General features: G+C 35.8%; 2 protein-coding genes across 9 annotated transcripts; one reads left to right on the top strand and one right to left on the bottom strand.

Moving 5' to 3' along the window:
- Positions 1 to 36,686: 36,686 nt before the first annotated feature.
- On the bottom strand, positions 36,687 to 130,760 carry trhra (thyrotropin-releasing hormone receptor a). Of its 6 annotated transcripts, XM_073926483.1 has the most exons (5): positions 60,611 to 60,895; positions 57,895 to 58,046; positions 57,514 to 57,593; positions 50,303 to 50,362; positions 36,687 to 38,985 (listed from the first exon to the last, which is right to left on the bottom strand). In XM_073926483.1, exons 4-5 carry the CDS (start codon positions 50,315 to 50,317, stop codon positions 38,563 to 38,565), a joined length of 438 nt encoding a protein of 145 aa, XP_073782584.1. In that variant the 5' UTR covers positions 50,318 to 50,362; positions 57,514 to 57,593; positions 57,895 to 58,046; positions 60,611 to 60,895; the 3' UTR covers positions 36,687 to 38,562. The 6 variants fall into 6 exon arrangements, with proteins under 6 accessions (XP_073782584.1, XP_073782583.1, XP_073782587.1 ...); XM_073926482.1 differs by lacking the exons at positions 57,514 to 57,593; positions 57,895 to 58,046; positions 60,611 to 60,895 and adding exons at positions 124,713 to 124,837; positions 130,431 to 130,760; XM_073926486.1 differs by lacking the exon at positions 57,514 to 57,593 and having other exon boundaries at positions 60,611 to 60,898.
- Positions 61,162 to 64,818, top strand: tmem74 (transmembrane protein 74). 3 transcript variants are annotated; one of them, XM_073926487.1, is made up of 3 exons: positions 61,162 to 61,243; positions 61,347 to 61,434; positions 63,000 to 64,818. In XM_073926487.1, the coding sequence occupies exon 3, from the start codon at positions 63,056 to 63,058 to the stop codon at positions 63,896 to 63,898; it is 843 nt and encodes a 280-aa protein (XP_073782588.1). In that variant the 5' UTR covers positions 61,162 to 61,243; positions 61,347 to 61,434; positions 63,000 to 63,055; the 3' UTR covers positions 63,899 to 64,818. The 3 variants fall into 3 exon arrangements, with proteins under 3 accessions (XP_073782588.1, XP_005158296.1, XP_073782589.1); XM_005158239.6 differs by lacking the exon at positions 61,347 to 61,434; XM_073926488.1 differs by lacking the exon at positions 61,162 to 61,243 and having other exon boundaries at positions 61,347 to 62,251; positions 62,310 to 64,818.
- Positions 130,761 to 133,137: the final 2,377 nt, after the last annotated feature.

Genomic DNA, 133,137 nt, shown 5'->3' with positions numbered 1-133,137 from the left:
TTTTTAAATTGAAAAGGAAAACACTTAATAATTGACCATAATTGAGACAAACTGTATGTTGATATGTGAAACTCTGGAGGCAGCGTCAGGCAGCAACACAGGCTTATTAGAAATATGGGTCACGCTTTATTTTGATGGACCGTTTGTTGAATTTAAGTTACATTGCATCTACATGCCAACTAATTCTCATTAGATTATAAGTAGACTTAGGTTGGGGTTAGGGTTAGTGTAAGTTGACATGTACTTGCAAAATTTCTTATTGTCAGTTAAATGTCTGTTGAAGGAGCAGTATTAACAGATATTAAACAGACAGTCTAATACTCAAACAGACCATCAAAATAAAGTGTTACCGAAATATGCACTTGTGAAATTGCATTTAAACAGTACATTTGACAACAGTTTCCAGGTAAAATGATGGCTACAGTGCAGGCCAACAACTTTTGTTCCTTTTCACAATTTAGTACATTTTTTTTGTGCACAACCCCAAATAAACCAGCCTATAAGACAACTATTTTACATTTGTCAGTTTAGTAGCTAATTCATAAGTATTTGAATGAGTTCAGTCGTACGAAAATGTACAATTAAAAAAAGGAGGCATGGCACCCATGCCACCCCGCTGCTAAATTGCACAAATTAGATTGTATACGAATTAGCCACTTAATCAAAAGTTTCAAATTGCCATGAGATCTTGTTGAATAAAAACCACAAAACAACTGAACAATATCTACTTGTAAAAGAAAATGGTTGCCTCTTCTGTCTATCTCTATATGGACAACATTTCTGGTCAGTTTGCTCAGTATATCACTTTCTACAGTGTTGTTTTTGTGATGTTCTCAGGTTCGAGTCTGGTGAAAAACACAGCTCCACAAAAGAGATGAATGCACTGTTAAATCAAGGTAAAACTATGCCGTTGTAGTGCTCTTTACTCTTATGTTTGCTTTTGTAAACACTATTGTTTGGATTTAGGGAAGGGTTTAGGTCAGTGGTTCACAGTGATCTTTATGACAAGACCTGCTTTTCACATGGACATGTACAAGAAAGATGTGTTTCTTAAATGTACTCTAAATAACATATTTCAGATTTGCAAACATGTAGACAGCGCCCTCTAGTGAAATTGACTTTTGGAATGTGCAACTAAACATACCCAGAGCAATGTAATTTATATTTTGCAAATATGCAGGCTGCTTCACGCATTCCCAATGAGTATGAGTTGGTATTGAAGTTTGATCTATATATGTATGTATGTACAACAGGAACTTGAAAGAAATATTCCAACTGCAGCTCATGTAAAAACCTTAATCATAAAATTGTCTTATTCACAATAAGGTAAATAATTTGATTACTGACACTCATGTAAACATACACTGATAATGCAAACAGACAGGAAGAGTTGTTTGGGGATCTATTAACATAGTGAACATATTTGGGATGTGTTACCATATTATATGTAAAATGTCATCTGACCTGGAGTCAAATTTTGATGTTGATCTAGTGTGCGGGATCTGCTGCTGTATCATCATAAAGTGTTTAATGAGACTTCAGCGTGAAGTGAGTAAGCATGTTTTCACGTCAGTGGAGATGTCATAATCATCATCACCAGGACTGTTATTTACTTAGCAAGCGATCTTGAGTTCATTTGCATTTACACATGAGCAGTCTATCCAGTTGGGACATTTGCTAAAATGCTCCTAATCATTTAATCGACCTCAGCTGTGTGTGGATTTCACTAATGATTTAAGTCAACAAGGCCACAGTGGAGTCAGTCATGGGGATTCAAACCCAATCTGCATTTCTGTTTTACAAATGTTTGGTCTCATGTACAGCATGGGTTTTGAATATTAATTCAACATTTTGTAATATTTGATTTTTATTATAATACATTTTGCAATGCAATTTATTTGGATTAATTATACACATTTAATTTAATAAAAAGTGACAAATTTATAAAATATAATATAATATAATATAATATAATATAATATAATATAATATAATATAATATAATATAATATAATATAATATAATAGTAAATCCAAAAAGAAATACATTTATTTGTCAAGTTTCATAGATTTCAAATAGGTTACAGCTACCAGCATTCTTCTAAGTATCTTATTTGTGCTAAAAAGAAGAAAAAACTCAAAGAAAAAAAGAAAAAGATTTAAAACAGAGGTTAGCCCGTTAGTCTAGCCGCCTCATACACTGACCATTTAACTGCTTAGTTCATGCACAGCTAAAGAGGTGAAATTTAAAAATAAACTAATAATAATAAATTAAACCGCGATTTCTCTTTTTTTTTTTTTTTTTTTGATGAAAAATGAAATATAGCATTACTAACCAACAAGGAAACACACATGGGCTGTGCTTCTACATAATTCATTCATAGAAAGAAAATGCCAGAAAGGGGAAATTGTTGGATTTGTGCCGAATATTAGCATGATTGACCCATAACAGTGTACAGTACTTATAACTGTCAGTATGTTTGTGTGCTTTTTATACAATTTCTATTCTAATTTGCAGTTTAAATGAAAAAAAAAATAAACTGAAATGCAAATGAAGGTATAAAAAGCAGAAGTGAACAAATAGATTTTCCCTTCCAGCAAATATTAATCCGACACCAAATATAAAAGCAGACACTAACCTGCTATAATGTCGCGACCATTGACTAAATCTCTAAAAGACGGATGAAAACTTGGTGAATTGTAGCTCTGACATGGACATGAGGGTTATAAATGACTGAAAAACAGCTGCAGGTGAAGTATATTGACTGCAAGGGCTCAGTTTGTGATCACATCTCAGTTTTGTTCTGTTGAAATGAAATTTTTTATATACGTAGCTTGAAACAGATGAAAATATGACTGCTATTAGTATGACTACTATTACGAGGGCTTAAACAGAGCAGTGCTCATAATTTCGAGCGGAAAAAAAAGAAAGCTGGGAAACATAACCTGCTTTGTATTTTTGTAGGAAACACAGTTTAGATCTTTTTACGGTAGGAGGTGTGTGAGTTATTGCCATCTATCACTGAATGTGTCAGGAATACCGAAAACAAAACCAACTTACCGCTGCTCTTTTAGTGCCCCTCACAGAGCTTGATCCACACTGGCAATTCTCCCCTTGGTTTTAGGTTTTGGAAAGGGAAAAAAATTCTACCGCCCTTTCCAAACTTTTAGGATACCGGGTGTCAGATTTGCACAATCCTTATGCACAGTGCTTTGGCTTGTTTCCCTCGCTCGAAAGCTTGACAGACCTCCTGTGCATAGCTACGGTTGCTAAGCCACGATTGGTGTGTGGCAGTTTTTGGGCATGGCTTAGTAAAGGGTTAATTGAGAAAAACTGTAACTTAATTTATTTAACTCTATATTTGACTCTGTTCAGATGAACGTCAGATTTACCACTATTTGCCACTACGTATTTTTCTCTTAAAGTCTTATCCTGCATGACCATAAGGTAGATCTCTTAACCCTTCGTAAGCAGAACTACAAATATTATACAAACATAGTAATACAAACATAAAAGGGTTTAACCTTTCAGATGTTTCAGTGTAAATCCTGATCTGATATCAACATCAAACCAGACTTTAAATGCAAAATATAACCTTAACCTCAGCTACCCCAAGCTAAGCATCTTTAATCCAAGTTCAAAGGTGTTTTTTTTTTTTTTTCTAAGCAGGACATTTTTCTTAGAGGAGCCAATTTGGACTCTCTCAAGAACCTGTTTGAATTGGGCCTGAAATGAAAACGACGCACTATCTGCCCAGTCCTGCGTGAGTCAAAGATGATTCTCAGCCTTTCATCTGCTCACCAAGAGGTGCATGAGTCACGCTGGCATATTAGTGTTTCCTTGGCAATGCAATATCTTTATTAGAACAGGAAGGAACAGGAAACACGGTTATTGGTCTCATATTACTTTCGTGTGCTTACCCTGGGCAACCCGTAGGAACTCACAGTCCTTGAAAAAAAGTATTTTCCTGAAAATTACGTTATCGGAGACTCCCTTGTTTAGAGGGATATAATGTCGAAGGTATTGGAGGAACATCTTGGGTGTTATGCTATCCATTATCTATTTTTTGATATTAGCATTGAATACCAGAGCCGTGGACGGTTGTTTTTGCTACTGTATTAATAAAATAAAACCATGATAATTGCTTCTTGTTTGTAACAAACTTTGTCTTCATCTTCCTGATCACTCCACATAATGTCCACATCTGAGATTTTCCATCTGCTGCACTCTCAAGAACTTCAAGATCTGTATATTCTGCATATTAAAATAGTTTCAGCAATGAATAAGTACATCAATATTTTTTATATAAAAAAATTCAGTAACAGATTTTGAACCCATTGTCCATTCTAATGAACAGACATAAAAATATCCTGATCTAGAGCTTGCGAAAATTATAAAAAAAATATAAAGTTTAATTAGTTAGTCATTTTATTTCGTTTTTTTTTTATTGTTTGTTTTTTAACATACAATCTATGAAATATTGGCAAACGTATCAATAAATATAAATGAAAACATTGTAAATGTGGCTTATGTCTCTGTGTGGAATAAAGTGATGCCATGCTGCTTTTCATTCATTAATTTTCTTTTTAGCTTAGTCCCTTTACTAATCTGGGGTCGCCACAGCGGAATGAACCGCCAACTTATCCAGCATATGCCCTTTCTAGCTGCAACCCATCACTGGAACACATCCATACACACTCATTCACACTCATACACTACTGACAAATTAGCCTACCCACTTCACCTATAGCGCATGTCTTTGGACTAGGGGAAACTAGAGCACTCGGAGGAAACCCATGCGAACATGGGGAGAACATGCAAACTCCACACAGAAATGCCAGCTGACCCTGTCTAAGCTTAAACCAGCGACCTTCTTGCTGTGAGGCGATCGTGCTACCCACTGCTGCACTGCGTCGTCCTGCTGCTTCTAAGTGTAGTGGATTTTATTTGCTTTTTTCTAGATACAGCATGCCGGGTCTTACCGCCATTTAATTGGATGACAATCATTCACTCTCATGGACTGAGGGCTTTAAATGAAATGATATGCTCAGGAAACAATAAAACATGACATGTGATGTCCATTGTAATGGACACAGGGTCAGTGTCTTAAGTTTTTGTTTGTTTTCATGAATAACCAAAGCTATCTTGGGACAATTCAGGACTTTTTGATGTAGTGCTCTTTGAAAATTACTCTGCATTTTAGGTTCTTCAACAAGAATTTGTAATTTGAAACAACAAAGTTGATAATTCAACTTATCCTGATTTTCACTGTCTCAACTTGTCTGTAATACAGTGTTTGTCCACTTGACCTAAAAACATATGCTAAACCAGCTTCCTTTAAGTTGCGCTCCATACTTCCAATCCAGCATGTGGCGGAATATGCACCATTAAGTCAGTTTGAAAACTGCTAGTTAATTACAAGATTCAGAAGTCAGACAACTGGGATATTTTTCAATCATCACATCAGGTAAGTAATGCTGCTTCAAATTTGTGTTATAACTTGTAAAATGACTGATTGTCAATGTATTGTTCCCAGTATAAATGTTTCTAAAGCAGATTAGACCTTTGCTAATACTGTACATGTGGAGTTTTGCCACATTTATAAAGCTAAATGAAGTTTGTTTTAGCTTTGAATTTGCAATATTTCAATGTGTACAAAATGATACCTGTCTAGTTCTCTGACTAATCTACTACGGATATTATTTTATATAGATCCTAATGGATCTCCCATTTATATTCAGTATAAAACATTTTGGAAAAAATTAACAGTTATTCATTTAAATGTATTTTTCTCATTTTAAAGGTTGTTTCCAGAGAGCAGACTGACTTAATAAAGGTGAGATTTTACCATTTCCTTTCATAAATGTACAGTTATCGAATATTTAAGAACAAATAATTTTAATAATTTACTGAAATTTGATTTTCTCATTCTAAAGGTTGCAGCACATTCCCAGAGGCCAGACTGACTTGCAACAGGTGAGATTTTAACAACATTTTTTTGTATGTTTACAGTAGACTAGGGGTGGTCCATAGTGTATTTTGTGTGGCTTGGTTGTGTTTATAAAATGCAAAACAATTTGTGCTCATGTTTCATTTGTAGAAAATCACTGTGGAGAGGTAAGCGTGATCAAACACCCAATCAGGGGGGAGAGCATGCTAGGAGCCCGGCGGCTAATCAGCGGGTCAATCAGAAATGATAAATAACACCTGTCTTTCTAGTGATTGGGCCGGAGAGACTCCCTTCTTAAGGAGAACGGGAGGAGCAGTCGGGAGAGGAGAGAGCGCACACCCACACATACACCGATACATGTGTGGTGACAGCTAACAATAAATAAAATATTTTGCTTACCTGAATCGCCGACCCTGTCTTCTTCTTCCCTCAACAACGAACTTTATTACAATCACCTTGTTTTTTCATTTATCTTACTTATATACTGCTACTCAGCTAACATGAAAACAACTGTCATATTTCCTAGTTCCTCCAAAAGCCCACCCTAAAGAGACCTTGATTGGTCAGCTAACATAATGTGCTGTGATTCGCAGATCGGCTTCATGTCATCACATCACGCCCCTACAAGCACGTGCTTTTGCACTGTGTAAACAGCAGCAGTTTGTGCTTTAATCCGACAGAAAATGAAGAGCACACAGCTGAACCTCACGCCCGCTCTCTAAAATAAAATCTGACAAGTGTCTTACACATATATTCAAAATAAGCAAGTGAAAGCAATATAAAACGTTTTGCGAGTTTGTTTATTGAGATGTAGAATGAAGGGAAAGCGGCCACATACAGAGACACTAAAAGTGGCTGCATAGAGCCGCTGCGAGTGTTTACAGCAGTTTGACAGATAAATATGAATTTGTAGCTAAATTGTTAGCGGTGCCAAACAGCATTTTCCGTTGTTTACATCCTAGTTTACGTCCTCGCTACAACATCAGACACATTAGCATTAGAAACTGTGCATGTAATAATTTCCTCTGCCTCTCGCTGTCTACTCTTGCCTCGAGTCCTATGCTGTTTCAGATTTGTTGCAAAATCAGCACCATGGGAGGTAGGGCGTTCTCTTTCCGTGCACCCAAACTGTGGAATGCTCTTCCCACAAACATTAGGAATGCTGGTTCCATGGACTGTTCTAAGAAGCTACTTAAAACTCATCTTTTTAAGGGTGTTTTTAAATTGTGATAGCTTTTTTATACTTACTGTGTTTTTATTGTTTTTTTATTTATTTTTTTACTGTGCTTTGTTGTTTGTACTTTCTTGTAAGTGCTTTGGGTCTTAGAAAAGCGTGTTATAAATACATATTATTATTATTTTTAATTATAATTATTAATATTAATATTATTAATAATAGATCAATTTTAACAAATAAAACACTTGTTGTGACTCACAATCCACAGCTTCGTCTGTTTAAAAAGTTTTATGCTGAATCCAGCATTGAACTGGGAGATTCTGGAAGCTGTCCTATGTCAAATGCTAGCTTTATATTTTTTGTAATATTAAACTTTGAAGCGTATAACATCCGAGATGTTGTTTATGTTCACACAGCTACATTACACATCAACTAAAGTTTCAAAAATTATATCATAGCGGACCACCCCTTTAAGTTTTATTGATTTTTATTTTTTTTAATTTTTTTTTACAAAGATTCACATGAATGCCATTTTCTCATTCTTAAGGATGCAGCACATTACCAAAGACCAGGATGACTTACAACAGGTAAACATGTTATTTTTTACGTGTTACGTTTCCTTAGTAAGAACAGGCTGGAATAACACATGTGTCGAGTGATTTATGACAGCAGATCAGTTTTGTGATTGCAGAGAGCAACTTTCTCCCAAGGAAAATTGCTGTTTTAGTGTCAAGCTTTTCTGCCACAGAGTGTTTATCAAGATAGTTTCAGCGGTGCATTTATCACAGGTTGATTAAACCCATTTTTTTTCAAATAATTTCCCCACCAAATCTTAATAGCAAGCTTAATATCTTCCCCTGACACAACATGGCATTTGAGATGGTACAGCTTTCACATACACAACAGCATCAGAAGCATAATTCCACATGATCCATTCATATGTGAGTCACATCCACGGCTGTTAGCGAGTGCTTTGAGCTGCCTGACTCTAACGTGACAGAGGTTAATGGAGAAGGAGGATGGCTTGACATTTCAAGTCTCTGTCATTTTAACGCACATTTACCTGAGCACTTGCCAGCTTATTAATTACCAGTAGTAATTGCCTTCTTGAGGCGTAAAACCACAAAATCTCTATAGAAACGGAGAGGCATAAATAAAATGTTTGTACAGTGGAAAATGATATGCATGTAAGTGTTCAAAAAGCTTATGCTGTATGTCAGTCACCTTTATACACACTAATATACCAGGTTAACCAGAAAGCGAGTAGAGTGACAATTTCTACACTAAAAATTTATTGCTGCTTTAAATTTTTTAGTTCTATGAAATTAAATGTTATAGTAATCTCAACTTATATCAATCAAACTGGCTAAACATATTACCACCCAGGCTCATTCTGATTACATACCACTATATACATTTCTGGAGACAACAAAATATGTCCAAAGTGTTCTGTTTTTTTTTTTTTTTTTTTTTTTTGCAGTTTTTGTTTTCGTGAATCCACCAGAGACCCCTTTGTACATTTTTTCAGATCTCAAATTTCTCTTACTGGTGCCAGTGCACCTGCTGTCCTCACATAAATCCACCAGAGGCTGCTATCGACTAACTGATTGACTGACAGACCAACCAACCCACCCTCCCCCTTCTCTAAACCCAACTGCATTGTTTTGAAAGGAAAACCAGTAAAAGAAAAGCCCTCATCTGATTTTCACCACATTTTCAGATTTCACCACATTCTCACAATGTTATTTATTTGTTCATTTTATTTTTTGCCCTTTGTTTTTGTTCTTACCTGCTTTCTAGAACCATTCTTTACTGGACTCGAACTCTGTCGTTGTGGTCGATTTCAATTTGCATCTTAAGTCCGGCGACGTATGGGTCTAGCTACCGGACAAACTGGTTACAGTGGTAAAGTCGTCCACATGCAGGTAAGCGGTCAACTGTTTAGCACGAAAAAACAGCATCATACCGACTCTTATTGTTCGATTTAAAGACAAAATGCAGCCCTGCATAGCTCTGGCTACATAATTTGTGATCTCCAGAAATGTATATAAGGCTAAGTTTTCAGAATGAGCCTATATTGAAATGTTAAGTTAAACTTTGTATAGTTTAAATATTTTAGTAGACACTTGATTAACTTAGTAAGATGAGTTAAAGCAACTTAGAAATATTTGTTGTCACTACATTTTGTACAGTGTAATAATTCATCTTTGACTGCATTATGAGGATTTCACATTCATAATATGATCAAAGATTGCATTTAGGGAACTAGAAACATTTAAATGCCACCCGGCTCAAATTAACGTATTGACTATATTTAATCATGTTATCGACAAACAAATATATTTACACACACAAAAAAAAGACATTTGTTGTTTGTTCAAACTACTTATTTAAAATGAGCTGAAGCAACACAATGTTTGAGTTCTTTGGTGGAAAACTTAATTGTTTTATGTTCAATCCTCTTAAATTTGTGAAGTTAAGTTAACTTCTTTATTTTGTCCACTAATCGATTTTGTGGAAGCCAGCATTTTTTTACAGAGTATATATAAATAAAATAAATAATTGTTTTGCCTGCAAGCTACATAATAAGGGCATTCTTCCGTTAATCAAGATGTTGAATGAATGATTCCCTGATTCACTTCTGAAAAGCAATAACCATGGGGAAATTTCAGAATTAATTTGAATTGTTGAAATAATTGATTCAGTAAATTATTCTTTAATTTGCTCTTAGGCACTCATTAGTTTTAATGAATAACTTAATGCTTGAACAAATCAATTAAATGAATGATTCGGTGATTAACTAGATAAAACATGACTTGTTGAGCAAATCGGTTCAATGGATGATTCTTTGACCAACTCATTAAAACTCAATTATTTTTGTTTCTAAAGTAATTTATGTTATAGAATGAATCCGTTGAGTGATTGATTCAGTCTTTTACTCATAAAAAGTGGCATTAGGACGTACCTGATGGAATTAAACAAATAAGTTAACTAAATGAGTCTTTGACTCGATCCAAAAGAGTCACTTGTTTGTTTTGTTTCTGAATGAATCAAAGTTAGGGCGAGGCAGAACCTCGGCTCAGTTGGTGTTTCTGTGTGGAGTTTGTATGTTCTCCCTGCCTTCGCGTGGGTTTCCTCCGGGTGCTCCGGTTTCCCCCACAGTCCAAAGACATGCGGTACAGGTGAATTGGGTAGGCTAAAATGTCTGTAGTGTATGAGTGTGTGTGTGGATGTTTCCCAGAGATGGGTTGTGGCTGGAAGGGCATCCGCTGCGTAAAAACTTGCTGGATAAGTTGGCGGTTCATTCGGCTGTGGCAACCCCGGGTTAACAAAGGGACTAAGCCGACAAGAAAATGAATGAATCAAAGTTGGCGACACAGTGGCTCAGTGGTTAGCACTCTTACCTCACAGCAAGAGGGCCGCTGGATCAAGTCCCTGCTAGGTCAGTTGGTATTTTTGTGTGGAGTTTGCATGTTCTCCCCATGTTTGTGTGGGTTTCTTCCGAGTGTCCTCCGGTTTCCCAAACAGTCAAAAGACATACTCCATAGGTGAATTAAATAAACTAAATCGGCCGTAGTGTATGTGTGTGAATGAGTGTGTATGGATGTTTTCCAGAACTGGGTTGCAGCTGGAAGGGTATCCACTGTGTAAAACATATGGCAGTTCATTCCACTGATGGATAAATGAACTAAACCAAAGGAAAATGAATGAATGAATCAAAGTTTTTGAACAAAAGATTCTTTAAGGCAATCCCTTGGTTAATTTCTGAACGAGATGACAACTGATTAAACTGGTTCAATAAATGATTCTTTGACTCACTTAAATATGTACAGTATATTTATAAGAAACATCACTCATTTTGTTCCTAAATAGTGTTCTTTTTAGTTTTTAAACAAATCAAAACTATCCTCCTGAAATAATAATTTAACCATTATTGAAAAAATCTCTTTGCACAGATTATCTAAAATGCATACATAAACGCTGTTGATATATTTTACAGTAAGGTTCCATCACTGTAGTTGATGTTAGTTAATGAATCAAAAATGAGCAATACAGAATTTTTGCTGTAATTGATTTATAGTTAGCTTACTAGCAGCAGTTTGCCAGTAACTTACTGTAAATCAGTTACAGCAAAAAAGTATTTACAGCACCTTTCATCTTGCTGTATTTGTATTTAAAGTATTGCATGTATATCTTTGCTGTATAATATACACAATGTGACTTTAAAAATACAGTAACATACTTCATAACTGCCTCATAACATACTTACAGTTAAATAGGGTGTAATTGACAAAAAACTTTAACAGTGTATTAATCATTACTGGCACTCGCAAGTTTAGCCACATTACTCCTATCCTGTGCTCCCTTAATTGGATGCAGATATGTTTTAGAATTGAGTTTAAAATTTTTAATGTATGTGTTTTTAAGGTTTTAAATGACCTGGCTCTGACTTGTGTCTAATCTTATCACTGTTAAAATCTCTAGCAGATGTTTAAGGTCATCGAACCAGAAAAGGCTAGTTCCCAGATCCAAATTGAAAAAAAATTATATTGAGCTTTCTCAGTAGTATCCTTAAATGTGGAACGGGTTACATATGTCCATTAGAACCATTTCCAGTGAATCTTTGTTCATTGAGGGAAACTTAAACTTCACCTCCTAGAAAGAGCTTTTAAATTGGGAGAAAATGTTTCTAATTGTACCTATCTGGTGTCTTGTTACTTATCGCTGATGCTGTGTGGTATGTCGGATGTATTCTACGTTGTGTATCTGTTGCTGTTTATTTTTGATCATTTGGTTTTAGGTTTGTACAGCACAATGGTCAACAACTGTTGTTTTATTGTGCTTTATAAATAAATAAACTAAACTAAACAGTGCACATGGGTAATATTTTACAATAAGGTTGTATTAGTTTATGCATTTACTAACATGAATGTTACAATAATTAACAATAACTAACGCAACCGTACTGTTAAGTGTCACACAATACATTTATAACCATGTTTATTCATCATTGTTCACATTGTTTCATGAAAATTAAGTCTTTGGATTTTAATAATGCATTAGTAAATGATTTATAAACGCTTTTTCATTCTTACTGTAGTTCATGTTAGTAAATACATTAACTAGCATTACCTTACAGAACCTCATAGTGTGACCACATATAACCAGTTTTACACTTAGATTTGTGGACAGCATTACATGCATCAGCACTCCATCAGAAGCAACTTCATACATTACAGTCATTTATTTCCTTTTTTTACAGACTTTAAAGGTGAACTATAGACCTCCAGAGCTAGTGCTGCTTCATAAAGGCCAGACGGAGGAATTTCACTCTTTGACGTGACCTGTCAAGTGGCCATTAGCTGACCTTTTGATTGGTGACCTCATCAGTATGCAGATGAATGACCTCCAGACAACTGACTCAAAGACGAGGTCGCCATACAGTCTCTGAACAGGTCAGAACTCTATAGACTTCTTCTGTTCAGGAGGCTTTTAAAGTAGTCTGTGAAACCTGAGGCTTTGAAGGTGCACAAACCAACAGTCTGTGACGCACCAAAACCTGGTAAGCACGAATCGGAGACAGTGGGAGATCTAGCTTTGGGCATCACAAAGGAAATACAAAGGCAAAAAGGGAAAATGAGATTCCAGTGGGGGTCCGGTGATGCGTAAGGAAATATAATTCACACTAATGGATTAGATAATTACGTCTGAGATGGTACACACTGATGAAATATGAAATGGTTTTCGGTTATGTGGAATCGCTTCATACGCAAGCCGTACTGTGATCAAATGCCTCGTGTGAAAAGCATAATGTGATCAGATATGAGGTATAAATTAATGCTTTGAAGAATTTTCACCTCAATCTGCATCAAGAGCTTTTAGAAGGATGTAAACGCTAGTTTTTACTGTTCATAAGTTAATAAATGAGACCAAATTACTACAATAAAAAATTAAACACCCTATTAGTATATATATTTTTGTCCATTTTAATGGACATCAGGTCAGAACAGTTGTACTTCCTAAACATTATACTGTACCAACATAAAATACAACAACAACAACAAAAAAAACTAACACTCACTGACCACTTATTAGGTACACCTTACTAGTACCGGGTTGGACCCTTTTGCCTTCAGAACGGCCTTAATCCTTCATGGCATAGATTCAACAAGCTACTGGAAATATTCCTCAAAGATTTTGGTACATGTTGACATGACAGCATCACGCAATTGCTGCAAATTTTACGACTGCACATCTATGATGCGAATCTCCATTAACCTCATCCCAAAGGTGCTCTATAGGATTGAGTTCTGGTGACTGTGGAGGCCATTTGAGTACAGTGAACTCATTCTCATGTTCAAGAAACCAGTCTGAGATGATTCGTGCTTTATGACATGGTGTTATCCTGGTGGAAGTAGCCATGATGATGGGGTTACTGTGGTCGGAAAGAGATGAACATGGTCAGCAACAATACTGTAGTAGAGTGTGGCACTGACACAATGCTCAATTGCTACTAATGGGCCTAAAGTATGCTAAGAAAATAGCCCCCACACCATTACAACCAGCCTGAACCGTTGATGTAAGGTAGGATGGATCCATGCTTTCATGTTGTTTATGCCAAATTCTTACCCTAACAACAGAATGTCACAGCAGAAATCGACACTCATCAGACCAGACAACGTTTTTCCAATCTTCTATTGTCCAATTTTGGTAAGCATGGGCGATTATAGCCTCAGTTTCCTGTTCTTAGCTGACTGGAGTGGCACCCGGTGTGGTCTTCTGATACTGTTGCCTGTCCACCTCAAGGTTGAATGTGTTGTGTGTTCAGAGATTCTCTTCTGCATACCTCGGTTGTAACAAGTGGATCTGTATATTCTGCATATGAAATTGTTTCAGCAATGAATTAGCACATCAATATATTTTTTTTATATAAATAAAAAAGTTTAACCAATTCATTCAAATCACTGATTTCTTTTGCTTTTGCCCTGATGACAATATAATATTTTATTAAGATATTAGTATTCAGCTTAAAGATTAAGAAGACAGATTACCTAAACAATTAAATTTCTGTTATCATTTGCTCATTACTTGTTTAAAAGCCTGTTTGAGTTTCTTCCTTCTGTAGAATGCAAAAGAAGATATTTTGAAACATGATGCAAACCTGTAACCATTGACTTTCATAGTATTTATTTTTCCCACAATGAAAGTTAATGGTTACAGGTTTTACGATATCATCAAAAATATTTTTTGTTCTTCTTTTGTTTGTTCTGTAGCCAATCAAAAACATTTAAGGGTGGATAAAAATTGACCTCAACAGTTGTTACATTTAAAAAAAAAAATTTATTTCTGTATTCATTCCAGCCAACTAAAAGAAACAAGATTTCTCCAGAGGAAAATGCAGAAAAAAAAAAAAAAAGTATGGTGCAGTATGGTGGCTCAGTGGTTAGCACTGTCGCATTACAGCAAGTAGGTCACTCGTTCGAGTCCTGTCTGGGCCAGTAGGCATTTCTGTGTTGAGTTTGTATGTTCTCCCCGTGTTTGTGTGGGTTACCTCCGGGTGCTCCAGTTTCCCCCACAGTCCAAACAAATGCGCTATAGGTGAATTGGAGAAAATATATCGGCCATAGTGTAAGTGTGTGTGTGAATGAGAGAGTGTATGGGTGTTTCCCAGTACTGGGTTGCGGCTGAAAGGACAGTGGCAACCCCTAATAAATAAGCAACTAAGCTGAAGCAAAATGAATGACTTTGGAAATGTAAAAAAAAAAGATTCAACATTTCAAAGAATGGCTAATCATTTTATATTATTCAACTATATAAAAACTTGAAATGTTTGAAAACTGTATTATTCAATTACCTTTTCATTTTATCTTCATTTTCTTATGAATTATTCTGTTGGCATAATTGTCTTATTTATACTATTGTCTCCACTGAAATAACCAACTATTTCATCAGATTTGATCTGCTGAATCTGAAAACTAATTTTATACTATTCAGAAACTTGGAACATAATTTGGGTCTGAAGGGGATAAAACTGTTGTTTAAAAATCTGTTTAATTTTTGGTAAACATCACTTTATATTTGAAAATATTTGAAAAATATATAACTTTCACAAGAGGGCTAATAATTTTGTCGTCAATTTCAATGTAATACACAGTACAATTATAATGCGCTGTTTATTACATTGAAATTGAACAGAAAATTATATAATGTGCACCCCCTTAATATTGATCATAAGGTGTCTGTTAATCAAACTATAGTGTGGAAATGTCTCATGGATCTCGTTTTAGTAAATCTTGAACTACTATACCGTTCTCTCAGTCATGCACAAAATATCAATATTCATTTCGTTTGAAGGAAAAGGCTATAATTGTATTTCATTTATGCATCAGTATTGATCCAGCAAAGGATAAACATTATTGACCTCGCAGACATTTACGCTGACTTTATTTATATATTATGCGTGCCGAAAACACTGCTGCGTCCGTATATTAAAAGATTTACAGCACAACATAGCATACCTTTGCAGAAGATACTGTACTCAGCTGTTTGTGTGTCGGTATAGAAAAGAAAAGATGTCCATGAGTGTGGATCACCTGAGCCCCTGTTTGGTCGAATGCTTTGTTCTGTAAAACCTTTTTTTGTAGGACACCTGCGGCTTTTTGTACAAGTTATCAGTTTATTTTATGTTGTGTTTTGCTTTGTGTGAGTATGAATCAAGAGAATGTACTGAGACAGAGGTTCATAGATAAAAGTTTAAGTTTAGTAGACTGTTCTGCAAAAACATTTTGTTATGTTTTCTGCTTATTTTATGTTTTTGTTTTGTGTTTATGTTTTGTTTTTCTTGTTTTTTGTTTTGTTATTTGCTTTTTGTTGTTTTCTTGTTCATTTATTTTTGTTTGTTGCCTTGTTAGATTATGTTTTTTTGTTTATGTTTAGTGTTTTGTTTTGTTATATGTTTTTGCTTTGTGTTGTTTTGTTTTCTCTTTTTATTTAGTTTTTTTGTGTTGTGTTTTTGTATTTAGTGTTATTTTCTGCATTGTTTGCTGTAGTGTTTTTGCTTTGTTATTTGCTTTTTGTTGTGTTCTTGTTCTGTTTGATGTTGTTTTTGTTTGTTGTTTTTGTTTGTGGTGTTTTTTTGTGTTTTTTACATTGTTTTGATTTGTTTTGTGTTTTGTTCATGTTATATATTTTGTGTGGATTTTATGTTTTGTTTTTAGATTGTGTTGCACTTTTGTTTTGTGCTTTTTGTTTGTTTTGTTTTCTCTTGTTATTGTCTTGTTACTTTTGTGTTGTGTTTTTGTATATATATATTTTTTTCTGTTGGGTTTTTTGTTTTCTGTTGTTTTATGTTTTGTGTTTTGCTCTGTGTTGTTTTTTATTTGTTTTTTGTTTTGTGTTGTTTTCCCAGAGATGGGTTGCGGCTGGAAGGGCATCCGCTGCATAAAAACTTGCTGGATAAGTTGGCGGTTCATTCTGCTGTGGTGACCCCGGATTAATAAAGAGACTTAGCTGACAAGAAAATGAATGAATGAATGAATGAATGAATGAATGAATGAATGTTTTGTGTTGTTTCTTTTAGTTATTCTTGTTTCATGTTTTTTTGTTTTGTTAGATGAATTTTGTTATGTTTTTTGTTGCTTTTTGTTTTGTTTGTTGTTTTGTGTAGTTTTTTTTTTGTTTAGTTTTCTCTTGTTTTTGTTTTCCTGTTGTGTTTTTTTTGTGGTGTTTTTGCTTTGTTTTCTGTTTTGTTTTTTGTTTTGTGTTGTTTTTTTGTTGTTTTGTTTCATGTTTTTTGTTTAGTTTTTGTTTTCTGTATTTTGTTTTGTTTTTTGTTGCTTTTTGTTTTGTTTAGTTTTTTTGTTTTGTTTTATGTTGTATTTTTAGTTGTTTTTGTTTCATGTTTTTTGTTTTGTTAGATGATGTTTTTTGTTTTGTGTTTATGTGTTGTTTTTTGTTTTGCAATCTTTTGTTTTGTGTTTTTGTTGTTTTTTGTTTTGTGAGCTTGCTTAGAGTGTATTGAGGCAAATATTTCAAATGTTTAATTGCTTCTTAACAGATCAGAATGTATTCATGCATTTTAACAACTAAGACAGATCAGTTTGACCAATGATGCTAAAAAAAGTCTCTATGGCATATTTTCACAAACGCTAATGCCATTAAGTCTGATAAACCCAGTGGTTTGTTCCAAAATTCATTTTTAAGCAATACTCAGAAAAAGATTAAGTGTGATTTGATTAGTCGTTATTATCTGGCTTGTTGTTGCAGATTAGTCAGAGATAATAATGTTTTATTAGTTTTGTCCAGCTTTTAGCACCTGAACGAACCCATCCGTGCCCTCTCCTCAGAGTCCTTCTCCTCAGCTGCGTTTCTTCTGCCCACTAGAATCCCATCAACTCCAGCTTTGACAGATAGAAATAATTGTTGCCTAGCAACACTGGCTTGAAATTTGTGAATGCCAATGAGACTCTACTGTTCATTCATTGCAACATGGGAATGATAGAGGTTAACCATTAATTTAAGGCACAGTTCAGCCAGAAACATCTGCTAAATCTCCCATCCTAAACTATATTATGAACACACTGGGTGAAGTCTTGCAAAGCATATTTGTGATAGAACCCACAGAGAATGTTAAGTGCTTGAGTTCTTCAACTAAATTGACACCAGCTTGCTTCATAAATGGAGTGTCAACAATTATTGAGGCACATTAGGAAATTACTGAGCATTTAATATGCTTAAGCAAATTTGTCATCGGTTCACATATCTTTGTGGGCTTACTACAGCTGGATTGTTCCCAGGATCTATTTTTTGATAACTGACTGAACTGGTGATGTTCAGCTCATTACTGAATTTTCTCTATCTCAGAATAAAGTATAATACAGTTGAAGTCATAATTATTAGCCCTGCTGAATTATTTGACCCCCTGTTTATTTTTCCCCCAATTTCTGTTTAACAGAGAGGACTTTTGTAATACATTTCTAAACATAATAGTTTTAATAACTCATTTCTAATAACTGATTTCTTTAATCTTTGTCATGATGACAATAAATAATATTTTAGATATTTTTTAAGACACTTATATACAGCTTAAAGTGACATTAAAAGGCCTAACTAGGGTAACTAGGCAAGATAGGAAGGCAAGTTATTGTATAACGATGGTTTGTTTTGTAGACTATCATAAAAATATATAGCTTAAAGGGGCTAATAATTTTGAACTTAAAATGGTTTTAAAAAACTGCTTTGTCCCTTTATTAATCTGGGGTCGTCACAGCGGAATGAACCGCCAACTTATCCAAATCCAACATATGTTGTACGTAACGGATGCCCTACCAGCCGCAAACTGACTTCAAATGTGTTGTATAATTCAGATTTATGAACATTATATACAATATCCTAATATTTTAATAATTAAATTATAGTATCACCGAACCTCCCAGGTAATTGATTACATTAATAATATTTTTTAATAATGTGTATAAATTTCATATAACTTAATAATTTTTTAAATATGTACTATGTGTGGATTTCTGCTCCAAAATATTTCTAGATATTGGAAAAAGTCGAGTTAAAAAATTCTTGCTATTTTTTCAGTCAATGTTTATGTTTTACATATGACTTTTTTACAGAGGGGATTTTATGTATCTCTTTTCATTTTTCTATAATTTAAAAAAATACTGCAAACAAAAACATATAGGTTTGGCAGAATAAAATGAATTATCAAGAGTATAATTTTTAAATGAATATAGAGCCTGATCTCATGAGGAAACTTAACGAACATACATTTTGTCAGTTTAGTGGCTAAATACGAGTTCAGTTGTACAAAAATGTACGATTTTAAAAAGTAGAAAAAGCGCTTCTAAACTCAACCATCATTGGGAGGTAAGCAAATCGTACTAAATTTTACAAATGAGTTCATATAAATACATACGAATTAGCCATTAAATCAAAAAGTTATGAATTGCCGTGAGATTGTGTTGGAATATACAGTATCACTTTGTAAAAAACTATAAGTTTGGTGTGTAACTGTGTATGAAAGCTGCAGAATGTTGAATATGTATGATTTTGAGAATACGGCTTTAAAAATATGCAAAAAATTGTTTGAAATCTACAGACACAAATTGATAAAATAAAACAAAAGAACCACTTGAAAGTTTACTTTGGATGTTTTCTTTCTTTTACACTAAAAACACTTTATAAAAAAAAATTCTAAGCTGACCAGTGCATGAAAAAACAGTGTCTTTGCCTGCAGTGTCTTGCCTTAAAGGTTAAAATGAGCTCAAAGGTAAAACTGCCGTCAAAGGTCAATAGTCATGCATGTGTGTTTTTTCACAGCAACACCTAGGAATCTGAGGAACTTTCAAAATTGACAAGAGGCCTTTAGCTGACGTCACAGATGCTGTATTGAGTTCATTACTGTTATTTTTACTAGCAAAAGCCAATAAGAGGCAAACTTAGCAGCCAATTATTATATGTTCTTGACTAGCTTTGTTGCCCTTGTGATAGCAGTGCAGAGATTGCGGCGCCATTTAGGGTTATCTTTTGCATAAGCATAACATCCCTGTGACTTCATCGCTATAAACTGTGTTCTTAAAATATTCTCAGAATTTCCTTTAAAAATATTGTCTGTGTGGATGTTTAAGAAATATTGATACATAAAGCATTAATGACCCCATAGCAGAGGTGTGGACTCGAGTCATGTGACTTGGACTCGAGTCAGACTCGAGTCATGAATTTGATGACTTCAGACTTGACTTGACAAAATATGAAAAGACTTGCAACTCGACTTGGACTTGAACATAAATGACTCGGACTTTCACTTGGACTTGCGCCTATTGACTTGTAAAGACTTGCTATTTTCTATAAAAAGCCCAAAGATAAAAAGTATGTTGACACAGAACGCTCTATCTCTGCGTGTGTGTGCGTGTGTGACAGAGAGCATGCACGCATACTTTCGACCACTAGCGCTTTGTGGCGCACTTCCGTGTTTTTGCACCAGCGGGAAATTTGAAGATGCCATTTTCATTCTGACTCGGAGAGTGAAATAAACACATCCGCGATCTGCTCCTTTTGTTTTATTCAGCGGATTTACAACATCTGTCAAAGGTAAGAGACTTTACTACTCGCAATGTGTTACTGTTGTGCAAAAGCATTGTTTTACTGTTGTGTATAAGTCAATGAACTTTTTTTTTAAACCAAATTTACCCTCTCGTCATTTATATCATATAATTATGAATGAACATGGCTGTAATTTATGTTTTTGCACTTGGTCGTTTGTGTCAATGCGCATATTATGTTTTATCTTTGTGTTTTGCCCATAATAACTAGATATATAATTTATTTTTAAAGCTATTAAAACTGTAAAAAAAAAAAGAAAAAGTTTTTTGTTATTTTCTGGTGACATTTTGCAATAAGGTTTCTTTAGTTAATCTATGTACTAACATGAACTAATAATGAACTATACTTCTAAACCTTTATTAATTATAGTTTAACATTTACTATTGCATTATTACAATTTAAAGTTATGCTTGTTAACATTAATGTTAATGCACTGTGAGTTAACAAGAATTAACTAATAATTTTATTTCCATTAATTAAAGCATACAATAATGAATACTGTAATGAACTGCACTGCATTGTTTGTTCACATTAGTACATGCATAAACTTAATTAATTAATACAACCTTATTGTAAAGTGTTACATTTTTCATATTTTGGATTAATACTATTAATTTTATTTAGTATTTAAAACCTTAAATGTATTTGTATTATTGTTGATGTTATGCCTCTTAGCAATATTTTATTCCTCTATATGGTTTTTAATTAAATTTTTATTGTGAGATTGTAATGTAATGCATATATATTGTTGAATTTCTGTTTGTTTGTTTTTCTGTATTTCCCCCTCTATATTTAAGGCTTATCTACTATTTTTAAAGTACTTAAAACCAACCATCTAATAAAAAATACAATTAACAATCACATTTTGTTTCATGGGTGTCTTTGTTCCTGTTTTGTAGGACTCTTATTTTAACAGATTTCATTTGGAAACACTTGACTGATAATTCAATTAAAGTTTTACCTTTGTTATTCCATCACTAAATGAGATCATTTAATTGTGAGTTGAATTACTCCATTTTTAATTGTTTTTAAATAAACTAAAAACAAAGACTTGTTTTATTCAGTTTGTTGAATGTGAACTTCTCTACTTTACATATTAAAATATATTTAAAACCACTATGAATGTATTTAAACTAATATTTAAATTTATATAACTGTTTCACTGTGGGTATTTCTATTTTAAATTATTTAGCACATTTATTGGCTATTCAAACATGAAAACAAGTTTTAGATACTTTGTGGCTCTAATAAATGGTTAAACATAACAATATCCCTGCAGAAAAATCCAGCTTAAACCAGCCTAGGCTGGTAAGCTGGTTTTAGCTGGTCGACCAGGCTGGTTTTAGAGGGGTTTTGGTCATTTCCAGGCTGGTTTCCAGCCATTTCCAGCCTGGTCTTAGCTGGTCAGGCTGGAAACTGACCAGCAAAATCCAGCTAAAACCAGCTTGACCAGCCTGGTTTAAGCTGGACATAGCTGGTTTTAGCTGGGCATCTCCCAGCCTGACCAGCTAAGATCAGGCTGGAAATGGCTGGAAACCAGCCTGGAAATGGCCAAAACCCCTCTAAAACCAGCCAACCAGCCTAGGCTGGTTTAAGCTGTTTTTTTCAGTAGGGATTTTTGACAAAATGTTCTAAAATGATTGTTTACAAGTGCCTAAGTGGGATTCGAACCCCGTTCTTTATGAAAAGAAAGAAAAATCTGATTGGCTCTGACATTACTTTCACTAGTCGGCAGGTACTTCAATCTGATTTGCTGGTCTCTCACGCGCGTATTCAGTCTCTCTGCGTTTGCTCGAGTTTTGTCCACACTGGCGCTTCATAATTTTCCTGCTTTTGCTCTCCAGAGATCCTCCTGGTAAATTGATTATTCCAGAATGTTGATATGGTTTATATATTGCTACACTATTTAGCAACAATACATGAAAAACTATGAGGTTAAGGTAAATTCTATAATAAATACTAGTGTTTTTGAGAGTTAGGTATACTGCCTATGTTTAAGCCTAGTATTATTTACAAGTTGTTAACGAATGCTTCAGCATACTGTAGTATTAAGAATAGTGAACTGATAAAATAAAATACAGAGTGTAGTTTTACTACATTCTCTGTGTCTTTAAGTGTTTGAAACTGGAAATATCTCATCATATAACATACAGCCAAAATGTTATGGTTTATTAGATAAAAAATTGAATATGTAAGTCTATTTTAGTATTTTGGTTATTGTTAATAAATAGTGCCTCAATATAAATCATATCAAAAAGCACAAAAGGAAGAGGAAACACAAGACACAAATTCTATATATATTTTCTGAGAGCGCGGAGGAAAATGTGTGCATTAGCAGTGCATATTTGAGAGCGAGAAAATTTGCGCGTGAGCAGCGTATATTTGAGAGCTCACAAGCAGTTTTGTCCACAGAAGAAATCGGTGCACGAGCATCACACAAGGTAGAGAGCAAAGCTCTTCAACGTTATGTGAAGAAAACAACGTTATTGTTTGTATGAAGTAGCCTACTTCATTTAGAATATGTGCTACCATTTTACATTGCTGCTAGACAGATTTGCATCTCCATCTCTTTAGCACACACGAGATTCAATTAACAAAAAACCAAGTTCACTCAATTTTACTTTGCAGCATACAGGAGTTGTTGGTCTACTGCTGCCTCATTGAGGTTGTTTATGTAGTTTTAGTTAATCACAAGTTGATCACTGAAGACATAACATAGCACAACTAAACTTAATGAACTAGACAGCAGTAGACCTGCAATTTCTGTGTGATGTGAAGCAAAATGGACTCTTTTTTTTGGTGGAACTCATTCTTGTGCAATAGGCTGTGTAGACGAGACGCAGCACTGTTTAGCACTTTTTCAGAAAATTACATTTGTATCTTTATATATCTAAGCAATGTTCTTTCATTAAAAAAAGGTTTGTTTAATAAATACAGATCTTACAGCCATACATAATCTGTTTAAATTTTATTTTTCTGTTAAAAAGACTCGAAAAGACTCGAAAATCAAACTAAGGACTTTGGACTTGACTTGAGACTTGTTGCCTTTGACTTGGGACTTGACTCGGGACTTGCCTGTCTTGACTCGGGACTTGACTCGGGACTTGAGGGCAATGAATTGAGACTTACTTGTGACTTGCCAAACAATGACTTGGTCCCACCTCTGCCCCATAGTGTCAGAATGTGCCATGAATTATAGCTGTTTACTATTTCTTATGAGAATGAGATAAGTTAAGCAATGGCAAAATGACAGAGAAAATACATTTTGTCTTAGAGGGACTGTTGGTCCAAAAATAATTGGCACATAGCTCGGTAGTTAGCACTGTCACCTCACAGCAATATGGTCACTGGCTTGGCCAGTTGGCATTCCTTTGTGGAGTTTGCATGTTCTCCCCATGTTGGCGTGGGTTTCCTTTGGGTCCTCCGGTTTACCCCACAGTTCAAAGACATGAGCTATAGGTGAATTGGATGAACTAAATGTTTGTGTAAATGTGAGAGTGTATGGATGTTTCCCTGAAACTGAAACTGAACTTAAACTGAAACTGGACTGACATTTACTATAATTTACTATAATCTTCAATGTGAAGCTGCTTTGACACCATCTACATTGTAAAAGCGAAATAAAGAAATAAAGATGAATTGAATAAATTACTGGGTTGCGGCTGGAAGGGCATCCGCTGCTTAAAACATATCCTGGAATAGCGGTTCATTCCGCTGTGGTGACCCCTGATATAAAGGACTAAACCGAAGAAGAATGAATGAATGGTTCAAACTTACGTGGCTTTCTTTCTCTCTGTAAAATTTATTTTTTTTACCCATTATTGTTTGGACTAAAATAAATAAAAAAGTATTCTATAAAATCATTTACTTTGTATTCTGCCCAAGTCAGAAAGTCAAACAGGTCTGAGATTTATTTATGTTAAAATTCAACATATTCAGAAAAATTTTAAGTGAATGGATCTTAAAAATTACAAAAAAGTACATCAATTTTGCGCATAATAAAAAAACACGGATGCCAATTTTGACGTGTATAATAGTTCTGTTCTTTTGGAAAAACTTCAAAAGTATGACAAAAATACAGTGGTGTATTTAAAAAAAAAGCTATTAAAATGTATTATTGTAAGATATTATTTAGTAAATGTTGCAAAACCAAAAGTATTTAAGTTGAACTCTTGTTTGAACATGATAAGACCCAGTTCTACCCTGTAGTCCTTTCCCTTTCCCATTTTTTTTTTAGCTTGGAGACGTTGGAAGGCCTAGATAGCCCTTGAAACTAAGAAATTAAAAATGCTGAATTTTGCTATATATAACATTAATCCCTAAAAATATCCCACAAAAATGCAACTGGAATAACTACAAGCAGTTGCCATTGTCTGATCTCATAAGAAGTAAGAATTGTCCCATTTCACACATTGTTTTAAAGGCTAAGGGAAAGGGGAAGGAGAATAGGAGTAAAAAACATTAATTGAGATTGCGCCAAAGAACATACATGTATGGTAACTTCATTGATATTGATTTTTTTAAGCTAGAAATTTTCTAAAGTCTTGTAGTAACACTCCAGGGTTTTTCCATTGATTATTAAAAAGAGTAAAAATGTTACATGAGCCAATCATAAGTCATTTAAATTGTGGAGTCAAGTTTGGACCAATTAAAATCAAAGTATGCAATATTTTTAATTAATATTGGTTAATTAATAATAATTATCTCCTTGGTGTGTGACTAATGTGTAATATTTACCAACAGAAATTTACAGTGGGTTAGGAAAGTATTAATTCATTCATTTATTTTCTTTTCGGCTTACTTCCTTAATTAATCTGGGGTTGTCACAGTAGAATGAACCGCCAACTTATCCAGCATAATGTTTTACGCAATGGATGCCCTTCTAGCTGCAACCCATCACTGGGAAACACCCATACACTTCCATTTAAACACATACAGTAGACTACGAACAATTTGGTTTTCCCAATTCACCTACCGCATGTCTTTTGGCCTTGTGGGGGAAACCGGAGCACCCAGAGGAAACCCATGCGAACATGTAAACTCCACACAGAAATGCCAACTGACCCAGACCTTCCAAGGCAAGAGCGCTACCTACTGTGCCACTGTGCTGCCCTGGAAAGTATTCAGACCCCTTAAATTTTTCCCTCTTTGCTATAACTTCCAACAAGACAATGACACCAAGCACACATCTAAAATAATGAACGACAACAACTCTGTGGCTGTTCAAAAGGTCCAGCCAGAGCCTTAAGCCAAACCCAATTGAGCAACTCAATTTAATTTTGTTTATTGTCATGTGCACAGTAAGGAAACACATTTCCCTGTACATTGAAATTCTTACTTTGCCGTCCACGATGAAATCATACACATCGTTCCTTCCAACCTTCCTTCCTTCCTTTCTTCCTTTCTTGTATTGTTTGTTCATTCTTTCCTTCATTCTTTTTTCTTTCCTTCGTTTTTCCCTTCATTCGATCACTCATTTATTTGTTCATATTTTGGTTCCTTCCTTCATTATGTCATTTGGTTATTCATTCATTCGTCAGTTTGTTTGTTCATTCGTTTGTTCCTTCCTGCCTTAGTTTGGTCAGTCCTTTCTTGAATCTTTCCTTCATTCATTTGTTCCTTCCTTCATTCCTCCCTTCATTTGTTCACTCATTCATTCGTTAATTTATATTTTTGCTCTTACCCATATTAGGTCCTTTGTTCGATTATTCATTAGTTCATTTGTTACTTCCATCCTTCCTTAGTATGGTCAGTCCTTTCTTGAATCCTTCCTTCATTCATTTGTCCCTTCATTCGTTCATTCATATTTTGTTTCTATCTTTATTAGTTCCTTTGTTCATTCATTCATTCAGTCATTCATTCATCCGTTCCTTTCCTTCTTCCTTAGTTTGTTCAATCCTTCCTTGAGTCCTTCCTTCATTCATTTGTTCTTTTTTCGTTCCTCCCGTCATTCGTTTACTCATTTATTAATTTGTTTGTTCAATAATTTGTTCCTTCCTTCATAATGTCCTTTGTTCATTCATTCATTCATTCATTCGTTCATTAATTTGTTCCTTCCTTCCTTAGTTTGTTCAGTCCTACCTTGAATCTTTCCTTTGTTCGCTTGTTTCCTTCTTTGTTCCTCCCTTCATTTTTTCACTCATTCGTTAATTCAAGTTTTTGATCCTACCTACATTAGGTCCTTTGTTCATTTATTCATTCATTGCTTTTTTCTTTCTTCCTTCCTTCCTTAGTTTATTCAGACCTTCCTTGAATCCTTCCTTTATTCATTTGTTCCTTCCTTTGCTCCTCCCTTCATCTATTCACTCATTCATTTATTCCTTCCTTCATTAGGTTCTTTGTTCATTCCTTCTTTTTTACCATCCTAACTTTTTTTCAATCCTTCCTTCATTAGTTCGGTCCTTCCTTCATTTGGTTCATCTGTTTTTTCCTTCCCTAATTTGTTGAGTCCTTCCTTGAATCCTTCCTTCAATCATTTGTTCCTTCCTTCGATCCTCTCTTCATTCGTTCACTCATTCGTTTGTTCCTTTCTTTAGTAGGTCCTTTGTTCATTCCTTCCTTCTTTCCTTCCTTACTTAGTTTTTTCAGTCCTTCCTTCATTAGTTCAGTCCTTCCTTCATTTGGTCCTTCCTTTCATTCCTTCTTCGGTCCTTCCTTCATTTGACCCTTCCTTCCATTATTTATTTGTTCCATTTAGTGATTGTTTAGCGCTGTTAAAATTGAAGTCGGTTTGAATACTTTCTGTACCCATCGTACAGTACATGTTGCATTTCTAAAAGCAAAACATGAGGCTGCCAATTATTTAATCTTGAGTGTAAATTGCAGTCCCAGTCACATATAATTGAATGCTTGGTCTGACGAGCTAAATAATATGAAGAGCTGACATTTCTTGTTTTGCCACAATCCTCTGGTTACTTTGTCTGTTATTCTGTGGAATTTTAAAGCACTGATTGTCATCATCTCTCTCATTTGCTGTAACAACAGTCCAGAAAAGGCCGTTTGTTCTTAAGGTAAGGTTTGTTGACAGTATCGGAAAATGAGCAGCTAATGCATTTATCCTTGTAAAATCCAGCATGTTGTCCTTGTGTTTGATAGACAGCGGTGGACTGAACTGTGCGCTTACAATATACTCCGCAATCTATTCATATTGCAGAACATGTTATACAAAGCAGCATCCTAAAATAGCAGTGGAGAGTACGGTTATCTCCACGGGTCAAGTGTTGACATAAGTGCATGAGGCTGAACTGGGCTGAGGCTGTTTACAGTAATCAGCCCTGTCCCGCTAAGCTCTTTTGCTGACTCTTGTGTCAAGAGGCCTTTGGTTCAGATTAACATTCTCTCGTTCTCATCACATCAGACTCGAGACTAATGCTGGATGTGCTTGTTTGTGTCTTTTTGGCCTCAGGCTTACAACCTGATGTGTTTGAGTGAGGAAAACCAGCTGGCGCTTGAATCCATTATAAAATGTGGGAAAACAAAAAGCGCATTTGCAATAATTATGTTTTTTTTTTATGTTTTGGTGAGTCTTTAATGTTTTTTAATGTTGCGTATGTTTAATCAAAAATACAATTAATATTGTAATAATAGCATTCAAATATCTGCATGTAAATAATAAGACTGCATAACTATTTGGTTGAGTGAGTGATTCAACAATTCATTCATTCAATTTCCTTCGGCTTAGTCCCTTTACTCATCAGTAGTCGCTACAGCGGAATGAATCGCCAACTTATCCAGCATATGTTTTACACAGCGGATGCCCTTCCACCTGCAACCCAGTACTGGAAAACACCCATACACACTCATTCACACATATGCACTACGCTCAATTTAGTTAATCCAATTCCCCTATAGCGCATGTCTTTGGATTGTGGGAGAACCCGGGGCACGCGGAGGAAACCCACGTAAACATGGGGAGAACATGCAAACTCCACACAGAAACACCAACTTGCCTAGCGGCGTGCTAACCACTGTGCCACCTTTCCTGGATCAATATTCCTCAATGGATCATTTCAGTGAATGATTCTTTGACTCTTTGTTCTTAAAAATGACTTGCTTTGTTCCTAAATTAATCATTGTTTTTGAACTTCAATTTAGAGAATGATTCAGTAAATAATTAAATAAAAAAACAGAAACATTTTTTTAAAAATAACAGAAATTTTTAATTTCACAGGCTTAATTTGTGTAGCTAAACAAATCTTTTTAGATAAACGATTCTTTGATTCACTCATAAGTCACTTGCTTTTTGTTCCTGAATGAACAAAAAATGCTTTGTTCCACAAAATTCCTTCATGTTGTCGCAACACAAATAGCTTCATTTAAAACTTAATTGTTTGAAAATCAAATGTAAGTGGACTGAACATTAAACAATTAAATTGTCCCCAGAATTGTGTTGTTTCAGCTCATATTAACTAAGTAGTTTAAACAAGCAGCAGAAATAATTTTTTTAATGAATTGTGTAAGTGAATGATTCCATAATTAGCTTAAGAAAAAAGTCTTTTTAGTGAATTGTTCAGTGATTTATTCTTTGAATTGTTCAGAAAAACAACTCAACTTGCTGAGTTGTTGAAAAATGTGTCTTTTTCTTATAAAACAAGTTGAGTAAATTACTCAGCAAATTAAAAAAATAAGTTAATATCTGGAATTAATTGACATTGTTTAAAATTATTTCAGGGAATGATTCTTTGACTTAATCATAGGGGGTCATTTTGTTACTGAATAAATAAACATTTTGAACAAATTGTTTCATTATTCATGATTCACTCATTAAAATATGGGTCATTTGAGGGAATTCATGAATTGCATTGTTAACAGAAATGTGTCAGTGCATGGATGGATGGATGGATGGATGAGTGGAAGGATGGATGGATGGATGGATAGACAAATGGATAGTGGATAGATGGATGGATAGTAGATGGATGGATGGATGGACGGTCAGTTGGTCGGATAAATGGTTGGATGGATAAATGGATGGATAGATGGATGGATGGATGGATGGATGGATGGATGGATGGATGGATGGATGGATGGATGGATGGATGGATGGATGGAAGGATGGATGGATTAATGGTTGGTTGGTTGGTTGGTTGGTTGGTTGGTTGGTTGGTTGGTTGGTTGGTTGGTTGGTTGGTTGGTTGGTTGGTTGGATTGATTGATGGATGGATGTATGGATGGTCGGATGAATGGTTAGTTAGTTAGTTAGTTAGTTAGTTGGTTGGTTGGTTGGTTGGTTGGTTGGTTGGTTGGTTGGTTGATTGATTGATTGATTGATTGATTGATTGATTGATTGATTGATTGATTGATTGATTGATTGATTGATTGGATGGATGGATGGATGTTTGGTTTGGTGGAAGGTTGGTAGGTTGGTTGGTTGGATTGATGGATGGTCGGATGATTGATTGATTGATTGACTGATTGATTGATTGATTGATTGATTGACAGCAAATTATTGTGCAACAGAATAAAATAGAACACAATTTAGTTTAGCTCAGAGCGATACAAATTACATATAACAAAAAATATTTTAGTAATAAATGCAATCATCATCAATCATCCTCAAGCACAATCTGTTCTTTGCAATTATATTTCACTTGCAGTAGCAATCACTTTAATGTTTGTTGGTGCTCTTTAATTTATTGGCCCTCATAAATGTCTTTGTTGATAACCCACTTCTCTATATGGAGTGATGATTTACTGCTATTGGAGAGCAGGAGGGAATAAATGGTAATAAATGGCTGTTCAGGCTCTTCCTCCTGAGCTTGTACATCCATCTCCAGGCTGAGCATGTGCCCAGAGTCACTGCCTATTCTGAAAGATGAGCCTAAAATGAGTTATATCTGACCTATAAACTCATACAAAAGTGTGACATCCTGACTGTTTTTGTGTCACTGGGTAATCTGAGAAAATAGAGATAAATCCAACCGACGCTTGAAAGGAAATGAGCTGAAATCCATTTGATTGGATTTTATGTTTCAGGATTGTTGTCAGCTTCTGCATTAGAGTGTGAGCTCGACTGCTTTTAGATGATGTAAAATCAAAAGAATGAAACCAGACACATTGTATAGAATTTCCCAAACATCTACTATCAATTTATTTTAAACAACAACTGTACAAAATACAAATACAAAATGTTTTTAATACAGCAAGAAAGGCATTTAAACACTACAAATGAACAAATATCACCACCATGCACTTTTTGTTTGCTTACATCACAACAGCTGTACATTTCTTCCTCTTGGAGTTGACTGATTATGAGAGAAAAGAAAAAAAACCTACAGTAAGTGTTTGAGTTGTGTCAGGTTTGTCATGAAATGTCACGTCACAATTCATATTCATACAGATATTCAACAGAAACCAAATACTAAAAATGACAGATCGGAAATGTTTTCTTTTAGTAGGCAGATATCAAAACAAAGTATTTACAGCATTAAATAATTATTAAATTAACTTCCTCTCCATTATTACCACAATGACACGAATCATACAGATATAAACATCTAAAATTACAAATTTTCTTCATCTCCTGTTTAATTTTGCATCATCCGCAAAACTGTCTAAAAATAAACCATAAAAACAGCCTAAGATACTTTTGTGCACAATATAGGAGACAAAATTGTGTCTTGCTGAAGTTAAAGACATCAAGAGTTCACCCAAAAATAAACATTCATTCATGTTTCTTCGGTTTAGTCCTTTATTTATCAGGGGTCAGCACAGCGGAATGAACGGCCAACTATTCTGGCATATGTTTTACACCGCGGATGCCCTTCCAGTTACAACCCATACTGGGAAACACCCATAAACTATCAAATTCACACACACACACACACACTCATACACTACAGGCAATTTAGTTCATCCAATTAACATATACTGCATATCTTTGGACTGTGGGGTAAACTGGAGCAGCCGGAGGAAACCCACACAAACACGGGGAGAACATGCAAACTCCACATAGAAATGCCAACTGACCCAGCCGGTACTCAAACCAGTGACTTTCTTGCTGTGAGGCGACAGTGCAAACCACTGAGCCACTGTGCCACCTCAAAAATTGAACATTTGCTGCTAATGGGGACTTTTTCTCTTCTGTAGAACAGTAAGGAGGTTTTTACCTGAAGGTGTGGTACTTGATGCTTTAGAAAACGAATATCAATGGCAACTGGCACTTTAAGAATCACTAAGAACATCTTCAGGTAGAATAAAATTAATACCTGTACATTGAGGTCTTACGCTTCATTCACATGGGGCGTCTGCATCAACGCTACCCATTCACTTTGAATGGGTGATGTCAAGCGTTGCCGAACTGAATTGTGGATCCGTCGAAGTTGGGAATTTCTCAACTTTTTAAGCACCAACGGAAGCGTCAGCTAATCAGATTGCTTTATGCAAATGCTCCAGCTCAGACAGTAGAAGAATGCAAACTAATTTTATGGGCTAGTGCTGCTATGACGGGATGTCAGCCCCAACTTCAGACACGCCCTCCGTCAAGCGTTGATGCTGATGCCCCGTGTGAATCAGGTGTTATGAAGCCAATCAGTTTTTGCAAGAAACTGAATATTAGTATTATTAATTATTAGTATTCATTTATTTATAAGTAGTATTATAAATTAGGGCTTGGTGTATGACAGTAAATATCATCACCGAATAATTTCTGTAATTTCTTTTTGAACTCTGTGTACATTTAGGTACACTGTAAAAAATGCTGGCTTCCACACAATTCTTTCATGTTGACTTAACACAAATTTAGTAATTGGCTTAATTTTTTTTATTAATTAAAAAAAAATTAAGTGGATTAAACATTAAAAAATCAAGTTTATTTATTCATTTTCTTTTCGGCTTAGTCCCTTTATTAATCTGAGGGTTGCCTCAGCGGAATGAACCGCCAACTTATTCAGCATATATGTTTTACGCAGTGGATGACCTTCCAGCTGCAACCCATCTCTGGGAAACATAAATACACACTCATACACTACGGACAATTTAATTCACCTGTAGCACATGTCTTTGGACAGTGGGGGAAACCGGAGCACCCGGAGGAAACCTATGCGTATACAGGAAGAACATGCAAACTCCACACAGAAACGCCAACTGACCCAGCCGCGGCTTGAACCAGCGACCTTCTTGCTATGAGGAGAGAAAAAATGAAGTTGTCCCACGAAAAAAAAGTAAATTGTTCATAAAAACAACTTGTTTTGTTCCTAAATGTGTCTTTTTTTATAAAACAAACAAGTTGAGTAATTTATTCAGCAAATTAAAAAGAAAAAGTTACTTGGCGGAATTCTGGAATGACTTGGCATTGTTAAAAATTATTTCAGGGAAAGATTCTTTGACTTAATCATAGGGGGTTATTTTGTTACTGAATGAATAAACATTTTTGAACAAATTGAGTAAATAATTATTCAATGATTCATTCATTAAAATATGGGTAATTTGAGGGAATTCATGAATGAATTGCATTGTTGACAAAAATGTGTCAGTGAATGATTCGATAATTGGATGAATGGGTTTTTGGTTGGTTGGTTGGTTGGTTGGTTGGTTGGTTGATTGGATGGATGGATGGATGGTTGGCTGGATGGATGTTTGGTTGGTTTAATCATAAAAGAGTTGGATTAATTGGATTAAACATTAAAAAAAATTAAGTTGTCCCACAAAAACAGAAGAATTGTGTCAATTTAGCTCATTCTAATTACTAGTGTGAACAAACGGCAAAAATACGCCTCTGCAGACTAACAGCCTCCCCCAGGTCTTAATGCTCGACCGGTAACATGACTGAGCCATTAAACTCAAAATATAGGAAAAAAGGATTGACTTATTGATTGACACCAATCATTCAGAGCTTAATTCAGTATCTGCTCTAATAATCCTTTTTCTTTACAACATCGCTCCCTAGCAGCCGCCCGCTGGGTCCTAGTGCCTGCCCTGTGAGAGATTTATTCAGGGGCTGCTGTGTTACACTGATAAAAATAAAATTAAGTATGTTAGTTCTTTCTAGGAAAGACGCATCAGCTGGGGGTCATAAAACCATGTCTGATTTTCATTTATTGTGAAAAGCTAACACTTAAGGTGAATAAAAATGTCAAACCTGACTCTCTGAATTACTAATTGTTTAAAACACAAAGACGGAAAAGATATAAGCATCGGCTCTGCTAAAAGGAGTTTGAAATAATCCAATAATCCAATATTCTGTATCTCTATTACACTTTTATCAAAATATCTGTTAATTAATGATTCACAAGTGTTTTCTGTTTATTCACAGAAATGCATTATGAGACCTTGATCTTGATCTTTGCTCTGTTGACTTTTGATGTTGAAAATTCAACTCTAAAGTTTAACAAAGTGACTTTTATTGACATTTTAGTAAGAAATAATATATCGACATTAGACAATTGTGTAAAATAACAGAAAATATACTGGAAGTTTATTACAAGGTTTTTGTAGCATATGCAACACCAACCCAGACAGTATATCAATTTAAACTAATAAAAATGTCAATAAAAGTCCCTTTTTTCGAAATTTTTAAGGTTAAAGTTGTTGGGAGAAAGATCAAGGTTCTAGAATTCAATTTAATAGCTTAAATAATTGAGAAAAATGTAAAACATGAACCACAAAATTCATTATTATAACAAAATTCATTAACCTTTTTTAATTTTCTGGAATAATTACCTACTTAAATTACTATGCTGTGAAATATATTATTACCGTAAAAAAATCCTTCATACCGTGAAATAGAAATTTGGTCAAAGTGCCCACCCCTTTCATTACCTATAATCCACAGCCTCAACCAAAGGTCATGAGTGCAATTAAGACACTCTTGAACACAAGCTTCCTGTCAAATAAAGACAGATGTTGTTTCTTGAACAGACTGATTGATTTGCTTCATTAGACCTCAATAGCCGCATTTCCACTGTCGGCCCAGTGTGAGCCAGGGCTTTTATCGGGCCAGGCCGAGGAGGTTGAACAGTAAGGCTAAAATCATGTTGTGTTTCTACTGTCAAGCCAAAAAGTCGTAGCGCAACATGCAAACCCTTCCCCCAGAACACCAAATGAATCAGGCAGACCAAGCCCAGCATCGCATCATCACGAAACGATTAAAATGGAGCAAACTCAATTAATGACATGTTACTCTACAGCATTACATTATATGTCTAAATGCATAGGCCTTTGTATGTTTATTATTTATGTTTACTCGCAGAAGGACTGTTGGCATGGACATGGTACATCAAGTAGTCTCGCCACTAATGGAAAGATGACCCAGCGCATCATCATCTATAATATAAAACCGCAGAATTGATCAGGTAATGACTCTGTACAAAACGTTTTTTTTTTATATAACATCCTTGTTTCAGCAGAATGGCACATCTAGACTGATTCTTCCCTAAGCATAATTACGATTTAAAATATTTAATATCCTTCTGATAAAGCTCTACATTTACAACTGAATTTTTAAACTTTACCACATCCAATAAAAACGGAAACATTTGTTAGAGGACATAGAACACATATTTTCGTGCAGTTTTTCCCAATCCTTTTATAAAGCAGTGCAGGACTGGATGACAGAAAGGAACTGAAAGGTATTTTCTGATGGTTTTGCTCACCCAAATTTGATGATTTGATTTTTGCACAATTTGATGTCATTGTATCCAAATACTTTAGAAATAACATTTTAAAACTCCTTCGTCGTTTGTTTTTAGAAATGATCAAAAATCTTTTTTTTCAGATTTGTAAATTAAAAGTTCAAATGGCTTGAAACGGTTTAATTTTTATGTATCGTTTATACCTACATTGTAATAGCTTTTGTTTGTTTTCAATTGGTTTAATTATTTAATTAGTTTTTATTATATTCGATATTTGTAATTCTTTAAATGATTTCTGTAGCCTACAGCTTATTTTATCTAGATAAGGCATGTCTTCGGTCCTGGAGGGCTGGTGTCCTGCAAAGTTTGGTTCCAACCCCAATCAGACACACCTGGGCTAGCTAATCAAGCTCTTACTAGGCTTTCTAGAAACCTTCTGGCAGGTGTGTTGAGGCAAGTTGGAGCTAAAATCTGCAAGACACCGGCCCTCCAGGACTGCGTTTGGACACCCCTGATCTAGATCTATGACAGTACAAAAGTGGACACGAGATTTGTAAAGTTTTATGTCTTTCTGTTGTATTCCTATATTGTATTATCTCCAAAATAAATAAATAAAAAAACTTCTTGCAGTAACGACTGCAAGTGAAGCTGTGAAGCAAGTGCTCGCACAAACACACCTTTTAAAATTAACAAAAAAATTGTTTTTGACTCTCATAGTGCCAGTAGCCAATGATTTGCGTTAAAATTAACTAAATATTTCAGCTAAATCTTCTTTTAATGCTCTACTGAATTAAAACAAATAAGTCAAATACATTTGGAATGGCCTGACGGTGACTACTATTTACTAACAAATGTTCATTTTTGAGTGAACTTTCCCTTTAAGGGTCTGAATGAGCAAATCAGTGTTTTGTGCCACACGAATCTGTACATTTACTGTATACTCCCTTCTTAAAGTAAGTGTCAGACATTTTACTCTTAAAAATGACAGAACTGAAAGCTGAAGCAATCATCTGTCCGTTTCTCCGGAGCGCAGAGTGTGAGTGACAGCTGTTCCTGGAACAAGTTTTCCAGAGTGATGATTTGGCAGTGATGCGTGCAGCTGTTGCCACAGTGACCGCTGGCCTGAGCTTTGAGTCTTCTGGCTGGAAGTAGCCAAGAACTCAGGCTGAGCTCATTCACTCAATCACCCTCCAGATCAATACCATCACCAGTCACAGTCAATCAGCCATTCAACTGTCCATCTGTGCTTAGCCATGATTGCTTTACCCCATCAGCACTGCACTGAACCAGACCTTTTTTAGTCTTCAGACACTATACACAAGATCAAATGATTGGAATGATTAAAATATCTGTTTATTTCTAAATAATGTATTTTTCTACTCATCAAGGCTTAATTTGTTTGGTAAAAAATGCAGTACAACTATATACAATTTAATATATTTTAAATATATAAAGTTCTATTTTAATATATTTTAAAACGTAATATTTTTGATGCAAAGCTGAATGTTTAGCGAACCTTACTCTAATCTTTAGTCTCACATCATCTTTCTCTAATACTTTTTAGTGTCACATGGTCACATTTATATATATATATATATATATATATATATATATATATATATATATATATATATATATATATATATATATATATATATATATATATATATACACATACATACATATATATATATATATATATATATATATATATATATATATATATATATACATATACATATATACAGTTAAAGTCAGAATTATTAGCCCGCTTTAAATTTTGTTTATTTTTTAAATATTTCCCAAATTATGTTTACCAGAGCAAGGAAATTTTCCACAGTATGTCTGATGATATTTTTTTCTTCTGGAAAAAGTCTTATTTGTTTTATTTTGGCTAAAATAAAAGCAGTTTTAATAAAAAAAAAAAATCAAAATTTCGACTGTCTACAGAACAAACTATCGTTATACACTAACTTACCGAATTAGCCTATCCTGCCTAGTAAAACAAATTAACCTAGGTAAGCCTTTAAATGTCACTTTAAGACTTTAAGACACTTTTAGAAGAATGTGTTGAAAAATATCTTGTCAAATATTATGTACTGTCATCATGGCAAATGTTAAATGTTTAACTCTGTTAAACAAAATTTGGGGAAAGAAATAAACAGGGGGGCTAATAGTTCAAGGGGTTTAATAATTCAGACTTCAACTATATATGCATATATAGTGCTCAGCATTCCTGAGTACACCCCATTTTGAAAATAAATATTTTTATCCATTTCTCAGTGTACATAGGCAATGTAGTTTTGGTGCATTTAATCAAAACTGATTTTTTAAACAGATATATTTATTAAAATAATAATTTAGTCACCAAACATATTTAGAAATTGAAAGATAATAAAATTAAAATCAAGCAAAATATTGCAAATAAAATAACACCAACAAAAAAACTAAATATTTCAATTTATTTGCTCCTCTTAATTTTTCCTCTTTTTAAAAAAAAAATATATAAATTTGAAAGAGATTTGTGAGGGGTGTACTTATATATGCTGAGCACTATACTTATATATAATTTAGATTTTTTTTTAAGTAAGTTTAGTGATAAAATAAGAAAAAAACATGCTTTTGTTTTGTATTTTCACCCAATCAACAGATATTTTTGCTATTTATTTACTGGAGTAATACTGATGAAAAAACTATTTGCCATCATAGAAAATGAATTAGATTTTTTTTTAAAACAAATTTCTATAGAAAGCAGTTATTGGATACTCTAACAATATTCCACACTGTTCCTTTTTGTTACTGCATTTATAAACAAATAAATTCCTCAAAAGTAGGGATGCTCCAATCAAGATTTTTGCAGCCAATACCGAGTACCAATTCCTTGTCATGGTGATCGGCCAATACAGAGTACCGATTCTGATGCTTCAAGCTTTATAATGCATAAAGCACATTTTCAGTCCAAGTGTGATACTTAAGTGGAGATCTCGCCTTACCTCAGAGAATAAATTAAAGATTCTGCATATAATTCCTTAAACATGTCCCTTATAACCATTTAGTGTGGACATGTCATGGTCAGAAGGAGCTTTACAGAATAAATTAATTAAACAGATTTAAAAAGTAATGAAGCAATTTGAAAACATTGCAAATCATGGATGAAGAATTCAACATGTCTCAATTAAGTTTGGAGCATATAAGGAATTAAAATACACACCTTAAAATTCATTTCTTCTTTACTAAAAAGGAAATAAGTCCATAAACTACTGTCTATTGCAATAAATATATTACAATAGTTATTAAATATTCAAGTTAAACAATTGTTTTTATTTCCCTAATATTTCCAGCCACAATTTAATGAACTTAACAAAGAACATTCAGTTTTGATTTGTAAAAAGCTCTTATGAACTTATTTGTAAAAAGTTCAGCTCTTATGTGTTGATCTCTGCTTGTAATCTTATAAACAAACAATTGTGATCGGTTCATGAGATCGACCAGATTAGCGAATATCGATCGAGTCATGAAAATGTGGTATTCGGCCGATACTGATCTCTGGCCGATCGATCGAAGCATCCCTACTCAAAACCATTTTGTTTTAATCATTACTTCAAACTTCTGACAAGTACCGTAAATCTACTTTCTTGTATGAATAAAATCCTCTTAGCTTTAAATTTGTGACTAAAAATCTGTGATTGTCAAAATGCTATTTCACTCAGCAGCACTGTAAAACACTACAAATGAAACAACCTCATCTGACCGTGTCAAGCTGTTGCCAGTGTGTCTTTAGCAGGCTCTTTAAAGCACAGCCTCTTCCGCTCGGGCAGCAGCTCTTCTGCGGCCCCCCGGATGTCGTCCAGCTCAGTGGTGTAGTGGTCTGGACTCTCTCCGTTGGATGTCTCCTTGATGACGCTGTATGTGAGGGCCACGCTGTACGCCGGGGGCTTTTCTGAGCGCTGAGGCCTGCAGTGGCATAGTTTGTGGAAGGCGGCGCGAAACTTCTGTGACATGGCGTTGTAGATGATGGGGTTGATGGCGCTGTTCATGTAGATGCAGAGACGGCAGAACAGAAGGAAACAGGTGTCCAGATAGGCTTCCTTGAGGAAGGAGTTGACCACCACTAACGTCCGGTATGGCATCCAGAGCAGAGCGAAGAGGATCACCACCACCGCCAGCATCTTCGTCACCTATAGAATGGCATATGTTTTGAGATAAGTACACTGTAAAACCCAATAAGTTAGGGTAACTCAAAGCATTTGAGGAAACTGGTTGCAACAAACCATTTAAGTTCAAAAACTAATCCCAATAAGCAATGTGAACTTAATCCATTTGAGTAAATGAAGCAATCTGAGCACAGTAAAACCTGATAAATAAAGAGAACTCAAACCAACTGAGCACTGTCAAATTTGCCTGTTGTATAAAATCATTCATGGTCTGTCATCCCCACCTCTCAGTCAGTTTTTAGACATCAGGAACACCACAAACAGAGAAACACTAGGGGCAGCCCGAGGAGACTGTATTGTCCCACTCCGGAAAAGTACCTTTGGTCAGGGTGCCTTTTCAGTTACAGCTGCACAGGAGTGGAATTCTGTCCCTGGCAGCATCAGAGATATAACCTCATTTAATATATTCAAAAAACATTTAAAAACCTGGTTTATAGAGAATCAGACGTGTCATCATTCCGATTAAATTGAAACTAGCATGTTTCCATTTGTGCAAATGTTGGAGTTTTACCTTATTTTGTAAATATTATCTTTTAACATCTATATGACCAAGTCTATTTTAGTACTTTTTAACTATGTTTGATTAATTGTATAATTTTTGTATTGTTTTTTTCTAGGCTGTTAAGGGACAATAGATGAAAAATAGCCTACGGGCTAATTCTGGTGCATTGGCAGAAATAATAATTAATGTTCACTGTGCCTGCCAAATAGATAAATAAATAAAACAATAAGTTGAGGCAACTCGACCTCAAACTCAAAACTAATCTATATGACTACTGTGAACTTACTCCATTTAAGTTAAAGTAATGAGCTATTTGATACTAAAAATTACCTTCAACACTGAGTTCAAAACTCTTTTCAAATGAGTAGAATTAACTTTCAGTAAATTTTGAGTTAACTGCACTCATTTCATTTAATAAAGCTGACTGTTGAACGCATATAACACTAAGATGTAATAAATATATATGATAAGTTGATTTAAAGACATATTATTGTTTATTTTTTTATCATTTAAGTATCATCAAGCATCAAATAATTAATAAAAATATACATGCTTGTACTGGCATAATGCATATTACCAGGTTTTTGCACATTTTATGTCAGTTTATTGTAATGTCTGTTAAAATGACTTGCTAATTTGGCAATTGTGCTGTATAAAAAGACAAAGGAAAGGCCTAAATAATTAACATGTTTACTTTTGCAATCATTAATCATATTTTGGCTTAGACCCTTATTTGTCAAGGAATGAACCACCAACTATTCCGGCATGTTTTACGCAGCTGATGGCCTTCCATCCACAACCCAGTACTGGGAAAGTTTACTATTACATAATACACTGAAATATTATTAGTGTACTTTATGGTAGTGCTGGGCCGATAAATGATATTATATAGAATTGCAATAAAATGTATGTCAATAACAATGATAAGCTCAGGACTTTTTTACTCTGTATTAATCTAAGAGCCAATCACGCAGCAGAAATGTGCAACAATGGGAATCTAAAAGTTTGTTAATAGTGGAGATGTACCGAATTTTTCAGCCACCGAAAATTATCGGTTGAAAATATGTTATGCCATTTAATGGACCCTCAAATTTTGTGGCTTCAGTCATTGTTGGGGTCAGAGGAATAGCACCTGGGGGAACAGGGGGATATGCCCTATCACTTAGAGAACAGACCATTTAGAAACAGGTGATTAATATGCCGCCAATAATGCCCGTCAAGCCCCTGGTTGGGGTACTCTTTTAAATTTGGAAGCATTAACAACTTATATCAAAAAAATCATTATCCTTTAATGTGGAAAATAATTATCAAGATTGCATTTTTTCCATATCACCCAGCCCTACTTTATAGTAGTGTTATAATGCAATAAGGGTAGGCCTATAGCCTCCATTTTGTTTGTTTTCTGAACCATTAATGCTTAATCTTGCATATTTACATTGTTATCCTTTTTAATACATCTGGTTGTGTTAGATGAACTTGTGTTAAAACAGCTAACAGGATACCCGTTTCTAATTAGAGAGGTTATAACATGCTCATTTTAATTTCGCACTTAATCTTGGACTTTCTAAACCGTATAATCATGATTATCATGGTGCAGCTGCTGTATGCTAGGCTAGATTGTTGTCAAAAGTGTTAACACACCATAACATGTCACGGCTCATTTACTGAACACACAGGTTTAGAGCCAGGGAAAAATTCATAGCTTTAAGACCTTTTTTACGGAAGGTCATGAAAGGTGTGTTTTCTCAGCATGGTCAAAGAGCCCTGGAGCAACACAACAACAGCACAAGTGCAGTCGCTGTGAGTTTATCAGAGAGTCTCTGCCTTCACTCTGCATTTAGACCATTACCTGCTTCAGGCTATGTGAGCCATCACAACATCACAACTCATCTCATTTCTCAGCGTCTTTGTTCTGGTTCTAGATCACAAAAATGTTTCCTGCAGCACGAGGCCAAAAGCAGTACGATTCCCGAACGGATAACTCTTACTATGTGAAATGCATTCAATTTATTTCAATTCTCGTACCAATGATTCAAATGAGTCGATTCTTTAAAAACGCACAAGACCCAAATTCAGAATCTCGCAGGACTAACCCAAGAGACGATTGTTCTTCATTTAATCGATTGACCATGAGACTCAAAACGGTGTAATTTCTTGAAAGATTGTTAATATTGTGGAACTAGAGTATGTTATTAGTTGCATTGTTGTACTTTAATTCACTTCTCAGTTGTGAATAAGTGCATTTATGGCATCTCTAACATATGTAAAAAGTCCCTGTTGGCCTGTAACATTTTTTGCATGTCCTGTATTAAATTATTTTCAACGCTATTTATTCGCTTTCTTTTCAGCTTAGTGCCTTTATTAATCAGAAGTTGCCACAGCGCAATGAACCACCAACTTTCCCAGCATGTTTTACACAGCAGATGCCCTTCCAGTTACAGCCATCACTGGGAAACACCCATATAGCTTTAGAGTAATCTTTACTTAGATCAACGCATAAAGATTCACGAATCAGTGAATGCTGTTTTGAACTCCGCGCGCGCGCAATTACGCACAAAACTAACTCACTTTTGAGCAAAAAAAAAAAAACTAAATGAAAAAACTAATGAAGCCAGCACTTTACCTGTCTCCGAGAAGCCACAGTCGTGCTGTTGGATGAACTCCTGGAGTTCCCGTGCACAGACGACTCCTTCTTCCAATTTCTTCGACTTTCCTTGGGATCCGACGGGAGTGGGTTGAGGAAAAGGATTCTTGCGATCAACCCGTATAAAACAGTGGCTAACAAGAGCGGGATAACGTAGAACACCGCGTAATCTGTAAAATAAATAGGCAAATACAGTTCTCTGGACACTTTATAGCCGCACGTCACAAGAACAGCGTTATCATAAACTTTCTCCCTCGTGTCCAGCAGATAAAACCACATAACGCAATAGAGGGACGTCAAGACCCAGACGAGCACAATGATTTTCTTGGCTCTGGAGAGGGTGCACATGAACTGCGCTTTTATCGGGTGGCAAATTGCTATGTAGCGTTCGATGGTGAAGGCTGTGATGGAGCAGGAGGACGCGTTGATGCCCAGATACTGGAAATAAGTGATGGAGAGGCACCCGGCGTAGCCGTACACCCACTGACCGCCGAACAGGATCTCGGTGATGTTGGGCAGCCCGGCTGCGGTTAAAACCATGAGATCGGCAACTGCTAGGCTCACCAAGTAACAGTTAGTCGGGGTACGCATGTGCTTGGTCGTCAAGACCACAAGAATGACCATAACATTCCCAACAATTCCAACTCCACAAATAAGGATCACTAATAGGATGCTCACCACCTTGTATTCGACACTGTTATCAGTCCAAGTCCCGTTGCTGAAAGTGCCGTTCTCCATGCTCCGCTTCTTTGTGATTCTTATTGCGCAAAAATCACTTCTCAGGACGCGCGCAGAAAGGTCATGTTTCAGTATTCCAACGCAAGAAAAATCCGTAAAGTTCAAAATTAAGTTCTTCTGTAATTAAGCACCATTCGCCCGCAGGCTTCAGATTTCAGAGATGAAAATTAAAGCGTTTGGTGCAAAGCCAAAAATGTGTCCGTGGTAATTTGTGTGATCACCAGAAATCCTCGATCTGGTGTACATAACTGCGCAGAGCTGACAGAGGTGTTGCACCGCCCAGGGCTGAACAGGCTGATATGGTCTCTCGAAGACCCCTGTAACCCTAATACGCGCCCGACAGCGTCAGAAAGGGTAGACTGTGCTGTGCGTAATGCGGCAGCGCGCGCGCGAGAGGGGAAGTGTCTGCTCAATTACAGGTTTCTCCGCTGAACTGCCAAAAAAATCCCCTAAATATAGGACCATGTCACTTTCAAATTACAGTGTTCCTCCGCATTATGGTGTTTGTTTAAATATCAGTTTGCTTTGGTTATGTCGGAACTGATAGTGTTTGTTTTTCGGGGGTTGTGATAAGGTTAGAGATTGATCGAGCTCAGGAAGGCTGGTCCAGTTTGATTTCACCTTTAGAATGATGGAGGCTTAAACACTGTTCTCTGGTATAGATCAGCAATTTACACCCAGGAGAGCCATCATTGACATTTCACTGAGTCAGCTGAGGATGCACAGGGCTTATAGTCTGATAGTCTGCTGTGCACACTACCATTTAAAAGTGTTTGTGTGTGTGTGTGTGTGTGTGTGTGTGTGTGTGTGTGTGTGTGTGTGTGTGTGTGTGAAAATATTAACTTAATCTAACACAACTGTTAGGAACTGTTTGGAAAATATGAACGGTAAGTCATCCCAAAGATTGATTTGCAGCAGTCATTACTTCAGTTCTGTGTCATGTAATATTTCAGAAATCATTCTAAATGCTGATTTGCTTGTCAAGAAACATTAATCTTGTGCCTTGAGTTGTGTTGTTACTTGATGTAGAATCAGCCTTTAAATGTTGCATGGGTTCATTGTAAATCACAAAATGCTGATAATCACATTATGAACAATATTTTTTTATGAACAGTTCTCACATATTGCAATAAATAAATAAATGAACAAATAATAATTATAATAAATGAATCATTAATTAAAAGCATTTCAGCAAAACTATAGTAAAATATACTTAAAGAGATAAAGCTATAAGCGACGCAGTGGCGCAGTAGGTAGTGTTGTCGCCTCAAAGCAAGAAGGTCGCTGGTTTGAACCTCGGCTCAGATGGCATTTCTGTGTGGAGTTTGCATGTTCTCCCTGCCTTCGCGTGGGTTTCCTCCGGGTGCTCCGGTTTCCCCCACAGTCCAAAGACATGCGGTACAGGTGAATTGGGTAGGCTAAATTTGTTTGTAGTGTATGAATGAGTGTGTTTCACAGAGATGGGTTGCGACTGGAAGGGCATCCGCTGCATAAAAACGTGCTGGATAAGTTGGCGGTTCATTCCGCTGTGGTGACCCAGGATTAATAAAAGGACTTAGCCAACAATAAAATGAATAAATGAATGATAAAGATTATAGGCCAGGGGTTTCCAAAATTTTCAGCCCACGACCCCCAAAATAACAACGCCAGTGATTCGTGACCCCCAATATCCTCTGAGGTGGTTATACATATACAAACCTTGCAAACACAAAATGGCTCACACACACTAATATTCCCGCTTATTCTTTAATTTTGGAGAACGCCACTCGGAGATCATTCTCCATGTTCAGTCGTAAAGCAGTGTATTGTATGCCAGTGCTGTAAATGTGTCAGAAAATTTACCCTGGTTCCATGAAATCAATCTGCTGCATCTGACCCTATTGCCGTGTCTTTAATATAACAAAGTGAGACCTCAGGGGTCACAAGCCAATGAGAAATTGGAAATGTCTGTTGCTTTATAACTATTAAATACTATTTTTGTCTCATGCAGCATATGGATAAAATATGCTCATTTTAATAGTTTCATAAAAAGAATTAGATTTTTGGAAATCACTAAGCGACCACTGCTCATTTTGTCACGACCCTCACTTTGGGAACCATTGATCTAGGCCACCAATGCAAATCAATTTGCATCCAAAAAAAAGTATCAGCCACATGTGTGATTGTAAACAAAACTACTGTAATTTAAAATATAAGACATGTCAACAACAACAAAAAAATCATTAGGTTAACTGGATTTTTAAATGGCTCAAAATGACCCAGAACATAATATACCTGAAATAAAATAAAATAAAATAAATCTTAAGCCTATTTATATCCAATTAGCTTTCAAGGCATCACTTCTTTCATGTAGTTTAACTTGATGTACTTAAAACTAAATTTACAATAAAAACTACCAAAACCTAGATTATAAACAGCAATTATTCATTCATTTCCCTTCGGCTAAGAGCCGTATTTATCAGGGGTCGCCACAGTGGAATGAACCACCAACTATTCCAACATATGTTTTACACATCAGATGCCCTTCAGGTATATTATACAGTACATGTACTATATACAATATTGCACGTGTAACTGTATTATGTGCAAACTGAAATGTACACTTACCATCTTGTTAAATAAATTACTGTATTACTTGTTACCAAAGTTACCAGCCCCTTAAAAGCTGTCAAGTTGTCAATATTATTTAATTATTTATCCACAGACTACACTACATTTTTCATCATTTTCAAAATCTATTACAGACAGTAAGTTCTTTAAATGACTTTTCCATTACGCAAAGGTCAGATATATATATGTGGAGTTTATGATATGCGAGCTGGTGATATCTGACTGCCATAAAGACATAACCCGTTATGACCACCTTAAAAAATATCAACACCATTTCAGTAGGAGCTCCACACAGTCAAGTGTTTTCTCAGCGATTAATCTTTCTAGACCTTTGGAAGTGTACACACAGCAAGAAAAATACAAGTAAGATTTTGAGATTTTATTATTTGCTTTAAAGACAGGTCGTGCCTTGTTTGAACAGTATATTTGCAACCATAAATTGTCTTCATATAGATGATCTCCTATTAGCTTATGTAAATGTTTGCCTTACGCAGCGCTTTATATGGTTAGTGTTCCACTGCCATCTTGTGGACATTTTAAAGAAACACAAACACGTTTTGGTTTAATTGTAGATTTTACAACCGGAATCAGAAGAAAAAAAAACTGCTTCACAGGTTTTATCTTGTTAAGAAAGTTATACAAAAGTTAAGTGTTGACACTGACTTGAGTTGCTTACGAAACGGTGATACTTTTATTTTAATCATGTCATTACATTCAGGAGTTTTGAAATAATATAGATTTTTTTTTTAATTAAGGTGAAGATTATATTGTATTATATTGTATTTTTTTAAATAATCTTTTATTGAGATGTAATAAAAATATGACAATATAACATCACAATCATATTTGCATCTTTGTTTTCAATTAGGAGAAAAAAACAAAAATAATGGGGGGAAAACAAAAGCAAAAAAGAGACAAAAAGGTGAGGGGGGTACAGGTTGTTTAAATTAGTAAAAGATTATTTTATAGAAAACAGGAAGAAACTGTTAAAATAAAAATCATCTATAGAAGGCAGCCATTAGATCAATATGAAAATTTCTTGTTTAAATAAATCTTTGGAAATAGGGAGAATACGTAGATAGGTTAAGTCGTAAGTTTATTTAATTCTTTCCTGTATCATTTAATAAATTGCTAAAATTTGAATAAGATACAATAAAGTTTGCTTTTTAACATGTATGAAATCCTTTCCATAGCTAAACAGGAGAACATATTCTTGATCCACTGTACAATAGGTGGCTTTTCCATTTTCCTCCAGTGCAAAGCTATTAGACGCATTGCTTGGAGTATACTTATATCGATAAGTTTACAAGTACTGCTGTGGCAGTCAACATTTCACTTTTAAGTAATTCCTAAAAGAAACATTTCATGGGCAGTTTTATAGATACTATTTCAAAAATGATCATTGCCACCTCTTACCAAAATTCCTGTACCTTTGGGCAATCCCACACACTGTACAGTGCAAAACTGTACCTTTTTCAACTTAGCATTTGATGCATGTGTCTGGGATACCTTGGTTAATTGCATTTAACCTGACTGGACTGATGCATGTTCTTATAATGCAGTTGAACTTGATATTGTACTTTATGTTTTATGCACTGTTATGTTCCTGGATTTAAAACACAAATAATAATATAGGAATTTCACCAATTACAAGTAAATAGAGAATAAAAATCTACGGATTGACACATGTAGAGGTATAATATTATAGATATTATATCTATGTAGAGGTATAATATTATAGACCAATTCAATGTGGCGATGTCACTGGCAAACAAACATTTCCTGCTTGTTGTCAAACTACTTCGTAACTGTAACAAGAGGCAATTTAATCATAACTTAACATTAAAACAGCTGTCATATCATTATTTATCAATATGTGGATATTTTGGGATTCTTGGAAGATGTGGAAATTACAATTTAATACAGGGAAACTTTAGGACCGTAGTTATTGTTTACATCCCTTAAAATGGCACTGGTTTTGAATGGAAAAAAATAATAATAGAAATAAAACATAATATCAAGCAGATAACTGTCACATAAAGAAAATACCTTATGTACTTTTTATTTAAATAAAATTTAAATTTAATTTAATTATTCAAAATTTTAAAATAAAATTTTTAAGCATTAAAAAGTCTTACATTTACTGAAATGTGTTAAATCATTTTAAACAGGTCTTAATTTCCCTATGTCGATTTAAAGCTACTCAATTGGGCCAAACAAAATGTTGTTAAAAGTGTATTTATTATCTCTTATTTATTAACTATATTTACCAAGTTCATTTATATTTCTAGTTATAAACATATGGTTTAATGATCTTCCTTACAATAACAATAGTTTTTAATGTTTTAACTGGGACATTAGAAAAAAATCCTTAGCGTTTAGCCTTGTGCAAGTTTGAAATTTCATTCACAATGGTCTTAAAAAGGTCTTAAAAGTTTTAAATGTGATGAAGAAACCTGTATAAACCCTGAATATAATATAATATAATATAATATAATATAATATAATATAATATAATATAATATAATATAATATAATATAATACAATGCAATACAATTTAATATAATATAATGGCGACCCCAGATAAATAAAGGTACCAAGCCGAAAAGAAAATTAATATTATAACATAATATAATAAATATAATATAATATAATATAATATAATATAATATAATATAATATAATATAATATAATATAATATAATATAATATAATATAATAAAATATAATATAATATAATAATATAATATAATACAATATAATATAATATATTAGAATATAGTGGCGACCCCAGATAAATAAAGGTACTAAGCCAAAAAAAAAAAAGAATAATATAATATAATATAATATAATATAATATAATATAATATAATATAATATAATATAATATAATATAATATAATACAATACAATACAATACAATACAATAAAATAAAATATAATATAATATAATACAGTACAATACAATACAATACAATATAATATAATATAATATAATATAAATAATATAATATAATATAATATAATATAATATAATTAATATAATACAATGCAATACAATTTAATATAATATAATGGCGACCCCAGATAAATAAAGGTACTAAGCCGAAAAGAAAATTAATATTATAACATAATATAATAAATATAATATAATATAATATAATATAATATAATATAATATAATATAATATAATATAATATAATATAATATAATACAATACAATATAATATAATATAATATAATATAATGGCGACCCCAGATAAATAAAGGTACTAAGCCGAAAAGAAAATTAATATTATAACATAATATAATAAATATAATATAATATAATATAATATAATATAATATAATATAATATAATATAATATAATATAATATACACTGTCAACGATTCTTGTAAATTACACAGTATTTAATTGTAATATGAACTGTATTTTACTGTAGGACAGTTATGTAATAAGTTACTGTATTTTAAAGTTGCATTGTGAAAATTGCTGTATATTTTACAGTAACTTTAAATATACACAACTGTTAAATACATATACAGCAACATAAATGGTCTTCAATGCCTCCTCCTTCATCTTACCCATGCTTAATAATGTTCAATTCTGGTGACTAGGCTGGCCAATCATGGAGCACCTTGACCTTCTTTGCTTTCAGGAACTTTGATGTGGAGGCTAAAGTATAAAAAGGAGCACTATCCTGCTGAAGAATTTGCCCTCTACTATTTTTGCTGTAATTGATTTTACTGCTGCCAGTATGTTACTGTAGATAAAATAATATAGGTGTCGCGGTGGCACAGTTTTTAGTGCTGTCGCTTTATGCTGGATAAGTTGGCGGAAGAGTTGGCGGTTCATTCAGCTGTGGCGACCCCGGATTAATAAAGGGACTGAGCCAAAAAGAAAATGAATGAATAATATAATATAATATAATATAATATAATATAATATAATATAATATAATATAATATAATATAATATAATATAATCTCTGATTTTGAATGTTGTTTTTAATTGTAATGAAAATTATTATCAGAATAGAATAAAATAATCTCAATTTGATTTTTACTTAAGTTGTAATTGATATTACAATTAATATATGAGATAACAGATATTGCTGTTATCTCATATAATTGAGATTTCTTGAAATAGCTACTATCAGATGATTTACCAAAAATCACAACAGCCCTAAACTTTCAACTTTAAAAAATACATTTATTTTATATTTTGATATGTATATTTTAATCAATTAAATTTAATGTATTGTTTATCAGATCTCTCTATAAAAAGCAAATACGTTAAGTGGCTGTAAACACTTAATTTTGGCTGAGCTTAAACAAACAAATTAAGTTGAACTTTACTAAATTAATTTGTTTGCAATAGTTTTGCAGAAATGATTTCTTTCAGTGTAAGTGATGACCGAAGTTAACTTCCTCTATAGATCTAAAAGATGATCAAACTGAGAAGCAAGAATTGATGAATGCTTGAGGCTGGCATGTATTCATAAAGACGAGACTGTGATTTCATCGCTTGTTATGGAAATGAAATGAATAATTCATCATCTGCCGGACTGTATGAATCACTCATTCTCTAATTGAGTTTGATTTCAGCAGACTCCACGGTTTCAAACTCAAAGATGTTGTTCTGCTCTTATAATGCGACACAATGCCAGAAAACCACTCCAAATTTGGCAGCAGCGGAAACTCAAACGAATAAATAAAACTTCTGGCTGTGACTCAGGACTATCTCATTTTTCTAATGACAAGAACAGGTTTCTACATCTCACCTTGCCTGCCTTCATCCCAAAGGCTATGCACACAATGGGGTGAAACTCGTCATTCCAAGGCTGTAAAGAGAGGACAGCTGAATTAGAAAAATGAGGTAACTGGTGGTGACAGCATCAGAACCATTTAATCAAATTACATTATTATAAATAGTACTACAGACTTGTTCAAGGACAAAGGAGCTACTTTTTGTCCATGAGTTAGAATAGATTAGATTTTTTAACTCTCTACTGTCTCTAAACTTTCTACAAAACCATCTTTGACAATTAAGGTCACCAAAATTGATTGCTACACTTCATAATTGCAAAAAGTTAATTACTGAAACATTTCTTTTAAAAAAAAGTATGTTTAAACGTGCAAATCCATTTATTATAAAAAAAATTATTAATTAAATATGAAATTATACATTATTATTATTTTAATCTGAACTAATTTTCATACATTTCTTGTGCAAAAAAAATCTGAAGGTTGGATGTCAGGTTTAATTTTATTTTTTCAGACATTAAAGTCAAATATTTTTACTGAGGGTATTTACATTCTAAAAATGTGCGTTCTGAATGATTTTTAGATATTGAGCTTCAAAGTTTTTGCATTCCATAGCAAACAGTATGTGGGTAAGAAGTTTTTAAATAAAAAGTCCTAAAATGTGAAAACATTCCATAATGTAAATAAGTTGTCATTTAATAGGAATATGTCAATAACTCAATTTTGACAAAATTGTCAGATAAAACCTTATAATTATATGGTGACAAATTCTATACAGCTTAAAATGACACTTAAATGATTAACTAGGTTAACTGGGTTAACTAGGAAATATTTAAAAAAATCAATCGGGGGCTAATAGTTCTGACTTGAACTGTATTGACTTGTTTTCTAACTGAAAAAAATAACAACGTTAAGTACTCTTCACATTGATTAATTACCCAAGGTTTCATCGTGTTTCTTTGATTCAATACAGATTTTCAAAGTTGTGGTATTCTTTTTGAGTCACCCTGTACAGCAAACAACCAGAGAGGTTTTTATTTTTTTTATTATTATTATTATTATTTATTCAAAATAAAATGCTGTATGCAATCAGGTTAATTATGTATTTATTTATCCCTTTGTGTAAAAAACAAAAACAGAATTTATGAAAACTACTGTGATGTTTGCTACATGAGTGTTGCTGAAGTGGAGATTTATAACTCAGTAAAAGATTTGATTTTTTTTTTTTTTTTGGAAAATATGTCATTTTAAATATATTTATTGTAACTGAAATCTACAAACAAATTGAGAAGAGTAAAAAAAGAAAGACTTAACAATATAATTTGGGTGTTTTCTTTACACTAGACAAAAGTAGGACATTATAAAAAGCAAAAATCTCAAAATGAACATGTGCATGTAAAACAGGGTTTTTGCCTGCGGTGTTAAAAGAAGTGATGAGTTAGTGAAGAAGCATGAGTTCATCATTTTGAAGGGCTTAAATATTTTAAGAGATTTAAGTTAAACCAAAATGTAACATTCTACCATCATTTCCTTATCCTCCACTTGTTCCAAACCTGCTTGACTTTCTTATGTTGAACACAAAAGAAGATATACTGAAGAATTTTGGGGGAAAAAAACAGCCATCGACTTCCGTAGTATTTCAGTATTTCAAAATCAGTCAATGGGTGATTTATTTATTTATTAATTTTTTGGTTGAATATAAGCTTATTCTGAAAATGTACCCCTATATACATTTCTGGAGAGCGCAAATTATATAGCCAGAAGTACATATGGCTGCATTTAGGGCCGGAGCAAGCTGAAGGCGGGTGGTGAGGGTAGTGTCGCGGACGGCGCCTATCTATTCTGCCACCCTAGACGTTGATATAACTGAGGGCGCGTGTGGTGAGGGAAGTGTCGTGGACGCCGCCCTCTCTATTCTGCCACCCTAAATGCGGATATAACTGAGGGCACGGGTGGTTAGGGTAGTGTCGTGGACGCCGCCCTCTCTATTCTGCCTCCCTAGACGTGGATATAACTGAGTGCGTGGGTGGTGAGGGTTGTGTCGAGGACGCCGCCCTCTCTATTCTGCCACCCTAGACGTTGATATAACTGAGGGCGCGGGTGGTGAGGGTAGTGTCTTGGACGCCACCCTCTCTATTCTGCCACCCTAGATGCGGATATAACTGAGGGCGCGGGTGGTGAGGGTAGTGTCGTGGACGCTGCCCTCTCTATTCTGCCTCCCTAGACGTGGATATAACTGAGTGCGTGGGTGGTGAGGGTTGTGTCGAGGACGCCGCCCTCTCTATTCTGCCACCCTAGACGTTGATATAACTGAGGGCGCGGGTGGTGAGGGTAGTGTCTTGGACGCCACCCTCTCTATTCTGCCACCCTAGATGCGGATATAACTGAGGGCGCGGGTGGTGAGGGTAGTGTCGTGGACGCTGCCCTCTCTATTCTGCCTCCCTAGACGTGGATATAACTGAGTGCGTGGGTGGTGAGGGTTGTGTCGAGGACGCCGCCCTCTCTATTCTGCCACCCTAGACGTGGATATAACTGAGGGAGCAGGTGGTGAGGGTAGTGTCGCGGACACCGCCCTCTCTATTCTGCCACCTTAGACGTGGATATAACTGAGGGCGCGGATGGTGAGGGTAGTGTCGCGGACGCCGCCCTCTCTATTCTGCCACCCTAGACATGGATATAACTGAGGGCGTGGGAGGTGAGGGTTGTGTCGCGGACGCCACCCTCTCTATTCTGTCGCCCTAGACATGGATATAACTGAGGGCGCGGGTGGTGAGGGTTGTGTCGGGGACGCCGCCCTCTCTATTCTGTCGCCCTAGACATGGATATAACTGAGGGCGCGGGTGGTGAGGGTTGTGTCGGGGACGCCGCCCTCTCTATTCTGTCGCCCTAGACATGGATATAACTGAGGGCGCGGGTGGTGAGGGTTGTGTCGGGGACGCCGCCCTCTCTATTCTGTCGCCCTAGACATGGATATAACTGAGGGCGCGGGTGGTGAGGGTTGTGTCGGGGACGCCGCCCTCTCTATTCTGTCGCCCTAGACATGGATATAACTGAGGGCGCGGGTGGTGAGGGTTGTGTCGTGGACGCCGCCCTCTCTATTCTGCCGCCCTAAGTCGCCTTCATGGACGCGCCGGCCCTGGCCGCATTTCAATTTTAAATCATACAGGGTGGAATGATGGCGTTCCTTTTCGCACAAATCAGCTGACTGCTTACTTTTTAAAACACTATCGATTGGGTGTAGGGAAGCGGGTGTGTGGTGGAATCGGTCAGTCAGTCAGTCGCAAATGGCAGCAGACGCAAATGTCACTCGTGAGAGAAGCACAGCGGCCTCTAGTGGATTTGTGAAAACAAAAATTGCAAAAAATACTTACCTCCTGCAACGTATTTGGCGATCTCCAGAAATGGATATAGGGCTACATTTTCAGTATGAGAAACGTTTTTCTTTAATAGTTTAAAGAAACAATCTGGATGTCGGTGGGTCTCCACTGGTTTCTTAAAAACCCTGCTGTCTTTCCACATGCCCTAAAATTCAAATCTCATATGTATTTACTTAAGAGGCTTAAGAGTTTAGAGCCATATTTGTCAGAGTATTATTCTTATTTTTTATCCTTTAGGGCTTGCAGACATACAGTACACTACCTTATCCTCGGCTTTTAATATCCTAGAATACTACAGTATTATTCTTTATTACTGCAGTATTTAATATTATGCAAATAAATATATATGCTTGATTTCAAGTATCAATAAAAGGGATGATTCACCCTAAATGAAAACGTGTACACAATTTAAAATTTATTCTCAACATGTGATTTCAGACTTCCTCTCTTCTTTTGCAGAAGATGATGCTTTGAAGGATGTTGGAAAGTGGTGGTTGACATCCAAAGTAGGAGGAAATAATATGGAAGCCAATGGCTGCTGATTTTTGGGGTGAATTATCCCTTTATTTTTTGAATTTAAAACGATAAAACATATATTTTTGCATGGATTTACATTCTTCTGAATTACTTGTTTTGAGCTCAACAGAAAAAAAAAAACTCAGAACAGTTTAGATCACTTAAATCGAGTCTTGGTAAATTCACATTTTTAGGTGAACTAATACTTTAATAGTTTAAAAAAATCACTTCAAAATCCCCATTTGAGGGTGAAAATGTTTTCATTTATGGGGTGAATTATCCCTTTAAGCTTTAAATGTATTTTTTATTTTGTACAATATTTTACAAAGTCAAAGTCAGCTTTACTGTCAATTCAACCACTTGTACAGGGCATACAGAGAATACCCTCAGACTCTCTGTGTGTAATAAATAATATTATAAATACAATGTATATTTTTGCATAGATTTACACCCTCAAAATCATCTTGTCAAATGTTTAAAATAATTTAATGAAACTCTTTTTAAGGATCTCTAAAATACTAAATCATTCTGATTTAAAGAATTTACACGTTGACACTTTTGTCAGTAAAAGATTTAAGTCAATTAAAAGAAAATAACATTTTGTACAATCCCATATGTTTTTGTATAGTTTATTAAGTACATGTGAGAATATTTAGTTTCATTTTTAAATAAATATAGCATTTGCACTGGATGAAATATATTTTCACATATATTTTGACATTTTCACAAAAGTTATTTGTAAAGCAGACACTTTGATTACATTTGATATGTCTTACGAATATATAAAATCACTTTTGCAAATTTGGGCACTCTAAACCAATGACTTCAAGTGATGGATAAACTGAAACTTCTTTCTTTCTATTTAAATTATCTGACTGCAAGCTAATAAACAATACTACTTCTAAATAAGATCATAATAAGCCATTTGCTGATCCAGACTGCAGTATGTATTACTTTAATATAAATTTTAATTTATTATTTTGTTAACATATGATTTTGTATTTTTGATAAATGATTATGAATTACCTTTTATTTTTCATATTACATTTTGTTTATGTTATAAAATTTTTTTGTTTTTTTTATTTGAGACATTTCTATTTCGATTAAATTGTTATTCACGTTCATCATCTTATTTTATTTAGTTGTAAATGCAAGCATTTTATTTTATACTACTTTTATTGTTCACATAATAAAACCAACTGAAAATATTTAAGTTAGCAAGAAACACTTGAGGCTGTGTAACAATGTAGCATATATCAGTCTGAGACACTCATCAAAGAATAATGGTGCTTTCACATACAATAGCACAGCGCATTGTTCAGTGTGCCCCAAGCTAGTATTCTGAACACAACGCAGCCTGATATGCTCACCTCCTGGATCACGTAGCACATGACCTTGGATCACATGAGCTGTGACATGTTTATCTCTGTGGACAGCAGTGATTTCAGTCAGAGCTCAGTCACTGCACTCAGCACCATGGACAGCTCCTCTCTTCACTATCCTTCCCTACCTACTCCAGTGTGCTTACCTTGCTAATAAAGGACTACTGTAAGTTTCCTGCAGCACATATCTAATCTTTATATCAGAATATATAGCAATACCCATGGTATAATTCATTTTTAAATGCTGTGCTTTCTGTATGTTCTAGTTCTGTAGTATCTACTACCATTATCATGATCATACAGTATTTGAGCAATGTTGCCAAGTGATGTTACTTAACTACTTTCCTATTAGGAATGAGCAACAAAAATATATCTGGATCCAGTTACCCTAATTAGTTGCCCTTTGCATTTTTAAGATTAATAATAATTCATCATTATAATTAACAATAATATTTTATTATTAATTATATATATATATATATATATATATATATATATATATATATATATATATATATATATATATATATATATATATATATATATATATATAAATTTGGGCTGCATGGTGGCGCAGTGGGGAGCCTTGGCTGGGTCAGTTGGCGTTTCTGTGTGGAGTTTGCATGTTTCCCTCACAAGTCCAAAGCCGTGGTATAGGTGAATTGGGTAGGCTAAATTGTTCGTAGTGTGTGTGTGTGTGTGTGTGTGTGTGTGTGTGTGTGTGTGTGTGTGTGTGAATGTAAGAGTGTATGGGTGTTCATATATACGCAACTGGAAGGGCATCCGCGTATGCTGGATAAGTTGGCGGTTCATTCCGCTTTGGCGAACCCAGAATAATAAAGGGCCTAGGCCAAAAAGTAAGTTTCCTCTTGGATTTTTTCCAGCTGTGGTGAAAGGCCTCTTTTACTTAGATCTATCAACTACCTGTGGCGTTAATTCAATGACAAATGTCGTGAGCGCAGTATTACAATTTTAAAAACACATTTATGTAACAGCCTACAGCATGCGAATCTCATCTGCTTGTACACAAAACTTCTTGCACGCCCCCTCAAATGTATGCTGCTCAAGCGCATGTTCTTGTGCGCTCTCAAATAAACGCTGCTGTAGTGTGATTTAGTGTGGTTAGGTAACAAGTATTTCTCCAACATTTATTAGATTTGCTAGGAATAGACTCTTTGTGTTTGATTTTTGTATTCATATACGATTGTGCCGTCAAACTGTTGTATAAACGCAATTTCACACTTGTAGCAGTGCAATATGGCTGAATACTAGCACTACTAAGACACTCTACCTGCGGCTGATATAAAGCCAATAATATTGCTTATTATATATATATATATATATATATATATATATATATATATATATATATATATATATATATATATATATATTTTTTTTTTTTTTTTTTTTTTTTTTTTTTTTTAGAGGAACACAAAATTTAATAGCATAACCTAATGTTAATAATTTATTTTTTGAGCTTCAAATAAAAATGTAGGTTTCCTTTATATGCCAACCTTAAGGGTACACAATCTGCCAGACAAGCATCGCCACTCAATTTCTGTACTGAGAAACTGACTGTCTAGCAGATCTTAAAACCAAAAGCCAAAACTTTACACTTGTGTGTTCCAGACTAATGCTTCACTCTTATGTGATTTCACAGTACAGAAAATATAATTCTATTCACATTTAGCCTTTCATTTTGCATTTAAAGGAACTGCGGTTCCAAACCTTTATGAGTTTCTTTCTTCTGTTGAACACAAAAGAAGATATTTTGAAAAAAACTGAAAACCTGTAACCATTGACTTCCATTGTAGGAAAAACACATATGGACGTCCATGGATACAGGTTTTCAGTTTCATTTTTCAAAACAGAAGAAGGAATCTCATAAAGAGTTGAAACACATTAAAGGGAGTAAATGATGACAGAATTTCATTTTTGGGTGAACTGTACCTTTAATTCTTCTCCAGAGCAAAGGTGTGTGACTGCATGGTTGTTAATGTTGTTTAGTGACTATACGCCAGTGTAATCACCTAGACCAAACAACATGAGGTCAGACTGACGAGCCACAACATGATTCTCTACATTGCAAGGTGAATTGATTGATACCCAAGGCTCTGAAACTCAATTTTGTCCTTGGCAAAACATGCCGAATTGGCTCAGCTGGCAGCTGACGGTATGGAAATCTCAGAGGGGCATGCAGCAGAAAATAAGCCGTACACCCTTCTGAGATTTCCATCGTGTTGAAAATAGTCCAAATTGACTACAGCATACATCTATTCCACCTATGTTCATAAAGCCAGCAGTGACAGATGGGAATTCATGACTGTGCACCTCGTACTCCCTGAGCTGAGCCTCCACCAGCACAGGACATTAATCTCCGGCTGAGTAAGCCCCACTTCTCTGCAGACTCATCTGTTAAATGGGAACTTGCCTGGCCCTGAGCCCAAGTCATTCTTTGTATTGGTCAACACAATAGCACGTATCTGTGGAAATAATATTGATTGCTTATTGTCAAGGAGGGCTCTGCTGTAAGTGCAGTAAAAGCTCAACATGATCATGCGGATGAAATATACGTTCTTTTTCTCCATACAACAGTTTAGGTTAAAGCATGCAGCATTTAATAACCAGAGAATACTATCATGTGTTTAAAAGGGTTTCTAAAAGAGTAGGTTGAGGGTGATAGCTAGGCCCACATGGAATCTGCCCGCAAAGAATTACGCAGATTTTTAGCCCATCATTAATTTTGTTTATTTACTAGAGTGTAGATGTGTAAATCTATTTTTATTTAGTTTCTAAATTAAGTACAGTAATATTATTGACTAATATGAAAATGTTCATCTGATTTATATACAATGCAGTTTATACAGTAATATTTTTCTTTTAGTAGATATATTATATGAGATGCTTTGTATGCCAAATAAAGTGAATATAATTGGATTTGCATTTTAACCATGATTTCACAATAAATTTAAAAATCTTTATAGTTTAATTAAAATATTGTAACCTCAAGAAGTCATCAATGAATTTGTTATACTATCAATATTATTGAACATAATAGTATTTGTTTTGAAACTGTATGTGGTTCCAAAAATGACATTCAATTTGACAACAAAAATAAACATAGTCACTTAATTTTTTAATAAAACAAAACATTCCCATAGCGAGGGGGGTCCGGTGGATCGAAAGACCCACCCCGTGTCTGACAAAGTCCAGAATTTGACACCTATATGAGCTCATTTGTCCCATTTTTGACAGTATGGCATCATAAATTGTGAAAATAGCCAATAGAAAAAGGCTTTAAAGGGGTGGTCCACTATAATAACATATTTTAAACTTTACTTGATATGTAATGTAGCTGTGTGAACATAAACAACATCTCTGAATGTAAGACGCTCAAAGTTCAATGCAAAGGGACACATTAGGTTTCACAGAGTTAGCTTAGCAAAGCCTACAGCGAACTTTGGGGACTATAAAAAATAAATCAGAGCTAGTGAGATTACAAGTCCGGTTCTGTGCATTCACCATGCAGAGAAAGCTAAAATGATGTCCAAATGCTGCTATTTCCACAGAGCTTGTTCTGTTTCTGTATTTGGGCTTCCAAAGAACATGACAGAGAGAGAAGTGCTTACAGTTTGTTTTAATAATGTTTAGAGATTTATACAAATATATAACAAGCATTAGACAAATGACAGCTTTCAGAATCTCTCCCAGTTCAGTGCTGTATTCGGCTAAAACTACGACTACAACTGACGACGCTGTGGATTGTGAGCCACAACCAGTATTTTAGGTACAACCAGGTATTTTTACTTGTTAAAATTGATCTATTACGTGCATATTTTCTAGTGTTAACGGTATGTTGTAGCGAGGACATAAACAAGGATGTAAACAATGGGAAATGCTGTTTGGCACTGATAACAATTTCGCTACAAATTCATATTTATCAGTCAAACTGCTGTAAACACACACAATCTTCAGCAGCACTGGAGTGTTTCTTTATGTGAAAATAAAAAGGGACATTGCACCTCATTTTCAGCTAAGTTAAAGGAAATGGCACTATAGTTAGCTAACATTTTCTTTCCCAAACACGCGTGTTAGATGCCTTTTACCAAACGTAAGTTAATGAACTGATTCTTTCACTATATTAGACTTTCACAATACAAAATTACAGACAACATGAGGGTGTGCTACTGATGACTGCATTGTTTTATCCCTCACCGCGTTACATAGGCTGAAGCAGGGCAGCCTCGCTTTCATGCTTAAAAATGGCGGCCGCGTGAACTAAGCGTATACAATCAGAGTAAAATAAATGAAAAAAATAACATGATTTTCTACAAATGAAGCATGGACACACATTGCCTTGCATCTTATAAACACAACCAAGCCTTAAAAATACACTGTGGACCATCCCTTTAAGAAGAATAACCAATAAAGTAACCAATAAAAGAAGGTTATTATTCAAATAGAAAATTCTGACTGAGGAAATTAGCTGGCCAGTTTGTTATTTGACTATAGGCTATAGTTTTTAATTTAGTTTGATTTTAAAACATTTTTTATTTTAAGTGTTGACAGATTCTTTTTTTGTTTTTTTTATGATGGATGATAGTAAATTAGCATTAAAAATAAGTCTTTTTTTATATTTCTAAAATTCTAAGCTCATTATTTTATATATAAAACTGTAATAACTTAGTTTAAATGCACATTTGTAAATAAATTTTTGAAAAAAAAATTGTATAAGCACTTTTACAAAAATGTTGGAAGTATTTTTGTAGCACCAAAAAGTGTGGAAATGATAACCACCCAACAAGTTAATCCAGCACAAATGACACTAATAGTCAGTATTTGAACCTTGAACAACTACATAAAGGTGGTTTTTAAGAACCACTCCTTTTAATAGGCAGGCTAGGGGCTTGCAAAATCATCATTAATTTAGTGCAGGTAGGCTATAATAAATCAGGCCAAGCTGGAAGTCGTATGTTTACAAGGTCATTTCGAAAAAACATGTGCTGGTATGAGCTGGTTGTGGAGATTAAATATAGATTATACAAACCTTCTTCAAACTGACCAGTAATCTTTCAAGCTCTGGAAGCACCGGAGAGCAGATGGTGTAAAATGGGTGTGGTTTAGCGCAGATTCTGCTCTTACTGGTTGTATTATGAAACTGTCTCCAAGCTATAGTTTCCAGTCATATGAAGAACAAAGAATACTTTTCACGTCGGAGAACTTCATTTCCCGTGGTTCAGATGCCATTTTAACCCTCATGAGATTTAGTTATCAACGCACGAGTGATGTACATCAGTGAGGCGTAGCTGAGAAGAATTGCAAACGTTACTATGGCAAAGATGTACTCATGAATATTCAAAAACCGGTTGCTCCACTATTGGAGCCTTGGATAGCAACGTCAGCCACGCCTCATTAAAATTCAATAAAAGAGACTTCGTTTAATGTTGAAATCTAAGCTACGTCAGGACAATTCTATTAATATTCACGCACAAACACTTCCCCATAGGAAGGAAAACGAGAGACGTCATCAGCACCTAGTGAATATTCATATTAAACCCTTTGCCATAGTAGAATTCGTAATTTCGCTATCAAGAGCTCAGTTCATCTTTAAAACGGAGCGTGGGAGGGAGAACGGCGGAGAGCAGCAGCCGGGAGGCCAAAATGTTCATCAAACGAAAAGGTATTAATCAAAAACAACTGCAAACAATGTGTGTTCCGTGCCTAAATATAGCGAGATGCTGAATGTGTGCTGTTTCTGCTGCTTTCTATACGGGATATTTTAGTACCTATTGATGAGTGCAACGATGCAGCCTGATGGACACGTGCCAAAACTACTGTAACGCCGTGTCTGTTATATACTCGTTTAAAACAGTAGGTTCTTTATATTCATGTGTTTATACAATCACTAGTATACGGTTTTGGCTGCTGCAGGTGATGGCTTTATTGTCTATTTTCGAGTTGACCGAATTTCAATTTGTTTTTATAAGCTACTGATGTTTGTTCTTGTGTTTTGGTTATTGATTTGATATGTATTGTGAATTTGAAAATGTATTAATGTTTGTAAACAACTTTGCATGACTTGGCAAATCATAAAAATAAGATTTTGCTTCTTGCAACATTTGTATGAAAAGTAGACTTATCTGTTCAGATAAAAATGTATCGAGATATCGATCTGTACTTTGAAGTGTAGTGTCTATATCCCCGTCGGCCGTTGAGTCTTGCGTTTTAAAGGGACTTATAGCTTATCTTGGGTTTTATACGGATTGCTTTGCTAATTGGATATTGAAGCGGTAGGGCTAATCAGTAACTTTAATCGTCTTTCATTAAAGAGGCAAGGATTTTGTTCAAATACAGCTTTGCTAACCCATTGTAGTCCACATAAATGGGTTACAGCAGTAAATAGTACGCATGAGTCACAGTTGAGCCTGAAATCGGGACACGTGCATTAACGTTACACTAGACTGACCTACAAAGACAAAATCCAGTTAAACTTTCTATAAATGAAATAAATAAATATAGTCTTTTCCAGTGATCCTTCCAGCGGCTGGAAGGGCATACTCTGCGTAAAACATATGCTGTAATAGTTGGTGGTTCATTCCGCCGTGGCGACCCCTAATAAATAAGGAACTAAGCCGAAGGACATTAAATGAATGAATATAGTCAACACTTGGTTAGAGTCAAATCGAGTGTCTTATGGTCTGGTAGATTGGTTTATCTCAACTATGTCAAGATTTAAAGGATATAAGAAAAATTTGAACGCTGATATTTTATAGAAACGTTGTATTTATTTATAGTTATATTATAGTAACAGTAACAGCTGGGTTACAGAAATAAAACTCAAACTTTTTTTGGTTAAAATGAACTGATAAATCTTTTAAAGCAGACTTATGTAGTGTAAGGTTGTTAATTGACAATATATGGTTTTGCTCAACCCATATGTTTGCATTAATTTTAATTTAAGCTTGCATGACTAAACCTATTAAGGTCTTTACGCTATTCTTATCCCAATTTTTTAACATTTTGCCTGCAAATCAGTTTTTATTGTTGTGATCCTCATGGTAGCTGGTTAGTGTGTTTGAAGCTTTATAATGGTTTAACAAAAATATTTCCAGAACCAGCAGTGGACAGGCACTAAGGCACTGCTACAAAGCTTTTTTTAATCTAATAGACATCTAAACATAGTAATCTTGGCTAAAACAAGGCTAAATTTGGGCTGTGAGTGAAAAATCTAATAGAAGTCTAAGAATAGGCCAAAACTAGACTAGTCTTTAAATAAACAGAAATACATAACCACATATATAGTCTGTCTAATCTGTCTATTTGACGACTAGTCTAGTATTGGGCTATTCTAAGATGTTTATTAGATTACTACAATATAGATGCTCTATTTTCTGTGTTTTCTTTCTTTTCTAAATTATTGTAATATGTCCTTTTAGGTTTAGTTTGGATTTCTTAATGCGGCAGGAAATCAAAACTGGTGGGAGTGGATCTGATGGCCTCGGTGGAGTTGCTCTACATAGATAATAGAGGGGGAAGACCCGATCCCCCTGGGGTACTGGACTGGTCTTCTAGCCCTCTTCACGTTCACAGGCTAAGCAGTTCAGTGGAAGAAGCTTCTCCCACTCTGAAGGCGCCTGCATGTGAGGGACAATGTAATTCAGCACCAAGGACGGCTCCCCTCAAAGGACAACATGGCCAGCACCGGCATCAGCCTGCAGAGAAGGTCAGGGTGTGTTGTGATGAGGAACTAGAAACCTCATTCACGTACATAGATGAAAATGTCAATCTCCGGTTGGCCACCCCAGACACAAGTGAGAAAAGTGCTCGCCATGTGGCTTCACTACACGACTCCTCAAGCGAAATCCATCCAATGGGACTCCAGGAGTTGTCGTTGATGTCTGACATTGACCTCAGCTCGGAGAGTTCGGGGAAATCTGTGGATTACGGATTCATCAGTGCAGTCACGTTCCTCATCACTGGGATCTCTCTGGTGATCATATCGTACACAGTCCCTCGTGATGTTAGAGTGAACCCTGACAACGTCTCTGCACGTGAAATGGAAAGACTCGAAAATGAGAGCGCCAGGATAGGTGCACACTTGGACAGGTGTGTTATTGCCGGCCTTTGCCTTCTCACATTGGGCGGAGTGGTTCTTTCGACACTGCTGATGATTTCCATGTGGAAGGGGGAGATGTACAGGAGGAAAGCCTTCGCTTATTCAAAGCACTCTGCAAAGCTATATGGTTCAATTAATTTAAGAACAAGATCGAGCCCCAGCCGCTTGTCACCGCAACATAGTTTGGTCGAGGAGGAGAATGGCAATGCCATTACTTGACTGCTTTCTTCACACAGCGTTGACATTTCCAGCATGGCCGAAAGAGCTTGTATTTTGACCTTGTATCAGTGACAGAAAAACTAAATATCACATTACAGATTTCTCAGGCAACAGAAATATACAGCATGATAACATTCATATTTGCCATGAAACAAGCTACTTTTTGAATAAACAGAGCTTATAAACTTGGGTTGTGTGGCAGGGAGTAAACTGGAGCTGCTGGTGGTATTCAAACCCTTACTCTCCAAGCTGAAAATGAGACAGCTAAAGCTGATTTAACTTAAGAAATGCCTCCTGTTGTACAGAATCCTGCTGCTAATACTGACAATCCTACTGCCTCTTTCTTATTCTTTCAAAATACTGAAATATTTTCACATCCTAATGTGATGTAGAGTGATCGAGGGCTAGAGGCTCTGCTTTGGAGCACTGCAATGCTAAATCCCCCAAATGTAGATCCCCCAAAAGAGGTTGTTTTGTGCTACATTATGAAAATGCCAATGTATTCTTGGGATGTTTCTGCCGTTATTTTCTCACATTGTCCTTGTAAGTTCATTTGTCGAACAGGCCATGCGGAAATCAAATACTTTTCCCACTCAACTGCTAAAATATTTTATAAATATTTAATGGAGAAAGCTGCCACACGATGATTTGCTATCTTTTGGAAATTTAAATCCATCTCTCTGAGAGAGCGAAGCATAAATACTGTATCTTCACTGACACTTTATACTCAGCTGAATCTATAGGTATGTAACAAGATATTGACATATTCAAGAAATAATATCTTCTATGCTCACATGACTTATAAGAATTACAAATACATGTTCAGATGTATAGGTGCAAACTCTGTTGATTAATGACAAATCATGAATTGCATAACTTAACATTCACTTTCTGATATTAAATAAAATTACGTTATTGATTTTGTGTTTCATTGCTTGTCATAAATCAGCATGTACTTATTTTTAAACGGTAAGTGTGACTACTTAAAACCTGATATTGATATTTATAATCAATATTTTGTTCTGTGCAGCTTTGTGAGATTGCATTGCACCACAATGACAACAAAAGCTCAGATTGATTTAAAGGTTAGTATTTAACAACATCACCAATAAAGTTTTGAACTATATCTAAGTAGTTGCATTGATTTTTGCGGGTTTAAACCAAGTAACCAAACTTTGAGATACTTCAATTTCAAGTACAGCGCAGATTAGGGCTGCACAATGTATTGTTTAGCATACATATCACTGTGGGCATCTTCAATAGTCACAGGATAAGCAATGTTGAGTCTTAATTGTAGTTGACCAGGAGCTACAGAATTGTATTTATTTGCAGTTTTTTTTTTTTTTGCATAAATCGTATAAAGTCTGTACAAATAATGAATTTCAATACATTTCAAAGCAAAAACAAGAGTATTTCACTTATCCCACAGGCAGATAATTTTGCTTGTTTTAAGGAATTACTCTTAAATTTGACATTTCTTCTGAAGGTGAAAGAAAACAATATTTTCACTTGCTCTTTATTGATATTTGGACTAGAATTGAGACAAAACAAAGAAAAACATTCAATTTCTGTAGCTGTAAGACACATAAAACTGTCAAATATTCAATCTTGTAAAACCATATTCATATCACAACATTTATGGCAAACAAAATATTGCAATATGACATTTTTCTAATATAAGTGCAGCCCTAGTGCTGTTGCTTTTATGTTATCAATATAAAAATATGTTTCAATAAGACATATAACCTGTTGTGATTTAACAGGAACATAATATTGTCATTACATTACCCTGAGTTCTAAATTCTAGTACGCTGCTACCAAAGGGAAATAAAAATTTTAATAAAATGATATTTGACAATCTCACTTAAAGGCAGCACGTAAACGAACAAGGTAGTAAGATGAGTCAGACGATTTTTTGGTTATTTATTATCGGTACAGGAGCTAACACGTCACATTTGACTTCAGAAGGTAACGATGTGCGTTTGGGTCCGTGCGGTAAGTATGTCTGATATTAACCAATAGTAATCTACTTTACCAACATTTTAACACCCATTGTCTTTGTTCTATTGTAAACATGGCGACAACGCTAATTTTAGGACTAAAAAGACGCGTTTGTCTTTTGAGGTAACTATAATCGCGCGCTTTTTATTGTATTTTGGCGCGCGCGGTAGTTGGCTATATACTGTAAGCATGATTTCATTATTTTTTAGTGCTTACCTTTAACACCTTTAGACTCATTTTATTGGGCTTGCAACCACACTATACACCCACTTTAAATGTCTCTAATAAAAATAAAAGGAGGATCGTGTTTCTGAAGTCTGGATTAAATAGCTAATGACAAAAATAACTGCTGTCCATTTCAAGCAACACTGTAATGTACAGTAGGGGACACCTTAAAATAGTATGTCAGCATCAGCAATTTGTTCTGAGAAAAAATGGTTTCCCCTTTCTAGAAAGATCATACATGTTTAAAGAGAATGGGGTTTTGGAAAATGTGCAAAGCACTGCAGATTTTACAGAAGGACTGACTGAACTAAAGCAATAGAGCATTTCCTATAAAGATATTTTTATGTATTTTGTTTGTTGTACACAACTTTTTAAACTCGATCACATTAACTTCACAGGACGCTTGTAGTCACACAGTCCCATCCCCTCACTCATTAGCACAGGGATGCCACTTGTTCCTTCAGAAATGTTGTGTATTTAATGGAAAGTTGAAGTGTGCGTGTTTAAACCCTTGGAAACCCAGTGGAAAATTTCCAGCAGTATTGATTTCTGAGAAGAGCACTCCACTGAGACAGCCTCGGGGATCTGACCCCAACTCTTGGCTGCATTTTCAGCATTATTTTTAGTAGCAGCACAATGTAGGTATTTGTACAGCTTACCGAGGTTTATTAACATTAGACGTGATATCTCTTTGTAATGTAAATTCAATCCTTTAAGCCCCTTTAGCTGAAATGGAACTATGCTCCCATGCACTCTGCGTTAGCACCTAGATTAGTTTCTACCATCAGCTCTATTAGCCTGAAGCATTTGTCATTACGAGGTGGAATAAGGATGCTTTTAAAAGCCCACTGGAAATCTTTGAGGAGTCTCTTTGACTTGGAAAGGTTTCTACCTGTCTGGATGAACAATGCAGATTCAGTTGCAAATGGAACTTACATTTCTATGCGAACCGCTGAAGGCGACTTTGTTTTTTAAGTGCTAACATCTAAATAAAAATGAATAAGCAATTACAGTCACATTGCTGCACTGTCAATGAACCTTAGACCTTATAACAATTTACTTGTGGAATTTAGATCCTGAAACATGCCTGAAGTAGATAATAAAAGTTTTAAAATTCAATAAAAGTTTTTACCGTCTTTATACTGTCCAAGATTGCCCACAAAAGTACAGCATGCATGCTTGCTTTTTAAAATTATTACACACATTATTAAAGGATGCTATTCTGCCAAAGAGCCTAATCTGCAGCTGTTTTGTAGTCTGTCCTGGTAAAGGGGGTTGTGAAGTTCAGGGGAAGGCAGGTGAAAATAACGGCTTGATGAGAACACAGTGAGCATCCGGAAATGATCGCCTTTGTCACATTTAATTTCATTTAATGGTCTGGAGTTCTGGAGTAAATAAGAAATGAAAGCAAACAGACAGGTTGTTAGTTCAGCCAAAAAATGAAATGTTCCTGTGTATTTACTCACTCTTTGGCTTTTTTTCTTAAGTCGAATGTTAAAATAGCTTGTTTTGCTGTAGTTATTGATGCATGTCCATGCTCTCAAACTCTGCCACATTAAGAGTATACACTACCTACCAAAACCTTGTCGTCTGTCCAAGTTTTAGGAACAATGAATAATAACTTCTTGGTTGATCATTTGGTATCAGAAGTGGCTTACAGTATATGAAAGGCAAAGGTCTATAGATTACGATTATTTGACTAAAATAAAATATGATCATGCCTTGAATTTTAGGACAGTAAAGTCTGACTTTGCTTAGATAAAAGTCTTGTCACTTAACAGAAATAACGTAAAATATATAATATAAACTCATGATGCAGTGGAAAAAGAATTAATATAGTGTATGACTCCCATGAGCTTGGGGGACTGCTTCCACACATCTCTGCAATGACTCAAATAACTTATTAATAAAGTCATCTGGAATGGCAAAGAAAGCGTTCTTGCAGGACTTCCAAAGTTCATCAAGATTCTTTGGATTCATCTTCAATACTTCAATCCTCCTTCATATTACACTAGACATGCTCGATAATGTTCATATCTCGTGACTGGGCTGGCCAATCCTGGAGCACCTTGACCTTTTTTGCTTTCCGGAACTTTGATGTAGAGGCTAAATTAGCTAAATTAGCTAGGCTAAAGAGCTATCCTGCTGAAGAATTTACCCTCTACTGTGGTTTGTAATGTGCAGCACAAATGTATTGATACCTCAGGCTGTTGACGTTGCCATCCACTCTGTAGATCTCTCGCACGCCCCCATACTGAATGTAACCCCCAAACCATGACTTTTACTTCCCCAAACTTGACTGATTTTTAAGAGAATCGTGGGTCATGCAGGTTCCAATAGATCTTCTGCAGTATTTGTGAAGATTGGAATGCAGTTCAACAGATGATTCATCAAAAAAAAAAAAAAAATCCCCCTTCTGCCACTCCAAATGATCAACGAGAAGTCAAGTTATTATTTGTTGCTCTTACAACTGGGATAGCCAACAACACTTTTGTCAGATGGTGTATGTACAGTTGAAGTCAGAATTATTAGCCCCCCTTTAAATTATTTTCTCATTTTTAAATATTTCCCAAATAATGTTTAACAGAGCAAGGAAATTTTCACAGTATGTCTGATAATGCTTTTTCTTCTGGATAAAGTCTTATTTGTTTTATTTTGGTTAGAATAAAAGCAGTTTTTAATTTAAAAAAAAAATCATTTTTGGGACAAAATTATTAACCCCTTTAAGCTATTTTTTTTTCGATAGTCTACAGAACAAACCAGTTATAGAATAACTTGCCTAATTATAACCTGCCTAGTTCACCTTATTAACCTAGCTAAGCATTTAAATGTCACTTTAAGCTGTATAGAAGTGTCTTGAAAAATATCAAGTAAAATATTATTTACTGTCATCATGGCAAATATAAAATAAATCAGTTTTAAGAAATAGGTTTATAAAACTATTATGCTAAGAAATGTGCTGAAAAAATCTTCCCACCATAAAACAGAAATTGGAGAAAAAAAATAAACAGGGTTGCTAATAATTCAGTGGGGGTAATAATTCTGACCTCAACTGTATATATATATATATATATATATATATGAAAATATATAACATACAGGCAAGACAAAACTAATAATAAGTAGCCTCCAATATTGCTCAGTTCATTTAAAAAATATAAATTTTTTGTGCATTGTAAGACCTCAATGCATCATCAGAAGTAATAGGTTTATAGCCGTTGACTTTAGCTGAAAAAAACTTTAGTTTGGGCTAAAATTATTTTTTATGTCCGACTGAAGGAAAAAAGGCCACTTCTATCATGTAAAATCTGATGACTAAATTAACAGCAAATAAAAAATTTAGGGTTGAACTATCACTTTTAAAGTCGTAATCGCTACATATTATTTTTAAGGCTTTCAAAATTAAACACCTTTTTTCGTGAATGTAGTTCCCCCTAATAACCAGGAGGTGGCACCTTTAGATCTGTACAGCAGAGTGCTGGACCCACATCTTCCCCTAGATTCACAGCTTATTTGATTTCATAAATTGCATGATAGTATCAGATCCTCTGTCTTATCAGTTTACAGACATTTTATTTCGCTCCCACGTGGTGAACTCGGCGATAACAGATTTCAGATTAGCAAAGTTTTCTGAAGAATCCAGTTTCGCAAGGAACTTTTTGCATGCAACCACATTAGAACCTATTAATCATATCAGACACAGCCAATGCAAACAAACAGCTATAAACACTTCCAAATGCATCCGAAAAATGGCCTCATTACACGTAGCCCATGTAACTGCTCAACAACCTTTTCCTCTTTCTGATCTTGTTATTAAACACAAACACATGCATTCGGTTGAGGTGACCTGACCTCGAGTATCCCAGCTCGGGCTTATTTAGGATTGTGATGCATCAAGTGTTTCTCTCCTCAGTTGAGAAACAAAGAGCTGAATTATTTATTCCCGTCAATAGCTGTTAAAGGGCGAGAGACCAGCAGGCATGTGGAACGAGGGCTTCCTCTTGCGTTTAGCATGGATCTAGCTATCAATTGTTTGCATGTCAGGCTCACACAACGTGTCAAGGATTACCGCTGCGTCATGTTTTGTTAAGCGGGGATGTTGACGAGGTCTGTGATGCCCTTATGTGATCTCGCTCAGACCAGCCTCCTCCTCCTCCTCCCCCTCAGCTATCTGTGGAGTGGAGAGGACCGTTTGCGGGAATCACTGGCAAACGATTGTATCTGGACGCTTCTCGGGTTTCTCAGCTGCACCGAGACCTGATGCTGTGCGCTGTCATCACTCTTAACCTTGGAGCCGGACTCTGCTTTCTGGCCCTGACGGTGGCTACTGTAAACACAGGAGAACAACTGACAGATTGTGTATTTGGTCAAATATTTCAAAATACACAAAGGCGCATGTGCCATTTGTTTTGTGTATATCTTTTGATCCATGCACACACATGGATAGTGCGACATGCTTGCTTTTCCAAATGATTACACGCATTTGAAAAGGATGGCATTCTTCAAAAGAGGCTGATCTCCAAATGTCTTGTTATGGTCTGTCCTGGCAAAGGAGGCTGTGAAGATCAGGGCAAGGCAGGTGAAAATAATGGCCTGAAGTGTTAAGAGCACAGAGAGCATCCGGAAATGATTGCCTTTGTCACACTTCATTGCACTGAACGCTTGGCATATGCTGAGGAGTAAGTAAGAAACGAAGGCAAGCACACGTGTTGAGGTGTTAATTCAGCCCAAAAATGAAATGTTCCTATTGATTTACTCATCCTCCGACTTGCGTCTTTACTAGTATATTAAAGTAGTTTATTTAGTTGAAACTAGTTCTTGATTGATTCATCTCTCTTCACTAAAATCTGATTTTTCAATGACTACCATCTCATAAATATGAATACACTTGTAGTGTAATTAATATGAAAATGGAATAGTGCTTTTAAAATGTAAGAAAAGTAAATAAATAAATAAATAAATAAATGAAAGATACCTTATGATTTTATTAAATCAGTGGTTCCCAAAGTGGGGGTTGCGGAACCATTTTAAATTTTTTTGGTGGGGTGGTGGATGGGTCGCTTGGTGAGAATTAGAATTACAGTATTTTATCCATAACCTACAGAAGATAACAATAGTATTTACTAGGGATGGGAAGATTAATCGATATGTATGAATGAAATTTTGGAAGCAAATCGAGATGCATCGGTTTTTGCGAGATGCATCGGTTTTTCCGAGATACAGCTTATATTTTTAATATAGAATGTATTTTTTATTTATTAACAAGTGTTGTCAACCTGTTTTTGGCGCATAATTTAATCGACCTACATAAAGTAAGCCTTAGCAACGGGCTCTATTCTTCCACCCTATGCGCGGATATAACTGAGGACGCGCGGGTGTCGCGGACCTCTATTCTGCCACCCTATGCACGGATATAACTGGGTGTTGCGGACGCCGCCCTCTCTATACTGCCGCACTAGGCGGTTTTAAACACCTCCTCCTGTTAATTTTTATTTAATTATAATAATAATAATAATATTAATAATAATAATGATAAAAATAATGGGTGTCACGGTGGCACAGTGGGTAGTTTGACCACCTCACAGCAAGAAGATTGCTGGTTTGTTATATTTTTATTAGCCAGTTGTTTACAGTGACAGTGATGTTTCAAAGCAGCATAACACTGCTAGTTCACGACCTTAAGTTTTGAATAATCAGTGGCAAAATATATCTTTGTAAAACTTTTTCATAGTTGAAAAATTAAATCACAATACTTGTTGTGCAATGCTCAACCTTTATGTTGAAAGAGTGCAAATATATATATTTTAATATATATTGCACTTATACATTCTGTTTATCTTGAAAATACTTAAATAATATGTGCTATATGTTCTAAAATGGCCCTCTACTGTAAACTGACACTCTGGCTCTGAGAGAAAAGCCAGTTTGTAAAAAAAGCCTTGGTTTTGCTTGGTTAATAAATAATCAAACTTATTCAATGGCACAGCATCCTCTTTCACATCATCTCATAAACTTGATTTAATTAGTTAGTGCTGAATTATCGCATTGTATCGTGATATGGGTGTGAATCGTATCGTGTTGCATCGCAATATGTCATAAATGTATCGCTAATATATCGGATCGTATTCTTTGTATCGAGATGCGTATCGGATCGCCATTATAGCTTAGATGCCCAACCCTAGTATTTACTAGTTACATAAAAAAAAAAAAACATGCAAAAAAAAAAAAAAAAAAGCCATCAGCCTTTCGATTTTCTTCCCTGGGGTGTTTTATATTAATAATATTAATTCCAATATTTAATATTAATACCGTCAGTTGCAGCAGATTGGTTTTACAGCACCATGGTAAACTTTGACACCTGCAGATTGGTACCAGTCCATGGATCAACTGGACAAGAATTTATTTTTGATTTCAGTTTTATTTATTATCTGAATCTGAATGATCTTTTATTTAAAAAAATCTTTTAATTTGAAAAATTACCATATTCTCTTGGTTAGGTCTCGGTCATTTGAGCAGCAAGATTTAACCCATGAGCTTGTAAAATGAGTAAAAAGCAGACATCTCTAGAAAGATTCTTTGTGAAGAGGAAAAAGCCCTGCGAAGGACCAACGAACTGCCAAGAAATGAATCCCCAACCCTTTTGTCAACAAATCAGGTGAATCCAGCATGTCTGTGCAAGAAAAAGATGATGGTGGAGTGCCGTTCACATATTGCATCTTTTCCATACGCAAGTTTGTTATTTGCAATGAAGGCGTGACTACTGGGAGCTATGCACTCATGTCTCAGTTGAAAACAAGTTAACTTTTCAGAGCATTGTGAGCATATTGCAAGTCACATGACAAAAACCGACCGATCAGCTTTATACTTTGTATCAAAAATACACATTTCAGTAGACTAATGATATCAGACAAGCATTGCAGTGCATTTTTTCTCGATGAATAAAACTTCAGAGTTGCAGCAATGTTTTATCATAGCTAGAGTTGCAGCTTGTCATCCTCTGAGAAAATGACCCCACCCACCCCCTCTGGTCGGTTCGACTGAAGATAGATGATGATCTTCCAGTGGTGGTCTCCAAAATACACCAAGTATAGTCTTGTGCAATAAACATTATACCCTCCAGTCTCATTAGATGAGGTTAATATTAAACAAAGGACTAAATGACAAATATATATATATATATATATATATATATATATATATATATATATATATATATATATTATGTTTGTTAGACTGTTTTTTTGCGCTGTCAAAATGCATGTGTTTATATAAACCTATTGGTCTGTGTGCACCATTGTGTGCAATGCTTGTATGTCTATAACCACCTCCAAGGATAGTGGGGTCACGAGTCACTGGAATTTTTATTTTGGCGGTCACAGGCTCAAACGTTTGAGAATCCCCTGTATTAAATAAAAAAAGTTTTCTACTTTTCACTATCTTGAAAATTGAACATATTCCCAAAAGGATGTGTACATATCACACAAACAAACACATACTTCATAAAGCCAACCGCTCTCTTTTTGCTTCAACACAGACACGACTCCAAACATGACCTCCAGGGGAAGAGAAATAGATATGTGCAAACATATGTTCAACATAAAAGCCAGTAAAACAATATCTCAGCTGAAAGTGAGAAGAGGGATTTGACCTGACATCATTGATAAACTATTGGCTGGAAATGGGAAGCTCTGTTTCCTGATTGACACCATATTCTTACATTTCCCCTCAAGCTTCAGCAATAACTGTATAACTCTGCTCAAAACAATGCATAGTTGTTTCAACTCAAAGTTGGATAAAATTTAAAAATATATATATTATTTTTATCTTGGCTTGAAATTCTGCTAGAACAGTTGGTACTGCATGAGCATAACCTGTATGTGATATGACTACCAATTAATTAATTACGCAATAATTTACTCAGATAAGCTACTCATTTCTTACAGGATATACACTCGATAACCTTCTATATGCTCCCAGCATTTTCCGTTATTTATTAAAATATGATATTAAAAGGATAGGTCACACAAAAATTAAAACTTACCCTTGACTTGTTCCAGTTTGAATTTTTTTTTAATGTTTGGTTTTGTTGGAGATCTCTAACCACTCATTCATATATTCAATTTATTCATACATTTTCCTTCGGCTTAATTCCTTTATTCATCAGGGGTCACCACAGCGGAATGAACCACCAACTTTATCCAGCATATGTTTTGCACAGCGGATGCCCTTCCAGCTGCAACCCAGTACTGGGAAACATCCATACACACTCATACACTATGGCCAATTAAGTTTATTCAATTCACCTATAGCACATGTCTTTGGACTGTGGGGGAAACCAGAGCACCCAGAGTAAAACCCACGCCAACACGGGGAAAACATGCAAACTCCACACAGAAATGGCAACTGACCCAGCCAGGACTCAAACCAGTGACCTTCTTGCTGTGAGGCGATCGTGCTAACCACTGAGCCACCATGTCGCCCAAGGTCTTTAACCATTTACATCAATATTAAGAAAAACAAATACTGTAGAAGTCAATAGTTACAGGTTTCCAACATTATTCAAAATACATTTTATTTCTGTTCAACAAAACAAAAACAACAAAAACTTTGGTTTGGAACAAGTCAATGGTGAGTAATTGATGGCAGATTTTTCATTTTTTTTGGGTGAACTATCCCTTAAAATAATAACTTTAATCCAATTCTAAGTGGTTTGGAAAATGGATGGATGGACGAAATCCAATTCTAACCCCAAATTAATGCAAGGCAGACTTTGCCTCGCAGTCAATTAGCAGCGAATATCATCTCTGTGATAGCGAAACTGCTGAACAATGGCATTGGGAATTCTTTTTGACCCATGTCTACCAGAGCTCCACTGAGGAGCAAAATTGTCTGTTTTTGATTGACAGCATGAGCTTAATGCAAATCCCTAGTAAGACTCAGTTGTCATTGGTTAGGACAGCTGGTCTGATGTGCTGCATCACTCCCAGTAGAGTCCTGCCACTGACACAGAGCTTGGAGAATGTTTGATGGTGATTGCTCTCGAGACAGTAAGGATGATAAATCAGACGAATGGAAGAGCGAGAGCACATAGTTGGAATGAATTGACAGGTGTTTGGTGTTTAGCCCGTCTCTTTCATTGTCCCAGAACTCTCTTTAGAACAATGAATGAGTCAATGGGTTGAGGAAAGCAAAGAATAAAGCAAGCTATGAGTCACCGGCCTTGTTTAGAGATAAATAAAAGAAGGACTTCCTCGTTTTTCTGACCGGAGGTTTCTTCTGCATTCTCAAGGTCATCAGGTTCAGTGTGCGATGGATGGGTTGGGCGGACTCTAAACAAATCTTCGTCCTGACCGACGTCCTCTTAGCTTGGGTTTGTCTGAGGCTTGAGATTTGTGTGTGTGTGTTGGGGAGGATGAGGATGACGTGATCCCCTTTATCCCGGCCAATAAAAGAGAGTGGCCAGCAAAGATCCGGTTCTGTACGTGCCGTCAAATTCAATAAGGTAGTGCTTTAATGTTTTCTTTTAATCAACCAAATTGCATTATACACCAATGGCGTGCTCTACCCCTCAACAGAGGATAGAGGAAACAGCAGGGGGCAGACAGGACACTTTGTTCCTCTCACTTTCAACAGCAGGTGGATACTGGATGATGTCTGACAGAGGTGGGATTTATTTATTTTTTTCAGAGTCGTGCAAATACAAGTGTAGGACAAATGATCGTTTAAACCAGCTCGGTCTTGTCTTCTCCAGTCTGCAAGGACACCATATACTCTAAAAGTCCTATTAAGTGTAAGAAGCCACTAAATTCATTGCTGCTGACATATGAATGTCAATAAAATATAAGTGCAGTTCACTTGCTCAGACCCAGTTGCTCATTCAGGCAATTGAAGTTCGGCTTGCAAGACACTCAATCACCTCATACTTCTTGTTCACTCCTAACATTCAATTTCCTTTGGCTTTGTTCCTTTATTCATCAGGGGTGACCACTGGTGAATGAACCGCCAACTTATCCAGCATATGTTTTTCACAGCAGATGCCCTTTCAGCTGCAACCCAGTACTGGAAAACACCCATACACACTCATTCACATTCATACACTAAGGCCAATTTAGTTTATTATATTCACTTAAAGCCCATGTCTTTGACCTGTGGGGGAAACCGGAGCACCCGGAGAAAACCCACACAAACATGGGGAGAACATGCAAACTCCAAACAGAAATGCCAACTGACCCAGCCGGTACTCAAACCAGCAACCTTCTTGCTGTAAGATGACAGTGCTAACCACTGAGCCATCATTTTGCCCCTCATTTTTAACTGTCAAATAAAAAAGTACCAAAAAGCATAAAATTCAGATTTAAAAACATACTCACACAGCTCTTCCAATACTGGATAAAAACTGGACTTGTCACCCAGATAATGTAAAAGAAAGCCTTCTTAAACCAGCAACCATTTTGTTTCCATTCAAAAAGTCATTTAGTCATAAAAATGTGCTTATTTATTTCATAAGTTATATTAATTTCTGAAAATAATTTAAAAAATTAAAATAAATGTAAGTACAGATGATAATGATTTAATCATTTAGAAATAAAGTTGCTTTTATACAAAATTATACAAAAAAATGAGAAAACATGTAAGTTACAACTGATGTAATTAAAATGTTGTAAATTAAAGCCACAATTATGAGGAAATAGGAAATTATGAGGAAATTGTGATTCCTGGATGAAGTCAAAATTAATTTTGAAAGTTTAAAAGAAAGTTTATATAAAATAAATAAAAGTTGTGTATTATATGCAGTGAATTATAGTCAAAAATGTGATTTATTTTATTTTATTTTTTTGGTGCTGTGTTCAAATTCAGATTTTTTGGTTAGAAATATTTCAGTTCTTTGCTAAGGTTTACAATTGTGTTTTACTCTTTGACCCAATGATAGCAATTTTTGGCTGGTCAGATTTTTTGGAAACTCTCAACCGAAATGTATGGTTACGTATTCAGTATGGCGTTATCACAGTTAAAAAAAAGTTATTCTTTGTTTCTGGTAGAAAAATGTTAGGCCTCTTTTCTCTGACTGGCTTCTTGGACTCACCTCCATTTTACATTTGAAAATAATTAGATATACCACTTCTGAAAACTGATAAAATGTGGGATCCTGTCTTTTTTTTTTTTAAATACCATAAAGATTAATTAATTCATTTATTTTCTTTTCGGCTTAGTCCTTTTATTAATCTGGGGTCACCACAGTGGAATGAACCGCCAACTTATCCAGCATATGTTTTAAGCAGCGGATGCCCTTCCAGTTGCAACCCATCACTGGGAAACATCCATACACACTTATCCACTACAGCCTCCTAATTGAGCCTACCCGATTAACCTATACCATGTCTGTGGATCCGAAGCACACTGAATCCGAAGCACACGGGGGAAACTCACGTGAACACGGGGAGAACATGCAAACGCCACACAGAAACGCCAACTGACCCAGCCAAGGCTTGATCCAGTGACTTTCTTGCTGTGAGGCGAGTGTTCCACACACTGCGCCACAGTGCAGCCAATTAAGACTATTAATGTTGATTTAATAGTCCATTACTGTGTCTTTTTGTAGGTCATATATGTCATGTATGTCTCCATTTTCCAAATCTTCCACTTACGGATGATAGAGGCCACTGTGCTCATCAGAACTTTCAGAGCAGCAGAAACGTTTCTGTAACCTTCCCCAGTCTTGAGCCTCAAGACAATCCTGTCTCGGAAGTCTACAGACAATTCCTTTGTCTTCATGCTTGGCTTGTGCTTTGACATGCACTGTCAACTCTGGGACAGACTCAGATCATGTCCAATCAACTGAAATTACCACAGGTGAACTACAAATAAGCTGCTGAAACATCTCAAGAATGATCAGTGGACACAGAATGTACCTGAGCTCAATTTAGAGCTTCTGAAAAAGGCTGTGAATACTTATGTACATGTGATTTTTTAGGTTTTTATGTTTATTAAATTTGCAACAATTTCAAAAAATCTTTTTTCACATTGTATTATGTGTAGAATTTTGAGGAAATAAATAAATAAATAATAACTTGTAAATGTTATCGTTTAAAATGTCAATATTTAAAAAAGTGGAAAAAGTGAAGCGCTATGAATACTTCCCGGATGCACTGTATGTATTAATTATTTACCCCGCCCATGTGTGACTGCCGTCTGTGTGTGACAGTCTTACTAGCCAATTAAGTGAGCACACTTTCGTTCTGCCCAATCAGAATTGTGCAACCAAACTACACGGAACTCCCAAAATAAAAAAATTAAACAAACAAACAAACAGGCTAGTGCAAGATGATGACATTTGCTGCTTCTGAAGCAATAACAGACAAATTAATATCAAAGAACAATAGGACATTGGTAATATAGGAATATTTTGGTTTCAAAGTCACAGACACCAAACAAAAACAGGTCAATTTTATTTGTTTACTGTTTGCTCTAGAGAAAAATTAGTGTTTCATTTCTGAATACTTTAAAACAAATTTGAACAAATGTTTGAGTAATGCCGAGTTCAGACTGCATGATTTTCAAAGTAGTCGTGTCACAGATGTTTTCACACTGCTTGACTATCTGGGCCAGCGTTTCGTCGCTGCTTTGTTTGCACTGCAAGATGGATCGGCGACAGGGACTTTCACATTGCATGACTTTATTATATGAAGAATCGCTGACAACTTCGTCCACAGCCAAAAACACGTAGTGTATCTTTTGTTATTAACTACATCATGAGAAAGAAGCCTTTAATGGGGTAGAAAACGTACATATCTGCTCACCTGGGTTTAAAGGGAATTAGCCATTTCTCCTCAACGCTGATAATAAACTAATTTCTTTCTGTATGAAACGTCAAACAGACACAGTTGCTCCTGAGTCCTGTCAAACCTCCACTAGTTTTCCCTCCATTTCGTGGGTCCAAATAAACCGAAAAAGATCGCTTTTAACTTTTACCCCAGCCTCCCGCTGGCCTGCAGCAGGTATACATACACGCACACACAAGTAAATGCCGCCCTCTCATTTGCTGTAGGCGATTGCTGATGTTATTTTCACTCAAAACTCAATTCACACGGCATGATTTGAATCTCCAACAGCTCCAGATATTAAGCACGCCAAATATCTCGCAGGCATCGGCGACTCATCGGCAATTCTCTCAGATCGCGTCTTTGATAGTTCATATTGTGTGATTGTCCTTCACGTGAACAAGCACCGATTTGCCTGTGATTTCAGGCATTTGTCAGCGATTTCTCAAAACCTGTCGGCGAGCCAAAATCGGGGCTATAATCACGCAGTCTGAACTAGGCATAAGTTAATATATTTTTAGGTCCTTTTTTAACTAAAACTCACTACATTTTAGCAGTTAAAAGCTACCGATTATGCAGATTATTGAGCTGCAGCTTGACTACAAATTTGAATCAAATCGAAATCAAAATCGAAATCGCATTATCTTTAAAAAAAATAAAATAAATTGCAATTAGATATTTTACCCAAATCGCACAGCCTAAGTAAATACACATGTTAATGTCATTGACTCAGCCCTGATTTTTACCAGAGAAGAAACTCTGAAAATCCTTCAAGATGAAAGTGTTCTCTCTTAAAATTTGATGTCGTTACACCATGTTCCTTACAAACATTTTCTCCTCTCCGACAGATTATGAAATGTTGATGATGACAAATAGCACCACAGAACACGCAGTGCTCCTTTCAGCTCGCGGTGTGTTTTGACTGATGCTCTCAGCAGGACATATCAGTGCTATGTTGATGGAATATGTCTGCTGTCCCACAGAAAGATCTCATGATTTCACCACACACTGGAACGGACTGGCAAATGCATCTGATCCTCAGCACGGAGGAGGAGAAGAAACTAAAGGGATGACTTCAGCCACAAAGTCACTTTGACATAGCGAATGAGGAATCAAGTAACGGGATCAGGCTTCATTAGGTGACTTCAGGCAAGCTGGCAGTCAGCCAGGTGAGCTGGACTCACAAATGGACATTGATTTTTCAATAAGGGCCCTCCGAGCTGTCAGCCAACCGTACCACACTGATATCTCTCCTCTTGGGGATCGGCCCTTGGCTACCTGACTGCTGGCTCTTACTGGCAGCCCACCTGCGTCCCACCTTCATCCAAAGTGAGATTGGGGGAATTGATGTCTTTATTTGAAAGCATGGAGAGAATTGTGGCCCGGGACAGAAGAGGTCATGATCCGCTGACATCCCAGCCATATTTTTCAGCTTGGGGTCTGAACTGGTTGTTCTGTGATTTCTCTGTTCTGGCTTCGAGAGCCAGACACCTTTAATGTGTCCCATCCATCAGGCCGTCCCCTTGACCACGGGGCACTGCTAATATTGGGCTGCCCTCCACCTGAACCCCCTCACCCAGCGGGAAGAGGTAGCTTGCAGAGGATTCACTCCATCACTTTGCATAAATATGAGAGCAACCGTCAACAGAAAATAACGCAGAGTTTGCAGATAGAAATAAAGACACAGAAGAAGTAAATCTAGGTGCCGTGTCTATCTGTCTACCCACCCGCATTAAAATTTGATGCCTCCAAAAGGCGTCATGCCCAAATGTCAACCTTTGCCAGATTGCAATCGATGAGCTTTGATAAATGCTACTTTCTTCTTTTGGAGAAAGCTTCTAATAGGCCTTAGAGGAGAGCAGATGAGAAATCAATATTCACAGCATTGTAAAAATTATACAAGTTTCACTTACATGTAATTATCAGATTTCAAGCCGATTTACCCTGACACTGCTTAATGAAATTGATTAAATGTTGTGCAAAATAACAGAGGGCCGGGCGATCTATATTCAGGCCGGCACGCTCTCGCAAGCTCATAAATTATGAAAATGCAGTGAAAAGTGGATAATAAATAATATTTATACTAGCTGTGAGGTAGAAGCCATCGGGAGCGTAATAAAACTTGACTTGGCTAATGCTTACTGAAACGGCGTTACTAATGAAAGGGCACTTGTCAACAACTATGAGGTCATCGCAAGCCATAATGAGATTACCTAATCGTAAAAGTGAGAGTCGGCTCATGCAGATTTAGGGGACGTAAAAAAAGTTAGAGGGTGTTTGGGGCACATAAATGACAGCGGGTTTTAACCAGCAACAGCTGAAAAATGGATTGTCTAAGGGGTAAAATGTGAAACAACATCCGTTTATTATATGGACATAGTTGCAAGTACTTTTGAGATGACAAATTGCTGGAATACAGAACTGTTTCCTCCTCACAGAAAAAAATAAAAACGATTAGGGTATTTAAGAATTCAACAACAGTTCTGTCTGGTCCCCAAATCTGGTTCTCGAATCTATGCCCACACTAGTACTAAAAAGGGAATAAACAACTCGCTACAGTTTGACAAATATTGCAGTTGTTGGGCAACATAATGTACTTTTGAGTCTTTTTTTAGGTGAGAATGTAGTTGTTTAGATCGCCACTTTTATTTATAAGGATTGTGCCTATTTTATATATTTATAATTTCAGTGATTCAGCATGTGGGCAGTCATCAGCCTGTCATACTTAGCAGAGCAATGATGGTTGACGTTCGGCCACAAAATGGGCACAGAGACCGCATAGTAAGTCCTTAGTGGAGAAAATTTCTGAGTAAATTTCAATCTACAGCTGAACAAATCATTTTAAAACAGGTAAGTGGCATTCTTAGTCGATCTTTCTCTTGTATGTTGTAGTGCTGTATTTAAACCATAGGAATCTGGTAGTGTTTGCTTTGCTTTGGCTTTTTTTTCAGGATTAAATATTGTGCTATCGCAATTGCAACAGAGAAATACTGGAAAAATCTCAGTAGACTGATGGCATGTCATGCTGTTCAGCCTTATAATCTTAAAAGTCAGAAAAATCAGCTGTTTTGTCATCACTTTAGACATTACACTAGAGAATCATTGAAATAGTAGCTCTAAAGGGATGTTGGTGAATTAGTAACGGTTTCTGCTGTTCTGACGTCAGCTGCAGATGCGAATGAATGGCAAAAGAAAAGTAGTTCCTCGTGCAAAAGGATTTTTGCGACTCTCTGTTTGATTTTCTTGTTTTATATACACGATTATGCCATCAAACTGATGTATAAACTCAATATCATACTCGTAGCAGTGCAATATGGCTGTATATCGTCACTGGTGGGGCACTAAGGCACTATAGGCGATATACAGCCATATCGCACTGCTACTTGTGTACTATATAGTACGTGAATATAGCAACTATTCTAGTGACAATATAGTCACATTATGAGAAATATTTAGATGAGAATAATTAAAAGAGATTTAGTTGACAATAATTAGATCTCACAAGAAAAATAAAGTTAGAATTACGTAAAAAGTAAAAACTGTAATAAATTAATAAATACATTTTAATATAAATTATTAAATTAAATATATATATACACACATTAAATATAAATTTTTAAAAAATCTGTTGAGAAATTCTTTCCCAGAGATTAGTTGTGGCTGGAAGGACATCTGCTGCATAAAAACTTGCTAGATAAGTTGGCGGTTCATTCCGCTGTGGTGACCCCGGATTAATAAAGAGACTAAGCCGACAAGAAAATGAATGAATGAATAAAAGTTGAGAAATTAAAAAAAATTGTGCCAATTAGACGAAAATCGAAATTGAGATGAATTGCTACCGCTACAGAAAGTAACATTTTAGAAATAGGTTACAATCTACAAGTAAAAAATTTAAAGCCACAATTATGCGGAAATAGTCCGACTTGTAAAACAAATACTGATTGTTGGATAAAGTTAAAATAATGAAAATCGAGTTAAAATAAAAGGTACAAAATTCATTGGTGATATTATGGATGCTTTGATCAGGATTTTTTTGCAGCCGATACTAAGTTCTGGTTCCTTGTTATGGTGATTGGTTGATATTTAGAACTGACAATACTGCTTTATCGCAATCTGTTGCCTAGCTCATTCACTCTCGTTGCCATGATTTCCAGGTATTTTAACAGATTTTTGGGGATCACAAAGCCGGTTTGAATATGGGGGAGACTCACAGAGCTTCCGGGAGAGGTCATAAGGATGGCTGAGACACTAGATCAGGGGTGTCCAAACTCGGTCCTGGAGGGCCGGTGTCCTGCATAGTTTAGCTCACACCTACCTGCTTCAACACACCTGCCTGGAAGTTACTAGTATATCTAGTAAGGGCTTAATTAGCTGGTTCAGGTGTGTTTGATTAAGGTTAGAGCTAAGCTCTCCAGGACACCGGCCCTCCAGGACTGAGTTTGGACACCCCTGCACTAGATAGTGCCAATCACTCCGCTCCACTCCACTCCGCATCTTCCTCTGCTTGTAAACTCATAAACAAACACCTAATTGGTTCATCAGATTGGCCAGATTGGAGAGTATCGATCGAGTCATGAAATGGGAATATCGGCCAATACCGATCTTCAGCTGATCGATCGGAGCATCCCAAAGTAATATACAGGGAAACAAAAGAAAGTTTTCCTAAAAGTTATAAAAGAAGTTTTTGTGTATATAATTACATTTAACTATAGAGAAAATGAACAAATTATTATTTTAATCTTCTCTTTACTCTGGCAAAGTAGTTTTTTTTATATACATATTGGACCCAAGATCTACTGTAGCTCTTTAAAAAAATGGCATTCATTGACACTCAAAAGTTACATTTAAGGCCATAAATAACAGGATGCATCAACCGCTGGCTGCTTCACAGGGTGTCAAGGCATGCACACATGGCATGCAGCTTCTTCCACCATTTGAGTCAAGAAATTTGCCATATTTTGAGCAAAAGAGAGAGAGGCGACAAAATGAATGCAACAAATTAATGATGTGAAACCGTATGATGTCGGATGGGTGTAAATCATGCCCTCCTGCTGACGCCTCCAGGTACGCAGCAGACCGTTTCGGAAATGAGCCGGCCATGTCAACAGGCCTCTGTGTGTAAAACTGCATACTTTCATTTGATATTGGGCTATTAAAGAATCACCTGCGGCTTTTTGGAATCGACCGAAGCTCTGGCATTGGTCGAGTGCAAAGTGTAATATTAACATCCAGCCAGACATGGATTTTTAAATGCTTTTTATTTGAAGGTGATTTGCCAAAAGAATCTTTTTTTCTCTTTACTGAACCCATCGCTCGCAGTAAAGTCAGCAGACTAGACGTAAACCTCTCTTTACTTTACACTGAGTGTTCACTGGTATTTACTGCGCCAGATTACTCATGCTGTTGAATGTCACTTTTTACTGGGATAGCTACGATGAATTGGTTTAAAGTTTGGAGCCCACTCGAAAACCGTGACTGTAATAGCTTTTGCAGTATTGAGTTCACCAGTTCTGCTTAGAACACCATCTCCTCTCCTGTTCTTTGTCAATATAAAGTGGTATGCATAATTCATCCTGAAAACAGATCAAACTGTCCTACTGTTTCACAATGGGAGAAAAGTACTACAACATCTCCTACTGACCACTTATCCGAAGTCAATAAGGAGATGCTTATGCAATATTGGGGAGTAATGTTTTGTAATGGCATTTCTGCCATCATTTACACAAGCTTGTGCTGTTAAAACCTCCTTTTCAAAGAAAAGAAAGATTAATTCAGAAGAAAACCCTTAATAGTGTTGAGTAGTTTGGATCATTTTACTGACTCGGAGCTTTGAGTCTCGTTGAGTGAGGTGAACAAATCTTTTTGAGTCATTTCATTCAGTTTGCCAAAATATTACTAAAATGTTACAAGTTGTTTCCGAACTCATCTACAACTACACCAAACATGGATCATACTACAAACAAGTCATAACTAGAATGCTAGAAAGAGAAAATAATCATTTATTGTTTACCTGGTCTTTTGTCTATGATTATGTCAGGTCACCTCTTCTGACAGGTCTTCAAATTTCAATGATTCGTTCACGTCGCACAGACAGTCCCAAATAAGCTTAACCAAAGAGCCACAAGTAGCCATGAGTAGTTAACCTTTCTAGTCTTCTGGTTTTTGAGTCATTCATTCATCACGTGTCAGCATGTAAAGAGATGACTCTGACCCAAGGACTCGAGAAATGAACGAAAATCTTTTTCCGGCTCTAAATGCATATGATTGGCTTCTGTCTTTCACGTGGTCAACAAATGACTCAAACCCGATAGAAGACTCGAAAAATAATCTTCTGCTCCACCTGCACAAATGTGGGCATGCGTAAATAAATGAATCACTCCCTGAGAGGACTTATCGCTCTCGAGTCATACAAAAGATTCATTCAAAATGAGCAAATGGTTCAAGAACGACCTATCACTAATCCTTAAAAGGAATGAGAAATGAGAATAATTGATAAATGAGGCAGCTCTCACAATTCCAGCACTTTCTGTTCCTAGTGAACGTGTTTTTTCTACAGCAGGGGATATTGTGAATGCTCAGGGATCCCAGCTTCTACCTGAAAATTTAATATTTTAATATTTTTGCAAAAAAACCTGCAAGTGACCCAAGCAAAGCTTTAAGCGCTTACTGTTAAATTCACTTGAATAGAATGCTATAATTTATTTTTATTTTTGCACCTTTACTTCTTTAAGAAGTTGTCCCTTAATTTTGTCTCTGTCATTTCAATAATATTTTATAAAAAGTTTTAAAATTGTTTTATTTTGCAGAGACAGGTCTGTTTATTTTCTTAAAGAAGGTTCAGTTTAAATGAAAAAAGTTTCAACAAAATATATAAAAAATTGTTAACTTGGTAATTTTTTAAATAAATATTTTATTTGCATTTCAGTTTTATTTTAAATTTTTGTTCCCAATATCATGATACATATCATATCGTGAACATTATATCGTGATACACATTGTATCGTGAGCTTAGTGTATCGTTACACCCCTACTCGCTCAAAAAAGTTTGTCAAGCCATGATCATACGCATATATTACCCATCATTTTTTTCAACAGTCAGCACTAAAAAGTAACATCGAAGCATTGTCTGATTAACAAGCAGCAACTAATGTGTCTGGACAAAGGATTCAAAGTCTTTTATTTTTATAAATGGCATCAGAATGTTCTGATTGGCCCTCAGTAGACGTCTCACATCAGCACGTTCTGAACTTGTACTGTACGTTCTCATACTGGCAACTTTCTGTGTTCACACACAGCAAAAGTCTGCCAATTTACTGGTAATGTTACAACTTCTCATTCTGGAAAGCAGTGGGTATACGAATTTTCCAATATTTATAAAAAAGGGGCCTGAATAATTTGTACAATTTAGCGATACTTTCTAAGAAAAGGCAGTACTGTATCAGTGAAAGTGTCTAATATATGGCACAGATATAATCGTAGTTCACCATTTCTGTTTTGGTAGTCAAATATTTGCATAGGACTACATGTGGACTGTGTAATACACGTTATGTCACTGATTAAAAGGAGAGGAGGACAGGACTTGACGTCAAAGCAAATCGATGAAAAAATTAGGAAATGAAATGTGTGTCAGTAAGAAACTAATTATTTCCGAAAGTAAAACTACAAGATGTCATCGAAACTAAAACGTCTGAACTGAAAGCAAGTGTTTGAACTCTCGTTTCAAGCACCCTGCAGAGATAAGTGTTTTTAGATGAGAGTTGGCTTTTCAAGCTTGTTAAAAACACTTTGGTGGCCTTGCTGTTACACAGAAGAAAGTCAGTCAAATGGGTTTGGAAGGACATGAGGGTAAGTAAATGACAACATCTTGGGTGAACTATCCTTTTAAGGGTTATGAGAATGTTTCTCATTCAAACTGAATTGTTTTTCTTAACATCCTGGAAGTCCTTTTAGTTTCACCATCAATTATCCCATGGCACGACCCTTAGCAGCCTGCTTCTCCATCCGATCCACACAAACACATGGCATAAAATTGCTCCAAAGTTCACTTTCTGGAAAGGGTTTAGCAAGTTTTGGTCTGGAAAAGCCGCAGAAGTTGCCATTAGGCTGTTGGATGGAACCGACTCCCCTCACCTCATACTGTATGATTACCCACACATTTCTCAAACAAATCTCATCTGAAGCTGTCGAGATTCCTGCAGCAATTAAAGCATTTCTCTCATTCTCGGTCCCTTTTCTCCTGCTCCTTTGGCAGGAGAGGTGACCATGTTGGTCAAGTCATCTCAAGGCTCGCCAGCCAACACTGCCAATGTCGATTTGCAGAGCTCCTGAGATTCGACAAACAAAAGGAGAGGCGGATTATTGTGCTGAGGGGAAGTCTGGGTTTCTCGGAGTGTCGAAAAATGTGCAGGGTGTGCCATTGTTTCTCAACCGCCAGTGCTGTTTTGGCAGGTCCGCGAACCCTACTCTTCCCTTCAGAGAAAGAGTCAGCCCTGAGAGAAGACTAAGTGAAAATAAGAGAATTTGTGGGCTAAGAGTGACGTTGACGGAGAGGTGGAATGGAGTGATGGAAAGAGGAGCTCTGACTGAGAATGAAGGCAGAAGACTGCCACATCATAAAGGACTCCCATAATTCACGTACACCAAAAGCATCCATGCAATGCATCAAATACCAGTACTCATTTGTGGTTTGTTTTGACATTAAAATGATTTTCAAGACTTTGATTTAATATATCATTATTCAACCTCCTGATTCAATACAATGTTATTGACAGAGGCATGTGAGACATGAAGTCTCTGACACACGGAAGGGCCATTTTTGAGTTCGCTTGTGGCTAAAAAAGAATCTGTATTTTCACATTTATCCTCTCTGAGTGACAAAACAAAAATTTTCTTATGAGACATACAGTTGAAGTCTGAATTTTTAGCCCCGTTTCTTTTTTTCCCCAATTTCTGTTTAACGGAGAGATGTTTTTTAACACATTTCTAAACATAATAGTTTTAATAATGCATTTCTAATAACTGATTTATTTTATCTTTGTTAAGATGAAATATCTATCTATCTATCTATCTATCTATCTATCTATCTATCTATCTATCTATCAAATAATATTTGACTAGATATTTTTCAAGACACTTCTACACATCTTTAAGTGACATTTAAAGGCTTAACTAGGTTAATTAGTTGAACTAGGCAGGTTAAGGTAATTCAATTCAATTCAGCTTTATTTGTATAGCGCTTTTACAATATAGATTGTGTCAAAGCAGCTTCACATAAATGGTCATAGTAACTGGAACAGTGTAGTTCAGTTTTTTAGTGTTTAAGTTCAGTTCAGTTTAGCTCAGTTCAGTGTGATTTAATCATTACTGAGAGTTCAAACACTGAAGAGCAAATTCATCGATGCGTAGCTCTACCAATCCTGAACCATGCGAGCCAGTGGCGACAGTGGATAAATTAGGCAAGTTATTATGTAATGATGGTTTGTTCTGTAGACTCGAAAAATAGCTTAATAAGCTATTATTAAATAGCTTAAGCAGAAGAAAAAATATTATCACACATACTGTGAAAGTTTCCTGTTAAACATCATTTGGGAAATATTTTAAAAAGAAAAAAAATCTAAGGGGGGCTGATAACTCTGACTTCAACTGTAAATATATATATATAAACTTTGTCTATTTAAAACCTGTTTTAAAACATTTGAATAAGTGTTCAATATTTCTAACATTAGTTTTCATATTTAACACAGTTGTTTTATTTCTTATATTCTTTATATTTGATTCTTATACTTGATTGTTTATGTAACGCACTTTGAATTACCATTGGGTATGAAATGTGCTATATAAATAAACTTGACTATATATTATACATATATTTGTAATGACATATTCAAAATAATATGAACAGAAAATATCACAATATTAATATTTTACAATATTCTGCAGCCTAATCACTTCTATTAAAGGTGCAGTAAGTTTAACACCCAGTGGTTGAAGTAGGTATTGCATTCCTGGACCAAAACTCGTAAGCGCAGGTTGCCAGATTAAAAATCAACAGGAGCGAATTTGACCAGAGCCTAAAGGCTGATTTAAATCGTGTTTTAAATAAAAGCATGCGATAAGAAATAATTTGAAATTAATGGAGTTTTCGTTCTAACTAATACCACGAATTTATATTTTAGAAATGGTCCAAAAAGGTTTTTTTTTTTTTTTTTTTTTTACATTTTTTGCAGCTGAACAACAGAAAACTTGATGACATGATGACCTCAGCTACACCTCATGTGCTTTAAGTGTTAAATGCTAATAATGTAAGTTTGAATGACATTTCACATGACATTTATTGCCATGCTGAAAACAGCAGCAGATAGTTCATCTTAATAATAAAACATTACAACTGTTGAAACTGAAGTTTAGAACTGTGAAATAATGCAAACCAGCACCTATCAGTGATTCAGCATCTACATTTAATAATGTTAGAGGTTTAATATGTATTAATTACATTACATTATAAATAAATATATATTTATACATGCATTTATATATATATATATATATATATATATATATATATATATATATATATATATATATATATATATATATATATATATATATTAATATACACACACACACACACACACACACACACCACTTTAACTGGGTGCTCAGCCAAACAGCAAAAAATGCTAAATATATATTCAAAAAGGCGGCAACACAAAAGCTACAAAAATGCCAATTTAAACACACAAAATTATCAACGATTTCCCTATTTTGTGATGTAATATTAGGATTTGTTTCTGTATTTTCGTTTTAAATATCTAATTTAAAAATGTGTTTTTTTCCTAGTTTTCTTGTTGTGATAAAATGGGACATCATGTGATCCAGAAGTGTACAAAAAGGAGTAACTTTTTGTAATGAACACGGTCTGATGAAGAGCCGTGTACTCGAAATGTTAATATCTTTTATTTTATTTCAATTTAATAAATTGTCATTTTGTGAGCTTCGATATAGCCAACTTTTTGAACATATATTAATTAGATTATAACCTTACCATTTCATGACTAAGTGCATATTATGTGAGTCTGAATGGCTGTTTAGATTTCTGTGTTTATATTTATATTTCTGTCATGTTGCGTCATCACTGCAAATCTCGTCACATAGCGTATTGTTAGGACACTGGGTTACAGTGTAACCTGCTCACCTAATGTTTACGAGAAAATAATTGTACAATTCAGTTTTATAAATTGTAGCTGAACAGGCTATTATCAGACCCAGGTGGTGAACAAGTCGTTCTACAGAATTATAAATACCTGTACAATGACGCCATCACTGTTTTTTTCACAACATGCAGACTGGGAACAAGAAAATATTCCCACTTCACTAAAAGGTCAGTAAAGTTCAGACTACTCCAGAGTTTTGGATTAAGTTTTTGTTTCTCATGGGGAAGGTTTATACAGGAAAAACACAAACCACCTTGTATGAACGCCTGAATGCAAACTGACTGAATGATGTTATGCTGAGAACTTTTTAATGGTCACTGAGAGCCATGGAACGTACCAATATTACCACTGAAAAGGATACATATTGCTGGAGTGCAAGTCCAGTGGAGTCGACCCGCTCAAACCTGCTATAATGAATGCTAGAGTGGAGTTGTGTGTAATTACAGAGAAATGAAAAAGAAGGCAATACTGACAGCAGCAAACCTCGCTGTGCTAATGTAACACAACACTTCTCAGTTTAACACAGCAAGAGCAATATGAAAAACATCTGTTTCAACATCTCCCACTTTCCAAAGCACTTTCTCGAGCTGATTGGTGCATAAGAGCACTGATTGTGTTAAGCTTTTGTTTGGCGGTTTAGTAGGTTGAAGACGCTAAAGCAGTGGGTAGTGTGAATTTTTCTCAATTCACTTAATCGTTTGCATTCATTCTCCCATTGCCGTTGTATCCACAGTTTTTTGTCCGATTTTCACATAGAGTTATATATATTAAGAGAGGAGGAAGCTGGAAGTCAAGTGAGGACTAATGAAGATACAATGTCAACATCATCACACAGATCCATGAAAATGACTAAAGACAATGTCACTTTGTAAATAAAACCCTATACACCTGTGCAAAATGGTTTCAGTGGGGAATAATTTTTGTTTTGTTGTCAGGAAGAGCTAATCTATACCTTTAGAATAAACTTATAATGTGCACAGTGGTGTAAAGTAAAAAATTACAAAAACTCAAAATACTGTAATTGGGTAGTTTTTCTCAGAAATTGTAAGTTAATGAGTATTTTTAAATGAAAAAAAAATTTAAATTAAAAATAAGTACTTTTATTTTCTCTTGAGTAAATTTTTAGTGCTTTATCAGCACTTTTACTCCACTATTTTCCTTTAACCTGCAGTCACTACTTTATTTTTTTCTTGTCTATGGGAATTAGAAAAATCTATCCTGTCATTCCTGTCAAATCAAATCAAACAAAGAGAGAAAATCATAATGAACTACCTCAAGATATGTGCGATTTATAATTGCTGCAAACTGTTTGGAAGCATTATTTGTCCGAGAACATGTCCAAAATCTTTACTGGCATTGATCCAGAGACTGTTTAGATGCATGTCACTGATGAGAAGATGACGGATATTTACTGTATGATGACCGAAATGGCCTTAAACACCCAACAGGCACAAGATGTCAACCAGACGTTAAATTGACATTGTACCCCAATGTCGTGGGGACGTTGCGTTTTGTTTGGAAATGAAAATCGTTTTGACGTCAAAACAAATTGTCAGGCTGACGTCAATGTCCAACATCCAACCTAAAATCAACCTAATATTAACGTCTAATGATGTTACAGCTTGACATTGTGTGTGGATGTTACCACTATGACAGATTTTGGTTGCCAAACCTGACAAATAAATGTCAGTATTTGACATCAACATGATGTTGGTTTAAGATGTTGAGTTTTGGTCACTGTCCAACACAGCCTAAAATCAACCAAATATCAACAAAATAACAATGTCCTTAGACACTGGCTAGACATTGAACTTTGGTCACTTGACGTCACGATCAAAATTTAACCTACAGTAATATTAATGTCTTATGATGTTGTGTGCCTGCTGGGCAATATCTAAATGCACTAGAGAATGTTATGTTTACACACATCCACAAATTAAATGTATCAGCTTTTTACGTAATACTCAGTACTTGAATAAGTACATTATGGGTGTATTTAAATTGCATTTTATTCTTTTTGAAATTTGCAGTGTGAGCATGCTTTTTAAACTATTTATAATACAAAATGGCATACAATATTGAATAAGTATGTGATTTGGGAAGCACACATTATGACGTTTGTAATTTAGACAAAAAAAACTAATTACAGCATTATTTTTAAAAAGGCACTTTGAAACACATTTTGCCAAGCCTGCATTCAGCCTTTCAAGAGGATTTCCCATGAAAACCCCAGTCAATGCATTTGGTTGCATCTTGAACAAAAATGGTTTTGCTTACAATCTCTTATTTTATTTCATTCAATACAAGTCTTTGCAAAAGAATCTCATATCGCCATCTAGTATATCGCTATCTGGTATAACAAATAGGATTCTGATGATATGATAACCTTGGATTAAAATATCATGCTTTCATGATTTTACAGTATTGTGATTGCTGCTCTAAAATATGTTCTTTTTAAATTTCTGGGTAAAAAACAAAAACTTTTTTCAACTTTGAACACAGTATATTTTATTTTCAAAAGACATTTTAAATATTTTTGAACAGTAAACATGTCAGGCTAAAATTATTTAAATGAATCATTGACTTCTGCTATCTTCATTAGTTTCCAAAACACAGATTTCTTTACAATTTAAAATGGCATCTTTGGATATATTTTCTGCTGGATATACTGTTGTACTAAAAAAAATGATAATAAAAAAATTTAAAAATCCCCAAATTACTAAATTTATTCATCTGGAGCAGTTTCACCAAATAAACAGTTAAACAAGAGTTTATGCTCATTTAGGATAAAATCAGTTGTTTAAAAAAAAACTGACAAAAACAACATCTTAAGATGCTATTCTTATTAATTATGTGTATATGTCTATACAAACACGCACCCAAAACCCAGACTTTCGCTCCGCTTCAAATCACGTGTACAGAATCCGTTTGGGAAACCGTGTCTATTTATCACTATAGGCGTTTGTAGCTCAACACTATAAAAATAATACTGGGAGCACTATCTCATTTGAATTTAAAGCAACAGTTACAAAAACAGCACAATTTGGAAACAGCAAAGCCTAAAATAGTTTCAAAGGGTTTGAGAAAAAACAACATGAGATACTTGAGCTGAAACTTACGAAACAGCACACACTCTAGGGACATCAGAAACATTTTAAATATTGTAAAAAGGGGCTTAATATGTCCCCTTTAAAACACAGAACATTTCTATGACCCTAAATATTTTTAATACATTTTAGTTATGTTTATTCATTCATTCATTTGCTTTTCGGCTTAGTCACTTTATTAATCTGGGATCGCTACAGCGGAATGAGCCGACAACTTATCCAGCATGTGTTTTATACAGAGCATGCCCTTCCAGCTGCAACCTTATCACTAGGAAACATCATCGCAGGGGAAAACATGCAAACTCCACACAGAAATGCCAAATGACCCAGCCGAGGCTCGAACCAGCGACCTTCTTGCTGTGAGGCAACAGCACCACCTACTGGGCCACCGCATTGCCTAGTTATGTTTAGTTATACAAAATTACAATTTCTGAACATTACAAAACTAGCAAAACAATTACATGCTGGATAAGTTGGCGGTTCATTCCACTTTGGCGACCTCAGATTAATAAAGGGACTAAGCCGAAAAGAAAATGAATGAATGAAGTATAAAGGAAATTTGTCCTCCACCAGATTTATTAGGCAAATAATGTATTTAATAAGACAAAAAATTACTCCTTATAAATACCAAAAAGAAATGAATTTTCTCAAGTTTCACAACTAAAGAGTTAAGAAACATCTCAGCTGCAAATTCTAGAAGAACTGGCTGAGATGAATCTGTTCCTGGCAAGCAAATGGTCAATGACATCTCCAAAATTGTTGAAAGACACCATTTTATCACCTAAAAAAACTCAATAGCAATTAGTGTATGACATCAAAGCACTGCAAGAGTGATTCAAGAAATGTGCTTTAATCACTCTTGCAATACTTTAAAAACACACCATCAATTCCTAAAGAAACATGAGGTTTAATAAGCACCCCCCAAAAAAAGAAATGTGTGGGTGGACTAGACATGCTAATGGGTCAAATTCTCTTCCCAACCATAACATTAGTATCCCACTGTGTCCCTACTTCCACGCAACACTACAAAACTCCAGGACTCTACGATCGGTCTGGACAGACTAATAGTCACCCAGAAAATCCAAATATTATGCTTCTGAAACTCAATATGTGGGCATGACTGTGGCAGCTAATAACCTGGCCCCTGCCCTCACTCCACACCTCCCACGGGTAGATGGCGGTGCAGGCATAAAGTCCCACAGAATGAGAAGAATGTCTTCACACTGAGAGAAGGTCATTGGTCACTTGAGGGTCTTCGGCAAGGGCCACAAAAACGTGCTCCGTCTGCAAGAACCCACTCACACGCACTCTAATACCTCTATAATACTACACACCCAATGCCTGGAACCGTTGTACACTCAGATTACAGTGTTGATAGTGTACATTTAGTGGGAAGAAATAGTTAGAGATGTGTCTGCTTCTCCATGGGCTGTGGCTGCTGGCGCCTCCATTGTTTCCTTCTGTTATTTCAGAGCTTAGAAACGCTTGGAAGTTGATTTTCTCTGGACGTTGGTGTGAGAGTGCTAACGTCAATCTGGAGGTCTACATCTTTTAGCCACATATCTGATCCTCGGTTTCCCTGACTTGCTTTCAAACAGGCCACACAAAGATAAAAAACGTGGCCAACATAGCGTCACTGCCTGCTGTCAGGTCCTGTTAGGGAGCTTAAAAGAATGGGAACAGGCTTGTAAAAGGAGAAGCACAAATGTGAAAACAAGCACAAATGCAAACCTTTGTAAATATATATATTGGAAGCATGATGTAGAACCCCACTACTACTAAAATAAATAATATAATAATATTATTATCATCAATTGTCGAATGCATAGTGTGTTGAACACTTCCACTTAAATCATTTTAACTAGACGGTAAAGCCAATATGTACTAATCGCATGACTCAATTACAAAATGCATTTAGGCATGCACTGTAGACTTATACTATTTACTGATCTCTGTTATTCGCAGATGATGTTGTTCTGTTGGCTTCATCGAACATGGACCTTTAGCATGCACTGGGGCGGTTTGCTGCCGAGTGTGACGCGGCTGGGATGAGAATCAGCACCTCCAAGTCAGAAAACTGGAAAAAGGTGGTTTGCCATCTCCAGGTTGGAGGAAAGTCCTTACCCCAGGTGAAAGAGTTTAAGTATCTTGAGGTTTTGTTCACGAGTGAGGGAAAGATGGAACGTGAGATTGACAGGCGGATCAGTGCAGCGGCAGCAGTAATGCAGTCGATGTACTGGTCCGTTATGGTGAAGAAGGAGCTGAGCCGAAAGGCAAAGCTCTCGATTTACCGATCAATCTACGTTCCTGCTCTCACCTATGGTCATGAGCTTTGGGTCATGACCGGAAGGACAAGATCTAGGATACAAGCGGCCGAAATGAGTTTCCTTCGAAGGGTGGCAGGGCGCACTATCATGGATAGGGTGAGGAGCTCTGACACTCGGGAGGAGCTCGGAGTAGAGGCGGCCTCAGGGAAGACCCAGGACACCCTGGAGGGACTATAGCCCCTTTCACACATACAGACCTTTCTGGAAAATTACCGGCAATTTTCCGGAAAGGTTGTATGTGTGAACAGGTCCTTTTTGAAAATACCGTTAAATTCGTTCTGGCTATTTTCCAGAAAGAGAAGTTGTAACATTACCAGCAATTTGCCGGAATGCTGCGCTGTGTGAATGCAGAAGGAAGATTGCCGGAATAAGCGCGTGCACGTCTAGAACGTCCTGACTTGATATGTCTGCTTTAGCCAATCACAACAGTCAGACGCATTTACGTCTGCGCGATTTATGAGAATAAAAGCCTTTGAATATTTTTCCAGACACATTTAGCTGCTAGAAGTTAGTCAGATCACGTATATATGTTCTTCGTAATGCCAACTGTGTAAATAATCATTGATGAGATGCTTATGATAGCCTGTGACAGCCTGCACACGCACATATTATGAACATCTCGACATGCGAAAGTGATCCTGCGAAAGTTGTTCACAATATTGATCATCCACAGAGTTTGTAATTTAGTCAAATGTTGACAAATACAAGCGCAGCCGTTTAAAGCTCAGTTGTGGTGAATGATGTCAGAATTTACCGGTATTTTGGAATGGATGTGTGAATGCTCTTTTACGGAAAATTTCCGTAACGTCCTCGCCTGTGTGAAAAGCGCTTTTTTTAATATACCGGTAAAGTCGTTCCGGAAATTTTCCAGATATTTACCGGTATCACTGTGTGAAAGGGGCTTATGTCTCTCAGCTGGCCTGTGAACGCCTCGGGATCTCCCCGGAGGAGCTGGAAGAAGTGTCTGGGGAGAGGGAAGTCTGGGGTTCTCTCTGAAGACTGCTGCTCCCGTGACCCGGCCCCGCAAAAGCGACAGAAGATGAATGAATGAATGATTGTAGACTTTGTCAAGAGGATCAGCTAAAGTTTAATGGGGTGGTCCACTACAATATCATATTTTAAACTTTAGTTGATGTGTAATGTAGCTGTGTGAACATAAACAACATCTCAAAATGTAATATGCTCGAATGCAAAGGGAGACATTGGCTTTTAGAGAGTTCGCTTAGCAAAGCCTACAATGAACAAAGTTTGGGGACTACAAAAAAATACATCCTGGTTAGTGAGATCCAAACACTTAAGGTTACACGCATTCACCATGCGTATACACCTAATGCAGGGAAGGGGCGTGGCCAGAGGCCCTGTAATGTTAAAGCAGAAAAGCTACAATGCCGTCCAAATGTCCACTGAGATTCTTCTGTTTCTGTATTTGGGCTTCCAAAGGCCACGACACAAAAACAGATGTGCTTATAGTTTAATTTTAATTATGTTCCAGATAATTATGAAAAATATATAGCTAGCATTTGACAGAGGACAGCTTCCAACAGTTTTCATGCATGTCGAGGCGGGACGCTTTACCTAGTGACATAGAGCTGATCTGCCCACAGCACATTATGTTAGCTGACCAATCAGAGCCCCTTGAGCGGACCTTTCGGAGGAACTAGGAAACATGACAATCATTTTCAAGTTAGCTGAGTAGCTGTATATAATCAAAGAAAGATAAATGAAAAGTATCATGAGAACACATTACTTTGCTTCTTATAAACACAACCACCCTCCACCAGCTCCGACCGCTAACTGTATTACAAAAAAATAAAATAAAATAAATAAAATTACTAATGTTTTGCTTCTTACACTTTACATACCTGAAACTTGCCTACAGCACTTATTCATTGTTGCTCTTATAGTTGTGTAAATTGCTTCCTTGTCCTCATTTGTAAGTCGCTTTGGATAAAAGTGTCTGCTAAATGACTAAATGTAAATGTACCCCTTTAATCTGAGCATCTCAAAAAGGAAATAGCTATATATATATATATATATATATATATATATATGACTTTAAACATATCAGGACTGTTGCTGGCAGATGTAGAGTACTTTAAACTGTTGATCTACTGAGATTATTTTACACAGCCATCTCTCATGTTTTCAGAGAATGGTCAGAAGAGAATGAAAGGATCTAGTGATCCAAATGCCTTGTATAAAAGGTTCAGGCCGCTAGTGTTATCAAAACATTCTGAACATGTTAAAAAAACTTTCATATGACAGTTCTACTCAGGCCTAGACGATTTTAAGCATGCATTAACCACAGTATCCCTATGTGATGCTTAAGATTTGAAGCCATTTAAACAGACCAAAAACAGCCAAAAAATACAATGAGCTCAGCTCACTTTTAATGCTATTACATCCTTCAACAGCCAGTTTACATAGATAATCAATTAGGACCACCTCCGTGGCGCTTTTATACCTCGCAGAAAAAAGCCTGTATTGATTGCACTGTGAAGAATTGTGGTTCGTTACTTGGAGGTTGTGCCAGAGGCTGATGAGGACACTAACTATAATCACAGTCATAACGATCAGCATTTTCACTGTTGCATGAATGTAAATTTGTCATCGGCTCATGCCTAAAAAAAAAAAAAAAAAAATGCTCACTGTTTTTACTTACACTTCAAAGGATATCATTGATTATATCAGACTAATTAACGTGAAAGAATCATACAATATGTCCAATTTGGACATTTACTCATTCTAAATTTCTGTTTTTGTAGTGAGCAACATATTGGGTGAATGAGCAGAAGTGCCCTGATGGCGGCACTTTATTTAGCGATTCTAAGACGTCATTGGATAATAAGGGGCCAAGGGCAGGCCAGAACCCAGGACCTTTTTTTGCCTCTGTTGGACCTATAATAAGAAACAGGGCGGGTTGGGAGGAAGCCCTGTAGGTTGAGTTAAACAAGATGGATGCGTAAGGAGTGTGGGCCAATAGACATATCCTCAGCAAACAATATTTATGACGTGGTTGCTCAATTTGTGTCTGATCTACTGAGCACTACACTAGATATTGGGGAAATCAGACTGCTGTCACAAAAACCAGCAACATGTGATGTCACTGATGTCCAATGATGTCTGTTGATTGCCAAAATCTACAGTATGGCATCATGAAACTAAACCACAAAACTTAGAATAAAGTTTATGATTTTTTTTTTAAATGAAAACATAGGCCAGAGGCAAAAAATAAATAAATAACAAAAAAAAAAACTGTTTTTTTTATAAGAGAATCCTCCAAAAATATATACTGTATATTTTTCACTTCTGAGAAAATAATTCAATTACAAAAAAAATCTTGCCAGGCATTTTTAGAACAAGAATCAATTGATGATATATTGAAAGACTATACTGTATTTAAAATGCTGACAAATTGTAGTCTGATATCACTATACTTTACCCCTATCCTTAGAATTTAACCATTTGTCAGAATTTGTTTAGTTTTTTTTCCATTTAAAATAAATGATATTTAACATGAGCACTTATTTAAAAATATTGGAATAAGGTCAGAATAAGTATGTTGTTTCATTTTTGTCAGAGAGAATCATTGTTACTGTGTCTGTTAAACTGAATGTTGACCCTATTATTCATATATTTTGGAATTTTCTTTTTACATGCTATCAATATAAACCAATTTTGTATTGCATGAAGACACCATACATGTAAATGTAAAAATATTTAATAACAAAAAATTATGTTAAAATATTAGTAATGGTAACTAAACTAAAAGGTAAGAGCAACTAAATTATAAAACTAAAATGAAAATCAAAAATACCATTATTATAAAATTTTTTTAAAAAGGATTGGTATGATATAATTTTTGTGTTGCTTGTTTGTTCATTTTGAGCTAAATGTAGATGAATATTCTTAAAGGGGTTGTCCAGAGAGTGTTTTTAAGGCTGGGTTACGTTTATAAAATGCAAAGCAATGTGTGCTCATGCTTCATTTGTATAAAAAAAATATATAACAATTTTTTTTTTTTTAAATTCACGTAATTTTTTTTCACATCTATTTAATTGTATACAGCTACTCAGCTCACATAAAAACAACTGTCATATTGACTAATTCCTCTGAAAGGCCTGTCCTCGAGAGAATCTGATTGGTCCTAACATAATGTGCTGTGATTCACAGATCTCCACATCACCAGGAAAGCATAATGCCTCTAATAACGCGCTTTGCTTCTGCTGTGTAAATACTGTCAGTAAGTTTTACTGTTAGTCGTATCAGTTTGAGCCTGAATTAGACAAAAAATTATGAGGACACAACTGAACCTCATACCTGCTCTTTAAAAAAATCTGACAAGTCACTTTCAAATATATTTGGAATAAGCATGTGTAAGTAATATGAAACGTTCACATATATTTTGCGAATTCATTATTTGATATGTAGAATGCAGGGAAATTGGCCGCATAAAGAGACATTGCAGTGCAGGTATAAATTGTGGGTGTTTACAGCAGTCTGGCGAATAAACATAAATTTGTAGCTATTTTATTAAGCAACTTTAACAAATAAAAATACAGGTTGTGGCTCACAATCCACAGCTTCTGCTATTATGGTTGGAGCTGCTGCTGCTTCTTTGAGGAGTTTTAGCCGAATGCAGCACTGAACTGAGAAATTCTGGAAGCTGTCCTCTGTCAAATGCTAGCTATATATTTTTTACAATTATCTGAAACATAATTAAAATTAAACTGTAAGCACATCTCTCTTTGTGTCGTGTCCTTTGGAAACCCAAGCTCTGTGGAAATAGCAGCATTTGGATGGCATTTTAGCTTTCTCTGCTACATTACAGCACCTCTGCCATGCCCCTTCACTGCATGGGATGTGTGCACGTGGTGAATTTAACCTGAAGCCATCCATTAGCCTGGATGTATTTTTTTGTAGTCCCCAAGCTTTGTTCGCCGTAGGCTTTGGTAAGCTAACTCTGTAAAAGCCAATGTGTCCCTTTGCAATAAACTTTAAGCGTCTTAGATGCAGAGATGTTATTTATGTTCACACAGCTACATTACACATCAAGTAAAGTTTAAAATATGATATCGAAGAGGACCACCACTTCAAGAAAAATTAAAGATAGTTACACACATTAAAAGCTTAGTAACAGTCCTAAAATTACACTACAAATCTTAATGTCTTAAGACACTTGAATACTTTTAATCATATTTTTGCAAATATTAATCAAGCAATTCTACCCCATCACTTTGTTAATTTTGGATTTAACTAACACATCTAAAAAAAAAGATTGATGACAAAATAATTAACCATTGGCAGATGAAAATATAAACCGCTGCCATCTATAACCTTTGCCTTTTAGCAAAGCGCTGAGAAAATGTATTCCCTGAACATTTTTCCATGTCGTTCACCAAAGGTTTCACCTTTTCATTTTATTCAGGCTGACTTTGGCCTCACAATGGTCGAATATATGCATTCCACAGTTGACTCGGGGCTGTGAGAAAACATCTCAAGACTGACATTTTGATGCTGCTTCTCACAGCAGGCATTTGATGAGGCATCCTGAGCAGGAGGAAAAAAGAAACCAAGAGGAGTTCTCTGGAAGAATCAGTGTGCTCTTTTCTAGCTGCAGCCAAGTCTGTTTGGTTTGAGCGGCTCTTTTAGAAATCTTTGTGAGGAGGCCATCAGGAATGACTTAAATTCAGGTCAACGTGGCCTTTCACTGCCATCACTGACTAGTCTGTGGCCTGACCATTTGGAAAGCTGTGTAAAAGAACATTTTACTGAGTTCATAAACCTCTCGTGCATGTAAGAATCGCTCTCCTCCATAAATCTGAAGGTGTTTAAGGCATGGCTGTAAAGTTGATGCAGTGGGAAAGAAAAACGTATGGAGGGGCAAAACTCCAATGAGGCGCACGTGGCCAGATGGATCCTGCCTGGAATAATACACTCATTCTTGATATTAATCAAAAGCGAACAAGTAAAAGTAATGACTTTTGCACATAATATATAATAGGAGCTTAATGAATTGGATCTAGCCACTGAAAAAACATTTTGCAGGTATTTACTTTAGCATTTACAGGTGTGAGAAAGGCATTACAGGAAAACGTTTAATTTCTCTGGCAGCATGGAAGTCTTTAATATCACTGTCCCATGATTAAAAAGCACCGACTTGGGTCATAAAGTCAGCCAACCCTATGAGGATATTGGCTTTGACTCCATAATAGGATAGTAATAGTCCCTCAAAGAATTTTTCCTGACTCTTTCTTAAGCAATTACATGAATGACGTCAAAACATCCTTTTCCCCCTCTCTTTCTTATTGCTTTCAGTCATCCGAAAGCCTCATGTGGTTTTTAACTTGTTCGTGTACAATGTGTCATGCAGCTACAATACAGATTCTCATCGCACTTCCTCTCATCATTTGCCCATGTAACACATAACACCTGTTTCCTCTAGAAAGACTATACTGCCCTGTAGCCGGTTAGATTTTATTTACAATTTGGGGGCACCAAAGCTCATCCCTTATATCCCAAAGTTTGAGACCCCTTTGAGAGCCATTTGTTTCCCGGATGAGTTATCCACCCTGCCGGATGCACCCTCCCGATACTGAAGTCCATGGCAAGACACATATATACGCGCATCTGATCATCCACAGATGTTCTGATCACAAAGGAATGAGAATGAATCATGGGTAAGAGTTTGGAATGAAACGCAAGACAGAGAGTTCCAACCATTTCTGTTGCTCAGGCAGTAGAGCATGGACTTGGAATTGATTTTCAGGGAATGGATTAAGGATAGAGGTGCAATGTAAGGTAGGGCTGTGCAATTAATCAAAAATCCGATTTCGACTTTTAATGGTTATGAAAAACCATTAATCGAGTTTAACGATTATACCATCACGAACCGCCCCCTTTCCAGTTGTACACGTGTGAAAACTCTGCCTCTGCAAAGCTCAGTTCCACGTGAAAATGACTAAAAGCATGTGCTGTAATGTAACTTTTGTAGCACGGGATGCTCATCATTCAAATTTTTAAAAGCGCAAAAGAGCACGTGCTGTTGTGTGCGCGCGCGCCGTGCTTAGCCTCTGACAGGTAGCGTGTGTGTGTTTGTTGCTCCGCGCTTAGCCTTGGACAGCAGAGCACACACACATCTAACGCTATCTTAATCTTAACGTGATCGCGCTTTAATGGTTAAATACATGCACATTTGTGTCAGAGCGCGATGTTTAGTGATTATTCATATTAACCCTCATTTGTGTAATAAACTAACAAGTTGAGAATCAAAAGACACGAGAAAGAGAAACATCATATGTATATCATAGCCGCACTATTCTTAAAGTGACAGCGTGCGGTATTCCTGCTGCTGCCGACTGTTTTTATTATTAATCAATAATAAAATCAAAAATACAGTGAAGATGCTTAAAGCACACTTTAAACATAACAGATTTAATAACTCATTTCTAATAACTGATTTCTTTTATCTTTGCTATGATGACAGTACATTATATTTTACTAGATGTTTTTTTAATATACTAGTATTCAGCTTAAAGTGACATTCAAAGGCTTAACTAGGTTAAATAGACAGGTCATTGTATAACAGTAGTTTCTTCTGCAGACAATCAAACATATATATTGCATAAAGGGGCTAATAATATCGAGTTATTAAAATAGGTTTCAAAATATTAACACCTTACTGCCCACTAGCGTTTCGGAAGTGTTAATGCAGACCAACAGAGACAGCGCGCAGAAGTATAAATGCACAGCCACGCGCGTTGCATGCGCCGTGGGTTACGCCGGTCACCTGATGCAGAAGTATAAATCAGGCTTTAAACATCATTTGGGAAATATTTATAAATAAAAATAAATTCACAGAAGGGCAAATAATTTTGACTTTAACTGATAATCGTTTTGAATAATCGTGATTATAATTATAACCAAAATAATTGTGATTATGATTTTTCCCATAATCGAGCAGCCCTAATGTAAGGGGATGTTTTAACAACACCAGTTTCAACTAAAATGCATTAATGCTAGTTAATTTAAATGACAAAAAAATTTTGAGGGCCTGTTTTTAAAACACATGCTTTGGAAAATAATATTATGAACCTATCAATGTTAACAAAATTGTCATATAGTGCAAATAGTGTCATCTCATGGATCTCATACTGTATGTGTAAAAAAGTATCTGAAAATGTCAATGGCAAAATCTTTTGTTTTTAGTACACTGTTGTTGTCATGATAATATACCCCAAGGCACTTTGGACAAAAGTATCTGCCAACTGTATAAATGTAAAACATGTACATGTACAGTTAATGCAGGGTCCAAATATTTTTTAAACTATAATCGCAGGTGAATTTCGGAATTTCCACTTTTTTTTGTATTTTGAATTATTATTTTCAGAAACATACTTTGGTTCTGTGACAATAGAATTATTTTCTGATATTATATCATTAAGTTTAATTTACATCATAAAGACGTTTTAGACTTATACAGTCCATTTTCTCTTATTTTGTTTGATCTATTTCTAAATTCAGATGTACTATTCTCCTTACTCTTCACCGACGAGCGGGCGCAGCCATTTGAATCTTTTTGACTCAAGACTTCCGGTCTCATTCACTTACATTCATTTTTAGACATTGAAAACTGCTTGTTTCGCTGTTTGATGTTGCAAACTGATATTTCCTTATTATATTATTCTACTTGGTCTATATAGTCATGCAAACATTTGTTTGTAGAGCAAGTAGTTAGACTGTTTTCTGCCGTTTATTATTCCTAGTTATTTCTCCCATAGGCGACTGAATCGGAAGTTCTTAGACAATCGCGAAAACAGACACACTTCCGCATTCTAGAATAAGGTCAATACCAGGGACATTTTACCAGGAATAGAGCTGGGTGATAAAATCTCTGTATTGACCAAACACCAATGTCAATAACGATAAAAAAATTGTTTTCAATGATATGGTATGAAATTTCAGAATGATAGCTATAGTTTTATATAGGCTATAGCACGTGCCTTGGAAGGAATGCAATAAGCTTGACATTTCCAATGGAGGCATGCAACTTGCACGACGCGCACATGGTGTGCAAGTGGCGCACACGCGACGGATTTTCCAGAAACACTTCACTGCAACGCGATTCATGGAAGTAGAACTAATCAATCTGCTTCACACTTTGTATGGAATATACACATTTCAGTAATAGCAATAGATTTATTACCTCAGACAAACACAGTGCATTCAAACACAACAGCGCTTTTTACTTGTCTCCATAAACCTGCAGCAATGGTTTCATCCTCTAAAAAAACAGTTGATGGTCGTCTAGTTACAAAAGACGCCATGGAAAATAGTGAAACCATGTGCTCACACTTATTACTTGAGGTCAGAATAACATGCAAAAATTATATATAAATGATCGTAAAAAGAATTATATGAAAATGATCGTATAGCAGCGAGGAGATTGCAAATAAAAAGGTATGTTTTTTTTGTGTGTGTGCATTCCAGCCACTAGAACCCCATCTAAAAAAATTAGCATAGCATAGCATAATATTATTCATTCAACTTGTAATTTGGCAATATGTATTTGAATAATGATGGTTAGTTCTTTTACTTGAAAGGTCAGATTTGATTATAGTAATTTGTTTTGTTTACATAATTTAAGGTTTACTGTATCATTATTATTAACACCTTACAGATGTTGATCTACCTTTAACATTTAGCTTTTATAAATTTTATCTTTAACACTTCTGATTATTTTATTTTAAACAGATGAGATATTTTGTTTAAATATTTTAGTTTTTGACTATTTAATCTACTTGCCTTAGTAATGTTGGAAAATTAAAATAAAGTAGTTAAATAAATAAAAAATCCTAATATTCCTAAATATATTGTTAAAAATATATCATAATTATCTATATCGATTAATATGAAACATTTTTGTTTTGTAATATCACCCAACCCTAACCAAAAAAGTACATTTTCATTTATAAAAATTGTGACAGGGCAGGGCCTGACCGTTAAGCTTGCCTTCAAAAAAATTGAAAATAAAAATCTTACAAAAACAAGCATAAAATCCCACAATTCAATGATAGAACGCAGTCACTTTCTTCTCCATCAAATCATCTCACTTACTCACTTAGTCATAGCCTATGTATTGCACGCATTTTATGTTAAATTCAATGCAAATGTGAGAGGACTGACAGAAACATGAAGACAATTGCAAAATAGTATTTATTTGTGGAATTTATTATATTATGTTTTTAAATCAATTGCTGTGAATAACAACTTAAATCTGCTATTTCTGTTTTTTTTTTCTAAATAACTGTTTTTAGCATAATAAAACGCTGTAGGTTCAATTGTAGGACAAAATAGGGTTTTTAAATTTGTAAAGTGTTTTTAATAACGAAAAAAATCTGTGAACCAATGAATGACATATTCCTTTACAGAACAACTCACAGAAATCAACTGTTCTTCCATTAATAGATTTTTGGGGGATAAAATACTTTTTATTCACAATATTTATGATTTATTTCAAGGGCAGATAATGTACGTTTCTGATAGAATATGTCCACCACTAAAATAAAAATAAAATAAAACTGTTGCAACATGCTACACAACAAAAGCCTAATAATGAAGCAAATTGTATGCTTCTGTAAGAAGAATTGCTAATAATAATAATATAATTATTAGCACTGACATAAGGGCCATGCTGCAAGCGACTCAATTAGCCTACATGACTGAACATTAGGCTACGTAAACATTAAAGTTTCTGAATATTTATATATCATACAGTGAATTATACAAACTTAAACACAAGACATTTTTCATAACAGGTAGGCTACAGTATTTAACAACGTTGAACCTTTCTGCGACCAACCACAATGAAAAGTTTGGCTATTAGCATTTCTGTAAGAAAGTTGTGTGTTTATGCTAACGTTAGCTAACTTAGTGTTTTGATACTCACTTGAGTCGAGAAATGTTCTGCTAAGTCTCTTCTTTGTGCGGTACGCTGCTTTGTTCAGTTTATTTTACACCCCTTTCTTTTTCTTGGCTGTGGATAATGTATTTGTTTTTTACGACTCGTTATGTTCAAGTTAATAAACCGCGTTGTCTGCGTTCAGTGAATGAACGAGCTGTTCCCAATTCAAATGAGCGAATCACGAACCGATTCATTGATGAAGTATGATTCGCAAATTTGATACTCAACAAATTAATTGTGTTAACACATAGAGTATTATTTTGTTGAATTATTTTAAAGTCAAAATATGCTTTCAAAGTGACTTCATCAAAAAATGCCAGTCATAGCCTACATCATAATTAAATTTTAAAGTCGATGAAAACAACAGACAGGTTCTGAGAGAAGGCCAAGCAGCATCAGCTTCAGCGTGAAAACCAGCACCATTTTTAGTGGGAAAGAGGATTGAGGCCCTGCTAGCATGATGTTTTGGAATTTTTAAGTATGAGGTATGTGTTTGAAGTGATATTCTTTGGATTAAAAATGCTTTTCAGTTAAATAACGAAAAGAAGATGAAAACTACAGGTCCAAAACCTCACTTGGAAAAGATATATGGTTGAACAACCTCAAGAATCCTCTGCTGTATTAAAAGTGAGGAGCAGATATGTGCTGCCTCGGCATGAATGTCCATAAATAGTAAAATACAAGCCAGTTCAGATGGTAACAGGGAACAGGTGTGTATTTGACAATATATCAACCTTTCCCCCTTATGCGTATATTGTTGAACATTTGAAACATTTTCATCACCAATCCTATTTTACTATCAAATTCTGAACATATTCTGAATTCTGAATATGTAAGACTATATAAGGGATCTCAAAAATTAAGAAAAAATGTAGTACATAGGGATAAATGTTTGTCACTGGTTTGATAATGTTTTAAGTTACACTACCTGACAAAAGTTTTGTTGTCGATCTCAGTTGTAAGAGCAACAAATAATAACTTGACGTCTAGTTGATCATTTAGAAAAGTGGCAGAAGGTAGATTTTACTAGTGATTCATTTGCTGACCTGCATCCCAATCATCACAAATACTGCAGAAGACCTCTTGGAACCCGCATGGACCCTAAATTCTCACAGAAATCAGTCAAGTTTGGTGAAGGAAAAATCATGGTTTGGGGAAACATTCAGTATGGGGGTGTGCGAGAGATCTGCAAAGTGGATGGCAACATCAACGGCCTGAGGTATCAAGACATTTGTGCTGCTCATTACATTACAAACCACAGAAGAGGGCAAATTCGTTAGCAGGATAGCGCTCCTCATACTACAGCCTCCAAAGTTCCTGAAAGCAAAGAAGGTCAAGGTGCTCCAGGACTGGCCAGCCCAGTCACCAGACATAAGTGCTATTGAGCATGTCTGGGGTCAAATTAAGGAATCTTGATAATCTCTGGGAGTCCTGCGAGAACGCTTTCTTTGCCATTCCAGATGACTTTATTAATAAGTGATTTGAGCCATTGCAGAGATGTATAGATGCATTCGTCCAAGCTCATGGGAGTCAAACACAATATTTATTATTTTCCAATGCACCATGACTTTCTTCTATACTGTACATTATTTATATTAAATGACAAGACTTTTGTCTAAGTAAAGTCAGACCTTACTGTCCTAATTAAATAATTAAAAATCAAGACATGATCATACTTTATTTTGGTAAAATAAGCGTAATAGAGGCATTTGCCTTTCATATAAGCCAGTGGTTCTCAAACTGTGGTACCTGTACCACTAGTGGTATGTGAGCTTCCTTCTACTGGTACGCGGAGCGATCAAATATGTCATATGAACATGCTACATATAGTTCAAAAATTATTTATATATTAATGTGATGACATATAGCCTATATTTATGAGGTCCAAGCAACATCTCCAGGTTTTGATAAACAGGCTACTATATGTTAATACTTTACATTTAAGTACAGGAGTTTTTTTTTACTTGTTAAGAACAGTAGCCTAACATTTTAGATTAACTTTTAAAAGCACATTTTTATTAAATGTCAACAATTTTTTTTTTTTTTTTTTTTACATAAACGCACTGTATAGTGTTAATGTTAAAACTATTTATAGTGTTTAAAGTGGCTGATAATAACAAATATTCTTAATAATAGGAATTATGGTGGTACTTGGAGAGACAATTTTTTTCTGAGGTGGTACTTTGTGAAAAAAGTTTGAGATCCGCTGATATAATCCATTTCTGATACCAAGTGATCAACTACAAGTCAAGTTATTATTTGTTGCTCCTAAAACTTGGATAGGCAACAAGACTTGTCAGGTAGTGTACATTGTTTTTTTTTTTTTTTTTTTTTTTTTTTTTTGGAAGTCTAGTTGGTTGAGTAAATGATGACAGATGTATTTTTATAATTTTTTGATGAACTTTCCCTTCAGGGTCATTTGAGAAATAAGATCAGACTCTCATGTTATTGTTTGGCATCATTGCACAGTAATGAACTCCAACTCTGGACATTGGCGACAAAGCAATAGTGTTAACTTTAATTTAACCTTAACGGGAATTGCATCTGTAATTGATTATTAATGAAAAGCTCAACCACACTGACAGCATGAAAAGAGCAGAAGAACAACATGTCAGAAGTAAGTGATGTGAATAACATTCCAGGATGGCCTTAGGTTTCCCACAACCCAGAAAAGCTGTTCCCATCTCTTTATTAAGCTGAAAACTTAGGAGAGCTTTTTAAGTGGACACAGAGAGCTGGCATTTCACCGCATTACTTCAAGAACATTGTATTATTGTTTAGGAAGTACTCTCTGCACTATTCAGCTTCCAAACTATAAGAGACGCTGTATTGCTTTTTTTGTTATCACTGTGCCAAAATAATATTTGATTGTATTTTTTCTGTTGTTCATATACTTGTCTGTGATCCTTTGAGAAAAAGATATATATTCATATTTATGTGAATTTAGACATTTTTAAGAGTTTCTTCTTTGTTTATCAAAGTTGGACAGAATAACAAATCAACATTATTCCATCAAATATTGAGATCATATATACAGTATATATATATATATATATATATATATATATATATATATATATATATATATATATATATATATATATATATATATATATATATATATATTTATTTATTTATTTATTTATATATTTACACACACACACATAAAAATTAACTAATCAGTCATTTTCAGAATTAAAAAAAATATATATATATTTTACCAAAACTCACATAACTAAATCTTCAAGTGGCCTCTTAAATTTTTATTTACTTATATATATATATATATATATATATATATACAGTTGAAGTCAGATTTATTAGTCCCCCTGAATTATTAGCCCGCCTGTTTTCAATTTCTGTTTATTGGGGAGAAGATTTTTTCAACACATTTATAAGCATAATAGTTTTAATAACTATTATCTTTAACCATAATTACTCTATTAAATTATTAATTTTATCTTTGCCATGATGACAGTAAATAATGTTTGACTAGATTTTTTTAAGACACTTCTATACAGCTTAAAGTAAAATTAAAAATTAAAAAGCTAAACTAGGTTAATTAGGTTAACTAGGCAGATTAGTGTAATTAGGCAAGTTTTTGTATAACTATGGTTTGTTGTTGGTTAAAAAAATATAAAGGGTTAATAGCTTAAAGGGGCTAATAATGTTGACCTTAAAATGGTTTTTAAAAAATTACTTTTATTCTAGCCGAAATAAAACAAATAAGACTTTCCCTAGAAAAAAAAATATTGTAGGAAATACTGTGAAAATTTCCTTGCTTTGTTAAACATCGTTTGGGAAATATTTAAAAAAAGAAAATAAAAATCAAAAGTGGGCAAATAATTCTGACTTCAACTGTATATATTTATACACACACACATACACGCACACACACACACACACACACACACACACACACACACACACACACACACACATACATACTCCCCAGCCACTTTATTAGGTACACCTAACTAGTACCGTGTTGGACTCAGACCGTTTTGCCTTCAGAACTGCCTTTCATTGAACTGTTTCATGGCATAGATTCAACAAGGTACTGGAAATATTCCTCAAAGATTTCGGTCCATATTGACATGATAGCATCTCGCAGTTGCTGCAAATTTGTCGGCTGCACATCCATGATTCGAATCTCCCGTTCCAACAACATCTCAAAGGTGCTCTATTGAATTGAGTTCTGGTGACTGTGGAGGCCATTTGAGTACAGTGAACTCATTGTCATGTTAAAGAAACCAGTCTGAGATGAGTCACGCTTTATGACATGGAGCGTTGTCCTGCTGGAAGTAGCCATCAGAAGATGGGTAAACTTTGGTCATTAAGAGATGAATATGGTCAGCAACAATATTCAGGTAGACTGTGGCATTAACAAAATGCTAATGGGTCCAAAGTGTGGGTCCAAGAAAATATTCCCCACACCATTACACTAACACCACCAGCCTGAACTGTTGATACAAGGCAGGATGGATCCATGCTTTCACGTTGTTGACACAAAATTCTGACCCTACCATCCGAATGTTGCAGCATAAATCGAGACTCATTAGACCAGGCAACATTTGTTTAATCTTTTATTGTCCAATTTTGGTGAGCCTGTGCCAATTAGCCTCAGTTTCCTGTTCTTAGCGGACAGGAGTGGCACCAGTATGGTCTTCTGCTGCTGTAGCCAATCCGCTTCAAGGTTGGACATGTTCAGAGATGCTCTTGTGCATACCTCAGTTGTAACGAGTGGTAATTTGAGTTACTGTTGCCTTTCTATCAGCTGAAATCAGACATTTGCACTAACAGAACTGCCGCTTACTGGATTTTTTTTTTTTTCGGGCCATTCTCTTTAACCCAAGAGATGGTTGTGTATAAAACTCCCAGTAGATCAGCATTTTCTGAAATACACAGACCAGCCCGTCTGGCACCAACAACCATGCCACATTCAAAGTCACTTAAATCACCTTTCTTCCCCCATTCTGATGCTCGGTTTGAACTGCAGCAGATCGTCTTGATCGTTACTGCCAGGTGATCAGCTGATTAGAAAAATGCGTAAATGAGCAGTTGAACAGGTGTACCTAACAAAGTGGCCAGTGAGTGTGTATGTTAAAATGCCTACTGAAAATTACAGTACAGTATATTAACAAAGTACACCGGGTCATTGTTTTTTTCCTTTACAATGGTTTCAATAAAACAAATAACCTTCGGTCTGCTTTGTGTTCCAACCTAGTGCAATAAGAGCAGCACTGCTCAAAGGCATTAATGTTTTTAAATGACATAATAACTTTGGTTTTTAATCCGTTCCTCTTGAAAAATGAGTCCAATTTGGGTTTTGAGGAGGCAGCCTCATCCTACCACTGGCTGTGGTTTTGTCCCCGAAAGTTTGTGTGTGTGTGTGTGTGTGTGTGTGTGTGTGTGTTTTCCGTCTGTGGATGAAGGTTCACTTTAGTATAAAATCACTAGATTTAGTATTGGCATTCGGTTAGGGGTCAGATACAGTGAAACTGCTCCATTGTTGTTGTTTTTCTGTCTAAAATGAGACTAATACCTCAAGAATATCCATGCATGCTTAATATGTTGAAACAATTTTTCAATAACGAACACAAATTGGCCCCCCTTTTATTTAACATCGCACCAATTAAATGTGCTTTAATGAATGTGGAAGCTCAAGATACATTAAAAGCAGTCGTTATATTTAAACATAGTCTGGAGCCGTCTTTAATTTGCAAAATAAAATGGAATGTGTACCTTAATTTACTCATTACTCAGCAATTCTTTTTCTGTTATGTTCATTGTGGTTTTCATTTTTTCCTGCCCCATACTTGCGTTCCAGTCATTTCCCCATCATGTCACGGCTTGAAATTCATATTACAAAATTTGTATTCCATAATGGCATAAGCTGGCATGAGCAAACACACTGTAGTAGGTGGGCTATTTAGACAGAGTCATCTTCCAGCAGCCTTTCATTACCATTGTTTTCATTCAACCATCATTTATGTAACCAGCCAACCACTTAAACGCTTTGGTTTGTTGTCCAACTACTGAACAGCTCTTTATTCTTTTCAGTTTTCCTTCCAAATGCGGTAAATGTCATTGGATGTCTTCAGCCACGCAGAACTTTAGTATCTCTAATTAAGTTGTGCGTGATCCTTCCATCAAAAGCAATCACTTGTTGGTCACGGTCGATAAAATATGTCTAAAATATGAAGATGAAGAGTACAGAAACCTAAAAATATTTGATAAATTTGCACTTCCAAAATAATAATATAAATCATTTACAATTAACTCTCAATATAAAACTACATTAAACTTTCCCTCTTTCTTCCATGTATCTCCGTTACAACAGCAGTAAGCGGTTGGATTTTATTATGTTTGGCACTTCTCAAGTTGTTTATTCTGGTTTCCCAACATAAAAATTATCGAACTGGGGCTTTTTTGGCTGGCAGACGCTTGCAAAAACAATTATTGCTTTGTAAAATATACAACAAAGAGCACAGTGTATCAATTATGCAGGAAAAGAGGGAGAGAGATGGAGCGTTTGGAAGCAGTGGAAGGAGTATTTAGGCCTGATAATTGTGTGGGGTAATTGTGACAGTGAATCCTGCATTTGGCCACGTGCTGCTGATGACTGCGGAGAAACACAGAGACTCAGTGGAACCCTTCACTATTACCTTGGCTGTTTGCGGTGGTCGATTTGGCATCTCGCTTTCCCACAAACAGATGGTAATCTCTCCCGCCTGCCAACTATTTAGACTGAGGAGGAGCCACACTATATTCCAGCACCAATATTTTACCATCAATCTCTTACACAGACACTACGGCATAGTCTCCTTATCCATCCATCTAATCCTTCTGTTCATTCAACCAACTATGTACATATCAATCACTCCTGTTCGTCCATCCGTCTGTCCATCCATCTATCTAGTGCTTGTCTACCTATCAATCAATCAGTTCATCCATCTGTCCGTCCGTCCATGCATCTATCTATCTATCTATCTATCTATCTATCTATCTATCTATCTATCTATCTATCTATCTATCTATCTATCTATCTATCTATGTCTGTCTGTCTGTCTGTCTGTCTGTCTGTCTGTCCGTCCGTCCGTCCGTCCGTCCGTCCGTCCGTCGATCTATCTATCTATCTGTCTATCTATCTATCTATCTGTCGATCTATCTATCTGTCCATCTATCTGTCTATCCATCTGTCCATCTATCCATCCATCCATCCATCCATCCATCCATCCATCCATCCATCCATCCATCCATCTATCTATCTATCTATCTATCTATCTATCTATCTATCTATCTATCTATCTATCTATCTATCTATCTATCTATCTATCTATCTATCTAATCTTTCTATCTATCTATCTATCTATCTATCTATCTATCTATCTATCTATCTGTCTGTCTGTCTGTCTGTCGATCTATCTATCTGTCCATCTATCTGTCTGTCCATCTATCTGTCTATCCATCCGTCCATCCATCTGTCCATCTATCCGTTCATCCATCTGTCCATCTATCCTTTCATCCATCCATCCATCCATCCATCCATCCATCCATCCATCCATCCATCCATCCATCCATCCATCTATCTATCTATCTATCTATCTATCTATCTAACTATCTATCTATCTATCTATCTATCTATCTATCTATCTGTCTGTCTGTCTGTCTGTCTGTCTGTCTGTCTGTCTGTCTGTCTGTCTGTCTGTCTGTCTGTCTGTCTGTCTGTCTGTCCGTCTATCCGTCTATCTATCTATCTATCTATCTATCTATCTATCTATCTATCTATCTATCTATCTATCTATTTGTCTGTCCATCTAACTGTCTATCCATCCGTCCATCCATCTGTCCATCCATCCTTTCATCCATCCATCCATCCGTTCATCCATCCATCCATCCATCCATCTATTATTATTATTATTATTATACATTAGTTGACATAATGCTTTTTTAAACAAGCAAATTTATTTCTTTCTCTACATGCGTGTAAGAGAAAATTAACAGAGAAAATAAACTGACGATAAATAATATGCGGCTCACTTTGCGTGCGGATATGCCCATTTATTTAATTAATTTATTCAAACATGAGAGTGTTTTACATTAGGTGTCAGTTGGTCAAATATTTGTAAAATAGCCTGTAATAAATAATAAATAGCCTACTGATAAAGTAAGTTCAGGTGATCACAAATTCACAATCAGGTGATGTGCTCCACTGGCACAATATTCTTAATATTATTTTGCTGTTTTTCATATGCGCACGTTTAAGATTTTAGGTAATAACATCGCCATGATGGTCAAAGAAATCAAAACATTATTTTCTCCCCAACACATTTTAATAGGGCACTAAAGGGCACTTTTTTTTCTTCACTTCCCTATCGGTGAATTTTTTTTCCCTCTCCGCTGGCGTCACTGGCTTGCATAGTTCAGGATCTGTAGAGCTACGCATCGATGAATTTGCTCTTCAGTGTTTGGACTCTCAGTAATGATTTAAACCACACGGAACTGAGCTAAACTGAACTGAACTTTTATGTAAAGCTGCTTTGACACAATCTACATTGTAAAAGCGCTATACAAATAAAGCTGAATTGAATTGAATAAAGGCTAAAGAACTTAATTCTTATATTTGCTTTTTGCAGCCGTCGCCGCGGTATGAATGGCGGCAAAAGGAAAATTTTGAAGTAGTAACATCTATCTATCTATCTATCTATCTATCTATCTATCTATCTATCTATCTATCTATCTATCTATCTATCTATCTATCTATCTATCTATCTATCTGTCTATCTGTCTATGTGTCTGTCTGTCTGTCTGTCTGTCTGTCTGTCTGTCTGTCTGTCTGTCTGTCTGTCTGTCTGTCTGTCTAGCTAGCTATCAATGAGTTCATTCATCAATCCATCCATGAACAAAAAAATATTTTATCTTTAATTATTAAATCAACTGTTATTAAAAAAAACTGTATCCATAGAGATGTATGTTTTCTCAGCTTTTTTTGTTATCATTGGGGTGGGAGATTTCCTACAAGAATAGCACTTTCCACACATGTGCTTTGAAAACTAGAAAAATGCACTGGGATCTATTTCAAACATAAACCTAATAGCTGGCAGAGAAGCAGTTGTTTAGATGGGATTACATGACAGGGACGAGACTCTGTGACCTGAGATATCCACAATATTCCAAAAGGCCACATTAAACAGTTCAATCTCATATCTGGCTCACGCTGAAAGAGCATGTTTGTCAACATGAGCCGACCATGAACTGTTTATGTGAAAGTCATCACGGTTCAACTGTCACCCAGATCTCTGGATGCCTTACAGATGTGCACGAGAATCCGTCTAGCTGAGCCGAATCAAACAAAACGGTGCGGAGGCCTTTCAGATTTTTGAAGCCTTCCATGTTCCCCAATTTTTTTTTCAATTAGCAGTGGCCAATTACCTCCAGTTGTGTGTAGAACGTCTTTCATGAGGAAAACTAAACAGCCTACTGATAAATCAAACCATGCGTGTCCACAAATCATTTCGGCACATGTGGATGTCATAAATACTGCTGTTGTTGGGTTGAGTGCAGAGAAGACACTCAAAAAAAAAGAAAGGGAAAAATTTTGAAGCGTAATAAAATTATACCAGCGGCCTCATCGTTTTCTGAGAGAGGTTACCACCACTTTGAGAAAGTGTATGAGGTTACGTTGAAACCAGGATGTTACAATCCTCCAAACCTCCGTCCAGACAACATGTTCTCTTCACCACAATGGGCAAGAGAATTTGTTCCAAATAATTTAGTTTTATGATGATTGCTTTTTTTATTAACTGACTCATTCATCATATGACTAAAAGAATGTGTGGCAGGGCAAATTCTGAGAACACAGTGCAAGCATGAAGCAAAAATTGTTGATGATCTACTAAAAGAACATGTTTGTTAACACGAGATGTTAAAGGAAAACTACACTTTTTTTTTGAAAACAGGATTTTTTTACAACTCACCTAGAGTTAAAAAGTAAAGTGTAACCATTTTTAAATTCATTCAGCTGATCTCTTGGTCTGGCAGGAGCACTTTTAGCTTATCTTAGCTTAGCTTAGCATAAATAATTGAGTCCAATTAGACCATTAGTACTTAATGAGAGGGTCATTAGCATCATCAAAATGACTAAAGAGTTTCATTAATTTTTCGAATTAAAGCTTGCTATTTTCTTGGCCAATATGGCTAGGAATGGAATGCAATGTGTGTATTTTATATAGCGCAATTATTGTATATGGCAATACACCCAAAGTGCTTCACAATCACGAGAAGGTCTCTCCACACCACCGCCAGTGTACAGCATTCACTTGGGTGATTGGGTGGCAGTCTGCTGAACACACACCAGCTATTGGTGGAGGGAAGAGACAGTGATAGAGCCAATTTGGTGGATGGAGATGATGGAAAGACCATGATGGGTAAGAGCCAATAGAGGAAATTTGGCCAGGGCAACAGGGTTAAACCACCTTTACAAGAAGTGCTATGGGATTTTAAATGACCACAGAGAGTCAGGACCTTAGTTTAACGTCTTTTCTGAAAGACAGCGCCCACTGACAGTATGGTGTCACCCTCACTTTTACTGGGGCATTACGACTCACACAAACCCCAGGTTTAGCACCCAGTCTACCATCCAGGTACTCACCAGGCTCAGTCCTGAGCCCAGTGAGTAACCAGTCATGGAACTATAGGAACTATATTTTCATTCCAGTCCCAGGTAGCAAAGAATTCTGGCCCAGATTTGACATAAATCTGGCACTGGGCATACAGTACAGCATGTGGGCCAAACATGGCTCTGGTTTGGTAGAGTTGGCACTGTCTTTAAGGCAGCACACAATACTTGGGCCAGATGTAAAATGTAAAATTTGACGCAGATGTTGACGCAGATGCAGATGTTGTTGGTAATTGATATGTGAGCCATGTAAGTTTGGCCATCTTGACCCACATTTAAATACATTTTCATTATTTTTAAATAGAGAAAAAAAAAATCTACCAATTAGGTCGTTTTGAGAAAAAGCACGCTCATAGCACGCCTAAAATGATCAATGGGTTTATCAATTTCATTGCAGTCGTGACACACCAACATATAGTATCTGGCCCAGTTCGGCATCAGGCTCAGTTGTGGGTTAATATCTTGGCTGAGACTTGGCTCAAATATGGTCTATGTTTAGCCCTTGTCTGGAAGCCAGACTTGGTCCAATCATGAATCGTAATTCACTGCAGCATGTGGGCCAAGCAAAAGCTGATTGTGTGGGCCAGAGCTGGGCCAGAGATATGTTGCTACAGAATGCGAGGTGTATCAATCAAAAAATAAATATAAATTATATATAAATACCAAGGCTTTAATTTACATCAATATAACCAACGTTTAAGGGAGCATGTGCCCATTAGACCCGGAGATCAGCTGAATGATTCAAAAAAATGGTAACACTCAATTGTTTAAATCTAGTGGTATTAATATATTAAATAAATTGAAGTAAAAGTATATAAAATAAGCCTATTTTCAAAAAGGTTTTCATACCGGTATTGGATGCAGGAGAAATGTGTAGGAATAAAGAAATGACTTTAACAAGGGACATATTGTTATGGGAAGATTACTGTGTATCTCTGAAATGACAAGGCTTGTTGCTCATGGTTAGCAGTGCTAAAAATTTACCAACAGCGGTCTGACGAGGGCAAACCACAAACTGGGAAAAGGAATTGGGTCCCCAAGGATTACTGATGCATGAGGGCAATGGTTTATCTGAGGTTATATGGTTAGTCTGAGCCAACAGAAAGTCTACTGTGGCACAAGTCACAAAAATATATATTTATAATCATTTTGGGTGAAATATGTTAAAACAGATTAATGTACGCTCCACACAGCACACATTCAGGAATGGTTTGAAGAACTTGAACAGTTCAAGAAGGTCATCCAAATTCCCCTATACAACTATCCAGGCCAAGAAAAGATAGTTAAATGCAGCTAACATTATCTTTCCATGTTATATTTAACACTTTAAAATACTGAGCCAGTGTTTTGCACGCTATTATTATGAAATTCCCTTAAAATGAACTACTTATGCTGGGTAAACAATAAAATATTTTTTACATCTCTTACGATTCTCAAAATGTTCAACATGTTTAATATTTATGATTCGTAGTCTGAGGGCCGCCGACATTACTCCAAGCAGAATATGTCATTCTTAACACACCTCACACCACAAAACAATCTGATCAATCTTTAGAACCACCAAGATAATCGGGATATACCTGGGATTGTTGTAAGGGAAGAAATTGGATTAAAATCAGCCCCATTATCTCGTGGTGTGTAGCCAGCAAAAGAAATGTCCTCTATTTATTCTTACACTGATGGTACTTCTGCTTCTTCTTATTTATCACTTTCACACTCAATACTGAACTGAATATCAGAATATAGGCACTTAAAAAACTAATGTCTTCTTATAAATTGTAATCCAAGTACATTAAATCAATGCACTTAGCAGATAATAGCAACTCCCAATGGACAAGCTGCAGCGCAGGCTCATTGAAAACACACGTTTCAACCTACATTTCGTGTGAACACAAAAACATACTTCGACATATGTTTGACTGCAGTTTCTAGGTAAAATGAATGCTACAGGGTTGCATAAAGGCAACAACCTTTGTTCCTTTTCACGCTAATGATATTTACAGGAAAATATTATAAACGAAAAAATATATATTTTCATGCAGTTTTTGCATAACAACCAATTGATACAAAAACAACTTAACAGTTTCTATGATTTGTAATCAAATATGAATTTGTAAGCCTCAACTTTCCTAGTGTGCTCGGTTTGCTTTGTAGATCACTTTGTACAGTGTTTCTAGGGCTCTTAGCTTTGAGCCCAGTGAAGCACAGTTCCACAAAAAAATAAAAAATGAAAGTGATGTAAAATCAAGGTAAAACATTATGGTCGCAGTCCACATTTTTTTTTTAATGTTTGCTTTTGCTAACACTCTTGGTTAGGTTTAGAGAAGGGTTTAGGTCAGTGGTTCACTATGATTTGTAATCAAATACGAATTTGTAAGCCTCAACTTTTCTGGAGTGATCAGTTTGCTTTGTAGATCACTTTGTACAGTGTTTGTAGGGCACTTGGGTTTGAACCCAGAAAGGCACAGTTACACAAAAAAAATAAAATAAAAGTAATATAAAATCATGGTAAAATGTGGTCGCAGTGCACATTTCTCTCACGTTTGCTTTTGTAAACACTCTTGGTTAGGTTTAAAGAAAGGTCTAGGTCAGTGTTTCACTATGATTTGTAATCGAATACGAATTTGTAAGCCTCAACTTTTCTGGTGTGATCAGTTTGTTTGTAGATCACTTTGTACAAAGTTTGTAGAGCGCTTAGGTTTGAGCCTTGTGAAGCACAGTTCCACACAAAAAAACAAACAATAAAAATAATGTAAAATTAAGGTAAAATGTTGTGGTCGCAGTGCACTTTTCTCTTACGTTTGCTATTGTAAACACTCTTGGTTAGGTTTAGCTCAGTGGTTCACTATAATTTATAATAGAAAACGAATTTGTAACCCTCAACTTTTCTAGTGTGATTAGCTTGTTTATAGATCACTTTGTACAGTGTTTGTAGAGCGCTTGTGTTTGAGCGCGGGGAAGCACAGTTCCACAAAAAAATGATAAAAGTAACGTAAAATCAAGGTACAATGTTGTGGTCGCAGTGCATTTTTCTCTTACGTTTACTTTGTAAATACTAATGGTTAGGTTCAGAGAAGGACTTAGGTCAGTGGTTCACTAGGTGATCTGTACGACAAGCTCCAGCGTCTTGTGGACGTGTATCTGAAAGGTACAACAAAATGTACCCAACAGATTGACAAAAACGTTGACAGCGCCATCTAGTGTATCTGTCATCTGAAACATGCAACAAAAGGCACCAGGACCAAAGTATTTTACATTTAGCTAAAACTGAAGTCAAGGCTTCATAAAAAAAAAAAAAAATCAATCTGAGATTTTTTCTTATTTGCAAGGTACTAGGCTAGTTCCTGTTCAGAAGTGCTCAAGCCCAGTACCTTGTAAAGAATTTTGTTTTCCAAGACACCTGGAAACTGACATCAGATTATGTCAGATTTTTTGGTAACTTTTGCAGCAACTACTTGCAGCACCTTGCACACATTAAACTGTACATGCAAAAATGTCTTTAAGCAAGTTGTAGCTTCAAAGTGGCTGAAAACCAGTAAAGCCATACTGCTAAGTCATAGTTAAATGTGTGGGGCCTTGAGTGTGTGAACATGTGCCGTACAAAGAGACAGATAGATGTAGACTTGTGTTGTTCACAAGATATCCAAACCAAGAAGAGGAAGTGTCAGCATCAAAGGAGGGAAATGTAGTGAAATTCCTTTCACCTCCAATAGCTGCCATTATGAATTCTACCTGGCACACGTCTAAGACTCCTTTGTCCTTGAGCTGAAAGGCATCATTGTTTTGAAAGACGAAATTTGGAGCAGAGTGAAATGCTTGTGAAGAAGTTAGTGCGAGAAAAGAGCTGGTGTTTTCTGAAACTCAACACGAACATCTTCTCATATCATCTCAACCTGTCTCAACCTGAATGCTATTTGCAAAAGTAAGAGGGTCTCTGTGAAATATGGAGTTTTTCCCTTGTAAATGAGGGTATCTAGTTCCTGTTTGTCTGTTAAAAAGTAATTTGTCTACTAATCTTCAATGTGCTTAGGTTCATCTTCTAAAGTTGAAAGTTCTTAACAAAACATTAAAGAGGTCTTGATTGACCTTTAGACATGCTTTATTTGTCTAATGAAGCTGTAAAAATGGTTAGTTTAAAAAATGAAAATTCTGTCATCATTTGTTCATCCTCCACTCAAACCAGTTTGAGATTCTTCTTCCACAAAAGACAAACTGAAAAAAGCCCTTGACATCCATAGCATTTTTTGTTACTATGGTTGTCAATGGCTGCTTTTTCCCAACATACTTCAAAATATCTTGTTTTGCGGTCAACAGAAAACAATAAATGTATAAAAGTTTAGAACCTCTTGAGTGGTAGAGCTGATGACATTATTTCTCCCAAAAAATACCTGAAATATTGATTCCTCTGACCATAGTACACATTTTCACTGTGTGATGATCCATCCCAAATGCCTCTGAGGCCAAAGAAGTCAATGGCGCTTCTGGACACTGTTAACATAGAGCTTTCTTTTGGCACAGTACAGTTTTAACTGGCATTTGTGGATGTAACTACGTATTGTGGTTCTCGCCAAAGGGTTGCCAAAGAATGATAATTCTTGATGCAGTGCACGCACACACACACACACACACGCACACACAATAATGCTTATTTCAAAATATTTCTCTTTACTATTAATCACTATAGTATTTTAAATGTATAATACCTGGTTTTATTGGATTTTTTGTTTTAGCTGTTATATACTATAATTTGTCTCTGTTTAGTACAGCATATTATTTACAGTAAATAACTGAACTGAACTATTATACCTCATATGTTTCATTGGCAGTTTTATTGATCACTTAGAAATGATTGTCTTGGATTTAAGTTGCTTCGATTTAAAAATTGTAAAAATAGCTTTGATGTAGCTAAGCTACTTTTGCCATATAGCTTTTAGCTTATTCATTCATTCATTCATTCATTTTTTTGTCGGCTTAGTCCCTTTATTAATCCGTGGTCGCCACAGCGGAATGAACCGCCAACTTATCCAGCAAGTTTTTACGCAGCGGATGCCCTTCCAGCCGCAACCCATCTCTGGGAAACATCCACACACACATTCACACACACACTCATACACTATGGACAATTTAGCCTACCTAAGTCACCTGTACCACATGTCTTTGGACTGTGGGGGAAACCGGAGCACCCGGAGGAACCCGGAGGGAGAACATGCAAACTCCACACAGAAACGCCAACTGAGCCGAGGTTTGAACCAGCGACCCAGCGACCTTCTTGCTGTGAGGCGACAGCACTACCTACTGCGCCACTGCCTCGCCGCTTTTAGCTTACCTTGCTACATTTCCCAGAGGTAGCTTTTAACTTAGTTAAGCTACATTTTAAGTAGAGTGGCTTATAGCTTAGCTAACTATATTTTTCAAGTAGCTTGCCCAACACTGTTTAAACATTTAAATAACCTTCTTATGTATTTGTTGGCAAACTGGCGATCCTCTGCACATTTTTGCTCCTAAAGGACTTGGCCTTTCTTGCATGTTACCAAATTATAATTACAATCACCAGTTGTTATCACCTGTTTAAAAATCACATCATTATTTAATGAATTTGCCTGATTACCAGTCTTAAACTGTTCCTGTGTCAACTTTTTGGAAATGTGTCACAAGAACCAAAATTATTAAAGCGAACATAGTAAAATACATGTCACTTTTAAGAACAAACAAAATGAAAAACTGATTCTCACAAACCTGGCTATGTAAACAATGCATAGAATATGTCAATGCATTTTTGGTGTGGCCTATAATGACTAATTGGCCTTTACCTTGGCAATGGAATGTCCAAACCCCCAGAATCTAGATACATATGAACAACAACAGTCCAAAACAATCATATGTTTTTTTTTAAAGCTCAAGGGGATGTCATTCATCAACACATTAACAGAGACTGATAGAAACATATCTACGATCTGATCTGGCAAAACAGTACTATCGACAACATGATCACTGGTTGAATACATTTTTACAGCAAAAAATAATAGAAAGCCAAATTGCCATTGACAACATTAGTTCTATGAAATAAAAGTCATGTGATAAGTAGAAATAATACTTGAATAAGCATCCAACTTTTAAGACTCTCCAGATCCCTTAATTAGAGGCATCAGACACCCCAAATCCCCTATTAATTTGCACTCTGCAGTAGTTCTTCAGAAGCTCTTTGTATTAGCTGCAAGGCCTCGCATGGGATGAGAGAGAGAGAGAGACACACTTGCATCTGAGCCCAGAAGATAATTTACAGTGAGTGGTGATGTCTCAAAGGACCAGGCCTGACGGAAAAAAAAAAAAAAAAAAAAACTGTCCAAAAATTGGGATTCAAAATATGGAACCTTTCTGTTCCCCTCCCATAATCTGACATATGCCATGTGATGTGACATACTGCAGGACTTGTTATGACAGCACAGATAGAAAAAGAAAATGCAGGCAAACCGCTCGATGAGCTGAAAAAAGGGAAAAAAAAGGAGAAGCGTAATTTACAATGTCTGAAGGAAAACCGTGTTGTAAAACTGACAGAATATATAAAACGGACTCTGTACACAAGGTCAGAAGTGTAAAAGGCTCTCAAAAATTATGCTTGAGTCAAAGTACAGACAGTGAGAGAAAATTATACTTAATTAAAAGAACAAGTATGAGGCCAAAAATATTCTTGGGTAAAAAAAGAACGTTTATTTGCGGAGAATTATTAAAAAGGTGAACTTAAATAATAAAAATAAGAGGAGTTTTATCAAACTTAAATATATTCTAATGTGATTTGAAATAAATTCCATAAAATATGTGGTCAGGAGAACAAAATGTAATGGAAAAAGCATTTAAAAAGTGCATACTCAAGCAATCAATTTGCAAAAAAAAGTTAAATTATTTTCTCTGCAGCAAATACGGATATTGACAGCTCTAAATGGTTATTTACAACTAAATTAATATACAACACTCATTTAATCTATTTTGGGGAAATTTCTACTTATACCTCCACATGCTCTCTTTGATCTTATGAATTTTTGAAGCCAGAAGTTTCTGATGAAAGCAGAAACATGTCTTATGCAGAAAAAACAATAATCATTGGTTCCTGCATGTCAAGCATGCATGTTTGTGTTTGTAATGTAAATTACATGCTAACATCTAACAAGTACAGTTTCAGTTTAAATAAAATTGGTATGGGTAAAAGCTGTCTTTTCTATATATATATATATATATATATATATATATATATATATATATATATATATATATATATATATATATATATATATATATATATATATATAAACGAAAGATCGCCGGAAGTTGCTTATTCTCCATTGAAATGAAGGGTTGCAAGTCACTTATTCTCCATTAAAATGAATGGCTGCTTGTTGCTTTGCTGCTGCGAGTCGATCGTTGTGTGAGTGACACTTAAAGTTGAAGGATTCTTAACTTTGTAACGTCACTCGACACGCTCACCTGGTGGACAAAGGTTTGACGCTTGCATAGACGAAGGTCGCCAGAAGTCGCTTACTCTCTGTTGAAATGATCAGTCACTTGTTGCTTTGCCGCTGCGAGTCGTTCAGTGTCCATGAGGCTTTACCCTTAAAAACAGAATAAGTAAAATTAAGTATTTTACACCCATTACAAGGTAAACAATTAACCCTCGTTCCACATCAAAATAAGGTGACCATATGTTGTTTTTCTAGGGGCAGTCCTGCATTTATCTGTATTAATATTGTCCTGAACAACAAATCTTGTTTCTTCAAGTATTTTCCTTTTCCTAAAAAATCCCAAAACAACTAAATAATAGCCAATATTATGGAAGTTTTTTGTCAAGAACAAAATGACCATCCGATCACATTTCTATATTAATCAAGTTCCAGTTGGTGAAGACGGTATCTGTGCCAACTGACATCGACTAGTTCCAGGTTTGCCCAACACAATCTCAAGGCAATTTGTAACTTTTTGATTTAGTGGCCAATTTGCATGAATTCGTATGATCTAATTCGTACAATTTAGTACGACTTGCTCTTCCCCGATGACGGTTGGGTTTAGGGGTGGGGTTAGGTGCCACGCCTCCTTCTTAAAATCGTACAATTTCGTATGACTGAACTTGTACGAATTCATACGAATTAGCCACTAAACTGGCAAAACGTAAAATACTTACGTTTTCTCGTGAGATCAGGCTGGTTTGCCAGTTATAAGAAGGCAAACACGTGAATAAACAATAGAAGGTTTATTGAAAAGAAATCTCAAAACTTTTTGTCTTCATAGCTTCAAATAATAGCTGAATCACTGTATTACAATCTCGATAACGATGTCAATCAAACACATGTAAACTCACATTAAACAATACAATTACCTCAGGAAAAGCTGTTTAATAGCCAAAACATCTCTACACTACCTGACAAAAGTCATGTCACCTATCCAAGTTTTAGGAACAACGAGTAATAACTTGACGTCTAGTTGATCATTTACTATCAGAAGTGGCTTATATGGAAGGCCTGTAGATTATACTTATGTTACCATAATAAAGTATGATCATGTCTTGATTTTTTATTATTTAATTAGGACAGTAAGGTCTGACTTTGCTTAGACAAACGACTTGTCACTTAACAGAAATAATGTACAGTATAGAATATGGTGCAGTGGAAAAAGAATTAATATTGTGTATGACTCCCATCCCCACATCTTTGCAATGACTCAAATAACTTATTAATAAAGTCATCTGGAATGGCAAAAAAAAGCGTTCTTGCAGGACTCCCAGAGTTCATCCAGATTCTTTGGATTCATCTTCAATGGCTTTTCCTTCATCTTAACCCGACATGCTCAATAATGTTTATGTCTGGTCACTGGGCTGGCCAATCCTGAGGGATTTTGACTTTCTTCATTTTCAGGAACTTTGATGCGGAGGCTGAATGAGGAGCGCTATTCTGCTGAAGAATTTGCCCTCTCCTGTGGTTTGTAATGTAATGGGCAGCACAAATATCTTGATACCTCAGGCTGTTGATGTTGTCATCCACTCTGCAGATCTCGCACGTCCCCATACAGAGTGTAACCCCCAAACCATGATTTTTCCCTCACCAAACTGGACTGATTTCAGTGAGACTCTTGGGTCATGCAGGTTCCAATAGGTCTTCTGCACTATTTGTGATGATTGGGATGCAGTTTAACAGATGATTCTTCAGAAAAATCTACCTTCAGCCACTTTTCCAAATGATTTACTAGAAGTCAAGTTATTATTTGTTGCTCTCACAAGTGGGATCAACGACAAGATATTTGTCAGTTAGCGCAACTAGCAGGACAGTATTTTAACCCATCCAGCTCATCCTGTATTCCACTCTGAGAAATCCGGTCACCCTGTATCAAACATGAAAACTGGAAATAGTCTGGCTTGTAGAACACATCACAGAATTATTATTTCCATCACATTATAACCGTATTACTGCTTCCCGAGGCAAAAACCGCTGTGTATAACCTGCCAGTTGTCTGGGAGAGCATTCCACTTTGGTCTAATACATGTTTCATGAACATAAACAATAAGATTAGCATTGGCTCTGCTAAATAGCACATTTTTTATCGAAATGCCGTTTCCCGCTCCAAATGGGTCTGAAATACTACAGCCTCGCTTCAGCGGTACCAGCTGAAAAACTGTACCATTGAAAGTTGATTTAGCAATGCATCATATCCTGCAGATAGACTAAAACGACAAATAACCTTTGACGAAAACGGCTTCCAAAGTCTTAAGTAGATGGTATATTTATGTAACGTTGGCATTCGTAAAAGCAACATGTGCCCGTTTTTCACCCAAGGGGAAAATTGCCTCTTGCTAAAGCCATTCTAAATCAATAACGGCTGAAAATAGCTATTTTGCCCAGTAGTCAATATGCTCTGGTGTTGCATAAACGCTTGGACAGTTCAGTAAATGAAGGGTAAACTCATAGAACAACCTTCTGCTCAAAAAAAATAAAAAATAAAAAATTCTGGGGCCTGTTTTTCATGGCTAGCCCTGCATTTGAAGGATCATTAAATACAAAAACACATTGTTCCTGGAAATTGCGCATTTCACTTTAAACAACACAAACGTCCAAGACACAGATATCAGAGACGTTGAGTGAGTCTGCATACTGTAGGTTCCTTTGCATTGAGAAATTGGCCAGATAGCAAAGCAAACTGTTTTATAAGCATATATGGAACATTAAGCCAAGAGGTGCAATAATATTGGCCTGTATGCAATCAAAATGTATAGACCTTATTGGCACCGATTTTTGTCATCAATACATTTTCGCATGGAAACTGGTTTTTGATCTGCAGCTTTATAAAGCTCATGAAAGTCTTTTGATGGATGCTGACGTCTTGCTGTCTATGTGGAGAGTTTCCATGTCGGATATCAAAGAACTTAAGTGGACTCCCTCCAGCCAGAGTAAAAGAAAGAAAGAAAGAAGACAGCGGCCCACAGGAACTGCTGTGGTCGGAGAATATTATCTTGTCTGTATTTATTTACTTGTTTACTTATTTTTTTACTAAAAATGCACTCCCATCTACAAGAGGGAAAATTTAAAAATGAATAAATAACTGCTGATTAAGTATAAGAGGCAAAAACCACACCGACATCATTTCTGCAAACTATTCATAATCATTTACTCTTGTATATCAAACAGAACACTTCATAAAGTTAAGCGTCCTCCCAAACTGATGCGGTCCACCCTGTTGATATAGTGGATACATATCTGGCAAACTGTTTATAAAACCAACATTTAATTATGGCTTTGGTGTTGAAAAATATCTTTCTTCATTTTGAGATTTAGAGCATTTGCTTCCTCTCCTAATTCACAATAAATGTTATTTTTATAAAGTGAGCATGACCCCAGTACCTCTTGTATTTACAATATTTAATTACAAATATATCTGTGTGAGCATTTGCTAATGAAAATACAACCATTATGAAATTGTGTACAACCCCAAATAAGAAATAGTAAGACAGTATGGAAAACACAAAGAAAAAAAGATAACAGTGATTTCCAAATGTACTTGTATTTCAAATAGATGAGAAAGTTAGTGAGATGTTTAAAGACAATGTTCCTCAAAAAAAGTTAGGAAGACATAACAGTCAACGTGCAACCTTCAACAGTGCACAACATCATTAAAAGATTCAAGGAATCTGGGGGAATTTCAGTGTGTAAATGACAAGAGTGCAAGCCTAAGCTGAAGAACCATGATCTCCAATTACTCAGGCGGCACTGCATCAAGAATCGTCATTTATGTATAAGCAATATCGCCACATGGGCTCAGGACTAACTTGGAAAACCTTTGTCAAGTACCACAATATGTAGTTACATCCACAAGTGCCGGTTAAAACTGTACGGGGAAAAGGAAGCCCTATGTTAACAGTGTCCAGAAGCAGCATCTGGGATGGACCATCACACATTGGAAACGTGTACTGTTGGTCATATGAATCAGTATTTCAGGTTTTTTCTTTGAAAATGAGCGCCGTGTGCTCTGGACCAAAATAAAGAATCATCCAGATTGTTACCAACAACGTCCAAAAGCCAGGGTCTGTAATGTTATGGGGCTGTGTCAGTGCCCTTGGCAAAGATAGCTTGCACTTCTGTGACAGCACCATTAATGCTGAAAAGTACAAGAAACAAATTACAAGAAAAAAGTACAAGAAAAAAAGGAGCACAAGATGCTGCCTTCTTTTCCAGGTAAGCCCATGCTTATTTTAACATGAAAATGCAAAACCACATTCAGAGGACACAGGTACTTGACTGGCCTGTCCGCAGTCCTGACCTGTGTTATATTGTCTGCAATGAAACACAAGTCAAAGAAATATAAATATTATAGATATAGATATATAGAAATCACTATTGTTTTTTTTTATTTGCGTTTTCCATACATTCCTAAATGGTTTTCTGATTTGGGGTTGTGGTTAAACCATGTTAACCATAAACCAATCATAAAGTAATGATAATACAGTGCAAAGTAACTGCAATTTTTTTTTATTGACATCTATTAGCAGTAGCTTATGTAATGTAAAAAGTAAAGGACTAAGACCGGTGCCTTGTGGTTCCCCACAGTGTACTTTTGATCAATATGACACCTTCATTAACTGACACAAACTGATAACATTCAGATGGGTAAGACCTGAGCCTATCAAGCAGAATGTGATGATCAACAGTATAAAATGCAGCACTGAGGTCCAACAAATTTTACAGAAAAAAGTAGGATGCTGCCTTCTTTTCCAGGGAAGCCCATGCATATTTCAACAAGACATTGCAAAGCCACATTCATAGGACACAGGTACTTGATTGGCCTGTCCGCAGTCCTGACCTGTCTCCAATAGAGAATATGTGGTGACACCATACTGACACCATACTGTTTACACCTTAAGACTTGTTTGCTTCATCACTTGGTGTTTTCAGTCTCTAAAAATATTTTAAGTGTTCTAAAAAAAGAATGGCAACATTACAAAGTGGTAAATGCTTTACTGTTCTACTCTATCGCTTAGTGGTAGCATACAGTACAATATATAATGTAAAAAGTAAGGTGCCAAGACCTGTGATTTGTACCTGGCACCTCTTCATTAACTGACACAAACTGAAAACGTCCACATGGGTAAGACCTAAACCAAGTCAATGCAGGTCCAACAATAATTTGCAAGCCCATAAAGGAGAATGTTATGATCAACAGTATCAAATGCAGCACTGAGGTCCAGCAACACTAACAGAAAACACACCCACAATTTAATGATAAGAGCAGGTCATTCGTAACTCTTAAGAGTGTTGCCACACTTTATTTTAATGGTCCAATTGAGTATTAGTAGACTGTCTGCTTAATATGTGTTGATACTGATGCTAAACAAACATTTAATTGACTATAAAAAACTTTGCAAGTACGTCAACTTACATTAACTCTAACTCCAACCTAACAGTCTACTTTTAGTCTAATGAGAATTAGTTGGCATGTAGATGCAAAGTTAAATTTAACAAATGGACCATCACAATAAAGTGTGACCCAAGATATCTATTTTTTTCTCTGTAGGAAGGAACATAATTAAGAAAATGCAACTTTTTCTAGTATCTTTGATAGAATATGCAGCGTTGAAATAGGTCTATAATTGGTATAATATATAAATTGGTGACCCAGTTTCTCTATTATTATGTATATGGCCAAAATGAAACTAAAGAGACACACCTCACTCTGAAGCAAAACCTTGCTCGCTCTCTGCATGCTGCACACTGTGATGTAACCAGGCAAGGCCGCAGGGTTAACAATCAGTCTCATTCATCTTCAGTCCTCGCAGCCTCTTCAATAAACCAGACGTGGCGAAGGGAAATACCCTGTTTCAATGCAACTCCATGCACCCAGGGAATTCAACGGGGAACCATGGGGAGACTCCCTCTGTCCTCACCTTCTTAGGCTCCCTCTGATCATTGCGTTGCTCTTTGAAAAATAGTAGAGAGAGAAGTCACTTTCTGCATGTGTTGATTTATCTCCATTCGTCGTCTGCGCTGCTGACTGTATGGATTACAGATGATTAATACCTTCACTGACTCATCACCTGGGGAGGATCCGCAGAGGCTTAAGTGTGTAATGCACAGCAGACGTCCAAGTGCCTCCTAGTCACCTCCGTCTGCCATTTCCCATGCATTATTATAGACCTCTGTTTCCACATTGGAGGAAAATACATATTAGCTTTATAGCAAATTTAGGTCACACTTTAAAAAAAAAATAGCTTTGTTTTTTTACAATGTTACAACTGCTAAAATTAAAGTCACAAAAATATATATTTTTTTCTAAAACAATTTTGTCAGGATATTATATTAGGCTTTGGAAAAGCAAAGTGAAGATATTAAGTCAAGTTGTAACATTCTAAAAAGTTTAGAAAAAGTTACTATTGCAAGATATGAGATCAGAGCAATATGCAATGTATGAAATGTAATATGACAATTAAGTAAAAATACATTTTAAAATGAGAATTGCATTATTTATGAAAGTTATACTGTTAGATATCAAGTCATAATGTTACATTTGAGTATTATGGAAAAGTTTAATTTCAAAATAATCACATTTATGGATTATAAGGCTTGTAATTAAGTCATACAGTAAAATAGTAATTAAAGTTTATTAGATTAATAAGTCATAATGCAAGATATAAAAGTATATTCCAAAACTGTCACATCTAATAACGGCCACTTTATTAGGTACACTGAACAAGTACTGGGTTGGACTCCTTTTTGCCTTCAATTCTTCTTGGCATAGATTCAACAAGGTACTGGGAATATTCCTTTGAGATTTTGGTCCATATTGACATGATAGCATCACATAGTTGCTGCAGAATTGTCGGCTGCACATCCATGATGAAAATCTCCAGTTCCATGACATCCTAAAGGTGCTCTATTGGATTGAGTTATGGTGACTGTGGAGGCCATTTAAGTACAGTGAACTCATTGTCATGATTAAAAAAAAAAAAATTCTTTATGCTTTATGACAAGGCGAATATTCTTGGTGTAAGTAGACATCAGAAGATGGGTACACTGGTTATAAAGAAATGAACATGGTCAGCAACGATACTCAGGTAGGCTGTAATATTGACACGATGCTCAATTAAGCCCAAAGTGTGTCAAGAAAATATCGCCCAAACCATTACACCACGACCACATGCCTAAACCATTGATAAAAGCCAGAATGGATCCATGCTTTCATGCTGTTGTCAAGTTTCAAATTATGACCTTACCATTTGAAATTTGCAGCAGAAATCGAGACTTATCAAATCAGACAACGTTTTTCCAATCTTCTATTGTCCAATTTTGGTGAACATGTGCGAACTGTAGCCTCAGTTTCCTGTTCTTAGCGTACAGGAGTGGCACCCAATTTGATTCTTTTGCTGCTGTAGCCAATCTGCCTCAAGGTTTGACGTGTTGTGTGTTCAGAGAGGATCTTCTGCATACCTCGGTTGTGACGAGTGGTTATTTGAATTGCTGTTTATACTAGAAATTAATAAAAATTTCTCCAAAAAAACAAATTCTTTCATTATTCTGGCATTTAGCAAATGTAAATGATTATGGTAATCCTAACGAACCTAAAAGAGTAAATGTTTGTTACGATTTACCATCAGACTTTTTTTAAATGGTTATATTTCTTTTTTTACAGTGTATGTAAACTTCTGGTTTCAACTGTATATAGTTGCAAAGACAAAATAATTGCATTGTTAAAAAGTTCTATGATGATGAAAAGTTGCAACTGACTGCGAGATCATAGATATAAAACGGTCACAACTGTGATTTATATTTTATATTAACCAACAGGGTAAAAATATAAACTCACGGTTATGAAAATAGTTCAATTATGCAATTACCTTTTTGTTTCAAACTTGAGGTCAAAAGCATTAACTGATCAATGGACCAATTCACAAGCTTGGCATCCAGGTGCACGCCTGAGGTTGAGCTGCAACACAACCTAAAGGAGTTAGAAATAACACCGACAACTAATCCACAGCACTTTGTCTTTGACCTCAACGGCACAGCATTTAAACGCGCCAGCTGTTGGACCTTTCTGGCATGAATGGGAGAGTCTGGTTCAGCTGATTTTCCATCTTCCTAAGAGGCACCACAGAAATTAGAGCTGTGATTACTGGAACACTAAATCAGATGCAGCCGTTTTTCACTGCGTTTCCATGTTGATGATGAACGACACTGTGTACACAATTCCCATAAATTGCATTAGTTGTTACCTGTACAAGCGTTGCATGTTAAATCAGCACATCTCATGTTGCACCAAAGCAAATTCTTTCCAAATCTGAACGTTTCTGAAAGCTCTTCTCACATTTCATCAAAAGAAGACTGAAAAGAAAAGCAACCTCCTGACTACAGATGGCACTATTGCGTCAATTTGAAGGCCG

The sequence above is a fragment of the Danio rerio genome, chromosome 16 (assembly GCF_049306965.1).
Source record: "Danio rerio strain Tuebingen ecotype United States chromosome 16, GRCz12tu, whole genome shotgun sequence".
NCBI lineage: Eukaryota > Metazoa > Chordata > Actinopteri > Cypriniformes > Danionidae > Danio > Danio rerio.
Note: the sequence above shows the minus strand (reverse complement) of the source record. Positions and strands in the feature narration are given on the sequence as shown.

Bases quoted from the DNA above. Each gene is read 5' to 3' on its own strand.
- trhra (XM_682154.9), bottom strand. From the start codon at position 42,905: ATGGAGAACGGCACTTTCAGCAACGGGACTTGGACTGATAACAGTGTC. The intron at 38,986-42,146 runs GTAAAGTGCTGG...GCCATTCTATAG, and splicing joins CTGTGGCTTCTCGGAGACAG to GTGACGAAGATGCTGGCGGT.
- tmem74 (XM_005158239.6), top strand. From the start codon at position 63,056: ATGGCCTCGGTGGAGTTGCTCTACATAGATAATAGAGGGGGAAGACCC.